Genomic DNA, 144,179 nt, shown 5'->3' with positions numbered 1-144,179 from the left:
TGCTATGCTTAATGCTTGTCAATAGGGCCTGAGTGCCATGATTTCAGATCTGAACCTATTATGTTTTCATGAATATATGTGAGTTCTTGATCCTATCTTGAAAGTCTATAGTCACCTACTATGTGTTATGATCCGGCAACCCCGAAGTGACAATAATCGGGACCACTCCCGATGATGACCATAGTTTGAGGAGTTCATGTATTCACTATGTGTTAATGCTTTGTTCCGGTACTCTATTAAAAGGAGGCCTTAATATCCCTTAGTTTCCGCAAGGACCCCGCTGCCACGGGAGGGTAGGACAAAAGATGTCATGAAAGTTCTTTTCCATAAGCACGTATGACTATATTCGGAATACATGCCTACATTACATTGATGAATTGGAGCTAGTTCTGTGTCACCCTATGTTATGACTGTTACATGATGAACCGCATCCGGCATAATTCTCCATCACTGACCCAATGCCTACGAGCTTTTTACATATTGTTCTTAGCTTATTTACTTTTCACTTGCTATTGTTACTATCACTACAAAACCCAAAAATATTACTTTTGCTATCGTTACCGTTACTTCCATATTACTTTGCTACTAAATACTTTGCTGCAGATACTAAGTTATCCAGGTGTGGTTGAATTGACAACTCAACTGCTAATACTTGAGAATATTCTTTGTCTCCCCTTGTGTCGAATCAATAAATTTGGGTTGAATACTCTACCCTCGAAAACTGTTGCGATCCCCTATACTTGTGGGTTATCAGCCGCCCCAAACTTTAAGAAACCACAACTTAGGTTTCTTGCCAAACCCCAGTTCATATGGTGTCGTCTCAACGGATTTAGATGGTGCTGTAGCGACCAGACCTCAAACAGTCTGTGCTGCTGTGCACCAGTGTCATCCCTGGATCAGTAATGCTGACACGGACAGTACAAATGGAGGATTTATAACAGAGTAGCAATCACACACTTATTACATCGAATGTCTCAAAAGAGAATAAGTATGATAAATATGGCTTAAGGCCATCTAAATACGATAACAGCGGAAGACTTGGAAGATAAGTGAGTCCATCAACTCCAACGGCATCACTGAGTATAAGACCACGACCTAAGGCACCTTACTCGTCGTCTGAAAAGTCTGCAACATGAAACGTTGCAGCCCGAAAACGGGTCAGCACATGTAATATGCTGGCAATATAACACGTGGAGAATAATGAACATAATAATGCTATACTACATGCATATATGGCTGGTGGAAAGCTCTATGGTTACAGTTCTGCGAAAAGCCAATTTTTCCCTACTGCAAAGGAATAAGTTATGTTTAACTATCATGGTGGTTGTTAAACATTGAGAAGGTTGACAGCATCTCAATCCCAATTAAGTATCATCATTAACCCAACAAAATTAATTAAAGTAACATGGTGATGAGATTCACATGATAATCCAAGCACTAGATACTCAAATTGTCCATAACCGGGGACACGGCTAACCATGATTAGTTTGTACACTCTGCAGAGGTTTGTGCACTTTTCCCCACAAGACTCGATCTCCTCCGTTGGATTACTCGCACTACATGGTGTTTGAGTAACGGATGACCGAGACACAGTCTTTCAGAAGTGTTTGCACCTTACGAATGGGTAGACAGTTACACCTACTTTCCCCTACATCTGCTAGTCTACCACTGTAAGAGTTCACACAACTTAATCAACTATGCTAGAGCCCATAATAGCTTGCGGCTGCACACGGAAGTTTCTAGCATGAATAATCTCATGATCCCTTTGAGCCTGGGTGGCGGTCCAAAAAGAAAAACAGGCAATCCTGGAATACCCAGGTACCTCAATCCACCCAGATGTGAGTTTTAGTTGCCACCTTAAGTAAACCATTAATTATCAATCTCACATTTGTCATGAATATCTCTCAAACCCAATCCACGTCTACAAGCATAGCATGGCAATATAATAGCAAGCGTAGAAGTAACTCCCAAGGGTTTGATAATAAACAGGGCAATAGGTACTACCTCAACTACTTCCCAATACCCACAATTTAATTAGATCCTAATCATGCAATGTTTGAGGATTGATCTAATGCAATAAAAACTGGGTATGGAAAAGTATGATCAAAGTGTTACTTGCCTTGCTGATGATCCGCGAAACCTAGAGATTCGAAGTAACAAGCGGCGCACTTCGGGTACTCTATCGCAAACAAACAAGCAAACAATAAGTACTCATCTAATGCACAGGTAAAACTCGAATAAAAGATCCAACCAGAAATTTCAACTTAAGAACTCCGGTTTGCAAAAAGAATCAACTTGAACGAAGCAACGAAAGTCAAACGGCGAAAGAAACAAGCTTCGTTTACTAATCTGGATCTAGATCAAATTTTACAGTAGCAAAAACTTGTTTGAGTAGGTTAAACGGAAAGATAATTTCGAGACGAAACTCTAGGCGCTTGAATCGCCTGATTCCGATAAACGAGCGAAAAGTTAAACGAAAACGAAGATCTGATCTGAAATCGAGATCTGGAAAAATCGCGGAAAAATCCGACGAAAAAGAAAACTGACGAACGGTTAAACGAACGAACATTCGTTAACAGAGAAAATCCGACGAACACGTTCGTTAAAACGAACGGAACGGTGAACGTTCACTAAATAATAAAACCAAAAAAAATAAACCGATCTAGGGTTTAGAAAAAAACGAAAGGTTTTTTTCAGAAAACCGGCAAACGGCGGCGGGTCGGTACCTCGTCGGGACGGGGCTCCGGCGGGGTCGGCGGGGTGCGGTGGGGCTTGGGGTGGCGACGGGGGTGGCGGCGAACGGCGAGCGGGGCGGCGGGGTTTCGGGCTCCGGCGGGGCTCGGGGTGAGGGAGGGGGCGGCGGCGGCGGTATTTAAGAGGGGGGGCTGGCTTGGAGGAGGGGCAAGGCGGCGGCGCGGGCCGTGTCCGAGCCGGACTCCGGCGGCGGCAGGCGGCGTGCGCGCGAGGGAGACGACGGGGTGGGCCGGCTGGCTCGGCTGGGCCTCGGCCCGGTCGGGCGCGGTCTCTTTTTTTTTAAAATATTCCGCCGAATCTAAAAAAATCGCAGAAAAATAAAGAAAAATCCAAAAATGATAAAAAAAATCCCCGTCTAATAAAATTTATTAGAACAAGGTGAACATTTTTTTGACACAAAAATGCAGTTTTGAAAACGTGAATTTATTTTAATGCAATTAAAATTGCGAATAAAATCCGAATAAAATCCAATATATGATTTTAATATTTTCCTCCAGTATTTCAATTGTTTTGGAGAAGTCATATTTTCTCCTCTCATTTATTTTAATGTGAAATATTTTTCGGAGAGAAAATAATTAAAACCAAAATCCTCGTTTTATTATTTGATAAAAATCAAATATGATAAATCGGGAAAATCCCCAACTCTCTCCGAGGGTCCTTGAGTTGCTTAGGATTTATCGAGGATTTGCCAAAATGCAATAAAATATGCTATGCAATGATGATCTAATGTATAACAATCCAAATTGAAAATTTGGGATGTTACAAACCTACCCCCCTTAAGATGAATCTCGCCCTCGAGATTCGGGTTGGCTAGAAAATAGGTGAGAGTGGTCTTTCCGTAGATCTTCCTCTCGCTCCCATGTGGCTTCATCTTCCGTATGGTGACTCCACTGGACTTTGCAAAACTTGATAACCTTACTGCGGGTAACTCGACTGGCATACTCGAGAATCTTAACTGGTTTCTCCTCATAGGTCAAATCACTTTCCAGCTGAATCGTTTCCAGCGGCACTATATCTCTCAGTGGTATCTCAGCCATCTCTGCGTGGCACTTCTTTAACTGGGAAACGTGAAATACATCATGAACTCCTGACAATCCTTCAGGCAATTCCAGCTTGTAGGCAACTTCTCCCATACGTTCCAAAACTCTGTATGGTCCGATAGAACGGGGCGCTAGCTTTCCCTTAACTCCAAAGCGCTTCACTCCTCGAAGTGGTGATACTCGAAGGTAAATTCTGTCTCCGACTTCGTGAACTGTCTATTTTCATTTGGAATCGGCATAACTCTTCTGTCTGGACTGGGCTACCTTGAGCCTATCGCGAATCAACCTCACTTTCTGTTCAGACTCCTTAATCAAATCTGGTCCAAACAACTGACGGTCTCCAACTTTGTCCCATAACAACGGTGTTCTACACCTCCTTCCGTACAAAGCTTCGAAAGGGTCCATCTTCAAACTGGTTTGATAACTGTTGTTGTAAGAAAACTCTGCATATGGCAAATTGTCGTCCCAACTAGATCCATAATCTAGTGCACAAGCTCTCAGCATGTCTTCCAAAATCTGATTGACTCTCTCGGTCTGTCCATCTGTCTGTGGGTGAAAGGCTGTACTGAATTCTAGCTTGGTTCCCAATGTTTCATGTAACTGCTTCCAAAACTTCAAGGTAAACTGGGTTCCTCTGTCTGATACAATGGTCCTCGGAACTCCATGCAAACATACGATCCTGGTCATGTATATCTTTGCCAACTTAGCACTGGTGTAAGTGGTCTTCACTGGAATGAAATGAGCTACTTTCGTCAAACGGTCGACTACAACCCATATTGAGTCGTAGCCTGAACGAGTCCTGGGCAATCCCGTGATAAAATCCATGCCTATTTTATCCCACTTCCATTCGGGTATCGGCAATGGTTGTAGTAATCCTGCTGTCTTCTGATGTTCTGCCTTCACTTTCTGACATACATCACAAACTGCTACATACTCCGCAATATCCTTCTTCATTCCGGTCCACCAGAAAGTGTCCTTCAAATCCAAATACATCTTGGTATTTCCTGGGTGAATCGAATATGGTGAATCATGGGCCTCTTGCAAAATCAACTTCCTGATCTCCGGATCATTGGGCACGTAAACGCGGTCCTCAAACCATAAGGTATCGTGCTCATCCTCACGAAATCCCTTGGCTTTTCATTTACTCATCTTTTCCTTTATCTCGTCAATCTCCTTGTCTGTCTTCTGAGCTTCTCTGATCTTTTCCATCAAGGTAGACTGAATCTCCAATGTCGCTAAGTAGCCTCTTGGGACTATCATAGCTCGCGAAGGTCCTCGGCTAACTCCTGAGGTAACTCTCCTGTTATGAGGGTGTTGACATGGCTCTTGCGGCTCAACGCGTCTGCTACTACGTTAGCCTTCCCTGGGTGATAATGCAATCTCATCTCATAATCCTTAATGAGCTCCAACCATCTCCTCTGTCTGAGATTTAACTCCTTCTGTGTGAAAATGTACTTCAAACTCTTGTGATCCGTGTACACCTCACAATGGTTTCCGATGAGAAAATGTCTCCATGTCTTCAACGCATGCACCACGGCTGCTAACTCCAAATCATGCGTAGCATAATTCTTCTCATGGGGTTTAAGTTGTCGTGAAGCATATGACACAACTCTTCCTTCCTGCATAAGCACTGCTCCAAGTCCTCGACGAGAAGTGTCGGAATAAACTTCATAATCCTTGCGTTGATCTGGCAGAATCAACACTGGTGATGTAACCAATCGTTTCTTCAACTCTTGGAAACTAGCTTCACATTCCTCAGTCCAATTGAACTTGGTGTCCTTCTTTAATAGCTCAGTCATGGGCTTTGTAATCTTCGAGAAATTCTCGATGAACCTCCGGTAGTATCCTGCAAGTCCAAGGAAACTCCGGATCTCTCCAACTGACGTGGGTGATTCCCAACTTGTTACTGTGTCAACTTTGGTAGGGTCTACTGCTATTCCTTCTCCAGAAATAACATGTCCGAGGAATCCAACTTCCTTCAGCCAAAATTCACATTTGCTGAACTTGGCGTATAACTGATGTTCTTTGAGCTTCTCAAGTACCAAACGCAAATGCTCCTCATGCTCTTCTTCATTCTTAGAATAGACTAAAATATCGTCTATGAACACCACGACGAACTTATCCAAAAACTCCATAAACACTTTGTTCATCAGGTTCATGAAATAGGCAGGTGCGTTAGTCAGACCAAATGACATAACGGTATACTCATACAGTCCATATCTGGTGGTAAAAGCCGTCTTAGGTATATCCTGCTCTCGAATCTTTAACTGATGGTATCCTGATCGTAGATCGATCTTGGAAAACACTTTAGCTCCTTGTAAGCGGTCAAACAAATCATTGATCATCGGCAGTGGGTACTTGTTTTTGATGGTCACTTCATTCAATCCACGGTAATCAACAACCATCCTCAAAGATCCATCTTTCTTCTCCACTAGAAGTACTGGTGATCCCCAAGGTGACAAACTTGGGCGAATATAGCCTTTATCCAATAACTCCTTAATCTGCCTCTTAATTTCCTCCAAATCTTTTGCGGGCATCCTGTACGGTCTCTTAGATATTGGCCCTGTGCCTGGCAAAAGTTCAATCAAGAACTCAATGTCTCTATCTGGTGGCATGCCTGGCAACTCTTCTGGAAATACATCCGGGTAATCCTTCACCACTGGTACTTCCTCCTGTACAACTCCTGATAAGGAATTCACTTGAGTCCTCTTTGGCACATGCCGGGATACATACTTGATCCTTCTTCCTTCTGGGGTGGTAAGAAAAATTGACTTACTGGCGCAATCGATGTTTCCTCCATGCATCGATAGCCAATCCATTCCCAAAATCACATCCAAACCTTGCGACTCCAAAATTATTAGGTCTGAGGGGAAAACATGCCTACCTATGGCCAATGGCATCTGAAAACATCCTTGACTTGCCATATACTCTCCTCCTGGCGATGTTACTAACATAGGTGTTCTGAGAACTTTGGTGGGCAACTTAAACTTATCCACAAATCCCCTTGATATGTATGAATGCGATGCACCAGTATCAAAAAGAACGGTCGCAGTAAATGACTTAACCAAAAACTTACCTATTACTGCATCAGGATGTGCTTCAACCTCTTCCACGCTCACGTGGTTCACATGTCCTTTATTGAAAGGGTTCGGCTTCTTCCCAGAGCTTCCATTGCCATTTCCATTCTGGGCTTCAGGACATTCATTGGCATAATGTCCAGTCTTCTGGCACCTAAAGCAAGTGACTTGGCTCAGGTCCCTCTTAGCTGGGGTTGAAGGGTTGGTACGGTTCTGTCCGTTGCTTCCTCCATTCCCATTACCATTCTTGGAGCCATTATGGTTGTGCGAACTACCTCCTCCATGAGTATGCTGAAACTGTCCTCCCGGTTTCGGGGCAAAACGTGGCTTCTGCTGAGCTCCAGAATTGTACTTCCCTTGTCCATACTTCCTCTTACGGTTTTCAATCTGCTGCTGCTTCCCTTCAATCATGAGTGCTCTATCTACCAACTCCTGGTAGTTGTTGAAGGTTGCTACCATCAACTGCATGCTCAGTTCATCATTCAGTCCTTCCAAAAACTTCTCCTGCTTGGCTGCATCTGTAGCAACGTCATCTGGTGCATAACGTGCTAACTTACTGAAATCCTCCACATACTGGCCTACGGTGCGTCCTCCTTGGCGTAGGTTGCGAAACTCATGCTTCTTCATAGACATAGCTCCTGCTAAAACATGGGCTGTACGGAAAGCTTGCTGAAACTGGTCCCATGTGACAGTGTCAACAGGGTGTGTGGCTGTGTAATTCTCCCACCATGATGCTGCGGGTCCATCAAGCTGATGTGCGGCAAAACGCACTCTTTCCGCATCTGTGCATCCTGCAGTGGTCAACTCCCTTCCAACTTTGCGGAGCCAATCATCTGCAACAATCGGCTCGGTGCTGCTGGAAAACACCGGCGGGTTTAGCCTCAAGAAACGGGCTAAGTGATCAACTGGTGGTGGTGGTGGTGGGTTGTTGTTGTTGTTGTTGTTGTTGCCTTGGTTCTGTACTAACACTTGCATCAGGGCATTCTGTTGCTGAATCAACTGGGTGATCTCTGGTGGGAAAACAAATCCGGTGTCGCCTCTCGGAGGCATCTGGTGGGTTAGAAAAGATGAGAGTTAAGAATAGAATGAGGTCTAGAGAGAAAACACTACCCATATGCTCATGAGTCAAACACAATCAGTATCACTCAATCAATTCAAACAAGGCATACAATCGATCTAACTAGCGTTACAAAGTGCTTGAACTATACTATTAAATGGGGGAAAACTACTACTGATATGGTGGTCTACTAGAAATTCTGATCAGTTGAAGACTCCATGATATCTGCTCCAGCTTCATCAACAAAGTCATCTTCACTTGGTTCCGAGTCGGTGTCGTCGATGATGATGTAGTTATCCGGGCAAGCACATTCATCATCTTCTGCTTTTGACACTGGATTTCCCATGAATACTCCAATCTTCTTCTCCAGGTCGTCATTCTTCCCTACTAGTGCGACGATTTCCTCCAAATAATCCTCGCGTGTAGCCTTGAGTTCTTCCTCCAACTCCTTCATCTTCGTCAATGCCTTCTTCAGATCTTCCTTGTCTGAGCACATCTGGTTCTCCTGGCGTCGAATGTGTTGGTTTTGCTCCTGGATGAAAGCTGCAATTGATCCATCCTTCTTGGTTCTGATCATCTCCCATTGCTCGTCTCGGCGTCCACAAATCTGATAAATAGTATCCTTAAGCTCCCTGTGGTAGACTTCTCCAATGCGTCCCATAGCGATGTGGGCTGCCATGCTCTTCCCTAAACTCCAGGTTGGTGCTTCAAAAACCAATCTTATGGGTTCAGTAACTGGCACAAACGTCCTTCCTGGAACTTGAACTTTAATCTTCCAGCTCTCCTCTTCGGGTAATGTGGCGTTGTAGGTTCCGGTGATGCTTGGTATTCCTATGTTCAAGTACTTAGTGACTTCCTTCAAGTGTCATCCAAAAGGCGTGTCTTCATCTGGTTGCATGAACTTGCTCCTTGCATCCACCATTCCTAAAAGAGTAGAAAGTGGAGAGGGGTCAGAAATGAGAAGAGAGAAGTGTTCTAGGGCTTAAGCTTAGTGGTCGTGTCCTACAGTCAGCGTGTGCTCTGATACCACCTTTTGTAGCGACCAGACCACAAACAGTATGTGCTGCTGTGCACCAGTGTCATCCCTGGATCAGTAATGCTGACACGCACAGTACAAATGGAGGATTTATAACAGAGTAGCAATCACACACTTATTACATCGAATATCTCAAAAGAGAATAAGTGTGATAAATATGGCTTAAGGCTATCTAAATACGATAACAGCGGAAGACTTGGAAGATAAGTGAGTCCATCAACTCCAACGGCATCACTGAGTATAAGACCACGACCTAAGGCACCTTACTCGTCGTCTGAAAAGTCTGCAACATGAAACGTTGCAGCCCGAAAACGGGTCAGCACATGGAATATGCTGGCAATATAACACATGGAGAATAATGAACATAATAATGCTATACTACATGCATATATGGCTGGTGGAAAGCTCTATGGTTACAGTTCTTCGAAAAGCCAATTTTCCCTACTGCAAAGGAATAAGTTATGTTTAACTATCATGGTGGTTGTTAAACATTGAGAAGGTTGACAGCATCTCAATCCCAATTAAGTATCATCATTAACCCAACAAAATTAATTAAAGTAACATGGTGATGAGATTCACATGATAATCCAAGTACTAGATACTCAAATTGTCCATAACCGGGGACACGGCTAACCATGATTAGTTTGTACACTCTGCAGAGGTTTGTGCACTTTTTCTCACAAGACTCGATCTCCTCCATTGGATTACTCGCACTACATGGTGTCTGAGTAACGGATGACCGAGACACAGTCTTTCAGAAGTGTTTGCACCTTACGAATGGGTAGACAGTTACACCTACTTTCCCCTACATCTGCTAGTCTACCACTGTAAGAGTTCACACAACTTAATCAACTATGCTAGAGCCCATAATAGCTTGCGGCTGCACACGGAAGTTTCTAGCATGAATAATCTCATGATCCCTTTGAGCCTGGGTGGCGGTCCAAAAAGAAAAACAGGCAATCCTGGAATACCCAGGTACCTCAATCCACCCAGATGTGAGTTTTAGTTGCCACCTTAAGTAAACCATTAATTATCAATCTCACATCTGTCATGAATATCTCTCAAACCCAATCCACGTCTACAAGCATAGCATGGCAATATAATAGCAAGCGTAGAAGTAACTCCCAAGGGTTTGATAATAAACAGGGCAATAGGTACTACCTCAACTACTTCCCAATACCCACAATTTAATTAGATCCTAATCATGCAATGTTTGAGGATTGATCTAATGCAATAAAAACTGGGTAGGGAAAAGTATGATCAAAGTGTTACTTGCCTTGCTGATGATCCGCGAAACCTAGAGATTCGAAGTAACAAGCGGCGCACTCCGGGTACTCTATCGCAAACAAACAAGCAAACAATAAGTACTCATCTAATGCACAGGTAAAACTCGAATAAAAGATCCAACCAGAAAGTTCAACTTAAGAACTCCGGTTTGCAAAAAGAATCAACTTGAACGAAGCAACGAAAGTCAAACGGCGAAAGAAACAAGCTTCGTTTACTAATCTGGATCTAGATCAAATTTTACAGTAGCAAAAACTTGTTCGAGTAGGTTAAACGGAAAGAGAATTTCGAGACGAAACTCTAGGCGCTTGAATCGCCTCATTCCGATAAACGAGCGAAAAGTTAAACGAAAACGAAGATCTGATCTGAAATCGAGATCTGGAAAAATCGCGGAAAAATCCGACGAAAAAGAAAACTGACGAACGGTTAAACGAACGAACGTTCTTTAACAGAGAAAATCCGACGAACACGTTCGTTAAAACGAACGGAATGGTGAACGTTCACTAAATAATAAAACAGAAAAAAAATAAACCGATCTAGGGTTTCAGAAAACCGGCAAACGGCGGCGGGTCGGTACCTCGTCGGGACGGGGCTCCAGCGGGGTCGGCGGGGTGCGGTGGGGCTTGGGGTGGCGATGGGGTGGCGACGGGGGTGGCGAGGGGCGGCGTCGGCGGCGGCGAACGGCGAGCGGGGCGGCGGGGTTTCGGGCTCCGGCGGGGCTCGGCTTGGGGCGGGGCTCGGGGTGAGGGAGGGGGCGGCGGCGGCAGTATTTAAGAGGGGGGGCTGGCTTGGAGGAGGGGCAAGGCGGCGGCACGGGGCGTGTCCGAGCCGGACTCCGGCGGCGGCAGGCGGCGTGCGCGCGAGGGAGAGGACGGGGTGGGCCGGCTGGCTCGGCTGGGCCTCGGCCCGGTCGGGCACGGTCTCTTTTTTTAAAATATTCCGCCGAATCTAAAAAAATCACAGAAAAATAAAGCCAAATCCAAAAATGATAAAACAATTTTTCCCCGTCTAATAAAATTTATTAGAACAAGGTGAACATTTTTTTGACACAAAAATGCAGTTTTGAAAACGTGAAATTTTTTTAATGCAAATAAATTGCAAATAAAATCCGAATAAAATCCAATATATGATTTTAATATTTTTCCTCCAGTATTTCAATTGTTTTGGAGAAGTCATATTTTCTCCTCTCATTTATTTTAATGTGAAATATTTTTCGGAGAGAAAATAATTAAAACCAAAATCCTTGTTTTATTATTTGATAAAAATCAAATATGATAAATCGGGAAAATCCCCAACTCTCTCTGAGGGTCCTTGAGTTGCTTAGGATTTATCGAGGATTTGCCAAAATGCAATAAAATATGCTATGCAATGATGATCTAATGTATAACATTCCAAATTGAAAATTTGGGATGTTACAGGTGCCCTATTTAAGGTGAATGCAGTTGTCTCTAATGCATAACCCCAAAACGATAGTGGTAAATAGACATCATAGATCGCACCATATCTAATAAAGTACGGTTACGACGTTCGGACACACCATTTCGCTGTGGTGTTCCAGGTGGCGAGAGTTGCAAAACTATTCACATTTTTTCAAATGAATACCAAACTCATAACTCAAATATTCACCTCCACGATCAGATCGTAGAAACTTTATTTTCTTGTTACGATGATTTTCCACTTCACTCTGAAATTCTTTGAAGTTTTCAAATGGTTCAGACTTATGTTTCATCAAGTAGATATACCCATATCTGCTCAAATCATCTGTGAAGGTGATGACCCACAAGTGTAGGGGATCTATCGTAGTCCTTTCGATAAGTAAGAGTATTGAACCCAACAAGGAGCAGAAGGAAATGACAAGCGGTTTTCAGTAAGGTATTCTCTGCAAGCACTGAAATTATCGGTAACATATAGTTTTGTGATAAGGTAATTTGTAACGGGTGACAAGTAAAGAAAGTAAATAAGGTGCAGCAAGATGGCCCAATCCTTTTTGTAGCAAAGGACAAGCCTGGACAAACTCTTATATGAAGGAAAACGCTCCCGAGGACACATGGGAATTATCGTCAAGCTAGTTTTCATCACGCTCATATGATTCGCGTTCGTTACTTTGATAATTTGATATGTGGGTGGACCGGTGCTTGGGTACTGCCCTTCCTTGGACCAGCATCCCACTTATGATTAACCCCTATTGCAAGCATCCGCAACTACAAAATAAGTATTAAGGTAAACCTAACCATAGCATGAAACATGTGGATCCAAATCAGCCCCTTATGAAGCAACGCATAAACTAGGGTTTAAGCTTCTGTCACTCTGGCAACCCATCATCTACTTATTACTTCCCAATGCCTTCCTATAGGCCCAAATAATGGTGAAGTGTCATGTAGTCGACGTTCACATAACACCACTAGAGGAGATACAACAAACATCTCATCAAAATATCGAACGAATACCAAATTCGCAGGACTACTTATAGCAAGACTTCTCCCATGTCCTCAAGAACAAACGTAACTACTCACAAATCATATTCATGTTCATAATCAGATGGGTATTAATATGCATAACGGATCTGAACATATGATATTCCACCAAATAAACCAACTAGCATCAACTACAAGGAGTAATCAACACTACTACCAACCCACATGTACCAATCTGAGGTTTTGGGACAAACATTGGATACAAGAGATGAACTAGGGTTTGTGAGGAGATGGTGCTGGTGAAGATGTTGATGGAGATTGGCCCCCTTCCGTTGAGAGGATCGATGGTGATGATTTCCCCCTCCCGGAGGGATGTTTCCCCGGTAGAACAGCTCTGCCGGAGCCCTAGATTGGTTCCGCCAAGGTTCCGCCTCGTGGCGACGGTGTTTCGTCCCGAAAGCTTCCTCCTTATTTTCTCCAGGGTGAAAGACTTCATATAGCAGAAGATGCACCGGAGGCCTGCCAGGGGGCCCATGAGGCAGGGGGCACTCCTAGGGGGGTAGGGCGCGCCCCCACCCTCGTGGCTAGGGTGTGGGACCCCTTTGGTTGATTCTTTCCCCAGTATTTTTTATATATTCCAAAACGTGCCTCCGTGAAGTTTCAGGACTTTTGGAGTTGTCCAGAATAGGTCTCTAATATTTGCTCCTTTTCCAGCCCAGAATTCCAGCTGCCGGCATTCTCCCTCTTCGTGTAAACCTTGTAAAATAAGAGAGAAAAGGCATAACTATTGTGCCATAATATGTAATATAAGCCCATAATGCAATAAATATCGATATAAAAGCATGATGCAAAATGGACGTATCAACTCCCCCAAGCTTAGACCTCGCTTGTCCTCAAGCGGAAGCCGATAACGAAAAATATGTCCACATGTTTAGAGATAGAGGTGTCGATAAAATAGAATACGGACATGAGGCCATCATGATCATTCTTATAACAGCAACATATATATATATATATAATATATATATATATATATTGTCATATGATTTCTTATGCTAAAGTAATAATCTATTCACAATGTCAAGTATGAATCAGAAACTTCATTGAGAACCAACAAACTATAATCTCAGTCATTGAAGCAATTGCAACTTATCATAACATAGGAAAGATTCAATATAAGAGCTTTTCAGCAAGTCCACATACTCAACTATCATTTAGTCTTTCACAATTGCTAACACTCACGCAATACTTATGGTTATGGAGTTTTAATCAGACACAGAGAAAGATAGGGCTTATAGTGTTGCCTCCCAAGCTTTTACCTCAAGGGTAATGTCAACAATAATAGTTTATGCTAACTTACATCCAATTGGATATATATATATATATCAGTATCTTTCCAACACAATGTGCTTTCCAAAGGATAAAAAATAAAAAGGAAAGGTAAAGATCACCATGACTCTTGTATAAGGTATAAGACAAGAATAAAAGATAGGCCCTTCGAAGAGGGAAGCAGAGGTTGTCATGTGATTTTATGGTTGGATGCACGAAATCTTAATGCAAAAGAACGTCACTTTATATTGCCACTTGTGATATGGACCTTTATTATGCAGTCCGTCGCTTTTATTGCTTCCACATCACAAGATCGTATAAAGCTTATTTTCTCCACACTAATAAATCATACATATTTAGAGAGCAATCTTTATTGCATGCAACAATGACAACTTACTTGAAGGATCATACTCAATCCATAGGTAGATATGGTGGACTCTCACGGCAAAACTGGGTTTCAGGATATTCGGAAGCACAAGTAGTATTCTACTTGGTGCAAAGAATTTTGCTAGCATGAGGGGGAAAGGCAAGCTCAACATGTTGGATGATCCATGACAATATACTTTATTCCGGATATAAGAAAAACATAACCCATTACGTTGTCTTCCTTGTCCAACCTCAACTTTTTAGCATGTCATATTTTAATGAGTGCTCACGATCATAAAAGATGTCCAAGATAGTATATTTATATGTGAAAACCTCTCTTTCTTTATTACTTCCTATTAATTGCAACGATGACCAAAACTATGTTTGTCAACTCTCAAAAACTTTTATTCATCATACTCTTTATATGTGAAGTCATTACTCCCATAAGATCAATATGATCTCTTTATTTCTTTTTATTCTTTCTTTTTCTTTTATTCCCTCACGATCATAGCAAGATAATCAATCCCTTGACTCAAAAACTAATGTTTATTATATATAGCTCACGGACTCGATTATATAGAAGGATCGTAAAGCAAAGCTCAAAACTAGATCATACTAAAACTTTATTCTACTAGATCAAGATATTACTAAAAGGATCAAACTAAGAAAAATAGTAAAGACAGGAGTGTGATGGTGATACGATACCGGTGCACCTCCCCCAAGCTTGGCAGTTGCCAAGGGGAGTGCCCATACACATGTGTTTATGTCTCTTTCTTCGGAGGTGGTGATGTGATATTCTTGGCGATGATGCCCCTCAGGATACGATTCTCTTCCTCGAGCTTATTGACTTGTTGCTTGAGGTCCATTATTTCCTTACGAAGCTTACCCGTGACGGCTAAAGCTCCTTTCACCCATGGATGTTGCATAGCTGCGGGAGAACAAGTAACTCTCTTTTTCATATTTTCATACGAAAGAAATATGACATTGGAGGGGATGACCGAGTTTGGAATAGCTGAGCTCTGTAGTTCCCCCATCGTGAATCTGGCTCAGAAACGAGAAGTAACTTCTTGATCCTCCTCCATGGCATCTATCCTTTTCAAGTCGGCCTCCATCTCTTCCTCTGTTGATGGCCCAAAGTAGTCAGCATCACTGTTTGCTCCTGGTCCCGGTGTCGGATGAGACACCCGGCTCTCCCCGACTGACTCTTGAGAAGACATCTTGCTCTAATCCGCGGCAGAAACAGCTCAAAACAAAAACAGGAGACATTTGCGTGGTACGGTGGTCAAAACCTTTGGGAGATTATATGATGAATTTTTACCGACCAAAAGAAGTATCGTGCAAGAAAACGAAGTCCGGAGGGCACACGAGGTGCCCACGAGGCAGGGGGCGTGCCCAGGGGTGTAGGGCGCGCCCTCCACCCTCGTCGATGCCTCGTGTCCCTTTCGGACTACTTCTTATTTTCCTATTTTCTTAAATATTCCAAAATGGAGAAAAATTGCCATTAGAACTGTTTTGGAGTCGGTTTACTTACCATACCACATACCTATTCCTTTTCGGAGTCTGAAACGTTCTGGAAGGTGTCCCTTATGTACTCCTCCAGGGTCACGGTGTCAATAACATTAGTTTCAACATTTATAGGATTACCTGAGATATAATGTTTGATTCTTTGACCGTTCACCACCTTCGGATTTGTGCCTTCGAAGTTGTTGATTTTTATGGCACCGGAATGATAGACCTCCTCAATAACGTAAGGACCTTCCCATTTAGAGAGAAGTTTTCCTGCAAAGAACCTTAAACAAGAGTTGTATAACAAAACCTAATCACCTACATTAAACTCACGCTGTTGTATCCTTTTGTCATGCCATCTTTTAACTTTTTCTTTAAACAGTTTGGCATTCTCATAGGCTTGAGTTCTCCATTCATCAAGTGAGCTAATGTCAAATAGCCTTTTCTCACCGGCAAGTTTGAAATCATAATTGAGCTCTTTAATGGCCCAATATGCCTTATGTTCTAGTTCGAGAGGTAAGTGACATGCTTTTCCATAAACCATTTTATATGGAGACATACCGATAGGATTTTTATATGCAGTTCTATAGGCCCATAATGCATCATCAAGTTTCTTGGACCAATTCTTTCTAGATCTATTAACAGTCTTTTGCAAAATTAATTTAAGCTCTCTATTGCTCAGTTCTACTTGACCACTAGACTGCGGGTGATATGGGGATGCAATTCTATGATTAACGTCATACTTAGCAAGCATTTTTCGAAAAGCACCATGAATAAAATGTGAACCACCATCAATCATTAAATATCTAGGGACTCCAAACCTCGGAAAAATAACTTCTTTAAGCATCTTAATAGAGGTGTTATGATCAACACTACTAGTTGGAATAGCTTCTACCCACTTAGTAACGTAATGAACAACAACTAAGATATGTGTATACCCATTAGAGGAAGGAAACGGTCCCATATAATCAAAGCCCCAAACATCAAATGGTTCAACAACAAGTGAATAGTTCATAGGCATTTCTTGACGTCGGCTAATACTACCAATTCTTTGACATTCATCACAAGACAAGACAAACTTACAGGCATCCTTGAAGAGAGTAGGCCAATAAAAACCGGATTGCAATACCTTATGCACAGTTCTATCTCCAGCGTGGTGTCCTCCATAAGCCTCGAAGTGACACTTGCATAGGATCTGTTCCTGTTCATGCTCAGGTACACAACGTCTAATAACACCATCTACTCCTTCTTCATAAAGGTGTGGGTCGTCCCAAAAGTAATGTCTCAAATCATAGAAAAACTTTTTCTTTTGTTGGTATGTGAAGCTAGGTGGTATAAATTTAGCAACAATGCAATTAGCATAATCAGCATACCATGGAGCAGTACGAGAAGCATTTATGACAGCTAATTGTTCATCAGGAAAGCTATCATCAATAGGTAGTGGGTCATCAAGAACATTCTCTAACCTAGACAAATTGTCTGCAACGGGGTTCTCAGCTCCCTTTCTATCAATAATATGCAAATCAAATTCTTGCAGCAAGAGAACCCATCTAATAAGTCTAGGTTTAGCATCTTTCTTTTCCATAAGATATTTAATAGCAGCATGATCAATGTGAATAGTTACGTTAGAATCAACAATATAAGGTCAGAACTTATCACAAGAAAATACAACTGCTAAAAATTCTTTTTCAGTAGTAGCATAATTTCTCTGGGCACTATCTAGAGTTTTATTGGCATATTGAATAACATTTACTTTCTTATCAACTCTTTGTCCTAGAACAGCACCTATAGCATAATCACTAGCATCGCACATAATTTCAAAGGGTAAATTCCAATCAGGTGGCTGAACAATAGCTGCAGAATCAAGGCTTTCCTAAGTATTTCAAATGCTTCTACACAATCATCATCAAAGATAAAAGGAACATATTTTTGTAAGAGGTTAGTCAGAGGCCTAGAAATTTTTGAGAAGTCCTTAATGAACCTCCTATAAAAACTGGCATGACCAAGGAAACTTCTTATACCTTTAATGTCCTTAGGAAACATCATCTTTTCAATAGCATCAACTTTAGCTTTATCGACTTCAATACCTCTTTCAGAAATTTTGTGCCCTAGGACAATACCTTCGTTAACCATAAAGTGGCACTTCTCCCAATTCAAGACAAGATTAGTTTCTTCACATCTCTGCAAAACTCGATCAAGGTGAAAGTGCGTTATATCGACTAGAGGGGGGTGAATAGGCGATTTTTATGAATTCTTCACTTAGGAATTTGTGGGTGAGGAAATTCCTTAGCGAAGAACTACTAGCAGCAGAATAAGTACTCAAAAGTAAACATAACAGAACACAAGCATGGTCATCATGATGAAATGAAGACAAGCACAGAGTACAGAAAGCATAATCACAGGATAACATAGGTTGAAGACAAACAGACTGAAGAAATTGAACTGAGGAAATTTAGAAAGTCTTTAGTCAAAGTCTTCAAACAGATATGAACAAGCACACAACAACTGTAATGAGGAAATGAAAAAGTTGAGGAAATAGAACCAGTAAGCTTGGTGAAGACAATGATTTGGTAGACCAGTTCCAACTGTTGTCTCAGTTGTACATCTGGTTGGAGCGGCTAGGTATTTAAACCTGAGGACACACTGTCCTCACCGTATTCTGCTTAAGCTAAGGTCACACAGACCTCGCCCAATCACTCGTGGTAAGTCTTCAGGTGACTTTCAAACCTTCACAAACTCGGTCACTTGGCGATCCACAATTCCTCTTGGATGCTCTAGACCATGACGCCTAACCGTCTGGAAGAAGCACAGTCTTCAAAGGTAACAAGCATCGGATCCACACAGGATCAATCTCTTTAGTGATGCTCAATCACTTTGGGTTTGTAGGTGTTTGGGTTTGGGTTTTCCTCACTCGATGATTTTCGCTCAAAGTCCTTGGAGGATGGGATGCTCTCAAATGACAAGTGTCAGTTTCTCTCGGAGCATCCAACCAGCTAGTGGTTGTAGGGGGCGGCTATTTATAGCCTAGGGAGCAGCCCGACATGATAAGACATAAATGCCCTTCAATGATATGACCGTTAGGTGGGTAGATATTTTGGGACAGCTGGCGCGTAGCATAGCAACGGTCGGAAATTTGAGGCTCAAATTCCTCAGGGCTATCATGTTCCTCACTGTGTAGGCAACCCGGACTGGCAAATTCCTAACTCCTCAGTCAGAACAAATTGCTCAGAGACCAGAAGAACTTCATCTCTGTCACTGAAGAATATGACTGAACTGTATGAGATTTCCAATGGCTTCACTCGAAGGGATTGGTAGGTGTAGGATTTTGAGTTGAGCATCACATGGAAATTTTTCCTTAGTATTTCCTCGACCCCCTTTAACAGTACGGTGTTTCCTTTGACTCAAGAAAGAGAAAATGAAACTACGAAAACTAAAGTCTTCACGCTTCATGTTCCTCAAATGAATACCAAGTCTTCAAGGTCACACCAATTTCTTCACTTTGAAAGTCTTCAGAAAACCAAAGTCTTCAGTCAAAGAACTTCATTTTTAGGGGTCGACTTTCTCTGTAAATATCAAACTCCTCATAGACTTATAGACCTGTGTACACTCATAAACACATTAGTCCCTTAACCTATAAGTCTTCAATACACCAAAATCACTAAGGGGCACTAGATGCACTTACAATCTCCCCCTTTTTGGTGATTGTTGACAATATAGGTTAAGTTTTCAACGGGGATAACATATGAAGTGTAAATACTGATATTGAGGAATTTGATTGCAAGATATAGAAGAACTCCCCCTGAAGATGTGCATAGTGAGGAATTTGCTTTTGAAGCAATGCACACTTGAAGAGTTGAATCATGGAGATCTCCCCCTATATCTTGTAATTCATACACGCATTTAACATATGATATGAAGAATTTGAAATGCATAATGAAATATGGTGACTGATGTAATTCAGCATGCGTGCATAAACATTGATAAGGAATAAGCATGCACAAAATCGCAGCAAAAGTATCAGGCCACCATAGAGTTTAAGTTTACAACTCGATCCAGCAAAGTCATCAGAAGAACGAGAGTTGTAACTTAGCTAAAAAACGCCCATATAAGATAGACCCGCTTGAAGACTAACTCAAATTTCTCCCCCTTTGTCATCGAATGACCAAAAGGTTCGAAACTAAGGACTAACGCCCCTGAAGAATATCAAGTTGATGAAGGAGCGCCAGTGTTGTTAGGGTCGTGTGTTGATGTTGGGCTTGCCGTAGGGTCTTCCAAGTCTTCATGCTCGTCGGTGTCGCGCGATGAAGAATAGGAGCTGGCCACCAAGGAAGGAACCTTGACCTTCTTGTATTTCTTCGGTGGAGGAGCAGACCAGTCAAAATCTTCCTTGAGACCCGTTTTCTTCAGATCTTCTTCGCTGTAGACATGAGACAGAACAGCCCAGGTACGGTTGAAGGTTTCATGGAGGTAGTAGTGGTTTTTCTTCACTGCATTGTGGGTAGCAATCATGTTGTGAAGAATTGAACCAAACTGACGCTTGACCCATTTGTGATTGCGATCAACCTTCTGGTGAAGACTGAGGAGTAGCTCACGATCAGTCATCACCCTGGGAGCTGTGCCTTGAGGATTTTGCTTGGTTGTGTTGGCGGCAGAGTCATGGGTGGCAGAGTCATCATTGGTGGAGTAGGATGCAGCCTTGCGAAACTGACCATCCAATGGACGAATGCCTTCATCTATAACAGCAGCGGCCTTGCCCTTGCCATCAGCTGAGGAAAATGTCCGTTTGAGGACTTCAATTGGGGGCAAGTAGCTGCAATGGTTCAGCGTATCAGCTTTGTAGTTGAGTGAAGACCTTGTTCTGATGAATCTCATAATCCAAGGTGCATAAGGCTTCAGCTCAAACGGTGACATAGCGACATTGGCCAGAGTCCTCATGAAGAAATCATGGAAGTTGACGGGAACGCCATGCATGATCTTGAAAAGCAGATTCTTCATGATGCCAACGACTTCTTCATTCGAGTCGTGGCCCTTGATAGGACTCAATGTCTTCGTCAGAATGTGATAGACAGTCCGGGGCACATATAGCAATTCCTTCACGGGGAATTTGGTTCTTGGGGCCTGACCTGGCTTCAATGGCTTCATCATCACTTGCATATAGTGATCTGTAAGCTCAGGCTCACTGTAGACACAACGAGGAGCTTCAAGGGGAGGACTGAGAGGCACAACACGAAGCAATTCAGTAGCTCGTGCCTTGTAGTGACTATTTTCAGACATCCAGTCCAGCACCCATGAATTCACATCTTCAGAGTCACCGATGATGTGCAGCGTTGCATAAAATTGAAGAATGAGTTCTTCATTCCAATCACATATATCAGTGCAGAAATTTAGCAATCCAGCGTCGTGATGAACACTGAGGACTGGCACGAAGCACGACAGAGATTCCATATCCACGTGAGGAATGTGCTCATGTCTAAGACTTTGTCTTTGTTGAACAGCACTGAGGAATAAAAATTTGCCTGGCTGGCAGTCCAGAAATGCCTCTTCCTAATGCGAGCAGAGTCATAGGGGTTGTAATCAGTGAAGAATACATGCTCGCCGAAGAAATCATCAGCCTTGAATTTTAGCTTCCTTGAGAATGGATCCTTTGGCTTGGGCAGAGGAGTGTCAGTCAGCTGCATCACAACCTCAGGAAGTGCAATCTTAGGTTCTTCAGGTTGAGGAATTTCTGGTTCCTCTTTAGTGGCAGTCTGTGTCTTCAATGATTCAGCAGCAGCATTTTCTTCAGCGCTAGTGGCTGGAATTTCTTCATGAACAGATGCAGTGGGTTGATTTTCTTCAGAGCCCATTTGAACAGTTTGTGCTGGGGACTGAGGGATTTGTTGCAATGGCGTGAACAGAGGGGAGTTTGGATGCTGACTATCCCAAAAATCATCATTCGTCAATGGAGTAGTACTCCCAATGTCCACGTCAGAATTTTGTTCATCCAATTCCTCAACGCCGGCCTCTTCAGCACTGAACTGAGGCATGGGCGAGGAGACAATTGGAGTTGAAGGGATTTTTTTCGCTTCAATTTCTTCATCCATCTGCTCTGAGGAAGCAGCAGAGGGAATGTCTTCATCGGATTCACTTGGAATCACATAGTCTTCATCAAAAGGAACAAGGTCCTTTGATGGCATGGTTGAGATAGGAACAACATCAATGGGATTTGCAAATGAGCTAGTCAAAGGCTTCATCTTCTTCGGAGCTGAAGAATCTGATGAAGTTGATGCTTTCCTCTTCTTCACTGCTGCACGCTCTGCAGCCTTGGTCTTCTTCACATCTGATGTAGATGGAAGGATTGTAGTTGGGGTAGCCGCAGGAGGAGCAGAGGAATTTGGTTGAATTTCTTCCAGCACAACTGATGCAGTTGCCCTGACTTCTTCATTTTCTTCAGGCGCACCACTAGTGGATGCCCTAGCAATTTCTTCAGCGGCTGGAATGCAGTCATCAGCCCTGGAACTCACATTTTCTTCAGCAGCCTGATTGTCATCAGCGGTGCTGGCATTTTCTTTAGTAGGCTGAACAGATGCTTCAGCCTGAGGATTTTCTTGTTGCGATGGAGCTGCAATCTTTGAAGTGAATTTCTCTGTCAGTTTTACAAACCTGACCTTGGCTCCTTGCCAATCAGCATAGTAAGCATTGAAGTCATCGCTGAGGCTTTTGATTTCAGCCTGGATCTTCACTAGTTCTTTAGTTGTCATAGAGACAACGTTTTTCATCAGGAAGCGCTCCTTCCTGTACTGAGCTTTCTTCAGCTGCCTGGCCTTTTCAAACTTCCATTTCTCTTCTTCAATGAAGGCAGTCAAAACATGACTTTGACCAGGAGTGAGGTTCATCTTCGGCAAAGGAGTGTTGGGATCTTTGTGCCTGAGATCAATGTAGTCAAGGATCAACTTCGGATCCAAAAGCAGTGGCACATTGCTTCCTTTGGCTCTAGCGGCCTTGGCTTGTCTGTCCCTGATGATTTCAGCTAGTTCTTCATCATCAGCCTCATCATCATCAGAGGGCACTTGGAAGGCAACCCGCTTCTTGTGAGGACTTGGTCGAGGACCTCGTCCAGTAGCAGACTTTTTCTTAAGCAGAGAGGGTCCAGCTGAGGAACTCGGAGGAGCTGAGGAACTAGCAGAGGCTCCTGAGGCAATAGATATGCCTGCGGTCCTTTGGCACGTGGCAAGATGCACAGGTTCTGAGGATTTAGTTGGAGCAGCCGAAGATTTTGGCGGAGGAGCCGAGGACTTTGGAGGAGCAGGAGCAGCTTGAGGATTTGGCCGTGAGGGCTTTGAAGAATCTGGTCGTGAGGGCATTGCTGAGGAACTTGGCCTTGAGGGCATTGAAGGAGAAGCACTTGGCTTATGCGCAGGCTTCTTTGCCATGGCCTTCTTAGTCTTGACAGCAGAGGCCTCAGCAGAGGCAGCAGCAGCAGCAGAGTCCTCATTGAATTTCCTCACTGCTTCTCTGGCTTGTCTAGCCAGCTTGGACTGGCGCTTGGCCCATTCATCAGGGTAATCCTCACCGCGCTTGAGGCTAGTGGGATCTGCTTCTTGGCCAGGTGCCAACGGAGGTCTTGGGCATGGAGGATTGAGTGTGAATTTCTTCATGTATTTGGGAGTTACATACCTGTACTCCCTCCACTCTCTTGCCCATCTCCTCTCTATCCTCTGGATGCGCACCTTGCGCTGATTTTTGTCCTCCTTACCAAACTTGGCCTCATCAGGAGGCAATAATCCTTATATATGTCATCGGGGATCTCAAAGCAGTATTGATTTCAGGCCTCTTTCCTCCTTTCTGTGGCTTCTTACCATCAGCCATTTTCTTCAGATGAGGAATTTGAACAATGGAATTCTCTGAAGATGTATGCAACTTTTCTTCGAGGAACACTGCAAATGAGTTAAGTTGATGAGAACCTAGTGATTCAGCAGCGGACATGAGTACCTGTGAACAGAGTATAGTTGCGAGGAATTTGGAGAGGTCATATGCGTTCTCAGAAGGTTTTGTAAAATGAACAAGTTTGAAGAATTTGACCAGACGAGTCTTGAAGAATTTCACTAAGCGTTCTTTGTCTTAGATTCCAGAGTTGTACAGATCAGAAATCCACACAATTCAGGAATCTTGAAGAAAAACATAGCTTAGAGAAATGAATCGAGAACAGATGACATGTGAAGTGTTTTAGTGTGTGAGAATTTGAAGAAAAACACCTTTGAAGATTTTGTAGAAATCATTTGAATCAAAGAGGGCAGTAAAAGTAACTTTTAATTACCCTGGACGAAAAACATGACGAACTAAGAGGTGGAGACGTGAAGTTCGTCAGTGCAGATCTTCGACACCCTAACTTGGCAGAGGAAGACGGCTACGGCGGCGGCGGAGGGAAGAAATCCGCGGCCGGCGCGAGTACGACGACGACGAGGTCGAGGCAGTGAAGCTCTTCCTCACCGGCGACGATGAAGTAGCGGCGGCGCTAGGGTTTGAGAAGCTCGAGCTGGCGAGAGGTCGAGCAGAGTAAAAGGAGAAGTGAGGAAGGGAAGGGGGTATTTATAGCCACGGTGAAAACTGTTCACCCAAAGAATTTGGACGAACGTGCCCCTGACCCTTCTCATTTGCTTGACATGTGTCACCCACGTATTGAGAAGTGGAGATCGTGTGAGATCATGGATGAATAGATAAGTGTTTTCGTGGGATGCGGAACGGTTTGAGCGGCAAAACGAAAGTTTCGGATAAGATAAGTTTTAACATTCCATTCGCAAATTGTTCAGATGACAAGGACGCAGTGAAGATTTTGAACGAGTTTCAAATAGAACGCACATGAAGAATTTGTGAATAGATTGGGTTGAGTTTAGCATAGAGGGGGAAGGGTCCGATCACATTCACTTAGCAGAAATAGCAACTTGAAGAAATAGCAATAAGTGAATGATGTACAGGACATAAACTCATATATATATATATATATATATATATATATATATATATATATATATATATATATCCAATGAAGAAAAATGACGGAAAAGGTGAAGACAATGCAAAGTGAAGAATATGAACAACTGAGGAATTTCAAAACTGAGGAAAAACTCAAATTGAAGATTTTCAACTTTTGTGGTGGCGTGACCCACCGTATAAGAATGATGATTTTAGACACCGCGTACAATTGTCGTAGGGTTCTGAGAATCAAATTCTTCGTTAATTTCTTCACACTTAGAGTGTTATTCTTCATTGATTGAAGAAAAACGTTTCTTCATGTGTTGCACATCTAAGTCATCAATTTTGCATAAGTGTTAGGATGAGTGTCCTTTTCAAAGAACATTCGAAGATTCTAAGATATCATCTCACACCGCAACTTGCTAAATCTCTTCTCATCCAAGGGCTTTGTGAAGATATCGGCTAGCTGTTCTTTAGTCTTCACATGCTCAATGGAAATGTCGCCCTTCATCACATGATCACGAAGAAAATGATGACGAATCTGAATGTGCTTTGTCTTCGAGTGCTGAACTGGGTTGTGAGCAATCTTGATGGCACTCTCATTGTCACACTAGAGAGGCACATTCTTTACGTTGACGCCATAGTCCTTGAGAGTTTGCTTCATCCATAGCAATTGAGCACAGCAAGAACCAGCAGCAATGTACTCAGCTTCAGCAGTAGACAGTGATACGCAGTTCTATTTCTTCGAGGACCAACAGACCAAAGATCGTCCGAGGAAATGGCATGTGCCTGATGTTGACTTGTGGTCCACACGATCACCAACATAGTCAGAGTCTGAATATCCAATGAGATCAAAAGCCGAGCCCTTGGGGTACCATAATCCTAGTGTTGGTGTATGAGCTAGATATCGAAGAATATGCTTCACAGCCTTATGGTGTGATTCCTTCGGTGTAGCTTGAAATCGGGCACACATGCAAACACTAAGCATAATATCTGGCCTGGATGCACATAAGTACCATAAAGAACCAATCATGGAGAGGTATACCTTTTGATCGAAGTCAATACCATTTTCATCAGTGCATAGATGGCCATTTGTGGGCATAGGAATTTTGACCCCTTTGCAATCTTGCATGCCGACTTTCGTCAGTACATCCTTGAGGTATTTCTCCTGAGATATGAATATGCCATTGCGCTGTTGACGAATTTGAAGACCTAAGAAGAATTTCAATTCTCCCATCATAGACATTTGATATTCTTCACTCATCATATAGGCAAATTCATCACTATAACGTTGGTCAGTACAGCCAAAGATAATGTCATCAACATAAATTTGGCACACAAAAAATTCACCATCATAAGATTTAGTGAAAAGAGTAGGGTCAAGTGAACCGGGTTTGAAGCCTTTCTTCATGAGGAATTCCTTCAAAGTATCATACCACGCCCTTGGGGCCTGGTTGAGGCCATAGAGGGCCTTATTGAGTCTGAAGACTTTGTCAGGATTCTTTGGATCTTCAAAACCTGGGGGTTGAGCAACATATACTTCTTCCTCAAGCTTACCATTGAGGAATGCACTTTTCACATCCATTTGATATAGAGTGATATCATGATGGTTAGCATAAGCAAGTAATATGCGAATAGCCTCAAGTCTAGCAACAGGTGCAAAAGTTTCATCGAAATCAATTCCTTCAACCTGTGTGTAGCCTTGAGCTACAAGCCGAGCCTTATTCCTCACCACAAGGCCATTTTCATCTTGCTTATTGCGGTAGATCCACTTTGTGCCAATGATATTGTGCTTGCGAGGATCTGGATGTTTGGCCAGTTCCCAGACGTTGTTGAGCTCGAACTGATGTAGTTCTTCTTGCATGGCCTGAATCCACTCAGGCTCCAAAAATGCTTCATCTACCTTAGTGGGCTCTGTGATAGAGACAAAAGCAAAGTGCCCACAAAAGTTAAATAAATGTGAAGCTCTTGAGCGTGTGAGAGGACCAGGTGCTTCAATTTCATCGATGATCTTCTCAATTTGCACTTCTCTTGCAACGCGAGGATGAGCTGGTTGTCGTCGAGGAATTTGATCAGCATTTCCTTCAGCACCATGTTCTTCAGCATTTTCTTCAGGTGCATTAGCTCGACGTTTTTCACGTTCTGGAATGAATTCTTCAGCAGATTCTTCGGTGGGAATGACATCCTCAGTAGCCTTGAACTTGATAGATTCCTTAGGTGCTGGTTCATCTATCACAGAAGGTAGCTGCTCTCTTTGCAAGCCATTAGTTTCATTGAACCACACATCTACAGTTTCAACAACCTTGTGAAGAACGTTGTTGAAGACTCTGTAGGTGTGCGAGTCCTTTCCATAACCAAGCATGAAACCTTCATGTGCTTTCGGTGCAAATTTAGAGTTGTGATGAGGATCTCTAATCCAGCATTTAGCACCGAAGACTTTGAAATAACTCACATTGGGTTTCTTGTCAGTGAGGAGTTCATAGGCAGTCTTCTTGAAGAATTTGTGAAGATATACTCTGTTGATGATGTGGCACGCAGTATCAATTGCATCAATCCAGAAACGATGAGGCGTTTTGTATTCATCAAGCATAGTGCGAGCCATCTCAGCAAGAGTCCTATTCTTGCACTCCACGACGCCATTCTGCTGAGGAGTATAAGGAGCAGATAACTCATGAGTAATACCAAGTTCATCAAGATAGTCATCAAGACCAGAATTCTTGAACTCAGTTCCATTGTCACTTCTGATGTGCTTGATCTTCACACCAAAGTTGGTTGAAGCCCTCGATTAAAATCGTTTGAAGACTTCCTGCACTTCACGTTTGTAAGTGACAACATGCACCCATGTGCAACGAGAGTAATCATCAACAATAACAAAGCCATATAGAGATGCTTCATTAGTGAATGCAGAATAATGGTTAGGACCAAAGAGATCCATGTGAAGCAATTCAAATGGTCGAGTGGTAGTCATGATAGTCTTCGCGTGATACTTGGCCTTGGTCATCTTTCCAGCTTCACAGGCTCCGTACAAGTGATCCTTGAGGAATTTGACATTCTCAATGCCAATGACATGCTTCTTTTTCGCGAGCGTGCGCAAGTTCCTCATGCCAGTATGACCTAGTCGTCGATGCCATAGCCAGCCTTCTGAAGCTTTTGCAAGTAGACATATAGCTGGTTGTGGTCCTGTAGAGAAATCAACAATATACAGATCTCCTCTCCTAAAGCCTTCGAAGACTTTGGAATGGTCAGCTTCGATGATCACAACACAACGATACTTGCCAAAGATAACAACCATATCAAGATCACAAAGCATTTAGACAGACATGAGGTTGAATCCTAAGGACTCGGCAAGCATGACTTTGTCCATGTGTCGATCCTTTGAGATCGCAACCTTACCAAGACCCAATACCTTGCTTTTTCCTTTATCAGCGTAGGTGATATGTTTCAGATGCGATGGAGATAAGGGAGCGTCCACCAATAGATTCTTGTCACCAGTCATGTGATTTGTACATCCACTATCGAGGACCCACTCTGTGGCTTTGGGTTGATCATCCTGCAGATGAATTAGTGCAGCTTACGAACTCATATACTTCATCAGTGAAGAATATGACACCAATTCATCAGATCAATTTCATCAAGCAATAGAACGGACAAAGCAGTATGAGGACGTGTGAAATGAAAATTCATTTCATCATGATTAGCCTGCGTCCTTTTAGGCATTTTTCAGGTCTCTAGCAAATTCTTCAGACGTTTTCGCACGTCTGGAGACCTGACCCTGCAGAAGAGATTAGTTCTTTTTCTTCACCACCCACATCTGAAGGGGTGGCAAAGAGTTCATCACTCTGCGAGCTCCATAAGAGAAAGGTGGCATAGAAGCCAGTCCATTTCGTTTCACATAAGAGGAGCTAGGATAAGCATATGAATAAGCGGAGAAATTCTTCGAGGACTTATGAACATAATGATTAGAAGAGTAATGCTTATATTCATAGCCCTTAGCTCTTCCCTGCGAAATAGAGTTGTTAACACGATGATATTCATATGAGGACTTTGATCCTTTTGAGGATTTTGATCCACGTGAGGAATTTGGTCCATATGAGGACTTGGATCCATATGAAGAATTTGGTCCATATGAAGAATTTGATCTGGGGTTCCTATTCTTCACAGGTGGTGTCATGAGGACATTCACCTGAAGACTTTCAAGGCACCTTTTGGGAACCCATATTTTCTTCATAGGGGAACCGTTCCTGTAGTTAGTGCCAACATATCTAGCAAATACTTCACCATTCTGATTTTTGAACAGTTTATAGTTGGAGTCAAATGACTCATCAGAAGAATGAGGAGATTCACATGTAAAGCCAGATAAATTAGATGGATCAACTGGAGATCCCTTTGCAGCAAACCATGAGGATTTGGGGTACTGCTCAGGCTTCCAATATGTACCATCAGCATTGAGTTTCTTCTCAAAGGCAATACCCTCTTTCCTAGGGTTCCTGTTGAGGATCTGCTTTTTAAGCACATCACAAAGAGTCGGGTGCCCTTTGAGGCTTTTGTACATGCCTGTCATGTGCAATTCCTTTAGCCCTGCATCATCAGTGATACTAGCAATGTCCTCAGATGAGGAATTAGTGATAGCAGAGGCAGGTGAAGAATTTGTAACATTAGAAGCATTTGAACATTCAGGTGAAGAATTAGCAGATTCAAGTTCAATGCATTTCAAACATGGAGGAACAAATTCTTCCTGAGCAGCGAATGAATCGCGCTCCTTCTGAAGATCTTCATAACTCACTCTTAGCTTCTCAAGATCTTGCTTTCTTTGAAGAAATTCATCAGAAAGCTTCTCATGATCAAATAAGAGAGTGTTATGTTGACCTTGAAGGTTGTCAAACCTAGTCTGAAGTCTCTGAAGACTCTCAGCCAAAGCTTTCGACTGATCCATTTCTTCACCCAACATATCATCGCTCTTATTTAGCATGTATTGAACTTTTTCCAAAGCTCTTTGTTGTTTAGTGGCAAGGGAAGCAAGCTTGACATAACTGGGTCCAAACTCATCACCAGATTCATCATCACTAGACTCAGATAGGTAGCATTCAGTTACCTCAGCACTTTTTGCCATAAGGCATGATGAAGAGGATGATGATTCTGGTTCAAATGTCATCGCTTTGAGAGATTCCTTGAAATCCTCAAACCAAGGATCATGATGAGTTCGATGACCTTCATAGACCTCAGAGAGACGGTCCCAGATAAGCTTCGCATGATCGAGATGCATGATGTTCCTGAACTGATTTTGAGACAGACAGGAGCATATGACGTCTTCGCCGTGAGATTGAGCATAGTGTACTTGCGAATGTCATCAGCTTCCGCCATCTTGCACAGATCGATCAGAACAATCTCGATGACGGTCCACAGCTCGCTGTTCATCGCCATGAGGCACTTTTTCATCATGGCCTTCCACTTGGGATACTCGTGACCGTCAAAGATGGGGCATGACACAGTCTTCATTCCTGTGGTCGACATAACTAAAACTTCAGGCGGTTAAACCAAAATCACACAGAACAAGGGAGTACCTTGCTCTGATACCAATTGAAAGTGCATTATATCGACTAGAGGGGGGTGAATAGGCGATTTTTATGAATTCTTCACTTAGGAATTTGTGGGTGAGGAAATTCCTTAGGGAAGAACTACTAGCAGCAGAATAAGTACTCAAAAGTAAACATAACAGAACACAAGCATGGTCATCATGATGAAATGAAGACAAGCATAGAGTACAGAAAGCGTAATCACAGGATAACACAGGTTGAAGACAAACAGACTGAAGAAATTGAACTGAGGAAATTTAGAAAGTCTTCAATCAAAGTCTTCAAACAGATATGAACAAGCACACAACAACTGTAATGAGGAAATGAAAGAGTTGAGGAAATAGAACCAGTAAGCTTGGTGAAGACAATGATTTGGTAGACCAGTTCCAACTACTGTCTCAGTTGTACATCTGGTTGGAGCGGCTAGGTATTTAAACCTGAGGACACACAGTCCTCACCGTATTCTCCATGAGCTAAGGTCACACAGACCTCGCCCAATCACTCGTGGTAAGTCTTCAGGTGACTTCCGAACCTTCACAAACTCGGTCACTTGGCGATCCACAATTCCTCTTGGATGCTCTAGACCATGAGGCCTAACCGTCTAGAAGAAGCACAGTCTTCAAAGGTAACAAGTATCGGATCCACGCAGGATCAATCTCTTTAGTGATGCTCAATCACTTTGGGTTTGTAGGTGTTTGGGTTTGGGTTATCCTCACTCGATGATTTTCGCTCAAAGTCCTCGGAGGATGGGATGCTCTCAAATGACAAGTGTCAGTTTCTCTCGAAGCAGCCAACCAGCTAGTGGTTGTAGGGGGCGGCTATTTATAGCCTAGGGAGCAGCCCGACATGATAAGACATAAATGCCCTTCAATGATATGACCGTTAGGTGGGTAGATATTTTGGGACAGCTGGCGCGTAGCACAGCAACAGTCGGAAATTTGAGGCTCAAATTCCTCAGGGCTATCATGTTCCTCACTGTGTAGGCAATCCGCACTGGCGAATTCCTAACTCCTCAGTTAGAACAAATTCCTCAGAGACTAGAAGAACTTCGTCTCTGTCACTGAAGAATATGACTGAGCTGTATGAGATTTCCAATGGCTTCACTCGAAGGGATTGGTAGGTGTAGGATTTTGAGTTGAGCATCACATGGAAATTTTTCCTTAGTATTTCCTCGACCCCCTTTAACAATACGGTGTTTCCTATGACTCAAGAAAGAGAAAATGAAACTATGAAAACTAAAGTCTTCACGCTTCATGTTCCTCAAATGAATACCAAGTCTTCAAGGTCACACCTATTTCTTCACTTTGAAAGTCTTCAGAAAACCAAAGTCTTCAGTCGAAGAACTTCATTTTTAGGGGTCGACTTTCTCTGTAAATATCAAACTCCTCATACACTTATAGACCTGTGTACACTCATAAACACATTAGTCCCTTAACCTATAAGTCTTCAATACACCAAAATCACTAAGGGGCACTAGATGCACTTACACAAGGTTGCTCAAGAAATCATCAAAAGAAGTTCCATAAACGGAGAAATCATCCATGAAAAACTCAACAATCTTTTCACAAAAGTCAGAGAATATAGCAGTCATACATCTTTGAAAGGTAGCAGGTGCATTACATAAACCAAAAGGCATACATCTATAAGCAAAGGTACCGAAAGGGCAAGTAAAAGTGGTCTTTTCTTGGTCCTCTTTTGACATAGGTATTTGAGAGAAACCAGAATAACCATCTAGAAAGCAAAAATGTGTATGTTTGGATAATATTTCTAGCATTTGGTCAATAAAAGGTAAAGGGTAATGATCCCTTTTAGTAGCTTTATTTAGTTTGTGGAAATCAATTACCATTCTATAACCTGTAAGGATTCTTTGTGAGATCAATTCATCTTTATCATTAGGAACAACAATAATACCTCCCTTCTTAGGGACACAATGGACAGGACTTACCCACTGACTATGAGCAACGGGATAAATTATACCTGCCTCCAGAAGCTTTAGTATTTCTTTTCTTTCCACTTCTTTCATCCTAGGATTTAACCGTCTTTCGTGATCAACAACCGGTTTAGCGTCTTTCTCCAATTTTATTTTGTGCTGGCATAGAGTGGGACTAATGCCCTTAAGATCATCAAGAGTATATCCAATAGCAGCACAGTGCTTTTTCAGAGTTTTCAATAATTTCTTTTCCTCATGCTCTGAAAGGTTAGCACTAATAATAACATGATATATCTTTTTCTCATCAAGATAAGCATATTTAAGAGTATCAGGTAATGGTTTAAGCTCAAACACGGGATCACCCTTGGGTGGCGGAGGATCCCCTAGGATTTCAACAGGCAAGTTGTGTTTCAAAATAGGTCCCTGTGTTAAAGAATACTTCATCTATTTCCCTTCTTTCATTCATAAACATATCATTTTCATGGTCGAGCAAATATTGTTCTAAAGGATCATTAGGAGGCACGGCAATAGAAGCAAGACCAATAATTTCATCTTTACTAGCCAATTGTTTATCATGGGGTTGTCTACGAAATTTAGCAAAATTAAACTCATAAGACATATCCCCCAAACCAATAGTAACAACATCCTTTTTGCAGTCTATCCTAGCATTAACAGTATTCAAGAAGGGTCTACCAAATATGATGGGACAAAAGTTATCTTGTGGGGAACCAAGAACAAGAAAATCAGCAGGATATTTAACTTTTCCACACAAGACTTCAACGTCTCTAACAATCCCAACTAGTGAAATAGTGTCTCTATTGGCAAGCTTAATTGTAACATCAATTCCCTCTATCTCAGCAGGTGCAATATCATGCATAATTTCTTTGTATAAGGAATGAGGTATTGCACTTACACTAGCACCCATATCACATAAGCCATGATAGCAATGATCTCCTATTTTAACAGAAATAACAAGCATGCCTACAACAGGTTTATGTTTATTTTTAGTATCAGGTCTAGCAATTCTAGCAGCTTCATCACAGAAGTAAATAACATGCCCATTAATATTATCGGCCAAGAGATCTTTAACCATAGCAATACAAGGTTCAACTTTAATTTGCTCAGGGGGTGTAGGTTTTCTAGTGTTACTCTTACGAACCAAAGTTGAAGCTTTAGCATGATCCTTTATTCTAACAAGGAAAGGTGGTTTCTCAATATATGCGGTAGGGACAATAGGATCGACATTATAAGTGATAGTCTTTTCTTCAACTTTAATAGGTTCAACTACTTTTACTTCAATGGGAGGATTATATTTAAACAACTTCTCCTTAGGGAGATCAACATGAGTAGCAAAGGATTCACAGAAAGAAGCTACTATCTCAGAGTCAAGTCCATATTTAGTGCTAAATTCACGGAAAACATCGGTATCCATAAAAGATTTAACACAATCAAACTTAGGCATTATACCTGACTCCTTACCTTCGTCGAGATCCCAATCTTCAGAGTTGCATTTAATTCTTTCCAATAAATCCCATTTGAATTCATGAGTCTTCATCATAAAAGAGCCAGTACAAGAAGTATCGAGCATGGAGCGATTGTTAAGAGAAAGCCGAGCATAAAAATTTTGAATAATAATTTCTCTTGAGAGCTCATGATTGGGGCATGTATATAACATTGACTTAAGCCTCCCCCAAGCTTGAGCGATGCTTTCTCCTTCGCGAGGCCAAAAATTATATATATAATTACGATCACGATGAACAAGATGCATAGGATAAAACTTCTGATGAAATTCCAATTTCAATCGGTTGTAGTTCCATGATCCCATATCATCACATAGCCTAAACCATGTCAATGCATTTCCCTTCAAAGTTAAGGGGAAGCCCTTCTTCTTGATAACATCTTCGGGCATACCTGCAAGCTTAAATAATCCACAAACTTCATCCACATAGATTAGGTGCAAATCGGGATGGAATGTTCCATCACATGTGAAAGGAATAGCTAGCAGTTTCTCTATCATACCCGAAGGAATTTCAAAGTAAACGATTTCAGTAGGTTCAGTGGGTTGAGGAGAAACTCTTTGCTCTACTGGTCGAGGTGAAGATACCCCGAACAAGCCCCTCAAAGGATTACTTTCCATAGTAACAAGTGACAGTAAATTTCAGCACACTATATAAATTTTTCCTTACCAAATTCCACTTACCAAAGGCGCTTCACTCCCCGGCAACGGCGCCAGAAAAGAGTCTTGATGACCCACAAGTGTAGGGGATCTATCATAGTCCTTTCGATAAGTAAGAGTGTCGAACCCAACGAGGATCAGAAGGAAATTATCGGTAACAAATAGTTTTGTGATAAGGTAATTTGTAACGGGTGACAAGTAAAGAAAGTAAATAAGGTGCAGCAAGATGGCCCAATCCTTTATGTAGCAAAGGAAAAGCCTGGAAAAACTCTTATATGAAGGAAAACGCTCCCGAGGACACATGGGAATTATCGTCAAGCTAGTTTTCATCATGCTCATATGATTCGCGTTCGTTACTTTGATAATTTGATATGTGGGCAGACCGGTGCTTGGGTACTGCCCTTCCTTGGACAAGCATCCCACTTATTATTAACCCCTATTGCAAGCATCCGCAACTACAAAAGAAGTATTAAGGAAAACCTAACCACAACATGAAACATGTGGATCCAAATCAGCCCCTTACGAAGCAACGCATAAACTAGGGTTTAAGCTTCTGTCACTCTAGCAACCCATCATATTACTTATTACTTCACAATGCCTTTCTCTAGGCCCAAATAATGGTGAAGTGTCATGTAGTCGATGTTCACATAACACCACTAGAGGAGAGACAACATACATCTCATCAAAATATCAAACGGATACAAAATTCACATGACTACTTATAGCAAGACTTCTCCCATGTCCTCAAGAACAAACGTAACTACTCACAAATCATATTCATGTTCATAATCAGAGGCTTATTAATATGTATAACAGATCTGAACATATGATCTTCCACCAAATAAACCAACTAGCATCAACTACAAGGAGTAATCAACACTACTAGCAACCCACAGGTACCAATCTGAAATTTTGGGACAAAGATTGGATACATGAGATGAACTAGGGTTTGAGAGGAGATGGTGCTGGTGAAGATGTTGATGGAGATTGACCCCCTCCCGCTGAGAGAATCGATGGTGATGATGATGGTGATGATTTCCCCCTCCCGGAGGGATGTTTCCCCGGCAGAACAGCTCCGCCGGAGCCCTAGATTGGTTCCGCCAAGGTTCCGCCCTGTGGCGGTGGTGTTTTGTCCTGAAAGCTTCCTCCTTATTTTTTTCCAGGGTGAAAAACTTCATATAGCAGAAGATGGGTACCGGAGGCCTGCTAGGGGGCCCACGAGGCAGGGGGCGCGCCCAGGGGGGTAGGGCGCGCCCCCCACCCTCGTGGCGAGGGTGTGGGCCCCCTTTGGTTGATTCTTTCTCCAGTATTTTTTATATATTCTGTCGGATCACGGGTTCTGGCAAAACCCTCGAGGTTCGAACACTGGGGTGCGCACGAAGACTTCCCCTACCGATCCACGTCCTAGTTTTGCTAAGATCTTGCGGACGAACTCGACGAACTCACAACACAAGGGACACAAGATTTATACTGGTTCGGGCCACCGTTGTGGTGTAATACCCTACTCTAGTCTGGTGGTGGTGGATTGCCTCTTGGGCTGAGGATGAACAGTACAAGGGGGAAGAACAGCCTCCTGAGGTTGAGGTGTTCTTGGGCTTGGCGAACTTGTGTGGGTGAGGATTCGATCGGCTAGGGCCTGGTAAGGTTGCCTTCTACTGTGGCGACTAGTCCTATTTATAGAGGCCCTGGTCCTCTCCCCAAATATTGAGCGGGAAGGCAGCCAACAACGGCCAATTTGAAAGGGGACAACTAGTACAACTTATCCTGACAAAAGTAGTCTTCGCCTGCAAAAGGCTCTGGTGGTGACGCCGCCTTGGGCTCCATGGTGACCTCCTTCTTGCCATCCTGCTGGTCTTGGTCTCGTTGCACTGATATGGAAACCTTTGCTTGATGCCTCGGTACTCCGCGCCTACGCTTGCCTCCTTTGCACCAAAGAGGAAACGAGGACGCTACGCGCGCTGGCGCGCGCCTGGCGCCCGCCTGGTCACGATCGTCATGGCTCACGTCACGAGAACCTTGCGAGGTTTGCCTTGCCTTGATCTCTCCGCCCCTCGCGAGCCTGCCTGGCGAGGCCGCTCCTGAGGAGGTCTTGCGTCGCCCGCCTCGCGAGGTTTGGCCCCTCGCGAGGGTCTTGGATGCCTTGTTGATGAAGATGGGTCGTACGGTCCTGCTAGCAAAGCCACGCCATGGGCCGCAAGCAGGCAAGTCTGGGGACCCCCGTTCCCAGAACGCCGACAGTAGCCCCCGGGCCCAAGGCGCGCTCGAGCTTGGCTTCGAGGCGAAGCCAAAGGTCAAGTGCGGAGCGCCACGGGCCCCAATAGCATGCGTCCTTGGTGGCCGCGTGGCGGTTGATTGGACGTGGGCGTCTCCGCTTCCCCACGCTGCCTCGGCAACTGCCCGACTTGACAAGTCCATGCGACATGCAAGGAAAACCATCATTGCCTGTGATCGTGGGGGGGGGGGCGCTGGTTGGCCTTCTCCTACTATAAATGACGACGGGGGCAGAGCCCCCGTCGCCATTTCTCCTTATCCTGCTCGCTTCTTCCTCCTGTGCTCCACCGCCGACACCGATGGCGCCGTCGAAGAGGTTCTCTGTCGCGGAGAAGGGAAAGGCCCCTCGCGAGGGTCTCAGCTCCCCGGTGCCTAAGCGTGGACGCGGCCGTCCCCGCAAGCACACCGCGACCCCCGCTGCGGCCCCCCGTTCCCGCGGTGGCACCACTGCGCGTGGCAGGGGTCGTTCCAGTCGTGGCAGCCCTGTTGATGAAGGGAGACGCGCCATGGTCGCACGGCCTAACCGGCCTCGCTTCCATACTGCGGAGGTGTTGCCGGAGTTCGTCGTCTGGTCAGAGAACCCGGCCGGCAACTGGCTTCTGCTTCCGCGCTTCTTCGCCGACGAGCTGCCGGCCTCCGGTCCAGGTGGGCTCTGGCTGCAGGCGGACGGTTGCTGTAGCAGAGCTTCTTGGGTTGTGGTTGAGGTCTCCGCCGCGAGGAACATAGCTCTGGCCCGCGGTTGGTAGACGTTCGCCCACGCGGGCGGCCTGGGCAGGCGGTGCACCCTCCATTTCAGGTACGACGGTGATGTGACCCTCTACGTGAGGGTGTTTGGGGAAGATGGTCGCCGTGCTGGGTGCTGCCCTGAGGTGAACGATGGCGAGGAGGTGCTCGGCCTCGGCGATGGCCGAGACGAGGACGAGGACGAACCCGCCCTTGGTGCCAACCGCGTCTCGTCCAGCTACGGCGGCTCTTCCCCCGGCGACAGCTCCAGCAGCGGTGGCTATGACCAGCCGCCACGCCGCCGCGCCCGCTTCGAAGGCAGTAACGGATCGTCTCGTCGTCGCATCTCCGTGAAGCGCGAGGAGGGGTCTGGCTGAGCTCAGGACGGCGCCAGGAGCCTGCCTCCGTGGACCGCCGTAGGGGCAGGCGCTGCTTATTTTGTTCTTCCTTTCTTTTCTGCGTCAAGAAGAAACCAGTATGGGTCCTGGGGGCGTGTATCGAACTATGATTTCCCAATCATTATGATGTGTTTGTTGTTTCCGTGTTGTGTCATTATTTTGTGTAGAGGTAACATAGCTTGGCACGCTTGGGGTAGCCTCCTCCTCGCGAGGGACTCGCTTCCTGGTGCCTGCGGAGGCCTTCCTTGACTTGGCGGGTGTTAGGGAACTGCAAAAAACTTGTTAGGAGCGTCGCCAGGAGGCTTATCGTTCACCTGAGCCTAGACCCAGCGCTTCGTATCGCGATACCCGAGGGGCACGGATCAGGAGTGGTGCACCAGCTTGTTGGCTCGAACGTGAATGCCTCGCGAAGAAACAGACGAAGGGCCTCGCGAAAAACAGACGAAGGGCAGAGGGAAGGAAAAAGGCTCGCAAGGCCGCCTGCCTAGTCCCCTTGCGAGGTATGCGAGAGAGAGAGAAAACGGGTTAAACTGTAACCGGAAACAGCAGCAAGAAGTGACGGAACCAAACCAGCAAGGAACTCCAAAAGCAAACTTTCAATTAAAAGGGGGGCGTGCCAACTACGGAAAGCAAATGAAAAGTCGCGTCCGGCACCTAGTCTAGTCTTCAAGTCTTCTCACCAGCACGGAGCTAAGTGCTGCCACTTGGACGTGGGAGGGAGCCCCCGAGGCCCGAGGGCGGCACTCCTGAGATTCCGGGGCGTGTACAGCCCCACTCGTTATTACGTGAGAGTGTCACGGGCGGCGATCCTCACAGGCACCGGGCCTTGTTCACAGGCACTGGGCCTTTCTTCATGGGTAGAACTTCCGGAGGTGCTGGATGTTCCACGCATTCTGGATGGGTACCCCGTCCTGTGTCTCCAGGCGCGCGGCGCCAGGCCTGGAGACATGGACGACCTTGAACGGGCCCTCCCACATGGGTGAGAGCTTATGCACCCCTTCCCTGGAGAGGACCCACCTCAGGACGAGGTCACCCGCCTCGAGCGTCCTGGAGCGGATGGTGCGGCAGTGGTATCGCCGCAGCGCCTGCTGGTACCTTGCCGCCCGTAGTGCGGCTTCGCGGCGGCGTTCCTCCCCCAGCACGAGGTCCATACCCCGTGTGGCGTCCTGTTGCGTTTCATCAAACGCCAGGACCCGTGCGGAGCGATGCTTGACCTCGTGAGGGAGGACCGCTTCTGCTCCGTAGATGAGGAAGAATGGGGTCTCGCCCGTTTGCTTGGTGGCGGTGGTGCGGATGGATCACAGCACGGACTGGAGCTCGTCGTACCAGCCCTTGTCGCAGGCCTTGAGCTTCTTCTTGAAGGTCCTGGCCTTGAGGCCCCTTAGGACCTTTGCGTTGGCACGTTCGGCCTGACCATTGCTCCTGGGGTGCGCCACCGAAGCGTAGCAGATCTGCGTTCCAAGGTTAGCACAGTATGTTTTGAAGAGATTGCTAGTGAACCGCGAGCCGTTATCAGTGAGTGATACGGTTGGGGACCCCGAAACGGCTCACGAGACCCCTGATGAACTTGACCGCGGAACCAGCTGGGATGGTGCGGATGGCTTCCACCTCCGCCCACTTGGTGAGCTTGTCGATGGCGACGTAGAGGTAGCGGTAGCCCCCTGGCGCTCGAGGGAACGGGCCCAGGATATCAAGCCCCCAGACCGCGAACGGCCAAGTGAGTGGGATGGTCTGGAGGCCCTGAGCCGGCTGATGGATCTGCTTGGTGTGGAACTGGTAGGCTTCACAGGACTTCACCAGCTCAGCTGCATCGTTGAGCGCCGTGGGCCAGTAGAACCCACTGCGGAATGCCTTGCCGACGAGGGTTCGCGACAACGAGTGGTGCCCGCAGTCCCCACCGTGTATGTCGGATAGCAACTCCTTCCCCTGGTCTCTGGAGATGCAACGTAATGAAATGTCATTTGGTCGCTTCCTGTATAACTCACCGTCCCGGATGCAGTATGCCGTGGCTTGCCGGGCCACGCGCTCCGCGTCCTCCTCCTTCTCCGGTAGCGTCCCTTGCATCAGGTATTCTTTGAATTCCTTGGTCCAACATCCCTCCTGGGGCTCAAGCGCCAAGAGTAGGTGCGCTCCCGAAGTTGGGCCACAGGCTGGGGCTCCGGTAGCAGGCGGCTGCGGGAGCTCTTCCCGAGGCTGAGCTATCCTTGAAAGTGGTGGCGTTGCTGATGGCTTGAAGAGCCGTTCCTCGAAGACGCCGGGCTCTTGGGGCTGCCGCTTGGATGCCCTCTTGGCAATGTCGTCACCTTCCTTGCTGGTTCCACGGGGTGCGTGCTGCAACTCTAGGCCCAGGAACTGCTTCTCCATCTTGCGCACTTCCGCGAGGTATGCCTCCATGTGTTCGTCCTTCAGCTCGTATACCTTGTTGGAGAAATTGATGAGAAGCTACGAGTCGCCCTTAATGGTGAGGCGCTTCACCCCCAGGCTACCGCAGCTTTCAGGCCAGCTATGAGGCCTTCGTATTCTGCAATGTTGTTGGAGACCTTCTCGCCCTGCTAAAAGCAGAGCTGTACAGCGTAGTAGAGCTTATCTTGAGTGGGCGAGATGAGTACTGCTCCAGCCCCCGCGCCCTGGTGCGCGAAGGCACCATTGAAATACATGACCCAGCCGTCAGGCGCCTCACTTCCCGGCGAGGTGGACTGGTCCTCGCCCACTTCCAGCGTCGGAGCATCCGTCCACTCTGCCACGAAATCAGCGAGTGCGGCTCCCTTGATGACCCTGGTAGTGCTGAACTCCAACTGGAATGCATGCAGTTCGATGTTCCACTCAGCGACCCTTCCAGCAGAGTTGGGGCTCCTGAGCACTCTCTCCAATGGGTAGGCCGAGACGACCTTGATGGGGTGGCCCTGGAAGTAGTGCCGCAACTTTCGTGAGGCCACCAACAGCGCGAGCAAGAGCTTTTGGGGCATGGGGTATCGTGCCCTTGCGTCCCGCAACACCGTGCTGACAAAATACACCGGGTGCTCGACGAGAACTGGCGTGTTGGTGAGGCTCGTGTCTTGCGGAAGCTGGGGTGTCTCCTGAGGTGATGGAACCTCCGACGCTTGATCGCTTGTCAGGACCTTAGCGGCGGCGTCCTGCCGAGCTTGGTCCTCTGCCGACGCTGCTACGGCTCTTACGGTGTCTTCCTGAGCGTGCGTCAGTCCGGCTAGTGGCGCGGCTTGTCGTAACGTGCCTTTGGCTTGGTGCTCTTCTCGAACCACCACCAGTGCCGCGCTGGCGGAGTACGGAGTGGCGGCAAGATAAAGTACTAGGGGCTTGAGTGGTCGCGGCGCCACCATCACTGGAGGGCTGGTCAGGTAGCTCTTGAGGTCTTGAAAAGCTCGGTCGGCCTCCGGGGTCCACTCGAACGGGCCCTTCTTCTTCATCAGCTTGAAGAAGGGCAGGGCGCGCTCTCCCAGCTTGGAGATGAAGTGCCCCAACGCGGTCACCCGACTAGCCAGCTTCTGCATTTCCTTGAGGGCCTGCGGTGGGCTCATGTCTTCAATGGCCTTGATCTTTTCTAGGTTCGCCTTGATCCCTCCGTGGGATACGAGGAAACCCAGCAGCTTGCCGGAAGGGACACCAAACACGCACTTCTCTGGGTTAAGTCGCAAGTTCACTTGGCGCAGGCTCGCGAAAGTCTCCTCCAGATCCTGGATCAAGGTTCTGGCCTCCCGAGACTTCACCACGATGTCGTCGACGTAGGCCTCCGCGTTTCTCCCGAGCTGTCGCCCTAAGGTGATGTGCATCAGCCGCCGAAAGGTTGCGCCCGCGTTACGCAGTCCAAAAGGCATGCAAGTGTAGCAGTACACCCCGCACGGGGTCTGGAAGGCTGTCTTCTCTACATCTTCTACCGCCATCTTGATGTGGTGATACCCTGAGAACGCATCCAGGAAGCACAGCAGGTCGCACTCGGCGGTGGAGTCAACGATCTGGTCGATGCGTGGGAGCGGGAACGGATCATGGGGGCAGGCCTTGTTGAGGTTGGTGAAGTCGATGCACATTCGCCCCTTCCCGCCTTTCTTCGGCACAACGACGGGGTTCGCCAGCCATTCAGGGTACCGAACCTCGCGAATGGCACCCGCCGCCTCCAACTTGCGTGTCTCTTTGGACGATGAAGGCATGCTTCTCCGTGGACTGCCGTCTCGCCCGCTGCTTCACCGGGCGTACGTTGGGGCACACCCTCAAGTGATGTTGAATCACTTCTCTCGGGACCCCCAACAGCTGCTTGGGCTCCCATGCGAATATCTCCTTGTTTGCATGCAAGAACTTCACCAATGCTTCCTCTTGGCCCGGGTCGAGGTCGGCACCTATGGTAAAGGTGGCTCCCGAGGATCCGTCTTCATCGACCGGCACCTGCTTGGTTTCCGCCTTGTCTTGGGTTAACAACTGCTTCTTCTTGGTTGGTGCGGCCCCCTTGGCCTCGGAGGCGCCCGTGCCAATGGGTTGTGCCGTCGCGGCGGTCTTGAAGGCAAGCTTGAGCGCTGCCACGTCCTCGTTGGCGTCCCCCTTGATAGTGAGGACACCCTTGCTTCCAAGCATCTTCATGAGGTTGTATGCCGGGTGGGTTGCTGCCATGAACTGGGCCAGAGCCGGGTACCCGAGGATGGCATTGTACGGGAGGCCGACGCGGGCGATGTCGAAGTCGACCAGCTCGGTACGGTAGTTGTCACGCGTGCCGAAGGTGACGGGGAGGCGGATCTGTCCCAGGGAGTGGGCGGTGCCGCCGCCAACTCCTGAGAAAGGTTTGCTGAGGCTGAGCCGCTCGAGCGGTACGTGAAGAAGGCTGAAGGCCTCCACGGAGAGCATGTTGAGGCCAGCGCCGCCGTCGATGAGGGTCTTGGTGACGGCCACGTTGCAAATGGTGGGCGTGCAAAGCATCGGGAGCATACCCGAACCGGCAGTGGTGACGGGGTGGTCTTCTGAGTCGAAGGTGAGGTCGGCTTCGGGCGCGGGCCAGCCCGGCGGAGCCCCCGAGCGCTTGGAAGCGGCGCTGATCTAGCGAAGGAATGGCTTGACATGGTGATCTGAAGGCGGTGCTTGAGAGCCGCCTAGTAGGGTCGCGACTGCATGGTGCACCGGTGCCGCGTAGCGCGCAGTGAAGAGGTCGCGCAGCTCCTCCCAAGATGCCACCGTGGATCCGGGGAGGTTGAGCAGCCAGGCGCGCGGCGCGCCGGTGAGGGCCATGGGAAACCAGTTGGCCATGACCTTGTCATCGGCCCCGGCCTCGAGGACGGCCTCCTCGTATGCGAGCAGGAAAGCTGACGGGTCCGCCGCGCCATCGTAGCACGGCGGCATCTCCGGCTTGAACTTCGGCGGCCACTGCACCTGTCGCAAGGCGGGGGCCAGGGCTCGGAGCCCCCTGGCCCCATCGTCAGTGCCGGCCACCGAAGCCGGGAGCGAGGCGCATTCCATGAGGGCGGAGCACGGTGGTGTCGGAGCGTGGATTGGCGGAGGGAAGGCTATGGCGCACCCCTACCTGGCGCGCCAAATGTCGGATCATAGGTTCTGGCAAAACCCTCGAGGTTCGAACACTGGGGTGCGCACGAAGATTTCCCCCTACCGATCCACGTCCTAGTTTTGCTAAGATCTTGTGGACGAACTCGATGAACTCACAACACAAGGGACACAAGATTTATACTGGTTCGGGCCACTATAGTGATGTATTACCCTACTCCAGTCTGGTGGTGGTAGATTGCCTCTTGGGCTGAGGATGAACAGTACAAGGGGGAAGAATAGCCTCCTCAGGTTGAGGTGTTCTTGGGCTTGGCGAACTTGTGTGGGTGAGGATTCGATCAGCTAGGGCCTTGTTAGGTTGCCTTCTACTGTGGCGACTAGTCCTATTTCTAGAGACCCTGGTCCTCTCCCCAAATATTGAGCAGGAAGGGAGCCAACAACGGCAAATTTGAAAGGGGGCAGCTAGTACAGCTTATCCTGACAAAAGTAGTCTTCGCCTGCAAAACGCTCTGGTGGTGACGCCGCCTTGGGCTCCATGGTGACCTCCGTCTTGACGTCCTGCTGGTCTTGGTCTCGTTGCACTGATATGGAAACCTTGGCTTGATGCCTCGGTACTCCGCGCCCGCGCTTGCCTCCTTTGCACCAAAGAGGAAACAAGGACGCTGCACGCGCTGGCGCCCGCCTGGTCTCGATCGTCATGGCTCACATCACGAGAACCTCGCGAGGTTTGCCTTGCCTTGATCTCTCCACCCCTCGCGAGCCTGCCTGGCGAGGCCGCTCCTGAGGAGGTCTTGCGTCGCCCGCCTCGCGAGGCTTGGCCTTGGATGCCTTGTTGATGAAGATGGGTCGTACGGGCCTGCTAGCAAAGCCACGCCGTGGGCCGCAGGCAGGCAAGTCTGGGGACCCCAGTTCCTAGAACACCGACATATTGCAAAACGTGCCTCCGTGAAGTTTCAGGACTTTTGGAGTTGTGCAGAATAGGTCTCTAATATTTGCTCCTTTTCCAGCCCAGAATTCCAGCTGCCGGCATTCTCCCTCTTCATGTAAACCTTGTAAAATAAGAGAGAAAGGCATAAGTATTGTGACATAATATGTAATAACAGCCCATAATGCAATAAATATCGATATAAAAGCATGATGCAAAATGGACGTATCAGAAGGTCAGAAAATAATGATACCCGCCGCGAGCCTCAACACTCATCGGACCGCATACATCAGTATGTATTATTTCCCATAAGTCAGGTGCTTGCTCCATTGTTCCGGAGAATGGAGTCTTAGCCATCTTGCCCAGGAGGCATGGTTCGCAAGCATCAAGTGATTCATAATCAAGTGATTCCAAAAGCCCATCAGCATGGAGTTTCTTCATGCGCTTTACACCAATATGACCTAAACGGCAGTGCCACAAATAAGTTGCACTATTATTATTAACTTTGCATCTTTTGGCTTCAATATTTATGAATATGTGTATCACTACAATCGAGATTCAATAAACCATTTATATTGAGTGTATGACCATAGAAGGTTTTATTCATGTAAATAGAACAATAATTATTCTTTGACTTAAATGAATAACCCTATTTCAATAAACATGATCCAATCATACCATGCTCAACGCAAACACCAAATAACATTTATTTTAGGTTCAACACTAATCCCGAAGGTAAAGGTAGTGTGCGATGGTGATCTTATCAACCTTGGAATCACTTCCAACACACATCATCACCTCGCCCTTAACTAGTCTCTGTTTATTTTGCAACTCCCGTTTCGAGTTACTACTCTTAGCAATGGAACCAGTATCAAATACCGAGGGGTTGCTATAAACACTAGTAAAGTACACATCAATAACATGTATATCCAATATACCTTTCTTCACTTTGCCATCCTTCTTATCCGCCAAGTATCTAGGGCAGTTCCACTTCTAGTGACCATTTCCTTTGCAGTAGAAGCACTCAGTTTCAGGCTTGGGTCTAGCTTTGGGCTTCTTCATGGGAGTGGCAACTTGCTTGCCATTCTTTCTTGAAGTTCTCTTTCTTTCCCTTGCCCTTTTACTTGAAACTAGCGGTCTTGTCAACCATCAACACTTGATGCCTTTTCTTTATTTCTACCTTCGCCGATTTCAGCGTCGTGAAGAGCTTCTGAATCGTTTCCGTTATCCCTTGCATATTATAGTTCATCATGGAGTTCTAGTAACTTGGTGATAGTGACTAGAGAACTCTGTCAATCACTATCTTATCTGGAAGATTAACTCCCACTTGATTGAAGCGATTGTAGTACTCAGACATTCTGAGCACATGCTCACTAGTTGAGCTATTCTCCTCCATCTTGTAGGCTAAGTACTTTGTCAGAGGTCTCATACCTCTCGACTCGGGCATGAGTCTGAAATACCAATTCCAGCTCTTGGAACATCTCATATGCTCCGTGGTGTTCAAAACGTTTTTGAAATCCCGGTTCTAAGCCGTAAAGAATGGTGCACTAAACTATCAAGTAGTCATCATACCGAGCTTTGTCAAACGTTCATAACGTTTGTATCTGCTCCTGCAATAGGTCTGTCACCTAGCGGTGCATCAAGGACATAATTCTTCTGTGCTATAATGAGGATAATCCTCTGATCACAGAACAAGTCCACATCATTGCTACTAACATCTTTCAACTTATTTTTCTCTAGGAACATATCAAAAATAAACGGGGAGCTACATCGCGAGCTATTGATCTACAACATAGTTATGCAAATACTATCAGGACTAAGTTCATGATAAATTAAAGTTCAATTTAATCATATTACTTAAGAACTCCCACTTAGATAGACATCCCTCTAGTCATCTAAATGATCACGTGATCCATATCAACTAAACCATGTCCGATCATCACGTGAAATGGAGTAGTTTTCAATGGTGAACATCACTATGTTGATCATATCTACTATATGATTCACGCTCGACCTCTCGGTCTCAGTGTTCCGAGGCCATATCTGCATATGCTAGGCTCGTCAAGTTCAACCCGAGTATTCTGCGTGTGCAAAACTGGCTTGCACCCGTTGTATGTGAACGTAGAGCTTATCACACCCAATCATCACGTGGTGTCTAAGCACGAAGAACTGTCGCAACGGTGCATACTCAGGGAGAACACTTATACCTTGAAATTTTAGTGAGAGATCATCTTATAATGCTACCGCCTTACTAAGCAAAATAAGATGCATAAAAGATAAACACCACATGCAATCAAAATATGTGACATGATATGGCCATCGTCATCTTGTGCCTTTGATCTCCATCTCCAAAGTACCGTCATGATCTCCACCATCACCGGCATGACACCATGATGTCCATCATCTTGATCTCTATCAACGTGTCGTCACAAGCTCGTCTTGCCAACTATTGCTTTTGCAACTATTGCTATCGCATAGTGATAAAGTAAAGCAATTATACGGCGCTTGCATCTTATGCAATAAAGAGACAACCATAAGGCTCCTGCCAGTTGCCAATAACTTTAACAAAACATGATCATCTCATACAACAATTTATATATCATCACGTCTTGACCATATCACATCACAACATGCCCTGCAAAAACAAGTTAGACGTCCTCTACTTTGTTGTTGCAAGTTTTACGTGGCTGCTATGGGCTTAGCAAGAACCGTTCTTACCTACACATCAAAACCACAACGATTTTTTGTCAAGTGTGTTGTTTTAACCTTCAACAAGGACCGGGCGTAGTCACACTCGATTCAACTAAAGTTGGAGAAAAGAACACCCACTAGCCACCTGTGTGCGAAGCACGGCGGTAGAACCAGTCTCATGAACACGGTCATGTAATGTTGGTCTGGGCCGCTTCATCCAACAAGACCACTGAATCAAAGTATGACATGCTGGTAAGTAGTATGACTATTATCGCCCACAACTCTTTGTGTTCTACTCGTGCATATAACATCTACGCATAGACCTGGCTCGGATGCCATTGTTGGGGAACGCAGTAATTTCAAAAAAATTCCTACGATCACACAAGATCTATCTAGGTGATGCATAGCAATGAGAGGGGAGAGTGTTGTCCACGTACCCTCGTAGACCAAAAGCGGAAGCTTTATGACAACGCGGTTGATGTAGTCGTACGTCTTCATGATCCGACCGATCCTAGCACCGAAAGTACGGCACCTCCGCGATCTGCACACGTTCAGCTCGGTGACGTCCCACGAACTCTAGATCCAGCTGAGGTCGAGGGAGAGTTTCGTCAGCACGACGGCGTGATGACAGTGATGATGAAGCTACCGGCGCAGGGCTTTGCCTAAGCACTGCAACGATATGACTGAGGTGGAAATCTGTGGAGGGGGGCACCGCACACGGCTAAACAATCAACTTGTGTGTCTATGGGGTGCCCCTTCCCCTGTATATAAAGGAGTGGAGGAGGGGAGGGCCGGCCGTCTCTATGGCGCGCCCAAGGGGGAGTCCTACTCCCGGTGGGAGTAGGATTATTCCTCCCCTTCCCTAGTTGGAGTAGGAGAAGAAGGAAGAGGGAGAGGGAGAGAAGGAAAGGGGGGCCGGCCCCCCTCCCAATTCGGATTGGGCTTGGGGGGGGGGCGCCCCCACCTTGTCCGCCTCCTCCTCCCTCCCACTAAGGCCCATTAAGGCCCAATGACTCACCAGGGGGTTCCGGTAACCCCCCGGTACTCCGGTAAATGCCCGAACTCACCCGGAACCATTCCGATGTCCAAACATAGCCTTCCAATATATCGATCTTTATGTCTTGACCATTTCAAGACTCCTCATCATGTCCGTGATCTCATCCGGGACTCCGAACAACCTTCGGTACATCAAAAACACATAACTCATAATACAAATCGTCATCGAACGTTAAGCGTGCGGACCCTACGGATTCGAGAACTATGTAGACATGACCGAGACACATCTCCGGTCAATAACCAATAGCGGAACCTGGATGATCATATTGGCTCCTACATATTCTATGAAGATCTTTATCGGTCAAACCGCATAACAACATACGTTGTTCCCTTTGTCATCGGTATGTTACTTGCCCGAGATTCGATCGTCGGTATCACCATACCTAGTTCAATCTCATTTCCGGCAAGTCTCTTTACTCGTTCCATAATGCATCATCCCACAACTAACTCATTAGTCACATTGCTTGCGAGGCTTATAGTGATGTGCATTACCGAGAGGGCCCAGAGATACCTCTCCGATACTCGGAGTGACAAATCCTAATCTTGATCTATGCGAACCCAACAAACACCTTCGGAGACACCTGTAGAGCATCTTTATAATCACACAGTTACGTTGTGATGTTTGATAGCACACAAGGTGTTCCTCCGGTATTTGGGAGTTGCACAATCTCATAGTCAGAGGAATATGTATAAGTCATGCAGAAAGCAATAGCAATAAAACTTAACGATCATTATGCTAAGCTAACGGATGGGTCTTGTACATCACATCATTCTCTAATGATGTGATCCCATTCATCAAATGACAACACATGTCTATGGCTAGGAAACTTAACCATCTTTGATTAACGAGCTAGTCTAGTGGAGGCATACTAGGGACACTCTGTTTGTCTATGTATTCACACATGTACTAAGTTTCATGTTAATACAATTCTAGCATGAATAATAAACATTTATCATGATATAAGGAAATATAAATAACAACTTTATTATTGCCTCTAGGGCATATTTCCTTCAACAGGGTGGTCTACTATTGCGACAATTCAAATTAGGTCCTTTGTGTGGTTTTGAGGGTACTTTAGTGGCTACACTTTTGGTGATGTCCACAGTCGACGGCAACCATGATGACGTAACAAGGACAATTTCCACTTTCACCTTGGCTAGAATTTTGAGGCATGTAGTCATAGTTGTAGTGCCATATTTGTTTAGAGTCATTTTTTTGTGGGTTCTGTTAGCCTATATTTTTTGTTATTTTGATATTCCATTGATTTAATATGAAGCATATTCGATTTTTAGAAAGAAAAAAATATTAAGGACAAAAAGCTGGCAATAAAAGCAAACCTTGTACAGTGGTTCGGAGCATAGGGAGACATTAATCTCTACAACACTAAGCTCTCGAGTTTTAAGAGTCCACATTCAGCTGAGATCTTCAATTAGAATTGGATCATCCAATTTTAACTGGATCAATAATTTTTGAAAGCTCCATCGTTCAATTATTTTATACTATACACCATGCTACCTAATTTTTAAGGCCTCATAAGTAAATGAGGTATTCAGTTTAGAATTGGGTCATCCGATGTTGACCAAGTCCACAATTTCGCAAGCTCTCCCATTCAATTCTATTACTTTTTGTGTTCCCAAAATTTGAAGCTCTTTCATTCAATTGAGGTTTCAATTTTGATTTGGTTTACAATTTTGACTGGGCCAACGATTTTTCAAATCTACCAGCAGCAACTGACCTAAAAACATATCAATCTCACGCACTCTCCGACCACCTAGAAAAAAGAAGCACCATCATGTGATATTGTAGCATCAATATGTTGGGAAACGTAGCATGCAATTTCAAAAAAATTCCTACGCTCACGGAAGATCTATCTAGGAGAAGCATAGCTACGAGAGGGGGAGAGTTTGTCCACGTACCCTCGTAGACCGAAAGCGGAAGCATTAGTTTAACGTGGTTGATGTAGTCTAACGTCTTCGCGATTCAACCGATCAAGTACCGAACGTACGTCACCTCCGAGTTCAGCACACGTTCAGCTCGATGACGTCCCTCGAACTCTTGATTCAGCACACGGTGTTTGTTTATGTATTCACACGTGTATTATGGTTTTTGATCAATACAATTCTAGCATGAATAATAAACCTTTATCATGAATAAGGAAATATAAAATAACAACTTTATTATTGCCTCTAGGGCATATTTCCGTCAGTCTCCCACTTGCACTAGAGTCAATAATCTAGATTACATTGTAATGATTCTAACACCCATAGAGTCTTGGTGCTGATCATGTTTTGCTCGTGGAAGAGGCTTAGTCAACGGGTCTACAACATTCAGATCCATTTGTATTTTGCAAATCTCTATGTCTCCCTCCTTGACTTGATCACGGATGGAGTTGAAGCGTCTCTTGATGTGGTTGGTTCTCTTGTGAAATCTGGAATACTTCGCTAAGGAAATTGCTCAAGTATTATCACAATAGATTTTCATTGGACCCGATGCACTATGTATTACACAGCATTGCATACATGATAGAACCTATGGCTGAGGCATAGGGAATGACTTTCATTTTCTCTCTATCTTCGGCAGTGGTCGAGCATTGAATCTGACTCAACTTCACACCTTGTAACACAGGCAAGAACCATTTCTTTGACTAATCCATTTTGAACTTCTTCAGAACTTTATCAAGGTATGTGCTTTGTGAAAGTCCAATTAAGCGTCTTGATCTATCTCTATAGATCTTGATGCCCAATATATAAGCAACTTCACTGAGGTCTTTCATTGAAAAACTCTTATTCAAGTATCCTTTTATGCTATCCAGAAATTCTATATCATTTCCAATCAACAATATGTCATCCACATGTAATATTAGAAATGGTACAGAGCTCCCACTCACTTTCTTGTAAATACAGGCTTCTCCAAAAGTCTGTATAAAACCATATGCTTCGATCACCTCATCGAAGCGTCTATTCCAACTCTGAGATGCTTGCACCAGTCCATAAATGGATCGCTGGAGCTTGCACACTTTGTTAGCACCTTTAGGATCAACAAAACCTTCTGGTTGCATCATATACAACTCTTCTTCGAGAAATCCATTAAGGAATGCAGCTTTGACGTCCATTTGCCAGATTTCATAATCATAAAATGCGGCAATTGCTAACATGATTCGGACAGACTTAAGCCTCGCTACGGGTGAGAAGGTCTCATCGTAGTCTACTCCTTGAACTCGTCGAAAACCTTTCGCAACAAGTCGAGCTTTGTAGACAATAACATTACCATTAGCGTCAGTCTTCTTCTTGAAGATCCATTTATTCTCTATGGCTTGCTGATCATCGAGCAAGTCAACCAAAGTTCATACTTTGTTCTCATACATGGATCCCATCTCAGATTTTTCGCGGAATCTAGGCTCGTCTGTCGGATTACGGGTTCCGGCAAAACCCTTGAGGTTCGAACTCTGGGGTGCGCACGATGATCTCTCTCCCCCTAGCTCACGCTCTCACCATGATCTCAAGGCCTAGCTCGCCGAACCCGAGGAACAAGGGACACAAGAGTTTATACTGGTTCGGGCCACCGATGTGGTGTAATACCCTACTCCAGTGTGGTGTGGTGGATTGCCTTGAGGCTGGGGATGAACAAGTACAAGGGAACAACTACCTCCTGAGGAGAGGTGTTCTTGAGCTCGGTGAGCTTGTGCGTGTGTGGATGGAATGGATCTGATCCAAGATCAGTTGCCTTCTACGGTGGTGGCTAGTCCTATTTATAGAGGTCCGGGTCCTCTTCGCAAATATTAGGCGGGAAGGGATCCCACAACGACCAATTTTAAAGGGGACAACTAGTACAAGCTATCCTGACAAAAGGTGGTCTTCGCCTGCCAAAGGCTCTGGTGGTGACGCCGTCGTGGGCTCCGCGATGACCTCCATCCTACCATCCTTCTGGTCTTGGTCTCGTTGCACCGATATGGAAACCTTTGCCTGTCGCCTCGGGACTCCTCGCCTGCGCCTTCTCCTTTAGCACCGAAGAGGAAACCAGTACTCTACTCCTGCTGGCGCCCGCCTAGCCCTGGTCGTCATGGCTTACGTCACAGGAACCTCACAAGGTGCCCCTCGCCTTGATCTCTCCACTCCTCGCGAGCCAGCCTAGTGAGGCTGCCCCTGAGGAGGTCTTGGGTCGTCCGCCTCGCGAGGCTTGGCCCCTCGTGAGGGTCTTGATTGTTTGCTGGTGAAGATGGGCTGTACCAGGCCGTTAGTGGAGCCACGTCGTGGGCCGCAGGCAGGCAAGTCTGGGGACCCCCGTTCCCAGAACGCCGACAGTAGCCCCCGGGCCCAAGGCGCGCTCAGACTTGGCTTTGAGGCGAAGCCAAGGGGCAAGTGCGGAGCGCCACGGGCCCCAACCGCCTGCGGCCTTGATTGACGCGTGGTGACTGACAGAACGTGGGCGTCTCCGCTTCCCCATGCTGCCTCGGCAACTGCCCGACTGACAAAAGGCTGGCGCAGGCCGCGCTGCCTTCATTGCTCCCCTTCGTCTTGCTCCAAATCCCCTTTCTCGCTCCTCATTCCCAAAGACTCCAGATCCGCAGAAATCCTCCTTTGAGCCTGCCGCCAATGGCGCCCAACAAAGCTCGGGCCGCCCCTCTGCCATCCTGGTACGAGCCTGCGCTGAAAGCGCCAAGCGTCTCAGAGAAGAACCTTGCTGCCACGCTCCTGATGACGGCGGCGGGCGATGAGAAGAGGAAAACTGCACTCCGGGTTGCCTCCACCGAGCCGGAGGCCTCAGGTACCACCTTCTATCGCTTCTTCATGAGCAACATCGTTGCGAGGTTGGTTCCCCCCTTCTCCGACTTCTTCTACTCCGTCCTCAGCCATTACAAGCTTCACACCCTCCATCTTCATCCCAACTCCATTCTCCTTCTGTCGATCTTCACCTTCTATTGCGAGGCGTACGTTGGGGTGATGCCGTCCGTGGCGTTGTTGCGCCACTTCTTCTATCTCCGGATCAAGGACGGCCCCTGCTCGGGGTGTGCCAACTTCGTTGCAGCCAACAAGACCAACACGATCTCGAAAGCCGGGAAGAAGGCCGAGGGCTTCAGGAGCAAGTGGGTCCTGATGGATGCCAAGTGCTCTCACCCCCGGCTGGTGCTGCCGATGGAGATGCCCACGTCTCACGACAGTTGGTTCCGCGTGAAGCTCACCGACCCACGGGCGGAGTTGGCGCTGGAGAGGATGACCGCCGACCTGAAGCCTGATGACCCAATGGCGGCGAAGCTGACGGGGGCCATGATCGTCAAGGAGTTCATGGCGCAGCGCGTGGCTCCCCTCCAGGCGCGCTTGCGCCCCTTGTGGAAGCTTGGGGACGAAGGGGACGACCTCTGCCTGCGTCCGGAGGCCCTGTCTGACGTGGAGCTAGGCACGGCCCTCCGGTCCTAGGTTGGGGACGACCAGGGGTACCCGTCGGACACCTTCGTTCCCCTGTACCACCGCCAGGATGGGGCGAAGATTGCCGCCGCCATGCCTGCATTCGACGGGCGTGGTCTTGTGCCGCCGGCGCCCTCTGAGGCCCCAGCGGTGACGGTTCCGGTGGTGGTGTCCTCCGACGATTCTGGCGAGGAGGAGGAGCAGGACTCGGCGGCCACCCCGGAGGGGTTTGGGGAGACCTCCCTCCGCACAAGGCCGATCTCCTCCGCGCCTTGCCTGACAACGACAACGCTGACGACCACCCAGTGAGGGAAGCCCTGCCCCCTACTGGGGTCACTACGAGGTCCAGGGTCTCCCCCTCAGGAAGCCGCCGCTCGCGTCCCGACGAAGAGCAGGTCGGCGCTGATCTCTCGAGGTGAAGTCTCCGCCATATCGCTACCCGGAGCCACCATGGCGTCGCCAACTCCTGGAGCCCGCGCGCCAGTGCCCCAGGCCGCGAGGCACCCAGGCTCCGCACTTTTGAAGAGGCGGCGGGACTACGCCACCGTGGACCAGTGAGTATCCTGCCTTGACCTTGCCCTTGCTCCTGCTTCCGTTGCGGCTTCCTGATGCTTCCTCCTTGTGCTGCTAGGCCGACGTCGTCATTGAAGAAGAAGAAGGATGGGGCGGCCACATCCTCAGGGACCCAGCAGCCTGGCACGGCCGCACCTCCTCCGGCGCAAAAGGGTGGCGATGGCGCTCGCACCTCTCTGGCCCGGTCTTCCTCGCGAGGCCCAGAGGAGCGTCTCCAGGGAGAGCGACCCCTGACGCCACGTTGGCTCCCGAGGTGCTTGTCCCCAGCTTGCTGGCCGAGGCCCCGGAGCTCCTGGCTTCTTCTTCCGGCGCAGTCAACCTGCAGGTCTTGGCGACGCCGCCGCCTTCTCCTTCTATCCCACTGCTTGTTCATGATCCTTCTGCTTCGCCTGACGCCCTGGAACATGCCCTTTCTGCCCTGACCCGGCTGCAGGGTGATCTTCAAGGCACCAACCGTCGCCTGGTGGCTGGGCGCCCGGAGCTGATCTCTGTCTGGTTGCACTCCGATGCATCCGTTTGTGCGGCGCTGAGCCAGGCCGCGGCGGCTTCCGATAAGGACAAGCAGGCCGCCGCCCAAGCCGTGATTGCTCGCGAGGTGGCGCTGAAGGGCGCCGGGGCCGCCCATGATCGCTGCCGGTCGCTAGAGGCCGAGCTGGAGACCATGCGCAATAAGCGCGCTGCCGAGGTTCGCGACTGCAAGGCAGAGGAGGAGAAGATGAAGGCCCAGGAAGACGCGGTCAACGGTCGAGACGCCGAACTGGAGCAGTCGGCGAGGGCGCAGGCCGCAGAGCGCAACCGCCTGGAGGAGCTGGAGAAGAAGCTGGGGGCTGAGAAGACCCTGCTGGAGGCCAGGGCGAAGATTCTTGCCAAGGACCGCGTGGCCTTCAAGTCCCTTGAGGAGAGATCCCGTGAAGCGCTGCGTGCACTCTACGAGAAGGGCTTGGAGAAGCCGTCATCGATGGATGACGAAGGCCCCGCCCAGCTGCTTCCTTACCTTGTCGAGGCACTCGAGGGTGTCGTCGACGGGATCAGCCCCATGGTGGAGGGGGAAGCACGCGCGCTTTCTTCTTCAGCTCCGACGCGCGTCTTCAGCCACCTGCATCTTCGCAACCCCAGCGCCGACCTCGGCGAGCTGCTTGAGCCCATGGAGGAGGCGCGATGCGCAGCGGCCGCCGCAGCTGTGGAGGTCCAGGTGGAAGCTCTGTTGAAGAAGTTCCTCGCCATCGAGCCTGCGCTTCCAACCGATGGCCCCGCCGATCCTGCGGCTGAGGCCAACGACACGACCGACGGTGCCGCTGCCGGCGGGAAGGCGCTCCCTGACGACGGCGCCCAAGGCTGAAGAAAGGGCTTGCTGGAAAAGGACGGCTCTCCTTCTCGTTTTACTTTCCTGTGAGCTTTCCTGTGACATGAGACGTGCCTCGTGGAGGCATTAAAACTCTGCTTGTCGTTTAGGGGACAATATGTTGTGTAATAATTTATTTAGGTTCCACGATTTCCTTCCCGTGTGCCTGATGTTCTACGTCAGCAGGGCCCGACCACGCGCATACCTCAGCCGCTGTTGGGCCGTCCGGATCACCAGGACGGACCAAGGGGTGAGAGGCTACGTGGCTAGTTAGGCTCCTGAGTCGCGATGCTCAGGAGTCCCCCTTGACGCGCAAACGGCCTGCAGGAAGGAGCTGCTAAAGTAGGCCTTAAGGTTCTACGTCGGCAGGGCCCGACCCCGCGCATACCTCAGCCGCCCTTGGGCCGTCCGGATCACCAGGACGGACCAAGGGTGAGGAGCTACGTGGCCAGTTAGGCTCCTGAGTCGCGATGCTCAGGAGTCCCCCTTGACGCTCAAAAAGACCTTCATACCTGTCCTCGCCGAGGTCCCCCTCGGGAGTGGCGTGCGATGACCAGGTCCGAGGTACCTGGCAGGCCAGCGTATGCTAGGGGGCCTGAGCGTAGCCCCCCTGCCCAACCCCCTCGCGCAACTCTCCCAAGGGGAAAGCGTTGCGGTGAGGCTGGACACTAAGCCGGGTGGCTCCCTGAGGTTGGTACGGCCATGGGGCCGCCCTCAATTGTTTATCGCTGGCGCGGAGCGTAGCACTTCCGCACTTGCATGGGCATAGCCGCTCCTCGACCATGTCGACTCCCAGCACGGAGCATGGTGCTTCCACTGGTGCGTGGGTGAGGGATCCCTCTGAGTGGAGCCCCCGGGGCGTGTACAGCCCCACCCTGACATGTGGCTTGCACAACAGGGCTAGACGAGGTGTGTCTGGGCACTCGTGAGCCAGCGTGGGACTCACGAGGCCCTAACTCAAGGCGGGTTGCGCCTGGTCTTGGTTCTTGATAGCTTCAGTGGTCCTGCGAGATGGTCAGACAACCCGCGCCGGACGAATTTCCTAAGGTGATCCCATGAGAAGGCCAGACACCAATGATCCCAGGAGGTGACGTGAACGGGGCCAGCCCGTCAGACAGAGCTCAGTCGTTGGGTTTATCGACGCTGCAGGGACGGACCCAAGCACAGACGATGTGCCAAGCCTACTCATGCAAGGAATCCTAAGGAAAGACAACCGTCGCGCGGCTCCCGTGGCAACGAGGGTGGTCGCGGGTGGGGTATCGATCTACCAGATAAGCAGGTGATAGCTGTCGACGTTCTGGGAACGGGGGTCCCCAGACTTGCCTGCCTGCGGCCCACGGCGTGGCTCCACAAGCAGGCCCGTACGGCCCATCCTCACCAGCAAGCACTCAAGACCATCGCGAGGGGCCAAGCCTCGCGAGGCGGATGACACAAGACCTCCTTGGGAGCAGCCTCACCGGGCTGCCTCGCGAGGGGCGGAGAGATCAAGGCGAGGCAAACCTCGCGAGGTTCTCATTACATGAGCCATGATGATCAAGGCCAGGCGGGCGCCAGCGCATGCAGTGTCCTTGTTCCCTCTTTGGTGCTAAGGAGGCAAGCGCAGGCGAAGAATACTGAGGCGTCAAGCAAAGGTTTCCATATCGGGTCAACGAGACGAAGACCAGCAGGACGGCAAGACGGTGGTCGTCGTGGAGCCCTAGACGGCGTCACCACCAGAGCCTTTGGCAGTCGAAGACTACTTTTGTCAGGATAGCTTGTACTAGCTGCCCCTTTCAAATTGGCCGTTGTGGCATCCCTTCCCGCTCAATATTTGGGAAGAGGACCAGGGCCTCTATAAATAGGACTAGTCACCATAGTAGGAGGGCATCGGATCCTCACCCACCAGAACTCATCTTGAGTGATCCTCACCCACACACCAGCTCACCAAGCAAAAGAAGACCTCTCCTCAGGAAGCTGTTCTACCCTTGTACTGTTCATCCTCAGCCCAAGAGGCAATCCACCACCACCACACTGGAATAGGGTATTACACCACAACGGTGGCCCGAACCAGTATAAATCTTGTGTCCTCGTGTTCTTTGGGTTCGGCGAGCTAGTCCGTGAGATCGTGGAGTGTGAGAGCGTGGAAGAGGAGAGATCTTCGTGCGCACCCCAGTGTTCGAACCTCAAGGGTTTTGCCGGAACCTAAATCCGACATTTGGCGCGCCAGGTAGGGGTGCGCTGAAGCCTTCCTATCGTCGATCCGTGCTTCACCGCTCCACCACAACCATGTCGGACGCTCGTCACTCCTGCGCTGAGCGCCGGGCCGCCCTCGTCGCCCGCGCCGTTCAGACGACTCCCGTCGGCGGGCCTCCCCGTCATTCTCTGTCGCCTGCCGCCAACGCCGCCACCGGCCCGGCGGGGAACGAGCAGCAAGCATCCTCGCTGCACCCCTCGGTGCGGCGGGACGGTCACACCGCCACTCCGTCACTGACCCCGGCCGGTTCATCGTCCCACGCTCGTCGCGCTCCCACGGATGCGCAGGCCGCGCTGTTCATGGAACGCGAGCTCCTGCACTACCGCCCCGTCGACGACCTCTACGAGGACTGGCTGGACCGCATCGCCGAGCTTGTCAGCGCCGCAGGGGGCTCCCTTGCACCGTCCCTCTCGCTGCCTCGCCCTTCGCCAGCTCCAGGTGACGTGGCTCATGGAGCGCCTCCACCACCTCTACACCAAGACGGTGCCCTGGCGCCAAGGCGCGCGGCCCCGCGACGCGACCCGCCGCGCCAGGCACGCGCGTGTGAAGAAAGAAGCTGTCAAGAAGTCCCTCGGCTGCAAGAGAATGCTCCACCGCTCCCCGCACCGCCACGTCAGGATCGCTTGCCGTGGCGGCGCGCATGCACCAAGATCAAGCTCCACCTCCACGGCGGGCCCCGGTGACCACGGCAGGCTGCCGCGCCTTCACCCCCGAGCTGCGTAGCGTCGCCTGGCCGGGCAAGTTCAAGCCGGATCTGCCTCCTCGCTACGACGGCACCCCCGACCCCGCAGAGTTCCTGCAGCTCTACGAGCTGAGCATCGAGGCGGCTAACGGCGACGAGAAAGTCATGCCGAACTGGTTCCCCATGGCGCTCAAGGATGGCGCGTGCTCGTGGCTCCTGAACCTGCCTCCCGGCTCCATCTCCTCCTGGAACGAGATGCGCGACCGCTTTGTCGCCAACTTCCAGGGCACTCGCGACCGCCCCCCGGCCGCGGGTGACCTACGCCGCGTCAAGCAGCTACCAGGAGAGACCCTCCAGTAGTACATCCAACGCTTCAACAACGTTCGCCTCAAGATCCCCAAGGTGACGGACGAGGCCATCATCTTTGTGTTCTCTGATGGCGTCCACGATGTCAAGATGAAGGAGGAGCTCGCCATCCTCGAGGAGTTGTGCACCTCCCTGGAGCTGTTCAACCTGGCGACCAAGTGTGCAAGAGGGCGACCAAGTGTGCTGGTAGACCAGCAGGACGGCAAGACGGCGGTCGTCGTGGAGCCCTAGACGGCGTCACCACCAGAGCCTTTGGCAGTCGAAGACTACTTTTGTCAGGATAGCTTGTACTAGCTGCCCCTTTCAAATTGGCCGTTGTGGCATCCCTTCCCGCTCAATATTTGGGAAGAGGACCAGGGCCTCTATAAATAGGACTAGTCACCATAGTAGGAGGGCATCGGATCCTCACCCACCAGAACTCATCTTGAGTGATCCTCACCCACACACCAGCTCACCAAGCAAAAGAAGACCTCTCCTCAGGAAGCTGTTCTACCCTTGTACTGTTCATCCTCAGCCCAAGAGGCAATCCACCACCACCACACTGGAATAGGGTATTACACCACAACGGTGGCCCGAACCAGTATAAATCTTGTGTCCTCGTGTTCTTTGGGTTCGGCGAGCTAGTCCGTGAGATCGTGGAGTGTGAGAGCGTGGGAGAGGAGAGATCTTCGTGCACACCCCAGTGTTCGAACCTCAAGGGTTTTGCCAGAACCTAAATCCGACATTTGGCGCGCCAGGTAGGGGTGCGCTGAAGCCTTCCTATCGTCGATCCGTGCTTCACCGCTCCACCACAACCATGTCGGACGCTCGTCACTCCTGCGCTGAGCGCCGGGCCGCCCTCGTCGCCCGCGCCGTTCAGACGACTCCCGTCGGCGGGCCTCCCCGTCATTCTCTGTCGCCTGCCGCCAACGCCGCCACCGGCCCGGCGGGGAACGAGCAGCAAACATCCTCGCTGCACCCCTCGGTGCGGCGGGACGGTCACACCGCCACTCCGTCACTGACCCCGGCCGGTTCATCGTCCCACGCTCGTCGCGCTCCCACGGATGCGCAGGCCGCGCTGTTCATGGAACGCGAGCTCCTGCACTACCGCCCCGTCGACGACCTCTACGAGGACTGGCTGGACCGCATCGCCGAGCTTGTCAGCGCCGCAGGGGGCTCCCTTGCACCGTCCCTCTCGCTGCCTCGCCCTTCGCCAGCTCCAGGTGACGTGGCTCATGGAGCGCCTCCACCACCTCTACACCAAGACGGTGCCCTGGCGCCAAGGCGCGCGGCCCCGCGACGCGACCCGCCGCGCCAGGCACGCGCGTGTGAAGAAAGAAGCTGTCAAGAAGTCCCTCGGCTGCAAGAGAATGCTCCACCGCTCCCCGCACCGCCACGTCAGGATCGCTTGCCGTGGCGGCGCGCAGGCACCAAGATCAAGCTCCACCTCCACGGCGGGCCCCGGTGACCACGGCAGGCTGCCGCGCCTTCACCCCCGAGCTGCGTAGCGTCGCCTGGCCGGGCAAGTTCAAGCCGGATCTGCCTCCTCGCTACGACGGCACCCCCGACCCCGCAGAGTTCCTGCAGCTCTACGAGCTGAGCATCGAGGCGGCTAACGGCGACGAGAAAGTCATGCCGAACTGGTTCCCCATGGCGCTCAAGGATGGCGCGTGCTCGTGGCTCCTGAACCTGCCTCCCGGCTCCATCTCCTCTTGGAACGAGATGCGCGACCGCTTTGTCGCCAACTTCCAGGGCACTCGCGACCGCCCCCCGGCCGCGGGTGACCTACGCCGCGTCAAGCAGCTACCAGGAGAGACCCTCCAGTAGTACATCCAACGCTTCAACAACGTTCGCCTCAAGATCCCCAAGGTGACGGACGAGGCCATCATCTTTGTGTTCTCTGATGGCGTCCACGATGTCAAGATGAAGGAGGAGCTCGCCATCCTCGAGGAGTTGTGCACCTCCCTGGGTCCGCCTTCCCGTCACCTTCGGAGAACGCAACAACTACCGCACCGAGCTCATCGACGTAGCTCACATCCGTCTGCCATACAATGCCATCCTCGGATACCCGGCCCTGGCCAAGTTCATGGCAGTGACGCACCACGGCTACAACGTCCTCAAGATGCCAGGAAGCGGCGGGATCATCACAGTCCCCTGCGAGGAAAGAGATGCGGTGTGCTCCCTCGAGCACGCCTTCCAAGCAGCGTCAACCAAAGACCCCGACAAAAATGCAGCTCAGTACCCTCCTGAGGCCATCCCCAAGAATAAGAAGCAGCTGCTCCGCACAGGGCCTCAAGAGAGCGGCGCCGCAAGTGGTACCTCGTCAGGATCAGCGCCCGCGCCTGGGGCGCCTCCCTCCCTCGCATAGGAAGGAGCGCCCGGCGCCCTCCTCGGGCAGGGCTCGGGGGCTCTCTTCTGGAGGGCCTCAGACCTTGCCAACGTCACGAGGGAGGCGCTCGGGCACCACATGGAGGCGTGCTTTGCAGCCCGTTACCCTGAGGAGGACACCGAACGAGGAGTCACCGGGCGCAGCTCCCCATCCAGGCGAGGATGCCGGGCTGCGCGTCTGCATCGACGTCCCAGGGCTCAACAGGGCCGTATCTCAGGAGCCCTTCTGGCCTTCGCGCGTGGGACGCTGCGAGGGCCCACCTCACAGCTACGTTCGCATGCCCTTTGGCCTTCCGAGCGTGGCGTCCGCCTTCCAGCGCGGCCTACGGAGCATCTTGGTGGCTCAGGAGGCCAGGCACCACGCAGTCCTGGCGGAGATGGAGACGATCCTCAAGGAACCACCTGGACCCCCAGGGCCTCCTGAGGCTCAGGGCCCCGGTGGCTCGTGAGGAGCAACCCCTGCACCACGCATCTTCAGCTGCCTCAACACCCGTTCCGCGACGGAACCAGGTGACATCTTTCAAGTTCTTTTAGCTGGGAGCGCCCCTCGGGCTGCATCATTCCCAGGCCGCGTGGGTCCGTCCCTGTGGCATGTATCCCTTTACATGTTTAGCTTACCTTGCTGGGGGCGCCCCACGGGTTGCACCATCCCCAAGCCGCTCGGGTCTGACCCAGTGGCATGTATCTCCCCTGCGTTTACTTGAGCCAGTTAGCTCTCCATGCTTAATCTATCTATGACTATCACCTTCTTGATTGTCACCTACCATGGGGGCCGCGCGCCGATCGTCTTTCTTCAGGACCCTTCGCGTGAGAAAGGTTAGGCACGGCGTCTGTGCTCGGGCCCGTCCCTGCAGCGTCGATAAATCCAACGGCTGAGCTCTGTCTGGCGGGCCGGTCCCGTTCACGTCCCCTCCTGGGGTCGTTGGTGCTTGGCCTTCTCACGCGATAACCTCAGGAGATTTGTTCGGCGCAGGTTGTCTAACCACCTTGCAGGACCACCAGAGCAAACAAGAATCAAGACCAGGCGCAACCCGCCTTCAGGTAGGGCCTCGTGAGTCCCGCGCTGGCTCACGAGTGCCCAGACACACCTCGTCTAGCCCTGTCGTGCAAGCCACGTGTCAGGGCGGGGCTGTACACGCCCCGGGGGCTCTCCGCAGTAGGGAGTCCCCTCCCATGTACCAGTGGAAGCACCATGCTCCGCGCTGGCCGTCGACACTGCCGAGGAGCGGCTATGCCCGTGCAAGTGCGGAAGCGCTATGCTCCGCGCTGTTGATAAACAACTGAGGGCGGCCCCACGGCCGTATCAACTTCATGGAGCCCTTGAGCTCAGTGTCCGGCCTCACCGCAACACCTCCCCTCGGGAGAGTCGCGCGAGGGGGCTGGGCACGGGGGCTGCGCTCGGGTCACGCCCAAGCGTACGCCACCAAACCAGGTTCCCCGGACCTGGTCGTCGCACACCCCTCCCGAGCCGAGCCTCGGCGAGGGCAAAGGTATGAAGGTTGTTTGCACGTCAAGGGGGACTCCTGAGCATCGCGACTTAGGAGCCTAACTGGTAACATAGCCCCTCACTCCTTGGTTCCGTCCTGGTCTCCGGTCGGCCCAATGGCGGTTGAGGTATGCGCGGGGCCGGGCCCTGCCGACGTAGAACACTAAACCTACTCCTGCGTCCCCTTCATATAAGTTGTTTGCGCGTCAAGGGGGACTCCTGAGCATCACGACTCAGGAGCCTAACTGGTCACGTAGCCCCTCACCCCTTGGTCTCGTCCTGGTCTCCGGACGATCCAACGGCAGCTGAGGTATGCGCGGGGCCGGGCTCTGCCGACGTAGAACGTAAAGCGAATAGGAAGAAAATCGCAAAATCTCAAAGCAAATATTACAAGACATATTGTTCTCCCAAATATCAAACACAAGTTTAAACGCCTCCACGAGGCATGATGCATGTTGCAGGAGTAAAATAGGAAAGCAGCCACAAGCGAATCATCCCTGGGCACCGCCGACGCCCGCAAGGGGTGTTCCTTCCTAGGTGGCATCGCCCTCGCCTGTACCATCAGCCGGAGTCGCAGGATCAGTAGCACCGCCGGTCGAAGGCGCGAGAGCGAAGGCGCGGAACTTCTTCAGCAGGGCCTCCACCTGGCCCTTCACGGCAGCGGCAGCGGCCGCACAACGCTCATCGTCCACAGGCTCCAGCAGCTCGTCAAGGCGGGCAGTGGGATCGCGAAGATGGAGGTGGCTGAAGACACGCGTTAGCGCGGCTGAGGAAAGAACGCGGGCTTCTTCCTTTGCCATGGGACCAATGCCGCTCACGACCTCCTCGAGCGTGTCAACCAAGTAGGGAAGCAGCTGGGTGGGACCATCCTCGTCGGTGGTCAGCGGCCTCTCCAAGCCCTTCCCGTAGAGTGCCTTCAGCGCCGCACGGGACCTTTTCTCGAGGAGCGCGAAGGCCGCGCGGTCCTCGGTCCAGACCTTCGCCTTGGCGCCAAGATCGGCCTTCTCCGCCTCCACCTTCCACTCGAGCTCCTCCAGCCGGCTGCGTTCCGCGGCCTGCGCCTTCGCCAACTCTCCCAGCATAGCGTCGCAATGCTTGATTGCGTCCTCCCAGACCTTCATCTTCTCCTCCTCCATCTGGCGGCCACGAGCTTCTTCTACACGCAGATCGCGCAGATTCTTCAGCTCGGCCTCCAACGCCCGGCAGCGATCCTGGGCGATCTCCGCAGCCTTCAGCGCAACTTCGCGAGCAGCCGCGGCTTGGGCGGCGGCCTGTCTCTCCTTCTCGGAGGTCGCCGCGGCCTGGCTCAGCGTCGCTCGAACAGACGCGTCAGAGTAAAGCCAGCCGGAGACCAGCTCCAGGTGACCGACCGCCAGGTGGCGGTCGGGGCCTTGGAGATTCTCTCGCAGCCGGGTCATCTCAAGAAGAGCACGCTCCAAGACCTCAGGGGAGGCAGAAGGACCTGGAAGCAGTGGCGCAGCAGGAGGAGGAGACGACATCGTCACCAGGGCCTGGGAGACCGGGGGTCCTGAGCTTTGGTGATCCCAGCGGCTGGGCCGGACACCAACGCCTCCGGAGCCAGCGGGGCCACAGGGGCTGACTCCTCATGAGGATGCTCCTCCAGGACTCACGAGGACAAACGGGCCGTGGAAGTGCGAGTGCCGTCACTTCCCTTCTTCACGGAGGGGGGTGCGGCTGCTGCAGATGGTTCAGCCCCGGGCGGGGTCGCTGCATCCTCCTTCCTCTTCTTCGCCTCAAGCGGCGGCCTAATCAACCAACGATGAACATCAAGACGCAGCAGCACAAGCAAGAACAAGGCAGAGCACGGGCACTGACTGGTCCACCACGGCGTAGTCCACCCTCCGCTTGCTGAGCTTGAAGCCTAAGAGCCTTGAAGCTTGAGGCGTGGGCGCGCGGGCTCCAGGAGCAGAAGACGGGGCAGCGGAGAGGCCGGAGGCAGCCCCAGGCGGCGTCAAAGCAGGAGCAGCATCTCAGGAGACCAACGCCGACCTGCCCCTCGTCGGGACCACGGGCGGCTCCCCCTTCTCCTGGCAGGCACCGGCCTCGTCGTCATCTGGCAGGGGGCGGAGGATGTCGGCCTTGCTCAAGGGGGGGGGTCTCCCCCATCCCTTCAGGGGTCACCTCCGAGTCCTCCTCCTCCTCCTCTTCCTCACCGCGGGACTCACCAGAAGACAGCTCCACCAGCGTCGGCGCCACAGGGGCCCCGGTGGGCGCCGGCGGCACCAGCCCGCGCCTGTCAAAGGTCGGCCTAGCGGCCACGACCTGCGCCCCGTCCTTGCAGCGGAACAAGGGAATGAAGACGCTCGGCGGGTACTCCTGGTCATCCCCGACCAGGAGGCGGAGAGCCGCAGCCAGCTCACCATCAGGCAAGGCTTCCGGGCTCAAGCGAACCTTGTCCTCTTCGTCCCCAAGCCTCCACAAGGGGCGCGTACGCGCCTGAAGCGGGGCCACGCGCAGCATCAAGAATTTCCTCAGGGGCATGGCCCCTGTCACCTTTGCCGCCTTCGCGTTGCCCGGCTTCAGGTCAGCGTTCATCTGCTCCAGCACCAGCGTCGCCCGCTCATCAGTGAGCTTCGCGCAAGACCACCCCTTGTCGGACTAGGGCATCTCAGTTGGCAGCACCAAGCGTGGGTGGACGCACTTGGCGTCCATCATGACCCACTTGCTCCTGAAACCGTCAGCCTTCTTCCCAGTCTTCGAGATCGAGTTGGCCTTGCCGGCCGCGATGAAGTTGGCACACCCAGAGGTATGACCCTCGTTGATGCGGAGGAAGAAGAAGTGGCGCAGCAGAGCCACGGACGTCATCACACCGAGATACGCCTCGCAGTAGAAGGCGAAGATCGACAAGAGAAGGATAGAGTTGGGATGAAGATGCAGCACCTGCAGCCTGTAGTGGCCGAGGACCTCATAGAAGAAGTCAGAGAAGGGGGGAACTAGCCCTGCGACAATGCTGCTCATGAAGAAGGGGAAGAAGGTGCTTCCCTCAGGCTACGGCACGTCAGAGCCGGCCCAGAGCTCATTCTTCCCCCTCTCATTGCTTTCCCCCGTCGCCAGCAAGCGCGTGGCAGCGAGGCTCTTCTCCGAGACATTGGGCGCGTCGAGAGCTGACTCGTACCAAGCCGGCGACGAGGCAGGCTTGACCTTCCGGGGCACCATTGGTCGCCGATGCGGAAGGGGATGGGAGTAGATCTGGAGATTTCGAAAGCAGGGAGTGAGAAAGGGGATCTGGAGCAAGGCGAAAGGAAGCAATGAAGGCAAGCACTGTCTATGCCAGCCTTTTGATAGTCAGGCAGTTGCTGAGGCGGCGTGGGGAAGCGGAGACGCCCACGTCCAATCAACCGCCACGCGTCGACCAAGGCCGCAGGCTATTGGGGCCCGCGGCGCTTCGCACTTGCCCTTTGGCTTCGTCTCGAAGCCAAGTCCGAGCGCGCCTTGGGCCCGGGGGCTACTGTCGGCGTTCTGGGAACAGGGGTCCCCAGACTTGCCTGCCTGCAGCCCACGGTGTGGCTCCATAAGCGGGCCCGTACGGCCCATCCTCACCAGCAAGCACTCAAGACCCTAGCGAGGGGCCAAGCCTCGCGAAGCGGACGACACAAGACCTCCTTGGGAGCGGCCTCACCAGGCTGGCTCTGTTGGGGAACGTAGTAATTTCAAAAATTTCCTATGCACACGCAAGATCATGGTGATGCATAGCAACGAGAGGGGAGAGTGTTGTCCACGTACCCTCGTAGACCGACAGCGGAAGCGTTATCACAACGCGGTTGATGTAGTCGTACGTCTTCGCGATCCGACCGATCAAGTACCGAACGTACGGCACCTCCGAAGTTCTACACACGTTCAGCTCGATGACGTCCCTCGAACTCCGATCCAGCCGAGTGTTGAGGGAGAGTTTCGTCAGCACGATGGCATGGTGACGATGATGATGTTCCACCGACGCAGGGCTTCGCCTAAGCTCCGCGACGGTATTATCGAGGTATAATCTGGTGGAGGGGGGCACCGCACACGGCTAACATATCGTATATCAAGTGTGTCCTTAGGTGCCCCCCTGCCCCCGTATATAAAGGAGCAAGGGGGAGGCCGGCTACCCTTAGGCACGCCAAGGAGAGAGGGGGAGTCCTCCTCCTAGTAGGAGTAGGACTCCCCTTTCCTAGTCCTACTAGGAAAGAAGGGGGGAAGGAAAGAGAGGGAGAGGGAGAGGGAAAGGGGGCTGTGCCCCCCTCTCCTAGTCCAACTAGGACTCCCCTTGGGAGGGGGCGCGCCACCTCCTGGCTGCTGCCCTCTCTCTCCCCTCAAGGCCCACCAAGGCCCAATACTTCCCCGGGGGGTTTCCGGTAACCCTCCGGCACTCCGGTTTAATCCGAAACTTCTCCGGAACGCTTCCGGTGTCCGAATATAGTCGTCCAATATATCAATATTTATGTCTCGACCATTTTGAGACTCCTCGTCATGTCCGTGATCACATCCGAGACTCCGAACAACCTTCGGTACATCAAATCACATAAACTCATAATATAACTGTCATCGTAACTTTAAGCGTGCGGACCCTTTGGGTTCGAGAACCATGTAGACATGACCGAGACACCTCTCCGGTCAATAACCAATAGCGGGACCTGGATGCCCATATTGGCTCCCACATATTCTACGAACAACATACGTTGTTCCCTTTGTCATCGGTATGTTACTTGCCCGAGATTCGATCGTCGGTATCTCGATACCTAGTTCAATCTCGTTACCGGCAAGTCTCTTTACTCGTTCCGTAATACATCATCCCGCAACTAACTCATTAGTCACAATGCTTGCAAGGCTTATAGTGATGTGCATTACCGAGTGGGCCTAGAGATACCTCTCCGACAATCGGAGTGACAAATCCTAATCTCGAAATACGCCAACCCAACAAGTACCTTTGGAGACACTTGTAGAGCACCTTTATAATCACCTAGTTACGTTGTGACGTTTGGTAGCACACAAAGTGTTCCTCCGGTAAACGGGAGTTGCATAATCTCATAGTCATAGGAACATGTATAAGTCATGAAGAAAGCAATAGCAACATACTAAACGATCGGGTGCTAAGCTAACGTAATGGGTCATGTCAATCACGTCATTCTCCTAATGAGGTGATCCCGTTAATCAAATGACAACTGATGTCTATGGCTAGGAAACATAACCATCTTTGATTAACGAGCTAGTCAAGTAGAGGCATACTAGTGACACTCTATTTGTCTATGTATTCACACATGTATTATGTTTCCGGTTAATACAATTCTAGCATGAATAATAAACATTTATCATGATATAAGGAAATATATAATACTTTATTATTGCCTCTAGGGCATATTTCCTTCAGTCTCCCACTTGCACTAGAGTCAATAATCTAGATTACATAGTAATGATCCTTACACCCATGGAGTCTTGGTGCTGATCATGTTTTGCTCGTGGAAGAGGCTTAGTCAACGGGTCTGCAACATTCAGATCCGTATATATCTTGCAAATTTCTATGTCTCCCACCTGGACTAAATCCCGGATGGAATTGAAGCGTCTTCTGATGTGCTTGGTTCTTTTGTGAAATCTGGATTCCTTTGCTAAGGCAATTGCACCAGTATTGTCACAAAAGATTTTCATTGGTCCCGATGTACTAGGTATGACACCTAGATCGGACATGAATTCCTTCATCCAGACTCCTTCATTTGCTGCTTCCGAAGCAGCTACGTATTCCGCTTCACACGTAGATCCCGCCACGACACTTTGCTTAGAACTGCACCAACTGACAGCTCCACCGTTCAATGTAAATACGTATCCGGTTTGCGATTTAGAATCGTCCGGATCAGTGTCAAAGCTTGCATCAACGTAACCACTTACGATGAGCTCTTTGTCACCTCCATAAACGAGAAACATATCCTTAGTCCTTTTCAGGTATTTCAGGATGTTCTTGACCGTTGTCCAGTGATCCACTCCTAGATTACTTTGGTACCTCCCTGCTAAACTTATAGCAAGGGACACATCAGGTCTGGTACACAGCATTGCATACATGATAGAGCCTATGGCTGAAGCATAGGGAACATCTTTCATCTTCTCTCTATCTTCTGAAGTAGTCGGGAATTGAGTCTTACTCAATCTCACACCTTGTAGTACAGGCAAGAACCCTTTCTTTGCTTGATCCATTTTGAACTTCTTCAAAACTTTGTCAAGGTATGTGCTTTGTGAAAGTCCAATTAAGCGTCTTGATCTATCTCTATAGATCTTAATGCCTAATATATATGCAGCTTCACCGAGGTCTTTCATTGAAAAACTTTTATTCAAGTATCCCTTTATGCTATCCAGAAATTTTATATCATTTCCAATCAGTAATATGTCATCCACATATAATATCAGAAATGCTATCGAGCTCCCACTCAGTTTCTTGTAAATACAGGCTTCTCCAAAAGTCAGTATAAAACCAAATGCTTTGATCACACTATCAAAGCGTTTATTCCAACTCCGAGAGGCTTGCACCAGTCCATAAATGGATCGCTGGAGCTTGCACACTTTGTTAGCTCCCTTTGGATCGACAAAACCTTCCGGTTGCATCATATACAACTCTTCTTCCAGAAATCCATTCAGGAATGCAGTTTTGACATCCATTTGCCAAATTTCATAATCATAAAATGCGGCAATTGCTAACATGATTCGGACAGACTTAAGCATCGCTACGGGTGAGAAGGTCTCATCGTAGTCAATCCCTTGAACTTGTCGAAAACTTTTCGCAACAAGTCGTGCTTTATAGACAGTAACATTACCATCAGCGTCAGTCTTCTTCTTGAAGATCCATTTGTTTTCAATGGCTTGCCGACCATCGGGCAAGTCAACCAAAGTCCATACTTTGTTCTCATACATGGATCCCATCTCGGATTTCATGGCTTCAAGCCATTTTGCGGAATCTGGGCTCACCATCGCTTCTTCATAGTTCGTAGGTTCATCATGGTCTAGTAACATGACCTCCAGAACAGGATTACCGTACCACTCTGGTGCGGATCTTGATCTAGTTGACCTACGAGGTTCAGTAATAACTTGATCTGAAGTTTCATGATCATTATCATTAACTTCCTCACTTCTTGGTGTAGGTGTCGCAGAAACTGATTTCTGCGATGATCTACTTTCCAATAAGGGAGCAGGTACAGTTACCTCATCAAGTTCTACTTTCCTCCCACTCACATCTTTCGAGAGAAACTCCTTCTCTAGAAAGGATCCATTCTTAGCAACGAATATCTTGCCTTCGGATCTGTGATAGAAGGTGTACCCAACAGTCTCCTTTGGGTATCCTATGAAGACACATTTCTCCGATTTAGGTTCGAGCTTATCAGGTTGAAGTTTCTTCACATAAGCATCGCAACCCCAAACTTTAAGTTACGACAACTTTGGTTTCTTGCCAAACCATAGTTCATAAGGCGTCGTCTCAACGGATTTTGATGGTGTCCTATTTAGAGTGAATGCAGCCGTCTCTAAAGCATAACCCCAAAACGATAGCGGTAAATCAGTAAGAGACATCATAGATCGCACCATATCTAATAAAGTACGATTACGACGTTCGGACACACCATTACGCTGTGGTGTTCCGGGTGGCATGAGTTGCGAAACTATTCCGCATTGTTTCAAATGTAGTCCAAACTCGTAACTCAAATATTCTCCACCACGATCAGATCGTAGGAATTTTATTTTCTTGTTACGATGATTTTCAACTTCACTCTGAAATTCTTTGAACTTTTCAAATGTTTCAGACTTATGTTTCATTAAGTAGATATACCCATATCTGCTCAAATCAACTGTGAAGGTGAGAAAATAACGATATCCGCCACGAGCCTCAATATTCATCGGACCACATACATCTGTATGTATGATTTCCAACAAATCTGTTGCTCTCTCCATAGTTCCGGAGAACGGTGTTTTGGTCATCTTGCCCATGAGGCACGGTTCGCAAGTACCAAGTGATTCAAAATCAAGTGATTCCAAAATTCCATCAGTATGGAGTTTCTTCATGCGCTTTACACCGATATGACCCAAACGGCAGTGCCACAAATAAGTTGCACTGTCATTATTAACTCTGCATCTTTTGGCTTCGACATTATGAATATGTGTATCACTACTATCGAGATTCATTAAAAATAGACCACTCTTCAAGGGTGCATGACCATAAAAGATATTATTCATATAAATAGAACAACCATTATTCTCTGATTTAAATGAATAACCGTCTCGCATTAAACAAGATCCAGATATAATGTTCATGCTCAACGCTGACACCAAATAACAATTATTTAGGTCTAAAACTAATCCCGAAGGTAGATGTAGAGGTAGCGTGCCGACGGCGATCACATCGACTTTGGAACCATTTCCCACGCGCATCGTCACCTCGTCCTTAGCCAATCTTCGCTTAATCCGTAGCCCTGTTTCGAGTTGCAGATATTAGCAACAGAACCAGTATCAAATACCCAGGTGCTACTGCGAGTATTAGTAAGGTACACATCAATAACATGTATATCACATATACCTTTGTTAACCTTGCCATCCTTCTTTTCCGCCAAATACTTGGGGCAGTTCCGCTTCCAGTGACCAGTCTGCTTACAGTAGAAGCACTCAGTTTCAGGCTTAGGTCCAGACTTGGGTTTCTTCTCCTGAACAGCAACTTGCTTGCTATTCTTCTTGAAGTTCCCCTTCTTCTTCCCTTTGCCCTTTTTCTTGAAACTAGTGGTTTTACTGACCATCAACACTTGATTCTCCTTTTTGATTTCTACCTCCGCTGCCTTCAGCATTGCGAAGAGCTCGGGAATTGTCTTATTCATCCCTTGCATGTTATAGTTCATCACGAAGCTCTTGTAGCTTGGTGGCAGTGATTGAAGAATTCTGTCAATGACGCAATCATCCGGAAGTTGAACTCCCAGTTGAATTAAGTGATTATTATACCCAGACATTCTGAGTATATGCTCACTGACAGAACTATTCTCTTCCATCTTGCAGCTATAGAACTTATTGGAGACTTCATATCTCTCAATCCGGGCATTTGCTTGAAATATTAACTTCAACTCCTGGAACATCTCATATGCTCCATGACGTTCAAAACGTCGTTGAAGACCCGGTTCTAAGCCGTAAAGCATGGCACACTGAACTATCGAGTAGTCATCAGCTTTGCTCTGCCAGACGTTCATAACTTCTGGTGTTGCTCTTGTAGGAGGCCTGGCACCTAGCGGTGCTTCTAGGACGTAATTCTTCTGTGCAGCAATGAGGATAATCCTCAAGTTACGGACCCAGTCCGTGTAATTGCTACCATCATCTTTCAACTTAGCTTTCTCAAGGAACGCATTAAAATTCAACGGAACAACAGCACGGGCCATTTATCTACAATTAACATAGACAAGCAAGATACTATCAGGTACTAAGTTCATGATAAATTTAAGTTCAATTAATCATATTACTTAAGAACTCCCACTTAGATAGATATCCCTCTAATCATCTAAGTGATTACGTGATCCAAATCAACTAAACCATGTCCGATCATCACGTGAGATGGAGTAGTTTCAATGGTGAACATCACTATGTTGATCATATCTACTATATGATTCACGCTCGACCTTTCGGTCTCTGTGTTCCGAGGCCATATCTGCATATGCTAGGCTCGTCAAGTTTAACCTGAGTATTCCGCGTGTGCAACTGTTTTGCACCCATTGTATTTGAACGTAGAGCTTATCACACCCGATCATCACGTGGTGTCTCAGCACGAAGAACTTTCGCAACGGTGCATACTCAGGGAGAACACTTTTATCTTGAAATTTTAGTGAGAGATCATCTTATAATGCTACCGTCAATCAAAGCAAGATAAGATGCATAAAGGATTAACATCAGATGCAATCAATATAAGTGATATGATATGGCCATCATCATCTTGTGCTTGTGATCTCCATCTCCAAAGCACCGTGCTCATGATCTCCATCTCCGAAGCACCGTCATGATCACCATCGTCACCGGCGCGACACCTTGATCTCCATCGTAGTATCGTTGTCGTCTCGCCAACTTATTACTTTTACGACTATCGCTACCGCTTAGTGATAAAGTAAAACTATTACATGGCAATTGCATCTCATACAATAAAGCGACAACCATATGGCTCCTGCCAGTTGCCGATAACTCGGTTACAAAACATGATCATCTCATACAACAAATTATGTCACATCATGTCTTGACCATATCACATCACAACATGCCCTACAAAAACAAGTTAGACGTCCTCTACTTTGTTGTTGCATATTTTACGTGGCTGCTACGGGCTTAGCAAGAACCGTTCTTACCTACGCATCAAAACCACAACGATAGTTTGTCAAGTTGGTGCTGTTTTAACCTTCGCAAGGACCGGGCGTAGCCACACTCGGTTCAACTAAAGTGAGAGAGACAGACACCCGCCAGTCACCTTTAAGCAACGAGTGCTCGCAACGGTGAAACCAGTCTCGCGTAAGCATACGCGTAATGTCGGTCTGGGCCGCTTCATCTCACAATACCGCTGAACCAAAGTATTACATGTTGGTAAGCAGTATGACTTATATCGCCCACAACTCACTTGTGTTCTACTCGTGCATAGCATCAATGCATAAAACCAGGCTCGGATGCCACTGTTGGGGAACGTAGTAATTTCAAAAATTTCCTACGCACACGCAAGATCATGGTGATGCATAGCAACGAGAGGGGAGAGTGTTGTCCACGTACCCTCGTAGACCGACAATGGAAGCGTTATCACAACGCGGTTGATGTAGTCGTACGTGTTCGCGATCCGACCGATCAAGTACCGAACGTACGGCACCTCCGAAGTTCTACACACGTTCAGCTCGATGACGTCCCTCGAACTCCGATCCAGCCGAGTGTTGAGGGAGAGTTTCGTCAGCACGACGGCGTGGTGACGGCGTGGTGACCGATCAATCTTTACGTCTCGACCATTTCGAGACTCCTCGTCATGTCCGTGATCACATCCGGGAGTCCGAACAACCTTCGGTACATCAAATCACATAAACTCATAATATAACTGTCATCGTAACTTTAAGCGTGCAGACCCTTTGGGTTCGAGAACCATGTAGACATGACCGAGACACCTCTCTGGTCAATAACCAATAGCGGGACCTGGATGCCCATATTGGCTCCCACATATTCTACGAAGATCTTTATCGGTCAGACCGCATAACAACATACGTTGTTCCCTTTGTCATCGGTATGTTACTTGCCCGAGATTCGATCGTCGGTATCTCGATACCTAGTTCAATCTCGTTACCGGCAAGTCTCTTTACTCGTTCCGTAATACATCATCCCGCAACTAACTCATTAGTCACAATGCTTGCAAGGCTTATAGTGATGTGCATTACCGAGTGGGCCCAGAGATACCTCTCCGACAATTGGAGTGACAAATCCTAATCTCGAAATACGCCAACCCAACAAGTACCTTTGGAGACACTTGTAGAGCACCTTTATAATCACCCAGTTACGTTGTGACGTTTGGTAGCACACAAAGTGTTCCTCCGGTAAACGGGAGTTGCATAATCTCATAGTCATAGGAACATGTATAAGTCATGAAGAAAGCAATAGCAACATACTAAACGATCGGGTGCTAAACTAACGTAATGGGTCATGTCAATCACGTCATTCTCCTAATGAGGTGATCCCGTTAATCAAATGACAACTGATGTCTATGGCTAGGAAACATAACCATCTTTGATTAACGAGCTAGTCAAGTAGAGGCATACTAGTGACACTCTGTTTGTCTATGTATTCACACATGTATTATGTTTCCGGTTAATACAATTCTAGCATGAATAATAAACATTTATCATGATATAAGGAAATATATAATACTTTATTATTGCCTCTAGGGCATATTTCCTTTGGGCTCGCGAGGGGCGGAGAGATCAAGGCAAGGCAAACCTCGCGAGGTTCTCATGACGTGAGCCATGACGATCAAGGCCAGGCAAGCGCCAGCACGCGCAGTGTCCTTGTTTCCTCTTTGGTGCTAAGGAGGCAAGCGCAGGCGAAGAGTACCGAGGCGTCGTGCAAAGGTTTCCATATCAGTGCAACGAGACCAAGACCAGCAGGACGGCAAGACGGAGGTCATCGTGGAGCCCAAGACGGTGTCACCACCAGAGCCTTTGGTAGTCGAAGACTACTTTTGTCAGGATAGCTTGTACTAGCTGTCCCCTTTCAAATTGGCCGTTGTGGCATCCCTTCCTGCTCAATATTTGGGAAGAGGACCAGGGCCTCTATAAATAGGACTAGTCACCACAGTAGGAGCTCATCGGATCCTCACCCACCAAAACTCATCTTGAGCGATCCTCACCCACACACCAGCTCACCAAGCACAAGAACACCTCTCCTCAGGAAGCTGTTCTTCCCTTGTACTTTTCATCCTCAGCCCAAGAGGAAATCCACCACCACCACACTGGAGTAGGGTATTACACCACAACGGTGGCCCGAACCAGTATAAATCTTGTGTCCTCGTGTTCTTTGGGTTCGGCGAGCTAGTCCGTGAGATCGTGGAGTGTGAGAGCGTGGAAGAGGAGAGATCTTCGTGCGCACCCCAGTGTTCGAACCTCAAGGGTTTTGCCGGAACCCTAAATCTGACAATAGCCATTGATAACTCATGCAAGGAGACAAGCTAGCTTAGATGCCACTGGGACAGACCCGAGCGGCCTGGGGATGATGCAGCCCAAGGGGCGCCCCCAACAGAGTAAGCTAAAGATGCAAAAAGGTACATGCCACAGGGACAGGCCCGTGCGACCTGGGAATGATGCAGCCCGAGGGGCGATCCCAGTTGAGTAAACCAGATAATGTCATCTGGTTCCGTTGTGGAAGGAGTGTTGAGGTAGCTGAAGGTGCGCGCTGAAGGGGTCGCTCCTCACAAGCCACCAGGGCCTTGAGCCTCAGGAGGCTCTGGGGGCTCGGGTGGTTCCTTGAGGACCGTCGCCATCTTTGCCCGGACTGCGTGATGCCGGGCCTCCTGAGCTGCCAGGATGCTCCGTAGATGACGCTGGTAGGTGACAGCCGCGTTCGGCAGGCCAAACGTCATGCGAACATAGCTGTTAGGTGGACCCTCGCACCGGCCAACACGCGAAGGCCAGAAGCGCTCTTGAGATGCGGCCCTGTTGAGCCCTAGAATGTCAACGCAGACGCGCAGCCCGCCGTCCCTGCCGGGATGGGGAGCTGCGCCAAGTGGTGGGCCGCGGTCGCCGCGTATGGTCCTTGCTTCCTGAAGCTTCCTGGATTGCCTGGGTGATGAACTCCTGAGCACTAGGCGCTCCTCGCCTTGTGCCCTCTTGAGGGAAATGTGCAGCGAAGCACGCCTCCACATGGTGCCCGAGCGCCTCCCTCATGATATTGGCTAGGTCTGAGGCCCTCCAGAAGAGAGGCCCCGAGCCCAGCCTGAGGAGGGCGTCGGGCACGCCTTCCTATGCGAGGGAGGGAGGTGCCCTAGCTGCAGGCGCGGATCCTGAGGTGGTGCCACTGGAGACACCGCTTCCCTGAGGCGCTGGGTGGAGTAGCTGCTTCTTCTTCTTGGGGATGGCTGATACGTCTCCAACGTATCTATAATTTTTTATTGTTCCATGCTATTATATTATCTTTTTTGGATGTTCTAATAGGCTTTACTAAGCACTTTTATATTATTTTTGGGACTAACCTATTAACCAAAGGCCAAGTGCAAATTGTTGTTTTTTTGCCGGTTTCAGTGTTTCGCAGAAAAGGAATATCAAACGGAGTCCAAGCGGAATGAACCTTCGGGAGAGTTATTTTTGGAACAAACGTGATCCAAAGGACTTGGACTGGACGTCAAGAAAGAAGCGAGGAGGCCACGAGGCAGGGAGGCGCGCCTGCCCCCCCTAGGCGCGCGCCCCACCCTCGTGGGCCCCTCGCAGCTCCACCGACCTACTTCTTCCTCCTATATATACCCATATACCCCAAAAACATCCAGGAGCACCACAAAACCCTATTTCCACCGCTGCAACCTTCTGTACCCGTGAGATCCCATCTTGGGGCCTTTCCGGCGCTCCGCTGGAGGGGGAATCGATCACGGAGGGCTTCTACATCAACACCATAGCCTCTCCGATGATGTGTGAGTAGTTTACCACAGACCTTCGGGTCCATAGTTATTAGCTAGATGACTTCTTCTCTCTCTTTGGATCTCAATACAAAGTTCTCCTCGATCTTCTTGGAGATCTATTCGATGTAATTCTTTTTGCGGTGTGTTTGTCGAGATCCAATGAATTGTGGGTTTATGATCAAGATTATCTATGAACAATATTTGAATCTTCTCTGAATTCTTTTATGCATGATTTAATTATCTTTGCAAGTCTCTTTGAATTATCAGTTTGGTTTGGCCTACTAGATTGATGTTTCCTGCAATGGGAGAAGTGCTTAACTTTGGGTTCAATCTTGCGGTGTCCTTTCCCAGTGACAGCAGGGGCAGCAAGGCACGTATTGTATTGTTGCCATCGAGGATAAAAAGATGGGGTTTATATCATATTGCTTGAGTTTATCCCTCTACATCTTGTCATCTTGCCTAATGCATTGCTCTGTTCTTATGAACTTAATACTCTAGATGCATGCTGGATAGCGGTCGATGTGTTGAGTAATAGTAGTAGATGCAGAATCGTTTCGGTCTACTTGTCGCGGACGCGATGCCTATATACATGATCATGCCTAGATATTCTCATAATTATGCACTTTTCTATCAATTGCTCGACAGTAATTTGTTCACCCACCATAATACTTATGCTATCTTGAGAGAAGCCACTAGTGAAACCTATGGCCCCGGGGTCTATGTTCCATCATATAAGTTTCCAATCTATTTTTACTTTGCAATCTTTACTTTCAATCTATATCATAAAAATACCAAAAATATTTATCTTTTTATTTCTATCAGATCTCACTTTTGCAAGTGGCCGTGAAGGGATTGACAACCCCTCAAGAGGTAGCAACAAGGATTTCTGGCGGCATTGCCAGGGAGATCTACGCCAAGTCAAGACATACCAAGTACCCATCACAACTCTTATCTCTCGCATTACATTATTTGCCATTTTCCTCTTGTTTTCCTCTCCCCCACTTCACCTTTGCCATTTTATTTGCCCCTCTTCCGTTCATCTTTTTCGTTTGCTTGTGTTGCCATGTGCCTTCTATGTGCTTGCATCTTCGATTGCTAGAAATCTATTGATACGGATCCTCATCCCCTTGCTAATCTTTTTAAGAGATCCAATTATGATGAACCAATTTCTAGTGATTTGAGTGCACTAGATTATCTTTATGAGGTTTTGCTTGAAATTCGTGAATCTGAAAATTGTGATGAAGAAATTTATGAAGAGATTCACGATAGCTCCTTGAATAAAAATCATGATTGCAATGATTTTACTATAAATTCTCTTGATGTCAATTGTGCTAATAATATGCAAAACCCTAAGCTTGGGGATGCTAGTTTTGCTATGATACTTGTTGCAATGATCATGATTGGGGTGATTCTTCTTATGATCTTGAAAATTTATTTAAGCCCCATGATGAATATGAGATTGACAATAATGTTTCAATAATATTGAAAGTGGGTTTGGAAGAGTGTCAACTTTAGATCCCACCTATTTGGAGAATGTTCAATCTTATGGTATTTTTGATAAAAGTGGGTTTGGAGAGGTCATGACTTTAGTTAATGATAATCCCACTATTTTGGAAGAGTGTCAACTTTGCATACATGTGGATCGTGTTAAGAATATGTTTTGTGATAGCTATATTGTTGAGTTTGCTTATGATCCTACATGTAATTTTTATGAGAGAGGAAAATATGGTTGTAGAAATTTTCATGTCACTAAATTTCCTCTCGTTATGTTGAGATTGCTATTGTTTCTTTCTTCTTCCTTGCATATGCTAGATCTTGCTTGTCTTGCTAATTTGTTTTCCTATAAAATACCTATGCATAGGAATCATGTTAGATTTAGATGTGTTTGTCATGTGTTTCATGATGCCCTCTTTGCGCTTCAATTCTTGTCTTTCATGTGAGCATCATCGAAATCTCAATGCCTAGCTAGGGGCGTTAAACGATAGCGCTTGTTGGGAGGCAACCCAATTTTATTTTTGTTTCTTGCTTTTTGTTTCTGTTTAGTAATAAATAATTCATCTAGCCTCTGGTTAGATGTGGTTTTATGTTAATTAGTGTTTGTGCCAAGTAGAACCAATAGGATCTTCTTGCGTGATAATTATTTGATCTTGTTGAAAAAGACAGAAACTTTGCGCTTACGAAAATAATTGTTAAAATTCACCAGAACGTGATAAATTGCCAATTCTTTTTGCAGTAGATCATTATACAAATTTTCCAGGTTTTCCTAGTTTTTAAGAATTTTTGGAGTTCCAGAAGTATTCGAACAAATCAGATTGCTACAGACTGTTCTGTTTTTGACAGATTCTGTTTTTCGTGTGTTGTTTGCTTATTTTGATGAATCTATGGCTAGTATCGTAGGGTATAAACCATAGAGAAGTTGGAATACAGTAGGTTTAACACCAATATAAATAAAGAATGATTTAATTACAGTACCTTATGGTGGTGATTTTTTTCTTATACTAACGGAGCTCATAAGATTTTCTGTTGAGTTTTGTGTTGTGAAGTTTTCATGTTTTGGGTAAAGATTTGATGGATTATGGAATAAGGAGTGGCAAGAGCCTAAGCTTGGGGATGCCCAAGGCACCCCAAGGTAAAATTCAACGACAACCAAAAGCCTAAGCTTGGGGATGCCCCGGAAGGCATCCCCTCTTTCGTCTTCGTCTATCGGTTACTTTACTTGAGGCTACATTTTTATTCACCACATGATATGTGTTTTGCTTGGAGCGTCTTGTATGATTTGAGTCTTTGATTTTTAGTTTACCTGAATCATCCTTGCTGTACACACCTTTTGGGAGAGATATACATGAATCGGAATTTATTAGAATACTCTATGTGCTTCACTTATATCTTTTGAGCTAGATAATTTTGCTCTAGTGCTTCACTTATATCTTTTAAGAGCACGGTGGTGGTTTTATTTTATAGAAATTATTGATCTCTCATGCTTCACTTATATCATTTTGAGAGTTCTTTAGAACAGCATGGTAGTTTACTTTGGCTATAAAATTAGTCCTAATATGATGAACATCCAAGATGGGTATAATAAAAACTATCATATAAAGTGCATTGAATACTATGAGAAGTTTGATACTTGATAATTGTTTTGAGATATGAAGATGGTGGTATTATAGTCATGCTAGTTGAGTAGTTGTGAATTTGAGAAATACTTGTTCTAAAGTTTGTGATTCCTGTAGCATGCACGTATGGTGAACCGTTATGTGATGAAATCGGAGCATGATTTATTTATTGATTGTCTTCGTTATGAGTGGCGGTCGGGGACGAGCGATGGTCTTTTCCTACCAATCTATCCCCCTAGGAGCATGCGCGTAGTACTTCGTTTCGATAACTAATAGATTTTTGCAATAAGTATGTGAGTTCTTTATGACTAATGTTGAGTCCATGGATTATACACACTCTCACCCTTCCACCATTGCTAGCCTCTCTAATACCGCACACCTTTCGCCGGTATCATACACCCACCATATACCTTCCTCAAAGCAGCCACCATACCTACCTATTATGGCATTTCCATAGCCATTCCGAGATATATTGCCATGCAACTTACCACCGTTCCGCTTATTATGACACGCTTCATCATTGTCATATTGCTTTGCATGATCATGTAGTTGACATCGTATTTGTGGCAAAGCCACCGTTCATAATTCTTTCCTATGTGTCACTCTTGATTCATTGCATATCCCGGTACATCGCCGGAGGCATTCATATAGAGTCATATTTTGTTCCAGGTATTGAGTTGTAATTTTTGAGTTGTAAGTAAATAAAAGTGTGATGATCATCATTATTAGAGCATTGTCCCAAGTGAGGAAAGGATGATGGAGACTATGATTCCCCCACAAGTCGGGATGAGACTCCAAATGAAAAGAAAAAAAAGAAAAAAAAGAGGCCATAAAAAAAGAGAAAAAGGCTCAAATAAAAAAAATGAGAGAAAAAGAGAGAAGGGACAATGTTACTATCCTTTTGCCACACTTGTGCTTCAAAGTAGCACCATGATCTTCATAATAGAGAGTCTCCTATGTTGTCACTTTCATATACTAGTGGGAATTTTACATTATAGAACTTGGATTGTATATTCCAATGATGGGCTTCCTCAAAATGCCCTAGGTCTTCGTGAGCAAGCGAGTTGGATGCACACCCACTTAGTTTCTTTTGTTGAGCTTTCATACACTTATAGCTCTAGTGCATCCGTTGCATGGCAATCCCTACTCACTCACATTGATATCTATTGATGGGCATCTCCATAGCCCGTTGATACGCCTAGTTGATGTGAGACTATCTTCTCCTTTTTGTCTTCTCCACAACCACCATTCTATTCCACATATAGTGCTATGTCCATGGCTCACGCTCATGTATTGCGTGAAGATTGAAAAAGTATCAGAACATCAAAAGTATGAAACAATTGCTTGGCTTGTCATCGGGGTTATGCATGATTAAATACTTTGTGTGATGAAGATAGAGCATAGCCAGACTATATGATTTTGTAGGGATAACTTTCTTTGGCCATGTTATTTTGAGAAGACATGATTGCTTTTGTTAGTATGCTTGAAGTATTATTATTTTCATGTCAATATTAAACTTTTATCTTGAATCTCTCGGTTCTGAATATTCATGCCACAATAAAAGAGAATTAATTAGAGAAATATGCTAGGTAGCATTCCACATCAAAAATTCTGTTTTTACCATTTACCTACTCAAGGACGAGAAAGAATTAAGCTTGGGGATGCTTGATACGTCTCCAACGTATCTATAATTTTTTATTGTTCCATGCTATTATATTATCTGTTTTGGATGTTTTAATGGGCTTTACTAAGCACTTCTATATTATTTTTGGGAGTAACCTATTAACCGAAGGCCCAGTGCAAATTGCTGTTTTTGGTGCCTATTTCAGTGTTTCGCAGAAAAGGAATATCAAACGGAGTCCAAACGGAATGAACCTTCGGGAGAGTTATTTTTGGAACAAATGTGATCCAGAGGACTTGGAGTGGACGTCAAGAAAGAAGCAAGGAGGCCACGAGGCAGGGAGGCGCGCCCCCACCCTCGTGGGCCCCTCGCAGATCCACCAACCTACTTCTTCCTCCTATATATACCCATATACCCCAAAGCATCCAGGAGCACCACGAAACCCTATTTCCACCACCGCAACCTTCTGTACCCGCGAGATCCCATCTTGGGGCCTTTTCCGGCGCTCCGCCAGAGGGGGAATCGATCACGGAGGGCTTCTACATCAACACCATAGCCTCTCCGATGATGTGTGAGTATTTTACCACAGACCTTCGGGTCCATAGTTATTAGCTAGATGGCTTCTTCTCTCTCTTTGGATCTCAATACAAAGTTCTCCTCGATCTTCTTGGAGATCTATTCGATGTAATTCTTTTTGTGGTGTGTTTGTCGAGATCCGATGAATTGTGGGTTTATGACCAAGATTATCTATGAACAATATTTGAATCTTCTCTGAATTCTTTTATGCATGATTTAATTATCTTTGCAAGTCTCTTCGAATTATCAGTTTGGTTTGGCCTACTAGATTGATCTTTCTTGCAATGGGAGAAGTGCTTAGCTTTGGGTTCAATCTTGCGGTGTCCTTTCCCAGTGACAGCAGGGGCAGCAAGGCACGTATTGTATTGTTGCCATCGAGGATAAAAAGATGGGGTTTATATCATATTGCTTGAGTTTATCCCTCTACATCATGTCATCTTGCCTAATGTGTTGCTCTGTTCTTATGAACTTAATACTCTAGATGCATGCTGGATAGCGGTCGATGTGTGGAGTAATAGTAGTAGATGCAGAATCGTTTCGGTCTACTTGTCGCGGACGTGATGCCTATATACACGATCATGCCTAGATATTCTCATAATTATGCACTTTTCTATCAATTGCTCGACAGTAATTTGTTCACCCACCGTAATACTTATGCTATCTTGAGAGAAGCCACTAGTGAAACCTATGGCCCCGGGGTCTATTTTCCATCATATAAGTTTCCAATCTATTTTTACTTTCCAATCTTTACTTTCAATCTATATCATAAAAATACCAAAAATATTTATCTTTTTATCTCTCAGATCTCACTTTTGCAAGTGGCCGTGAAGGAATTGACAACCCCTTTATCGCGTTGGTTGCAAGTTTCTTATTTGTTTATGTAGGTACGAGGCGACTTGCGTGTAGTCTCCTACTGGATTGATACCTTGGTTCTCAAAAACTGAGGGAAATACTTATGCTACTTTGCTGCATCACCCTTTCCTCTTCAAGGGAAAACCAACGCATGCTCAAGAGGTAGCAATGGCCTCAGGAGGGTACAGGGTGCCTTCGTTGTCGGGGTCTTCGATTGTTGCGGCTTGGAAGGCGCGCTCCAGGGAGCACACCGCATCTCTTTCTTCGCAGGGGACCATGATTACTCCGCCGCTTCCTGACATTTTGAGGACGTTGTAGCCGTGGCGGGTCACCGCCATAAACTTGGCCAATGCTGGATAGCCAAGGATGGCATTGTACGACAGACGGATGTGGGCGACGTCGAAGTCAATTAGCTCGGTGTGGTAGTTGTTGCGTTGGCCGAAGGTGACAGGAAGGCGGACCTGCCCTATCGGGGTGGTGGAGCCGTCGGTCACTCCTGAAAAAGGCTTGGTAGGTTGTAGCTGATCGTATGGCACTTGGAGGTTATCGAACGTCTTGACGGACAGGACATTGAGCCCTTCACCGCCGTTGATGAGGGTCTTGGTGACTTGGACGTTGCTGATGACGGGTGAGCAAAGCATCGGGAGGGCGCCGGCAGTAGCCGCGTACTTGAGTTGGTCCGACATGCTGAAGGTGATGGCACACTTGGACCACCTGAGTGGGCGCGTGGCCTCGAGCCTAGGAAGGGCCACGTTCACCTTGCGAGTAAACTGCTTGAAGATGCGCTGGGAAGCTGGGGTCTGAGCACCGCCCAAGAAGCAAGCGATAGCACGCGTCTCGTGGAAGCCCCCAGCCCCCTCGTCCTGATGGTGGTCGTCGTTCCTTCTTGGCGGTGGCAGCAGCGGAGGGAGGCCAGGATTGCCCTGAGGACGGTCCTCACGAGGCTGGTCCGTCTAGGCGCCCTCACGAGGCTGATCCTGCGAGTGGTCCTCGCGGGGCCGGTCGCGCCACTCCTGACGGGGGCCGTGGTCGTCCCAGCGTCCTCCACTTCGTCCTCCTCCTTGGTCTTAGCCCCGGTCGTTGTGCTCGGGGCGTCGACCGAAGCGTCCATCTCGAATGGCCCTGAGCTCTTGGCAGTCATTGGTGTTGTGGTTGTGTACGTTTTGGAAGGCGCAGAACAGATGGCTGCTCTTGGACGACTCGGGGTGGTCCCAATAGCGCTTCATATCTGGCTCCGCTGCGAGCACGGCTACCCCCTTGCACTTCACGTCCTTGGCCTTGGCTTTCTTCTCTTCTAGGTCGGTAGCAGGGAGTTCGAGGAAGGAGAGGCGCCCCTCCTCAGCTCTTGCACACTTGGTCGCCATGTTGAACATCTCCTGTGCCGTGCATAGCTCCTCGTGGATAGCGAGCTCCTCCTTCATCTTGACATCGCGAACGCCATCACAGAATGCTGAAATGATGGCCTCATCCGTCACCTTGGGGATCTTGAGGCGAACGCTATTGAAGCGCTGGATGTACTTCTGCAGGGTCTCTCCTGGCTGCTGCTTGATGCGGCGTAGGTCACCCCCGACCGGCGGGCCGTCGCGAGTGCCCTGGAAGTTGACGACGAAGCGGTCGCGCATCTCACCCCAGGAGGAGATCGAACCCGGGGGCAGATTCAGGAGCCACGAGCGAGCGCCGTCTTTGAGAGCCACGGGAAACCAGTTCGCCATGACTTTCTCGTCACCGTTGGCCGCCTCGATGCTCAGCTCGTAGAGCTGCAAGAACTCCGCAGGGTCAGGGGTGTCGTCATAGCGTGGAGGCAGGTCTGTCTTGAACTTGCCTCGCCAAACGACGCTACGCAGCTCTGGAGTGAAGGCACGGCAGCCTGCTGTGGCCACCGGGGCCTGCTGCGGGGGCGGATCTTGGTCTTGATTCCCGTGCACCACTGCCGCAGGCGGCACGCGATCTTGACGTGGTGGCGCTGGGAGTGCGGGAGCGTCTTCTTGCAGCCGGGGAACTTCTTGGCAGCTTCCTTCTTCATGCGCGGGCGCCCGGCGCGGCGGGTCACGCCGAGGGGCCGCGCGTCCTGGTGCCAGGGCGCCCCTTAGGTGCGGAGGCGGCGAAGGCACTCCATGAGCTACATCGCCCGCAGCTGGAGGAGGGCGAGGCAACGAAAGGGACGGTGCGGGGGATCCCCCAGCGGCGCTGACGAGCTCAGTGATGCGGTCCAGCCAATCCTCGTAGAGGTCGTCGACCGGGCGGTAGCGCAGGAGCTTGCGTGCCATGAGCAGCAAGGCCTGCGCGTCCGTGGGCGCGCGACGAGCGTGGGACGATGAGCTGGCCGGAGTCAGTGACGGGGTAGCGGTGCGGCCGTCCCGCCGCACAGAGGGGTGCAGCGAACACGCTTGCTGCTCGTTTCCTGTCGGGCCGGTGGCGGCGTTGGCGGCGGGTGATGGAGAACGACGGGGAGGCTCGCTGACAGGGGCTGTCTGGGCGACACGGGCGGCCAGGGCGGCCCGGCGCTCGGCGCGAGCTCGACGCGCGTCTACCATGGACATGGTGGAGCGTTTGAACGTGGATCGACGGAAGGAAAGCTTCAGCGCACCCCTACCTAGCGCGCCAAATGTCGGATTACGGGTTTCGGCAAAACCCTTGAGGTTCGAACTCTGGGGTGCGCACGAAGATCTCTCTCCCCCTAGCTCATGCTCTCGCCACGATCTCAAAGCCTAGCTCGCCGAACCCGAGGAACAGGGGACACAATAGTTTATACTGGTTCAGGCCACCGATGTGGTGTAATACCCTACTCCAGTGTGGTGTGGTGGATTGCCTTCAGGGCTGGGGATGAACAAGTACAAGGGAAGAACTACCTCATGAGGAGAGGTGTTCTTGAGCTCGGTGAGCTTGTGCGTGTGTGGATGGAATGGATCTGATCCAAGATCAGTTGCCTTCTACGGTGGTGGCTAGTCCTATTTATAGAGGCCCGGGTCCTCTTCCCAAATATTAGGCGGGAAGGGATCCCACAACGGCCAATTTGAAGGGGGCAACTAGTACAAGCTATCCTAACAAAAGGTGGTCTTCACCTGCAAAAGGCTCTGGTGGTGACATCATCGTGGGTTCCGCGATGACCTCCATCCTGCCGTCATGCTGGTCTTGGTCTCGTTGCACCAATATGGAAACCTCTGCCTGACGCCTCGGGACTCCTCGCCTGCGCCTGCTCCTTTAGCACCGAAGAGGAAACCAGTACTCTGCGCCTACTGGCGCCCGCCTGGTGCCCGCCTGGCCCTGGTCGTCATGGCTTACATCACGGGAACCTCACGAGGTGCCCCTCGCCTTGATCTCTCCGCTCCTCGCGAGCCAGCCTAGTGAGGCTTCCCCTGAGGAGGTCTTGTGTCGCCCGCCTCGTGAGGCTTGGCCCCTCGCGAGGGTCTTGAGTGTTTGCTGGTGAAGATGGGCCATACCAGGCCGTTAGTAGAGCCACGTCGTGGGCTGCAGGTAGGCAAGTCTGGGGACCCCCGTTCCCAGAACGCCGACATCGTCATTGCTTCCTCATAGTTCGTAGGTTCGTCATGGTCTAGTAACATGACTTCCAGAACAGGATTACCGTACCACTCTGGGGCGGAACGTACTATGGTTGATCTACGAGGTTCGGTAGTAACTTGATATGAAGTTTCATGATCATTATCATTAGCTTCCTCACTAATTGGTGTAGGCATCACTAGAACTAATTTCTGGGATGAACTAATTTCCAATTCGAGAGAAGGTACAATTACCTGATACGTCTCCAACGTATCTATAATTTTTGATTGTTCCATGCTGTTATATTATCATTCTTGGATGTTTTACAATCATCTTATAGCAACTTTATAACATTTTTTTGTCACGACCGGATTTTTGGGATATAAATTCCCGGAAATACGTCTGTGAGCTCACCAGCCCCAGGATTACTGTTAGCTGATGAGGCACCAACTTGATACAAGGAAAATCCAAGCAAGAACAAAATATGTAGTACAAGACCATACAGGCCTAGGAGTACAACATTTGATTTCTAATGATTGAGGGCGGAAGCGATTGGGGTACATCTGCGTCTATGGGACTCCATTTCCCACAAGAACAGCTGACCAGGATAACTCCTATCTTCGCGAGGCTGCACACGTCAACGCGTAGGTTCCGAGGTTGTCACCGCGATGCTTATCTCCAAGCAAGAAATCTGGCCAAGACAATAGTCAGGGACAAGCCAGTGAGTACGTTTGAATGTACTCGCAAACATTAAGAACACGGGTATAATATATCAAACATGCTTCGGGTTAAAATGTGATCACACGTCTGTCACGAATAGATACGAACACCATGATGCACGCATGTGGTTAAATAATTCAAAGTAAAATACTGGGTGCCAAGCGAGTGTCTGAAAGACTCCTCGAGCGGAAAATGCAGAATAGTAATACTGGTGCCAAACGAGTGTCTGAAAGACTCCTCGAGCGGAAAATGCGGAAAAATAATACAGGTGCCAAACGAGTGTCTGAATGACTCCTCGAGCGGAAATGCAGGAATAATAATACCGCAGTCGGGCGTCTGAGCGACGCCACCGAAAGGGCTTATAAGAAAATAATCACAGTAATTATCCAGGAGGTAGGACCATCCCATGGATACTCAATCATATACATAAAATGAAAGGTTAGTCCAGAATAATAAAGATCATAATCCATAGGTGCCATAATCATAAACAATATTTAGTTCAGTCGTTTCTCCATCCGAAAACCGATAATTTAGTCAAGCCGTATCTCCATCCGAATACCGTTACTACGACCCATTTAACCATGTCTCCATCCGAATACCGTTACTGAGCTCTAGTTAAACCGTTCTCCATCCGAATACCGTTACTGGGATTCAACTCAGACTGTGGTTTCTTCTCAAAAACATGACTATCCAACAGGATATATCCTCTGCAGAGGGAGTACCATTTTCCACGAGTAACGGGATTACTCAGTCCCTTGGGACTAATTCCGTCTACGGTCTTTTGATTGAAAACACGCCTGACCTGCACACACCAGCTTAACTCACCAGTGTCTGGAATCACCCACGACACCTGCCAAGCAAAACTCTAAGTGGGGAGGCTACAACCTCGACGTAGCATGGGATCACAACATTTATACCGCGCGCAAACTGGGGAAGCTATCCCCTTCGGCTACAACCGAAACACCCATGCCCCCGGACCGAATGACAAGCTTTAATCCATGGCCATGGGACCCTCATCACGGCCTCTCTATACGGTGTGTGCTTTGGAAAGGGGTTGACAACCTACTGAACCATACCCTGTTCCCTGCAGGGACAAGTGGTGGTACCAACAAAAGGAAGCTATTGAACAAGACTCGGTCTACAACCGACTCAGGTGGTCCAAGTACCCACCATCAATAATACCACTAGTGAAATAAATCACCACTCCTCGAGCCTCACCATGCTATGCCGGGCATACTCGTCTCGACGAGGGATTAGGGACAAGCTCGTGTCTACCCAAGACCACGACTTTCCCGGCTTCCTACCGGTGTGCAAGAGAAGCTCACGAGGATGATCCAAATCAGTAGTGTATCCATTACTGACCACAAAACAACTCCAAAGTGCACTCATGCACGAGACTATACCGATACATAAACTACCACATACTCCAAGTCACAAGGTGTTGTGATTGCATCAAACACCTCAACAAAATATCATGCCAGAGTTCAGAAATGCTTGCCTTCAAGAGTATGCAAAGTTTGCACTTATTGGAAGCTTTCCTTTTCCTCCAAAAATCCTATTTTGCAAAATACACAAATACAAATATTTCAAACACAGTACAAAAAGTTGTCTCAAATATTTTTGAAATAAATCTTAAAATAAACTAGATGAAATTTGAGAGAGGTAGGAAAAAGAATCAACTCATTTGGAGTTTTATTTTAAAAGTTATAGCCAGTCAAAGTTTGGTCAAACTCTGTTTTTAAATAAAACCAGAAAAAGGAAAACGCTTTGAGGGAAATACGCTTTCGCAGCAGAGAAACGTACGCGGGGTTTTGCGCCTTCACTTAAACAGAGAGAGGGCGGACGTGCGAGCCACTGACAGTGGGTCCAGAGGGCCCACTAGTCAGGTTTGACTGGTCTCCTTCTCCCTCCTTTCTCTGTGCCCGAACGGTGGCGAGGCTCCGGCGATCGCTGGCGACGAACGGCGGCTCCTCGAGGGCATCTGCGGGCAGGGATGGGTTGGCTAGACCGAGGCGATCCTCTGGGTGGTTATTGGGTCGTCGGAGGTGGAAGGAATCGCCGGCGGCGAGCTCCGCGGCGGAGAGGGCTACGGTGGTGAAGTGCTGTTTGTGCTCCGGTGGTCTCTGATCGAAGATGAGCAGCTGGGAAGCTCCGCAAGGACCAGAGGAAGCGACTGGTGGTGTTGGATTGGTGGGGGAGGGCTTGGCTGTGACGAACGGCACCGGAGCTTGGCGGCGGCCGAGCTGGCCGGAGTTGAGGAAGACGGCCACTATGGGTCGATCTACTGCGTGGGGAGCTCTACGGGGAGGGTCTGAAATCGCGTGAGTGCTCGGAGGGGCTCGGGGACCCTTTATATAGGCGCTTGAGGCTGGCTCCCGCGGTGGCCGAGGATAAGATCGCCGGCGACCACTTTCCTGTAGTTGCAGGGCATCGTGGCGGCGACGAACGCGTTCCGACGAGCGGGAGGATAAGCACGGCCTGTGCTCCAGGGCAGCTGTCGCGCGCTGGTGGTTTGGGCGGCGCCGTCCGCGGCAGAATCCGCTGCCGACGCCGGCGTGCCGCCAAGGGCGCGGCCAGCGGCGCAGCAGGGCGTCAAAGATACCGTGGAGCAGGGGCGGCTAGTGCGCGGTTCAGCGATGCAGAGGGGGCCAGGGTCGCGTCGCGTCGAGGGCGGCAGTGCGGCGTGTCGGCGTAGTGCGCGCGCGTGCAAAACGTGCGCTCTGGGCGCGCCCAGAGCACGCACGGCACCTGCTCGACGAAATGCCAGCGTGCTCTAGAGCTCGAGGGTGGAGCTGGCACTGCACAGGGTGGAGGTAGGGGTAGCAAGACACTCAGTGGACATGGTGGATAGGTCAGGGGTTCAAGTCCACAATGCAAACCAGAGAGCTTGCCAAAAATGACTGTGCACACCAGGTGTTCGACAGAATGTCAAGTGCACTTAGGCAACTCTTGGAGTGGCCAAAGTTTCCAGATCAGGGTCTCTTTAGATACAGGAGATGGTGGTAGGATTTTTTTGGCAAAAACAGAAGGTAGATAGTGCAAGTTTTGCAAAACTCCAGTTTTGGGCAGAAAGAAAAAGGGTTTAGAACATGCATTTCAAAACCTCCAATGAGCCCAATCTCCTGGACTTAAGAGTTTGGTAGGGAGGGCTACTAGTAGGAAAAAGCTCAGGGCTACTAGAGCAAAGGAAAACATGTTTGCAGTACAAAACACCAATTTGGACCAGAATGCAAAAGAGGTTGATTCACTCAAATTTTTCAAGGAACATCACTGGGTTTTTCCTTGAAGGTGAAGTGTATGCATCCACTGACATCTCCAAACACTTGGAAGAATTTTTAAAGAAATATTTAAAAGGGTTGCAGTGCAAAAGTGCCTACTGGACCAGATTGGAAAAGTTGGTGTAGAGCTCAAAATCTCCAATGACCAAAAGATGTTTTGCATAAAAGTGATGTGGAAACATCACATGACATCCCCAAATTTTGGTGGAATTTTTAGAAGCATTTATCAAATGGTTGCAGTGCAAAAAGGAGCTCCAGATTTATGAAAGATCATTTTAAAAGAATTAAAACTTATGAAAAATAATTATGCAAATAAATCCACTGATAAAGGATTGATTTTATAAAGAGGGCACACAAGTCAAAAATACACCTTGAAGGTTTTTTTCCCCCACAAGAGGTATAAATCCAAAATCACAAAAGTTAAAACTTGACAATTGGAAAAGTTTTATTTCCTGGCAACATTTTAATAAATAAAACAAGGTCAAAATTTTGGGGTGTCACATTTTTGGAACTAACCCAGCCTGACGTTGTTTTCAGCAGAACTACCGTGGTGTTGTTTTTTGTGCAAAAATGAAAGTTCTCCAAATGAGCTGAAATTTTTTTACTATTTTTTGGAACAAAAGAGACTCCTGAAGCTTCATGGGAGGGCCAGAAGAGCCATGAGGAGGGCACAAGACACCGGGCGCGCCTGGGCCCTCGTCCGTGCCCCGGTGGGTTGTGCTCACCTCGAGGCCATCTTAGCGTGAAACCAACGCCAAAAATTCCTATAAATAGAGAAACCATCAGGGGTTAACCTAGATCCGAACTTCCGCCGCCGCAAGGCTCTGTAGCCACCGAAAACCAATCTAACCCTTTCCGGCACCTTGCCGGAAGTGCGGAATCATCTCCAGTGGCCATCTTCATCATCCCAGCGGCCACCATGATGAGGAGGGAGTAGTCCACCCTCGGGGTTGAGGGTTTGTACCCGTAGCTATGTGTTTAATCTCTCTCTCTCTCTCTCGCATTCTTGAGATGTCACGATCTTGTTGTATCGCGGGCTTTGTTAATATAGTCGGATCATATGGTGTTTTCCCCTCTCTATCTTGTTGTGATGAATTGAGTTTTTCCCTTTGAGTTTCTTGCTATCGGATTGAATACTTTTATGGATTTGAGAACACTTGATATATGTCTTGCAATTGGATACTCGTGGTGACAATGGGGTATCATATTGATTCACTTGATATATGTTTTGGCACTCAACTCGCGAATTCCCGAGGTGACATTGGGGTAATCTATGCATGGGGGTTGATGCACGTTCTTGTCTTTGTTTCTCCGGTAGAAATCTTGGGGCACTCTTTGAAGTTCTTTGTGTTGGATTGAGTATTATGAATATGAATTTGCTTTTGTGTTATTTTAGTACGAACTCTAGGATAGATCGAACGGAAAGAATAGCTTTATGTTATTTTAGTACGAACTCTTGAATAGATCGAACGGAAAGAATAGCTTTGAGGTGATTTCATACCTACAAACAATTTATTCTTATGTTCTCCGCTAGATAGGAACTTTGGAGTGATTCTTAATCGCACTTTGAGGGATGGTTATATGATCCAATTATATTAGCACTGTTGAGAGATTGCACTAGAGAAAGTACGGACCCTAGGCCTCATTTTCAAGCATTGCAATACCGTTTTTGTGCCCGTTTACTATTTGCTACCTTGCTGTTTTTATTTATTCAGATTATAAAAATATATTTCTACCATCAATATTACACTTTTATCACCATCTCTTCGCCGAACTAGTGCACCTATACAATTTTCCATTGTATTGGGTGTGTTGGGGACACAAGAGATTTCTTGTATTTGATTGCAGGGTTGTTTGAGAGAGACCATCTTCATCCTACGCCTCCCACGGATTGATAAACCTTAGGTCATCCACTTGGGGGAAATTTCTACAGTCCTACAAAACTCTGCGCTTGGAGGCCCAACACGAGTCTACAATAATAAAGTTGCGTAGTAGACATCAATCTCTTTTCTCGCGCCGTTGCCGGGGAGGTGAGTGCTTGAAGGCTAGATCTTGCAATTGAATCTTTTAGTTTCTTGTTTTATCACTAGTTTGGTTTATAAAGAAAACTAAAAAATGGAATTGAGGTTGCATTATATTGTTCATCTTCATAATGTATTTCGTGAAAGTGATGGAACGGAAATTTTTTCTCAACTGTTAGAAGAAGAATGCTATAAAATGTTTGACATAAAATCCCTGAATGATGAGCATGATTGCAATGTTGTTAGTATGAATTCTTTGAATATCCATGATGCTAATGATATGCAAAGCGACAAGCTTGGGGATGCTATATTTGATGAAGATGATATTTTTAGCCCCCCAAGATTTGATGTGCAAATTTGTTATAATGATTGCATGCCTCCTATTTATGATGATTATATTGATGAAAGTGCTTTTGGAGAGGCCATGACTTTATTTAATGATGAATCCACTACTTTGGAAGAGGTTTCAATTCACTATGATAAAAAAGTTGCTATCTATGATGATTATGGTGATGACATGTATGCTATAAAGAATAATGATAACCATGAAACTTGTCATCATGATTTTAATTTTCACTCACATGATAGTAATTTTGTTGAATTTGCTCCCACTATTATTCATGAGAATAAATTTGTTTATGTGGAGAGTAATAAATTTTCTATGCTCGTGGATCATGAAAAGAATGCTTTATGTGATGGTTATATTGTTGAATTTCTTCATGATGCTACTGAAAATTATTATGAGAGAGGGACTTATGCTTGTAGGAATTGCAATAATATCAAGTTTCCTCTCTATGTGTTGAAAGTTTTGAAGTTATGCTTGTTTTGCCTTCCTATGCTAGTTGATTCTTGTTCCCATGGATTGTTTGCTCACAAAATCCCTATGCATAGGAAGTGGTTTAGACTTAAATGTGCTTTCCATGTGATTCATGATGCTCTCTTTATGTTTCAATTCTTATCTTTTATGCGAGCATCATTGAAATCATCATGCCTAGCTAAAAGGCATTAAAGAAAAGCGCTTGTTGGGAGACAACCCAACACTTTTACCTACAGTTTTCGTGTGTTCACATCATTAGGCTACTGTAGTAATCATGTTTTATTGCTTTTGTTTCAATAAAGTGCCAAGTAAAGCCTTTGGGATCAAGTTGGGTGATAGTTGCTTTGATCTTGCTGAAAAATAGAAACTTTTGCGCTCACGAAAATAATTCTCATTTTTAACACAAGAGTGCTTTTGAGTTGATTATTTTTGAAGAAGATTAATATACAAATTTCTCACGTGTTCCTAATTTTTTAAAAAAAATTGGAGTAGCAGAAGTATGGTTTGAGTACAGATTACTACAGACTGTTCTGTTTTTGACAGATTCTGTTTTCAATGCATAGTTTATTGTTTTCTAGTTTCTATGGCTTATATTGTTCAATATAAATTGTGGAAATGATATGATACAATAGGAATTGTGTGGAAACAATTATGAATCTTGTCTTTGACAGTACCAAAGTGAAATGGTTTTGCTTTTTATCATACTAACCTATCTCACGAAGTTCCGTTAAGTTTTGTGTGATTGAAGTTTTCAAGTTTTGAGTGAGATGTCGATATGAGGAGAATAAGGAGTGAGAAGACCCTAAGCTTGGGGATTCCCAAGGCACCCCAAGTTAATATCCAAGGAATATCCAATCAACTAAGCTTGGGATGCCCCGGGAGGCATCCCCTCTTTCGTCTTCAACATTATCGGTAACCTCACTTGGAGCTATGTTTTCATTCGTCACATGATATGAGTTTTACTTGGAGCGTCATTTTATTTTGTGAGGATTTTCTTGCTGTTACTTATAATAAAGTTTTTCATCTTTCATTTCAATAAAAATGTCAAGGATAGTCCTCACCATGCTTATTTGGCAAGTATACTTGTTGCTGTTTCAAAACAGAAAGTTTACCGCTGTTGCAAAAATTACCTAGAAAAGTCAGAATGTGATAAAATGTTGAAAGTTTTTGCATAATAAGATATTATAAATTTTCTACAGTGTGGTAAAATTTTCATAATTTTTGGAGTTAAATAAGTATTGATACTCTTGCATTCTTTACAGACTATACTGTTTTGGCAGATTGCTGTTATGGTTGCATTGTTTGCATATGTTTGCTTGTTTAATGATTCTATTTGCGGATAGGAGTATTAAACATGCAGAGGCATTTAGTATGCAATGTTAAATAATAATTTTAGTGATTTTCTACAGTAGAGAATGATAAGGTTTTGCATTAATTATACTAACGTATCTCACGAGTTCTTGTTGAGTTTTGTGTGGATGAAGTTTTCAAGATTTAGGGAAACCGTGATATAAAAGTAATTAAGGAGACACAAAAGTTTAAGCTTGGGAATCCCAAGATAATATTTCAAGAAGTCTTAGGCATCTAGGCTTGGGGATGCCCCGGTAGGCATCCCACCTTTCTTCTTCAATAATTATCGATTAGTATCGGTTGAGCCTAAGTTTTTGCTTCTTCACATGATGTGTGCCATTCTTGGATTGTCATTTTGTTTTGTTTTGCTTGCTGTTTTAATAAATACTTAGATCTGAAAGTTTTTAAATAAAATAGAGTCCTCAAATAGTTGCCAGGGAGGCTAGGTAAGCGGCACTCATATCCCGTCAACGAAGATCTTTTCTATGGATTTGCTCTAGTGCTTCACTTATATCTTTTTGAGCACGGTGTGCTTTCGTATTTTTGAAGAAATTCTCTCTTGCTTCACTTAAATTAATTTGAGAGAAATAAATATTATGCTCATGATCTTCACTTATATTTGTTTGAGCTTATCAAAAGCAACACATGAAAAATTAGTCCCAAAGTGATAGATATCCAAGAAGGATATAATAAAAACTTTCATGAAGACCATTGGACAAAATAAACTAGATTCCTTCTAATAGTTTTGAGATATGATGATGTGATATGTGAGTCATATTGATGAGTAATTATGCTTTAGTAAGAATATTGGTGTTAAGGTTTGTGATTCCCTATGCAAGCACGAAAGTCAATAGTTGTGCAGTGAAATTAGATCTACTTGTGGTGCATCATTTGGTGTTAATTATGCTCAATGCTCGCTTATGAGATTATTCGTTTCTTGGTTGGTCGCTTCTCAATCTTTTGCTAGCCTTCATTTTGCACTAAGTATGATCACTACTTGTGCATCCAAAATCCTTAATCCAGTTTTGCCACATGAGTCCACTATACCTACCTATATGCGGTATTCTTTTAACCCTCTAAGCAAATTTGTATGTGCCATCTCTAATTTTCAAAATAAATTGCTCTTTTGTGTGCTCGTACCGCTCGCGAGGCGGTGAGGGGTGGCCAATATTTTCCATGCTAGATATGTTATTCTCAGGATGAATGTTTATTCACTTGTCATTGCACGAGAGTAAGGCAAAGGTATTAGGGATGCCCAGTCCCGAAATGAAAAATGAATTTACTTTATGTTGTCAAATAATAAATTCCATGGGAAGTGTTGGTATGGAGGGCACCCGTGGATACGGTTAGCCATGGAAAGTGAAAGTATGGTGGAAAAAGGAATAAACTTTATTTTCTGTTTGGGAACCGCCTATGATATATCTAGCATGGAAAGTGTTGGGAGCTCTAAGTCATTTTCGTTGGTGGGAAAAGTATGCCTCTCAAAATGTTTTTATCTCTCAATTTTCGCTTTGAGCTCTGGCACCTCTACAAATCCCTACTTCCCTCCGCGAAGGGCATTTCTTTTACATTATGAAATTTTTATTTTTAATTTGAGTCTCCATCTTCTCTTATAAAGCACCAACTAGGAGGCACTATGATCGTACTTGAGCATTGGGTATAGCTAATATGCGAGTGTGTTTCACGAATGGGTCAATGATTGAGCATGATGGGCCAGGGATAACTTATTTTAGCATTGATATTTTGAAAGACATGGTTGCTTGTTGGTATGCTTGAGTATTTAAGTCCTCATGTCAAAACTAGACTATTGCTTTGAACAATATAAAAGTCCAAATGTCCATGCTACAAAGAAAAGAATATGAGATGACATGTTAGGCAGCATTCCACATCAGAAATTCCGTTTTTATCATTTACCTACTCGAGAACGAGCAGGAATTAAGCTTGGGGATGCTGATACATCTCCAACGTATCTATAATTTTTTATTGTTCCATGCTCTTATATTATCATTCTTGGATGTTTTACAATCATTTTATAGCAACTTTATATCATTTTTTGTAACTAACCCGGACTGACGCTGTTTTCAGCAGAACTACCGTGGTGTTGTTTTTGTGCAAAAATGAAAGTTCTCCAAATGAGCTGAAACTTTTTGACGATTTTTTTGGAACAAAACAGACCCCTGAAGCTTCATGGGATGGCCAGAAGAGCCATGAGGAGGGAACAAGACACTGGGGCACGCCTGGGCCCTCGTCCATGCCCCGGTGGGTTGTGCTCACCTCGAGGCCCATCTGAGCGTGAAACCAACGCCAAAAATTCCTATAAATAGAGAAACCATGAGGGGTTAACCTAGATCAGAAGTTCCGTCACCGTAAGGCTCTGTAGCCACCGAGAACCAATCTAGACCCTTTCCGGCACCCTGCCAGAAGGGGGGAATCATCTCCGGTGGCCATCTTCATCATCCGGCCACCATGATGAGGAGGGAGTAGCCACCCTCGGGGCTGAGGGTTTGTACCAGTAGCTATGTGTTTAATCTCTCTCTCTCGCGCGCGCGTTCTTGAGATGTCACGATCTTGATGTATTGCGGGCTTTGTTAATATAGTCGGATCATATGGTGTTTTCCCCTCTCTATCTTGTTGTGATGAATTGAGTTTTTCCCTTTGAGATTTCGTTGTTATCAGATTGAATACTTTTATGCATTTGAGAACACTTGATATATGTATTGCAATTGAATACTCGTGGTGACAATGGGGTATCATATTGATTCACTCGATATATGTTTTGGCACTCAACTCACGGATTCCCGAGGTGACATTGGGGTAATCTATGCATAGGGGTTTATGCACGTTCTTTTCTTTGTTTCTTTGGTAGAAATCTTGGGGCACTCTTTGAAGTTATTTGTGTTGGATTAACTATTATGAATATGAATTTGCTTTGGTGTTATTTTAGTATGAACTCTAGGATAGATCGAATGGAAAGAATAGCTTTATGTTATTTTAGTACGAACTCTTGAATAGATCGAACAGAAAGAATAGCTTTGAGGTGGTTTCGTACCATACAAGGAATTTATTCTTATGTTCTCCGCTAGATAGGAACTTTGGAGTGATTCTTCATCGCACTTTGAGGGATAGTTATATGATCCAATTATTTAGCACTATTGAGAGATTGCACTAGCGAAAGTACGGACCCTAGGCCTCATTTTCAAGCATTGCAATACCGTTTTTGTGCCCGTTTACTATTTGCTACCTTGCTGTTTTTATTTATCCAGATTATAAAAATATATTTCTACCATCAATATTATCACCATCTCTTCGCCGAACTAGTGGACCTATACAATTTGCCATTGTATTGGGTGTGTTGGGGACACAAGAGATTTCTTGTATTTGGTCGCAGGGTTGTTTGAGAGAGACCATCTTCATCCTACGCCTCCCATGGATTGATAAACCTTAGGTCATCCACTTGAGGGAAAATTTCTACTATCCTACAAAACTCTGCGCTTGGAGGCCCAACACGAGTCTACAAGAATAAAGTTGCATAGTAGACATCATTACCTCATCAAGTTCTACTTTCCTCCCACTCACTTCTTTCGAGAGAAACTCCTTCTCTAGAAAGGATCCATTCTTAGCAACAAATATCTTGCCTTCGGATCTACGATAAAAGGTGTACCCAACAGTTTCTTTTGGGTATCCTATGAAGACGCACTTCTCCGATTTGGGTTCGAGCTTATCAGGCTGAAGCGTTTTCACATAAGCATCGAAACCCCAAACTTTAAGAAACGACAGTTTAGGTTTCTTGCCAAACCATAGTTCATACGTTGTCGTCTCAACGGATTTAGATGGTGCCCTATTTAACGTGAATGCATCTTTCTCTAATGCATAACCCCAAAATGATAGTGGTAAATCGGTAAGAGACATCATAGATCGCACCATATCTAATAAAGTACGGTTATGACGTTCGGACACACCATTACACTGTGGTGTTCCAGGTGGCATGAGTTGTGAAACTATTCCACATTGTTTTAAATGAAGGCCAAACTCGTAACTCAAATATTCGCCTCCGCGATCAGATCGTAGAAACTTTATTTTCTTGTTACGATGATTTTCAACTTCACTCTGAAATTATTTGAACATTTCAAATGTTTCAGACTTGTGTTTCATTAAGGAGATATACCCATATCTGCTTAAATATTCTGTGAAGGTCAGAAAATAACGATACCTGCCGCGAGCCTCAACACTCATCGGCACGCATACATCAGCATGTATTATTTCCATTAAGTCAGTAGCTCGCTCCATTGTTCCGGAGAATGGAGTTTTAGTCATCTTGCCCATGAGGCATGGTTCGCAAGCATCAAATGATCCATAATCAAGTGATTCCAAAAGTCCATCTGCATGGAGTTTCTTCATGTGCTTTACACCAATATGACCTAAACGGAAGTGCCACAAATATGTTGCACTATCATTATCAGCTTTGCATCTTTTGGCATCAATATTATGAATATGTGTGTCGGTGTGGAACGACACCTATGGGATCACAAGGATCCCTACTACGGTTGCCGGGGCGCAGGGTTGCGAGAAGAGCAGGATTAGTAATCAGCACAAGGATCGTTTACCCAGGTTCGGGCCGCGAAGATGCGTAAAACCCTAGTCCTGCTTTGCTAGGTGTATTTCAGAGAGTTCTCGAGCTCTCCAAATAGCCATGGTGGGGTGCGTGGTTCCAAAGAGCCGAATCCTTCTTCAGTATGCCATGGGCCTCCTTTTATAGCCGAAAGGGGCTGCCACAGTGGCATACAAGAGGTGGAAAGGCGTACAGTATTGCGAGCTTATCGCTCGTATTACAGGACAAGTCGCATTTAATGCGCCGCTGAGGTGTCCCCTAGCTTTATCGGGGACGGGGGCGAGGCCCGTCCCGTCCGTCGCCGCTCCTCCTTGCTTTGACACGCGCCCCGGCCAGTGACACATGCGGCGCCATGTAGGCAGGCAGCTGAGGCGGCGCAGTGGCAAGGCCTCTACGAAGATCCGCATGCCGCCATGCAGGCACTTGCTGAGTTGGCCTGGAAGCTGCATGTTGCCACGCAGGTGCCTGCCCAGCTGGTTGGGTTGGGAGCTGCAGGCGAACGACGGTGGAAACTTGGTTGGTGCGGGCCTGGCAGTGGCCCTGCTGGCGCCCTTGGCGAGGGCCTTGCCATGGCGCGCTGTCGTCCCCAGCAAGGATCTTGCCGGGGGTCTTGTGGTTCCGCTCGGCAAGGATCTTTCCGTGGATCGCTGCCTTCTAATCCTCATCTGATCTTGAATATTCCATGTCTTCACAAAGATCTGCATGCCACCATAGGGGAGCCTCCCGAGCCCTGGCCCAACGTGGCTGACGGTGTTGGGGACGTGGGCTCAAGGGTGGCTCGCCCTGTTGGTGTTCGACGGGCCACCCCGGCAAGCCCGCTGAGGCTGCCCCGGCAAGGGTCTTGCCGGGGGAACCTGCTTCGTCCCTCTGCTCTTTGTAGTCTTGGTCTTGGCATTGCTCTGGCTGCCTCGGGCTTCGGTTTTACTTCGGTTCACCTCCCCTGCTCTGCTTGGTGTGGCCGTGGGCGTGGCTCCGACTGCCCATGCACAGGTAAAGGGGTACAAAGGTGCGCCCCTTCTTTTGTACACCGACAGGAGCCCCCGGGCCTGGGCCACACATAAGCGCGACATGTTGTTGGGCCAGGCCCAAAACGGTGCGCGGCAGGCGGGGTGGTTTTTACGCGGTGAAACTTTTCGCGCGTTGCGCTTCCCACGTCCCGCGCGCGGTGTGGAGGGGTGCGTGAGGGAGTCCTAGATTAGGGGGTCCTCGGACAGCCGGACTATATCCATTGGCCGGACTGTTGGGCTATGAAGATACAAGATTGAAGACTTCGTCCCGTGTCCGGATGGGACTTCCTTGGTGTGGAAGGCAAGCTTGGAAATACGGATATGTAGATCTCCTCCCTTGTAACCGACTCTGTGTAACCCTAGTCCCCTCCAGTGTCTATATAAACCGGGGGTTTAGTCCGTAGGACAACAACAATCATACCATAGGCTAGCTTCTAGGGTTTAGCCTCTACGATCTTGTGGTAGATCAACTCTTGTAATACTCATATCATCAAGATCAATCAAGCAAGAAGTAGGGTATTACCTCCATCGAGAGGGCCCGAACCTGGGTAAACATCGTGTCCCCCGCCTCCTGTTACCATCCGCCTTAGACGCACAGTTTGGGACCCCCTACGCGAGATCCGCCGGTTTTGACACCGACATTGGTGCTTTCATTGAGAGTTCCACTGTGCCGTCACCGTAAGGCTAGATGGCTCCTTCGATCATCGGCAACGATGCGATCCAGGGTGAGGTTTTCCTCCCCGGACAGATCTTCATATTTGGCGGCTTCGTACTGCGGGCCAACTCGCTCGGCCATCTGGAGCAGATCGAGAGCTACGCCCCCGGCCATCAGGTCAGGTTTGGAAACTTGAACTATACTGCCGACATCCGTGGAGACTTGATCTTTGATGGATTCGAGCCCATGTCAGGTGTGCTGCACAGTCACGACGAGCATGATTTAACTCTGCCGTCGGACAGTGCTCGGGAGATCACACCTGTGACTACTCCGGCCCTCAAACCAGAGCAGATTGCGTCATCCGAGGACGGGTGGATGGACCCCGCCTCGGAGGCCGCACACTCAGTGGCGATAGAGCCGAATACCGACTTCACCTCTTACGAGACCCGTGTTGCCGGACACTTGGATTCGTCCCCGGCCACGGGCTCTGAACCACCTGCGCCCGTGCCTATCGAATCCGATTGGGCACCGATCATGGAGTTTACCTCCGCAGATATCTTTCAGCACTCACCCTTTGGCAACGTGCTAAATTCGTTGAGGTCTCTCTCCTTGTCAGGAGACCCTTGGCCGAACTATGTTCGGCTAGAATGGGATGCGGACAACGAAGAAATTTGCTACCCACCCACCACCCACTTAGTAGCCACTGTCGACGATTTAACCGACATGCTCGATTTCGGCTCCGAAGACATCGACGGTATGGACGACGATGCAGGAGACGAACAGGAACCACCGCCCACAAGGCGCTGGACAGCTACTTCATCACATGATATATACATGGTGGATACACCCAAAGAAGACAATGATGAGGAACGGGAGGATGCAGCGAAGGATAACCCCCTCGAGAAGCAACCAAAGCGACGACGCAGACGCCGCTCCAAATCCCGCCTCGGCAAAAACAGCGATAACAGCGCAAGAAAGAATGAGACCCTGGTTTATTCCAAAGCAATAGAGCAGGACGAGCTAGCGGACAGCGAACATAGTACGGAGCCACTGTCCGATCACGGCAACGCCGAGGGTAGAAATCATCAACCCATCTCCGGAGAGGAGAATAGTCCGGATGACGATGCACACATCATCCCGGAAAGGAACTTGGAACAAGAGAACCTCCACAGAAGGCTTATTGCCACCGCGAGGAGTCTTAAGAACCAGAAACAAAGGCTTAAGACCGCGCAAAATACACTTATCAGTAGATGGAACAAAGTGCTGGACACTTCTGAAAAGTACGGTGGCAGTCGCCACACAAAGAGTTACCCAAAGCGCAAGCTGCTGCGTGAATTCGATGATGAGGCCTTAGAGCCTACACAGCCGAAAAATAAAACGGCCGACCGGTCAGATCGACCACCTCGTGGCCGCGATAGGGCGGCTAACGAGGCCGCACATAAGTCAGCACACGACTCACGTGAGGACTTGCATCAAAAAGCTGGCATGGCCAGATCCATCTACGGATCTAGGAAGCGCGCTCCAGCACAGAATCACAACCAAACACTACAATCGTCAGAACGCCACGATACATCCAAATACAGGGGTGCCTCACACCCCCTATGCTTCACCGATGAGGTACTGGATCATGAATTCCCAGAGGGATTCAAACCCGTGAACATAGAGGCGTACGACGGAACAACAGACCCGGGGGTCTGGATTGAGGACTTTATCCTTCACATCCATATGGCTCGCGGAGACGACGTCCACGCCATCAAATATTTGCCCCTCAAGTTGAAAGGACCAGCTCGGCACTGGCTGAAGAGCCTCCCTGAAAATTTAATTGGAAGTTGGGAGGATCTTGAGGATGCTTTTAGGGCTAACTTTCAAGGGACCTATGTCCGACCTCCGGGCGCAGACGATTTAAGTCATATAATTCAACAGCCCAGAGAGTCAGCCCGAAAGCTTTGGAACATATTTCTCACTAAGAAGAATCAAATCATCGACTGCCCGGATGCCGAAGCCTTAGCATCTTTCAAACACATCGTCTGAGACGAATGGCTCGCCAGACACCTCGGTCAAGAAAAACCAAGGACAATGGCAGCCCTAACAAGCCTCATGACCCGCTTTTGCATGGGCGAAGATAGCTGGCTGGCCCATAGTAGCACCAACGACCCAGGCACATCTGAAGTCAGGGATGGCAATGGAAAACCACGACGCGGTAAAAGTAAGCGCCGAAATAACGAAGACAACCCAGACAACACGGCGGTAAACGCCGGATTTAGGGACTCTTGACCCGGTCAGCGGAAAAAGCCTTTCAAAGGCAACAGAGATGGACTGTCCAGCCTAAACAAGATTCTAGACAAATTATGTCAGATTCATGGTGTTGGGAATCGTAGCATAATTTTAAAATTTTCCTACGTTCACCAAGATGCATCTATGGAGTATACTAGCAACGAGGGGAAGGGAGTGCATCTACATACCCTTGTAGATCGCGAGCGGAAGCGTTCCAATGAACGTGGATGACGGAGTCGTACTCGCCGTGATCCAAATCACCGATGACCGAGTGCCAAACGGACGGCACCTCCGCGTTCAACACACGTACGGTGCAGCGACGTCTCCTCCTTCTTGATCCAGCAAGGGGGAAGGAGAGGTTGATGGAGATCCAGCAGCACGACGGCGTGGTGGTGGATGTAGCGGGTCTCGGCAGGGCTTCGCTAAGCTTCTGCGAGAGAGAGAGAGGTGTTGCAGGGGAGGAGGGAGGCGCCCAAGGCTGTTGTGTGCTGCCCTCCCTCCCCCCTTTATATAGGCCCCCTGGGGGGGCGCCGGCCCCAAGAGATGGGATCTCAAGGGGGGGCGGCGGCCACAAAGGGGAAAGGGGTTGCCTTGCCCCCCAAGGCAAGGGGGAACTCCCCCCTAGGGTTCCCAACCCTAGGCGCATGGGGGGAGGCCCAAGGGGTCGCCCTAGCCCACTAAGGGCTGGTTCCCTTCCACTTTCAGCCCACGGGGCCCTCCGGGATAGGTGGCCCCACCCGGTGGACCCCCGGGACCCTTCCGGTGGTCCCGGTACAATACCGGTAACCCCCGAAACTTTCCCGGTGGCCGAAACTGGACTTCCTATATATAATTCTTCACCTCCGGACCATTCCGGAACCTCTCGTGACGTCCGGGATCTCATCCGGGACTCCGAACAACTTTCGGGTTTCCGCATACATATATCTCTACAACCCTAGCGTCACCGGACCTTAAGTGTGTAGACCCTACGGGTTCGGGAGACATGCAGACATGACCGAGACGCCTCTCCGGTCAATAACCAACAGCGGGATCTGGATACCCATGTTGGCTCCCACATGTTCCACGATGATCTCATCGGATGAACCACGGTGTCGAGGATTCAATCAATCCCGTATACAATTCCCTTTGTCAATCGGTATGTTACTTGCCCGAGATTCGATCGTCGGTATCCCAATACCTTGTTCAATCTCGTTACCGGCAAGTCTCTTTACTCGTACCGCAATGCATGATCCCGTGACTAATGCCTTAGTCACATTGAGCTCATTATGATGATGCATTACCGAGTGGGCCCAGAGATACCTCTCCATCACACGGAGTGACAAATCCCAGTCTCGATCCGTGCCAACCCAACAGACACTTTCGGAGATACCCGTAGTGCACCTTTATAGTCACCCAGTTACGTTGTGACGTTTGGCACACAAAAAGCACTCCTACGGTATCCGGGAGTTGCACGATCTCATGGTCTAAGGAAAAGATACTTGACATTGGAAAAGCTCTAGCAAACGAAACTACACGATCTTTTATGCTATGCTTAGGATTGGGTCTTGTCCATCACATCATTCTCCTAATGATGTGATCCCGTTATCAATGACATCCAATGTCCATAGTCAGAAAACCATGACTATCTATTGATCAATGAGCTAGTCAACTAGAGGCTTACTAGGGACACGTTGTGGTCTATGTATTCACACATGTATTACGATTTCCGGACAATACAATTATAGCATGAATAATAGACAATTATCATGAACAAAGAAATATAATAATAACCATTTATTATTGCCTCTAGGGCATATTTCCAACAGTCTCCCACTTGCACTAGAGTCAATAATCTAGTTACATTATGATGAATCAAACACCCATTGCGTCCTGGTGTTGATCATGTTTTGTCCTAGGGAGAGGTTTAGTCAATGGATCTGCTACATTCAGGTCCGTATGTACTTTACAAATATCTATGTCTCCATTTTGAACACTTTCACGAATGGAGTTGAAGCGACGCTTGATATGCCTGGTCTTCCTGTGAAACCTGGGCTCCTTCGCAAGGGCAATAGCTCTAGTGTTGTCACAGAAGAGAGTCATCGGGCCCGACGCATTGGGAATCACCCCTAGGTCGGTAATGAACTCCTTCATCCAGACTGCTTCCTGTGCTGCCTCCGAGGCTGCCATGTACTCCGCTTCACATGTAGATCCCGCCACGACGCTTTGCTTGCAACTGCACCAGCTTACTGCTCCTCCATTCAATATATACACGTATCCGGTCTGTGACTTCGAGTCATCCAGATCTGTGTCGAAGCTAGCGTCGACGTAACCCTTTACGACGAGCTCTTCATCACCTCCACAAACGAGAAACATATCCTTAGTCCTCTTCAGGTACTTCAGGATATTCTTGACCGCTGTCCAGTGTTCCTTGCCGGGATTACTTTGGTACCTTCCTACCAAACTTACGGCAAGGTTTACATCAGGTCTGGTACACAGCATGGCATACATAATAGACCCTATGGCCGAGGCATAGGGGATGACACTCATCTCTTCTATATCTTCTGCCGTGGTCGGGCATTGAGCCGTGCTCAATTGCACACCTTGCAATACAGGCAAGAACCCCTTCTTGGACTGATCCATATTGAACTTCTTCAATATCTTGTCAAGGTATGTACTTTGTGAAAGACCAATGAGGCGTCTTGATCTATCTCTATAGATCTTGATGCCTAATATATAAGCAGCTTCTCCAAGGTCCTTCATTGAAAAACACTTATTCAAATAGGCCTTTATACTTTCCAAGAATTCTATATCATTTCCCATCAACAATATGTCATCCACATATAATATGAGAAATGCTACAGAGCTCCCACTCACTTTCTTGTAAACACAGGCTTCTCCATAAGTCTGTGTGAACCCAAACGCTTTGATCATCTCATCAAAGCGAATGTTCCAACTCCGAGATGCTTGCACCAGCCCATAGATTGAGCGTTGGAGCTTGCATACTTTGTTAGCATTCTTAGGATCGACAAAACCTTCTGGCTGCATCATATACAACTCTTCCTTAAGGAAGCCGTTAAGGAATGCCGTTTTGACGTCCATCTGCCATATCTCATAATCATAGTATGCGGCAATTGCTAACATGATTCGGAGGGACTTCAGCTTTGCTACGGGTGAGAAAGTCTCATCGTAGTCAACCCCTTGAACTTGTCGATAACCCTTAGCGACAAGTCGAGCTTTGTAGATGGTCACATTACCATCTGCGTCCGTCTTCTTCTTAAAGATCCATTTGTTTTCTATGGCTCGCCACTCATCGGGCAAGTCAGTCAAAGTCCATACTTTGTTTTCATACATGGATTCTATCTTGGATTTCATGGCTTCTAGCCATTTGTCGGAATCCGGGCCCGCCATCGCTTCTTCATAGTTCGAAGGTTCACCGTTGTCTAACAACATGATTTCCAGGACAGGGTTGCCGTACCACTCTGGTGCGGAACGTGTCCTTGTGGACCTACGAAGTTCAGTAACTTGATCTGAAGTTTCATGATCATCATCATTAACTTCCTCCCCAGTCGGTGTAGGCACCACAGGAACATTTTCCTGCGCTGCGCTACTTTCCGGTTCGGAAGGGGTGACTATCACCTCATCAAGTTCCACTTTCCTCCCACTCAATTCTTTCGAGAGAAACTCCTTCTCTAGAAAGGACCCGTTCTTGGCAACGAAAATCTTGCCTTCGGATCTGAGGTAGAAGGTATACCCAATAGTTTCCTTAGGGTATCCTATGAAGACGCATTTTTCCGATTTGGGTTCGAGCTTTTCAGGTTGAAGTTTCTTGACATAAGCATCGCATCCCCAAACTTTTAGAAACGACAGCTTAGGTTTCTTCCCAAACCATAATTCATACGGTGTCGTCTCAACGGATTTAGACGGTGCCCTATTTAAAGTGAATGCGGCAGTCTCTAAAGCATAACCCCAAAATGAGAGCGGTAAATCGGTAAGAGACATCATAGATCGCACCATATCCAATAGAGTGCGATTACGACGTTCGGACACACCATTTCTCTGAGGTGTTCCAGGCGGCGTGAGTTGTGAAACTATTCCACATTTCCTTAAGTGTGTACCAAATTCGTGACTTAAATATTCTCCACCACGATCTGATCGTAAGAATTTTATTTTTCTGTCACGTTGATTCTCAACTTCACTCTGAAATTCCTTGAACTTTTCAAAGGTTTCAGACTTGTGTTTCATTAGGTAGACATACCCATATCTACTTAAATCATCAGTGAGAGTGAGAACATAACGATATCCTCCGCGAGCCTCAACACTCATTGGACCGCACACATCGGTATGTATGATTTCCAATAAGTTGGTTGCTCGCTCCATTGTTCCGGAGAACGGGGTCTTGGTCATCTTACCCATGAGGCATGGTTCGCACGTGTCAAATGATTCGTAATCAAGAGACTCCAAAAGTCCATCTGCATGGAGCTTCTTCATGCGCTTGACACCAATGTGACCAAGGCGGCAGTGCCACAAGTATGTGGGACTATCGTTATCAACTTTACATCTTTTGGTATTCACACTATGAATATGTGTAACATCACGTTCGAGATTCATTAAGAATAAACCATTGACCAGCGGGGCATGACCATAAAACATATCTCTCATATAAATAGAACAACCATTATTCTCGGATTTAAATGAGTAGCCATCTCGAATTAAACAAGATCCAGATACAATGTTCATGCTCAAAGCTGGCACTAAATAACAATTATTGAGGTTTAAAACTAATCCCGTGGGTAGATGCAGAGGGAGCGTGCCAACGGCGATCACATCGACCTTGGAACCATTCCCGACGCGCATCGTCACCTCGTCCTTTGCCAGTCTCCGTTTATTCCGTAGTTCCTGCTTTGAGTTACAAATATGAGCAACCGCACCGGTATCAAATACCCAGGAGCTACTACGAGTACTGGTAAGGTACACATCAATTACTTGTATATCACATATACCTTGGGTGTTGCCGGCCTTCTTCTTGTCCGCTAAATATTTGGGGCAGTTCCGCTTCCAGTGACCACTTCCCTTGCAATAAAAGCACTTAGTCTCGGGCTTGGGTCCATTCTTTGACTTCTTCCCGGTAACTGGTTTACCGGGCGCGGCAACTCCCTTGCCGTCCTTCTTGAAGTTCTTCTTACCCTTGCCCTTCTTGAACTTAGTGGTTTTATTCACCATCAACACTTGATGTTCTTTTCTGATCTCCCCTTCCGCTGATTTCAGCATTGAATATACCTCGGGAATGGTCTTTTCCTTCCCCTGCATATTGTAGTTCATCACAAAGCTCTTGTAGCTTGGTGGAAGCGACTGGAGGATTCTGTCAATGACCGCGTCATCCAGGAGATTAACTCCCAGCTGAGACAAGCGGTTGTGCAACCGAGACATTCTGAGTATGTGCTCACTAACAGAACTGTTCTCCTCCATTTTACAGCTGAAGAACTTGTCGGAGACTTCATATCTCTCGACCCGGGCATGAGCTTGAAAAACCAGTTTCAGCTCCTCGAACATCTCATATGCTCCATGTTTCTCAAAACGCTTTTGGAGACCCGGTTCTAAGCTGTAAAGCATGCCGCACTGAACGAGGGAGTAATCATCAGCACGCTGCTGCCAAGCGTTCATAACGTCTTGGTTCTCTGGGATTGGTGCTTCACCTAGCGGTGCTTCTAAGACATAATCTTTCTTGGCTACTATGAGGATGAGCCTCAGGTTCCGGACCCAGTCCGTATAGTTGCTGCCATCATCTTTCAGCTTGGTTTTCTCTAGGAACGCATTGAAATTGAGGACAACGTTGGCCATTTGATCTACAAGACATAGTGTAAAGATTTTTAGACTAAGTTCATGATAATTGAGTTCATCTAATCAAATTATTTAATGAACTCCCACTCAGATAGACATCCCTCTAGTCATCTAAGTGAAACATGATCCGAGTCAACTAGGCCGTGTCTGATCATCACGTGAGACGGACTAGTCAAGATCGGTGAACATCTCCATGTTGATCGTATCTTCTATACGACTCATGCTCGACCTTTCAGTCCTCCGTGTTCCGAGGCCATGTCTGTACATGCTAGGCTCGTCAAGTCAACCTAAGTGTATTGCGTGTGTTCCGAGGCCATGTCTGTACATGCTAGGCTCGTCAACACCCGTTGTATTCGAACGTTAGAATCTATCACACCCGATCATCACATGGTGCTTCGAAACAACGAACCTTCGCAACGGTGCACAGTTAGGGTGAACACTTTCTTGAAATTATTATAAGGGATCATCTTACTTACTACCGTCGTTCTAAGCAAATAAGATGCAAAATATGATAAACATCACATGCAATCAAATAGTGACATGATATGGCCAATATCATCATGCTCCTTTGATCTCGATCTTCGGGGCACCATGATTATCTTCGTCACCGGCATGACACCATGATCTCCATCATCATGATCTCCATCATTGTGTCTTCATGAAGTTGTCACGCCAACGATTACTTCTACTTGTATGGCTAACGCGTTTAGCAACAAAGTAAAGCAAATTACATGGCGTTATTCAATGACACGCAGGTCATGCAAAATAATAAAGACAACTCCTATGGCTCCTGCCGGTTGTCATACTCATCGACATGCAAGTCGTGATTCCTATTACAAGAATATGATCAATCTCATACATCACATATATCATTCATCACATCTTCTGGCCATATCACATCACATAGCACTTGCTGCAAAAACAAGTTAGACGTCCTCTAATTGTTGTTGCAAGTTTTTACGTGGTTTGTAGGTTTCTAGCAAGAACGTTTTCTTACCTACGTATGACCACAACGTGATTTGCCAATTTCTATTTACCCTTCATAAGGACCCTTTTCATCGAATCCGTTCCGACTAAAGTAGGAGAGACAGACACCCGCTAGCCACCTTATGCAACTAGTGCATGTCAGTCGGTGGAACCAGTCTCACGTAAGCGTACGTGTAAGGTCGGTCCGGGCCGCTTCATCCTACAATGCCGCCGAAACAAGAAACGACTAGTAGCGGCAAGAAGAATTGGCAAACTCAACGCCCACAACTGCTTTGTGTTCTACTCGTGCATAGTAACTACGCATAGACCTAGCTCTGATACCACTGTTGGGAATCGTAGCATAATTTTAAAATTTTCCTACGTTCACCAAGATGCATCTATGGAGTATACTAGCAACGAGGGGAAGGGAGTGCATCTACATACCCTTGTAGATCGCGAGCGGAAGCGTTCCAATGAACGTGGATGACGGAGTCGTACTCGCCGTGATCCAAATCACCGATGACCGAGTGCCGAACGGACGGCACCTCCGCATTCAACACACGTACGGTGCAGCGATGTCTCCTCCTTCTTGATCCAGCAAGGGGGAAGGAGAGGTTGATGGAGATCCAGCAGCACGACGGCGTGGTGGTGGATGTAGCGGGTCTCGGCAGGGCTTCGCTAAGCTTCTGCGAGAGAGAGAGAGGTGTTGCAGGGGAGGAGGGAGGCGCCCAAGGCTGTTGTGTGCTGCCCTCCCTCCCCCTTTATATAGGCCCCCTGGGGCGGCGCCGGCCCCAAGTGATGGGATCTCAAGGGGGGGCGGCCACAAAGGGGAAAGGGGTTGCCTTGCCCCCCAAGGCAAGGGGGAACTCCCCCCTAGGGTTCCCAACCCTAGGCGCATGGGGGGAGGCCCAAGGGGGGCGCCCTAGCCCACTAAGGGCTGGTTCCCTTCCACTTTCAGCCCACGGGGCCCTCCGGGATAGGTGGCCCCACCCGGTGGACCCCGGGACCCTTCCGGTGGTCCCGGTACAATAGCGGTAACCCCCGAAACTTTCCCGGTGGCCGAAACTGGACTTCCTATATATAATTCTTCACCTCCGGACCATTCCGGAACCTCTCGTGACGTCCGGGATCTCATCCGGGACTCCGAACAACTTTCGGGTTTCCGCATACATATATCTCTACAACCCTAGCGTCACCGGACCTTAAGTGTGTAGACCCTACGGGTTCGGGAGACATGCAGACATGACCGAGACGCCTCTCCGGTCAATAACCAACAGCGGGATCTGGATACCCATGTTGGCTCCCACATGTTCCACGATGATCTCATCGGATGAACCACGGTGTCGAGGATTCAATCAATCCCGTATACAATTCCCTTTGTCAATCGGTATGTTACTTGCCCGAGATTCGATCGTCGGTATCCCAATACCTTGTTCAATCTCATTACCGGCAAGTCTCTTTACTCGTACCGCAATGCATGATCCCGTGACTAACGCCTTAGTCACATTGAGCTCATTATGATGATGCATTACCGAGTGGGCCCAGAGATACCTCTCCGTCACACGGAGTGACAAATCCCAGTCTCGATCCGTGCCAACCCAACAGACACTTTCGGAGATACCCGTAGTGCACCTTTATAGTCACCCAGTTACGTTGTGACGTTTGGCACACGCAAAGCACTCCTACGGTATCCGGGAGTTGCACGATCTCATGGTCTAAGGAAAAGATACTTGACATTGGAAAATCTCTAGCAAACGAAACTACACGATCTTTTATGCTATGCTTAGGATTGGGTCTTGTCCATCACATCATTCTCCTAATGATGTGATCCCGTTATCAATGACATCCAATGTCCATAGTCAGAAAACCATGACTATCTGTTGATCAACGAGCTAGTCAACTAGAGGCTTACTAGGGACACGTTGTGGTCTATGTATTCACACATGTATTACGATTTCCGGACAATACAATTATAGCATGAATAATAGACAATTATCATGAACAAAGAAATATAATAATAACCATTTGTTATTGCCTCTAGGGCATATTTCCAACACATGGCACCTCCGATAAACCTGCAAATCACACCCACAGAGAATGCTGGGTCTTCAAGCAGGCCGGCAAGCTAAACGCCAAACACAAGGGGAGGGAGACACCAAGTGAAGACAAGGATGAACCTCGCCAGCAAAACACTGGGGGACAGAAAAAAATTCCCACCAGAGGTCAAAACAGTGAACATGATTCACGTAACAAAAAGAAGGCGCAAACATGCACTCCGAGATACATACGCTGTAGAGCCCGCTACTCCTAAGTTCAACCCTTGGTCGGCCTGCCCGATCACTTTCGATCGCAGGGATCACCTGACAGGTATCCGGCACGGAGGATTGGCCGCCTTGGTGTTAGACCCAATTATCGACGGATACCACCTCACCCAAGTCCTCATGGATGGCGGCAGTAATCTTAATCTGATATATCAGGACACAGTCCTCAAAATGGGGATAGACCCGACAGGAATCAGCCAAAGCAATACTACCTTTAAAGGGGTAATACCAGGCCTAGAGGCCCGCTGTGCGGGCTCTCTAGTACTGGAGGTTGTATTCGGTTCTCCCAACAACTTTCGAAGTGAAAAGTTAATCTTCGACATCGCTCCATTCTGAAGCGGCTATCAAGCACTACTCGGAAGAACAGCTTTCGCTTGTTTTAATGCATTACTGCATTACGCATCTCTTAAGCTTAAGATGCCCGGTCCACGTGGCATCATCACAGTTAGCGGACATATTGAGTGTTCCTTACGCGCGGAAGAACGTGTGGCGGCTTTAGCGGCCGAACACTAAACGACCTCTCCAACCAAGAGTAAACGATCGGTCGTCAAGACCGCGGACACGGCTAGACGAGTCCGGCACACCATTAGCTATAACAGCTTAGATAAACCTGAGATTGGTTCGATGGATATACCCCCATAGGCGGTATCAGGGGCTTCCCGCATGTAAAAAGGACTACAGTTTGGCTCGACCTTACTTATCTTGAATTTTAGTGGTTTATTGAGAATAACCAATTTTTCGCACGACAACTTTCACCTAAGTTATTCTCTTTTACAGATGATAATCGTGCTACACCCTTCCAGGATACGGCACAACGGAGACACAGGTGCAGACGTGCAGCAGGGCCCCGCTCAAAGGTTTCTTTTTAGATTAAGACCCTGTGTAAACCTTTTTTACTGTCTCTTGTTGCTTCACATCCTCCGGACACTCAGCATAACCGAAAGGGATGCTGACGTTATTGGCATTTCACCACGTCAGACTAATGCACGTACCTGGAAATTCAGGGGTCAAGGGCGTTTCTCAGCCCAGTATATGTTGTAAAGACCGAATACCTTAGGGAGTGTTCGGCGTCGCGAGTTTGGCCTTATATGCATCAGCTCCGAATCATGTCTTTGGTCGAATGTTGGGTTTGCCGACTCCCGTGTTTTGCTACCTTACGTTCCGCTCTATCGGCTAAGGCGGCACCGGGAGAACTACTGCGATTGTGCCCTGGTATATCCGGACGAGCACCTCAGTAGAGAAAGCCGAAAACTAACTGTCATGATAAAGCGCGAGACTGGTCAACCACTCGATGACTCATCGGAATCTTCAGGATTCCTCCGCATTAACGAAGGACCGGTTTTCCCGGTCATGTACGTATGCGCACCGTATTCGGATAGATGCGGAAATACCAGCGGCTATATAGTAGCCCCACTGTCAAACTCCTATGGTTAAGTGAAAGTGTTAAAGCAATATAGTCCGATTGCCTCGTTCGCCGCGCTACCACCTCCTTAATGGACCAAGACGTTGGATCAAGTGTGAACACGCGCTTTCGTGAACACCTCCGCATTATATGCGTGGGGGCTGAAGCCGACGACTGCAAACTTTCAGGTTATATATATATATATATATATATATATATATATATATATATATATATATATATATAAACGACCGCACAGGAGGCATAATAATACTTTCAGGCAAAAGTATAAACAAAGCCTTTATAATTCAAATGACATTGTTCTTACAATTGGGATACATGTCACTAGAACATGATACTCTTCAAGCACTGAGCCTCTATTAAACGAGCGCCTTCTAGGACTTCTTCAAAATAGTGCTCGGCCGATACCCGGCCTACGGCCGAACTCTGGGTTGCAATAGCGGTGGCCTCCATCTCTGCCCAGTATGTCTTGACACGGGCAAGAGCCATCCACGCACCCTCTATGCACGCCGACCTCTTCATAGCGTCGATATGCGGCACAGCACCAATGAATCGTTGCACTAAGCCAAAATAACTATTCGGCCTTGGTCCTTCCGGCCAAAGATGATCCACAACATACCTCATGGAAGCCCGGACAACCTATGGAGCTCGGCCCACTCGGCCATTCGCTCATTTAACAGCAGCGGACGCACTGGAACATTGAACTGCGACCAGAACAGCTTTTCCACTTCGTGATCTTTTTGATCTTTGAAAAACTCGGTCGCATCAGCAGCACTCGCTGCCAAATCCAAGTATGCGTCTGCAGAACTCCATAATTGATCAAGAAGGGCATACTTAGGATCTCCGAACTTCGTCCGCAACAAAAAGGGCTTCCCAGCCGCGATATCTCCGGCTTGACGTAACTCCTCGTTCGCCGCTCTAATTTTAGAACGGGCCTCCTTTGCTGCTACCATGGCTTTCTCCAGGTCCGCCGTCTTCGTTCGGCTTTCCTTTTCAAGAAGCTCACAACGGTCGGCGGCATCTTTCAACTCAACAGCCATCTTGGCTATTTTCTCTTTGCTCTGGCAAGGCGCAGCCTGTTCGGCTCTCAGCTCTTCGACCGCCTTTAGAGCGGCCGCATCACTCTTCCTGGCTTGTTCCTTGGCTCTGGCAAGTTCCGCCCGAAGGGTCTCCACGGCGGCCGCTCCATCTGTAGTCACAACATATTAAAGATACTAGCATCATGCTCCTCTTAATATGTGTTGATCACCGGAGAAAATACATACCATGTGCCTCGTCAAGCCGCTTGTTTACAAGCGCGATGTCGGCATCTGCCGCATCAAGTTGCCACTTCAGTTCAGCAAACTCACCAGTCCGGCTAGCCACCGGCCATCAGCCGCCTGCACATGAAAGCAGCATGGTTATTACCTGGGACTATGATCCTCTATTTGCCGCCTTTTTCGACAGCAACCAGAGTCTCAGGGGCTACTATCTGCATAGGGCACACCTGGCGTGTGCGGTACCGTACAAAATATACATATTACTTTGCGTACCTCAAAGCCTCTCAGCAGGCTCATAAAAGCTTCATGCAACCCACTTTCGGCGGATGAAATCTTCTCAACTACCGTACCCATTAACGTACGATGCACCTCTGAGATAGCCGCTTGCTCCAGAAGACTCATCAATGCGTCCGGTCATGCACCGGACAGCTCCGGACTTTTTCTGCTGCTCCCTTCGGGAGCCGCATACTCCGGACTTCGGGAGGCTGAAGGATTACCTTCTGGCCTTGGTGGATCAGGAGAAATCCTCTGTGACGACACCTCTGGGTTGCCCGCCTCGTGAGGCGGGGAGGCATGGGGAGGTGTTTCGCTCTCCATCATCTCCGAAAGAAGATCCCCCGAAGACGAACTCTGTTGAGAAGGGCTACGATCCGAACTACAGGGCATATGTCTCGGTTATTGTCCTCGGAAATAAAGTAAGATATGTTTACTATAAAGTACTTTTGTCTACTTACAGCTCGGTGGGGGGCTGATCCCCTTGCGGGCACTGTGCGATAAGGATACCCTTCGGGGTAGGACCCCCTGACGAAGATTCCTTCCCTCGTTTGGAAACCATTGTTTCCAAGTCTCCAGAGGCGGTCCTCTTCCTTCCTTGGGGAGAGGGGATTTTAGATTCTTCTCCCCGGTTATCCTCCTTCGCGGAGGCACTAATTCCCCCGATCTGGATGAATAATGAGTGTGGCCCACTTTTGGCTTCTTTATTCCCCCCTTTATCTTCCCCTGATGGCGCTTGATAAGGCGCGAGCTCAGGCATTCTGGCCAGTACTGGGTCTGTTGAGCCTTCGGGAAGGGGGGCTGAACACCTGATCATCTTCGCCTTTTTTACCCAGTCCTGGTCAAAGAGTGACTTTTCAGAATGATGTTGTGATGAATAAAGAGACAACATGTTCGGCCGAAGAACTACTTACTTGGGTGTCTGGACGGTTGCAGTTTAGACCCACATCCTCGATGGTGTCCAGACACTTTATTCGTGATCCGAAGAACAATCTGTACATCTCTTCAAGTGTCACGCCGAAGAAGTGCTGAATAGTTCGCAGTCCTTCCGGGTTGAACTCCCACATACGGAGAGGTCGACGTTTGCAAGGCAGGGCTCGACGAACTAGCATGACTTGCATTACCTTGACAAGGCTCACATCTCCCTCGAGGAGATCTCGGATGCGACTCTGCAATGTCGGCACATCATTTACTGGCCCCCAGTCCAGCCCCTTGTTGACCCATGACGCCAGTTGTGGCGGGGGGCGAGCAAAAGGCAGGGGCGGCTACCCACTTAGTACCTCGGGGAGCTGTGATGTAAAACCACTCCCGTTGCCATAAGCTGGACACCTCCGGGAAGGAACCCTTTGGCCATGGAGCATCGGCGCCTTTGCTTATTATGGCACCTCCGCATTATGCGTGCCGCCCATTAATCATCTTCGGCTTCACATTAAAGGTCTTGAGCCATAAGCCGAAGTGTGGGGTGACGTGGAGGAAGGCCTCACACACGACGATGAACGACGAGATATGAAGGATGGAATCCGGGGCCAGATCATGGAAATCGAGCCCGTAATAGAACATGAGCCCTCTGACAAAGGGATCTAGACTAAAGCCTAGCCCTCGGAAGAAGTGGGAGACGAATACGACACTCTCGTTGGGCTCGGGAGTGGGGATGACCTGCCCTCGAGCAGGCAGCCTGTGCGAGATTTCGGCGGTCAGATACCTGGCTTCTCTTAGCTTCTTGATGTCCTCCTTTGTGACGGAGGAGGGCATCCACCGACCTTGAAGGTTCGATCCGGACATGATTGAAGGTCCGAAGCGCCTAGCATGAGCCTTGGGTGTTGGAACTCGAGGTGGGGGAAGGATTCAATTGAGCGCGAGAAGAAAAGGACATGCCTTGGCCCCTTTATAAAGAGGATGAATATCAAGCATCCTCCGCTTTGCCATTTGGAACTTGCCTAAAATCGAGGAGTCATACCAACAGGCACAATTGGGTTACCCATACCCGTATTGATGAGAATCCCGTGATAAGGGGAACATGATCTTTGTTTCGGCAAGACGTGCCAATAAAACCGCCTCGCGAAACGTGCAGTGGCAGGCTGGGAGAAACGGTTCAAATAATGACCAGGCCGTGGTGGGATGTCACGTTATGAAAAGCTGTCAGCAGATTAGATTTGTGGAAATATTATTCTCTCTACGGTGGTATGTGGAATTTGTTTTGCAGATCCGGACACTATCCTTGTGTTCAAAATCTTCTATGGAATATTCGGAGGAGGAAGCCGCCTTGCAATGCCGAAGACAACCCGCGCGCCGGACTCATCGTCATTGAAGCCTGGTTCAGGGGCTACTGAGGGAGTCCTGGATTAGGGGATCCTCGGACAGCCGGACTATATCCTTTGGCCGGACTGTTGGGCTATGAAGATACAAGATTGAAGACTTCGTCCCGTGTCCGGATGGGACTCTCCTTGGCATGGAAGGCAAGCTTGGCAATACGGATATGTAGATCTCCTCCCTTGTAACCGACTCTATGTAACCCTAGTCCCCTCCGGTGTCTATATAAACCGGAGGGTTTAGTCCGTAGGACAACAACAATCATACCATATGTCGGTGTCAAAACCGGCGGATCTCGGGTAGGGGGTCCCGAATTGTGCGTCTAAGGCGGATGGTAACAGGAGGCGGGGGACACGATGTTTACCCAGGTTCGGGCCCTCTCGATGGAGGTAATACCCTACTTCCTGCTTGATTGATCTTGATGATATGAGTATTACAAGAGTTCATCTACCACGAGATTGTAGAGGCTAAACCCTGGAAGCTAGCCTATGGTATGATTGTTGTTGTCCTATGGACTAAACCATCCGGTTTATATAGACACCAGAGGGGGCTAGGGTTACACAAGTCGGTTACAAGGGAGGAGATCTACATATCCGTATTGCCAAGCTTGCCTTCCACGCCAAGGAGAGTCCCATCCGGACACGGGACGAAGTCTTCAATCTTGTATCTTCATAGTCTAACAGTCCGGCTGTCCGAGGACCCCCTAATCCAGGACTCCCTCAGTAGCCCCCGAACCAGGCTTCAATGGCGACGAGTCCGGTGCGCAGATTGTCATCGGCATTGCAAGGCGGGTTCTTCTCCAAATTCTGAATACTTGTTTGAGTAGTGTCTGGCTTCCCATAAATGTTGCACTCCTTGGCTTCCGCGCCTAATAATGGATATTCTCCATGCGTCGAGCGAATGCGAGAAGTTGGGGCATTTTTACAATTGCCACCCTAGCCATGTGGGTAAATCGTCTATTAAAGAGACGGGGATTCTCATATCCAGATCACACCATCCTCCCACAACGAGCATCCATCGGAGCGTGCCCAGAAAAAACCCATTCCAACATGGCCAGTCGTCGCAGCTCCTCCTCTCGCTCCCGTAGCCTTAAGCCTGGCAATTGGAAGAAGTGTTCCGTCCCCCACAGCCAATTAGTAGAGTTGCAGACCCAGGGATTTCTCCCTCCAGCGTATATGGTCCCCGTTCGAACCGGGCTCGCCACCTATAACAGCGGGGAGCAAGCGGAGATCTTTCCCAGCCCCTCCATGGGGGAGCGGGTATGCCTCGTCCCTTACTTATTAAGAGGGCTTGGATTTCCAATTCATCCGTTCCTCCGCGGGCTCCTGGAGTTCTATGGCCTCCAGCTGCATAATTTCACTCCCGCCTCCATATTACGCATTGCTGGCTATGTCGCCCTTTGCGAGCTGTTTCTGGGCTGCGAAGCTCATTTCGAGCTATGGAAGAGGCTATTCTGCCTCGTACCCCGTACACAGGAGGGGTCACTATACCAAGTGGGCGGAGCCGAAATATGGTGCATCGCCGGGACCGGATACCTGTCTGGTACTCCGAAGAAGACATCCGAGGACAGGCCTTCGGAGTGGTTTTATATGGAGGACGTCCCCCTTTCGGACCCTATTCAGATGGGCCTCCCTGAGTTCGACAACGCTCCCGGGAAGAAACGCCACAGCTGGCGCCCTCGGAGCCCTCAGGAGGAAGATAACAAAGAAGTCCTTTACCTGATGGGCCGGATAAAAATGTTGGCTCAATCAGGTCTGACAATAATCGTGGTTATGTCAATATGTATAATGCGGGGGGTATAGCCACTTCAATATCGAGGGCACCCCATGTGGCACTTTAACGGGGAAGATGAGGCCACCCGCTGCGGGCGTAAGGGACCGGACTCAGTTGCTGCTCTAGCAAAAATTCTGTCCGATTTGTACAAGGGAGAGGAAGAGGAGTTTATCCGCATTAAGCCACGGGATGGATTCTCCATGTACAACCCTCCAAGCTGGGTGAGCTGTCACTTTTTACTCCCAGCCTTCCCGCATTCTTTGTCATACATACTTACCTTGCCGTTTCATGGCAAGAACTGCTAAAAGCTGTAAGGGAGGTCAACAGCCCGCCTCCACAACAGGAGGACCCTGATCGGGCCCTCGATCCCGGACTCGAAGAGGATCCGGACATATTTGTGGAGCTGATCGACAGGACATTCTATCAATTGAGCTGCGATGATGCCATGGTGGCCATCATAGCCGACTATCCTGGGCTACTCCCTGCATCGCATGTAAGTAAAACCGGAGTCCCAACTTCCGAGAAGGATCCCCTTTTTTACACTTCACCTACCGTACACATATGGTGTCTTACAGGGAAGGCCCTCGGGGCGCCATGCCGAACCCGCAGTGACTCACCAACAAGGGGCACCGAAGCCGGGTAGGCTAAAAAGGAAGGCGGTCAGGACTGAGACGCCGTCGCAGAGGTATGATACAGAACCTCGCTCCGTGGTTGTCGTCTTTTAAAATATAATAACGTCCACGTTTCCTAGTAGGAAAAACGCTCGCTGGACTATGTCCGAAGAGGTTGCCGATCACGCCTCCACCAGTCGGGCTCCAGGGCTGGACATAGAGGTGGAAGCTAACACGGGGCGAACGCCGGATGCTCCTCCTACAGAGGATGCGGATAGATTATCCGCTACAAATTCCGAAGTGGAGAGAACCATGAATCACAGGCGCCGCCGAGCCATACTCCGTGACGCTTGTTTCTCCCAAGAGGCGTTTTATGCCTTCAACTCAGGAGACGCGTACATCCGTGCCACTCAAAATGGTCTTGCCAGAGCCACGGACCAGTATGTAAAGGATATACGGGTAAGAAAATCTGATGATTATATATATATCAGTAGCCCCTGAGACTTGAAACAGTTGACACAACTGATTTTGAAGGAAATATGCCCTAGAGGCAATAATAAAGTTATTATTTATTTCCTTATATCATGATAAAAGTTTATTATTCATGCTAGAATTGTATTAACCGGAAACATAATACATGTGTGAATACATAGACAAACAGAGTGTCACTAGTATGCCTCTCCTTGACTAGCTCGTTGATCAAAGATGGTTATGTTTCCTAGCCATAGACATGAGTTGTCATTTGATTAACGGGATCACATCATTAGGAGAATGATGTGATTGACTTGACCCATTCCGTTAGCTTAGCACTCGATCATTTAGTATGTTGCTATTGCTTTCTTCATGACTTATACATGTTCCTATGACTATGAGATTATGCAACTCCCGTTTACCGGAGGAACACTTTGTGTGCTACCAAATGTCACAACGTAACTGGGTGATTATAAAGGTGCTCTACAGGTGCTTCCAAAGGTACTTGTTGGGTTGGCGTATTTTGAGATTAGGATTTGTCACTCCGATTGTCGGAGAGGTATCTCTGGGCCCACTCAGTAATGCACATCACTATAAGCCTTGCAAGCATTGTAACTAACGAGTTAGTTGCGGGATGATGTATTACGGAACAAGTAAAGAGACTTGCCGGTAACGAGATTGAACTAGGTATTAAGATACCGACGATCGAATCTCGGGCAAGTAACATACCGATGACAAAGGGAACAACGTATGTTGTTATGCGGTCTGACCAATAAAGATCTTCGTAGAATATGTGGGAACCAATATGAGCATCCAGGTTCCACTATTGGTTATTGACCGGAGAGGTGTCTCGGTCATGTCTACATAGTTCTCGAACCCGTAGGGTCCGCACGCTTAACGTTACGATGACAGTTATATTATGAGTTTATATGTTTTGATGTACCGAAGGTTGTTCGGAGTCCCGGATGTGATCACGGACATGACGAGGAGTCCCGAAATGGTCGAGACATAAAGATTGATATATTGGAAGCCTATGTTTGGACATCGGAAGTGTTCCGGGTGAAATCGGGATTTTTCCGGAGTACCGGGAGGTTACCGGAAACCCCCGGTAACTTAATGGGCCTTAGTGGGCCTAGGTGGAAGAGAGGAGAGGAGGCCAGGGCAGGGCCGCGCGCCCCTCCCCCCCAGTCCGAATAGGACAAGGAGAGGGGGGCGGCGCCCCCCTTCCTTCCTCCCCTCCACCTTTTCCCCCTTCCTCTCCTAGTCCAACATGGAAAGGGGGGAGTCCTACTCCCGGTAGGAGTAGGACTCCGCCTGGCGCGCCTCTCCTCCCTTGGCCGGCGGCCTCCCCCTTGCTCCTTTATATACGGGGGCAGGGGGCACCTCTCTACACACAATTGATCAACGATCTTTTAGCCGTGCGCGGTGCCCCCTCCACCATATTACACCTCGATAATATCGTAGCGGTGCTTAGGCGAAGCCCTGCGTCGGTAGAACATCATCATCGTCACCACGCCGTCGTGCTGACGAAACTCTCCCTCAACACTCGGCTGGATCGGAGTTCGAGGGACGTCATCGAGCTGAACGTGTGCTGAACTCGGAGGTGCCGTGCGTTCGGTACTTGATCGGTCGGATCGTGAAGACGTACGACTACATCAACCGCGTTGTGTTAAATGCTTCCGCTATCGGTCTACGAGGGTACGTGGACAACACTCTCCCCTCTCGTTGCTATGCATCACCATGATCTTGCGTGTGCGTAGAATTTTTTTGAAATTACTACGTTCCCCAACAGATTTAAGGATCATTATTTGTGCAAGTTCTTACAGAGAAGAATACCCAATTGTCTCAAGAGCTGGAAGAGTGTAAAGCCCAGGTACGGGCCGCAGTTGCCGCGTTGAAGGAGTCCGAGAAGGCCCCCTCTGGTAACACTTGTTTCCATTGCAAATAATGATAGGTACCAGGTAGTATGCGGCATGCATGCAAATCTAACAATAGATGTTGCAGATGACTCTGGAGTGAATCCGGAGGCCGTGCCAGGGGATGCGCAACGTGCTAATCGACAGCTAAATGCTGGCGAGTGCGTGCTTACGCGGGTTAGGCGGGAGAAAAATGATCTCCAAGACGCCAATATCCAGCTGGGCGTGGAACTGAAAGATGTTCGAGCCTAGCTTGCGGACTCCGTGAAGGAGAATAAGCGGCTTCGACGCGACATTTTTAGTAAGTGCTTGAACGAACTTTTGAAAGAGTTCGGCGAAGAAGCCGGCTAACAGAGTTATGTCTGCAGGTATGCTGACGGGTCGTCCCACGGAGGAGATGCCCGGGTCTGCGGGTGATCTTCTACCAGAGCTCTCACAACTGCACGAACAAGTTCGGCAGGTGATGCAGGGTATTGCCCAAGCCTTGTGGCCATCCGCCTCCGTGCCAGGAGGCATGGGGGAGCTTATAGAGAAGCTCAAGGGAGCACGGCGGCGCTTCCGATTATGGAAGATATCAGCTTGCCGACAAGGTGCAAGGGAAGCCTGGGCCATGGTGAAGACGTGGTATACCAAAGCTGACCCAAACCACATGGCCGAGGTCGGACCTGTGGGGCCTGATGGGAAAGAGATCCCCGTCAGTTTGGTGTATGACCAAGTAGAATTAGCCGCAAAGTATTCCTAACAGGATTGTAGGCTAGACACCCTGTTGGATGGTATAGAAGAAGAATTTAGTCAGTCTAAGTGACTGTGTACTTCAATTGACATATATTGTCCCTAGCCGGATTGTAAATCATTTGTCATGGCGGACCTTTTCGCTTCGACCTCTGGACCCGATAGTCCGGAGTGTATCCGAATACCCGCTCAGTTATGTAAAAACCGGGGTACGCGTGGAAACTAGGCGTAGGGGTCATAAGTGCTTGAACAGACAAGTACCCAACTAGCTATGTTATATTACATGAATAGTAAGAAACATCTCCCAGGGAGAATAGTTCCGTTAAGGGTTCCTTTCCCTGGGTACGCATGCCCTAATGTGCATGTCCGAACTGCGAAAAGAGACGCAGGCTATAAACATCTGGGGGCATGTAATAAATAAAAGTCATCTTTTGTTCACCGACCGAGTATTCCCTTAAGAACGCTAGCTTTCGGCTTCACCCAGTCTGAGGTACACATCCGGCTGACCCGGCAGTAACAATCGAGAGGTGCTCCCCTTATGCCCTAGCCGAATTAACGGGAACGTAGGGCATAAACACAAGAGCCAGGCAACCCAGCTTGGCCAAAACTTAAGTCATATCGATGCATATAGTGGCGAAAAAAGGTACATGTGGAAGAATAACACATGTGTGGGGCATAAAGCCCGGAAAATAGTTATATTAACCTTCTGTATAAGAAGCCCCCAGGTATAATGAGCGCGGTTAGCGCGTCAAGATTGTGTAGCCAAGACACAAATTAGCCTTTTAAGGCCTTGAAGAAAAGGAAAAAAGAGAGAAAGAGAGAAAAGACAGATAACGGATATGTAAAAAATTGACGGAGGTAAGGAGACGAACATAGAGTCCAGCACTAGGCGTAGAACCTTCGTAGTCTGGCTGCATTCCATGGGTTTGGCTCGAGTCGATTATCCGATGCATCCCGCAGACGGTACGCTCCACCGGTCAGAACCTGGTCAATAATGAAGTGACCTTCCCATTTGGGCTTTAGCTTGTTCTTTTTCTTCTCCGGTAGGCGTAGAACGAGTTCGCCAACGTTATAAGCTTTGGCCCGTACTTCTCTGCTTTGATACCTTCGAGCCTGTTGCTGATAGAATGCGGAACGGGCTTTTGCCACGTCACTTTCCTCCTCCAGGGTGTCCAAACTGTCCTGCCGATCGAGCTCGGCCTCTTTTTCTTCATACATGCGCACTCGAGGTGAGTCATGAATTATGTCGCAGGGCAGTACCACCTCTGCGCCGTACACCATAAAAATGGTGTGTATCCGGTAGTGCGATTCGGCGTGGTCCGCAGCCCCCATAGTACGGAGTCGAGCTCCTCTACCTAGTGCGTGTTTGATTCCTTTAAGGACCGCACTAATATGGGTTTAATGCCGCTCATGATAAGACCATTTGCTCGCTCGACTTGACCGTTAGTTTGCGGGTGATAGACAGAAGCATAATCGAGCTTGATGCCCATGTTGCTGCACCAAAGTTTTACCTCGTCGGTTGTAAAGTTCGAGCCGTTGTCGGTGATGATGCTGTGGAGGATGCCATAACGGTGTACAACCCCAGATATGAAGTCTATCACCGGTCTGGATTCAGCCGTTTTAACAGGTTTGGCTTCTATCCATTTGGTGAATTTGTCCACCATGACCAATAGGTATTTTTTCTTATGGGTTCCCCCTTTGAGGGGTCCGACCATATCAAGCCCCCAAACCGCAAAAGGCCAAGTAATGGGGATTGTTTGGAGAGCGGTAGGCAGCATATGGCTTTGGTTTGCAAAAAGCTGGCAACCAACGCAACGTTGAACAAGGTCCTGTGTGTCTGCTCGGGCCGTCGGCCAATAGAAACCTGTACGGAAGGCCTTGCTTACAAGGGCCCGAGCTGCGGCGTGGTGGTCGCCGAGTCCAGCATGGATTTCTGCCAAAAGCTTCCGCCCTTCCTCTTCGGAGATGCACCTTTGAAGGACTCCGGTAGTGCTTTTCTTATAAAGCTCTCCCTCGTGGACCTTGTAGGCTTTAGACCGCCGCACTATGCAGCGTGCCTCACTTTGGTCCTCGGGTAGTTCCTGCCTGGTTAGGTAGGCCAGGAATGGTTCTGTCCTCGGGGCGATGACGACCATTATCACGTGAGCTGGAGGTGTTATTTTGGTGGCAGAGCCTCCTATTGTGTCAGAGTGTTCGGTATCTGGTGTTGTGGCCGGGTCCGGACTATTGTTACTGGTGTCCCCTTCCCATACCACGGATGGCTTAAACAGCTTTTCCAAGAAGATGTTAGGTGGGACAGGGTCGCGCTTAGCGCTGATACGGGCGAGGATATCTGCCGCTTGATTGTTTTCCCAAGCCACATGGTGGAATTCAAGCCCCTCGAACCGAGCTGACATTTTGAGGACGGCGTTGCGATAAGCCGCCATTTTTGGATCCTTGGCGTCAAAGTCTCCATTTATTTGATATATTGCGAGGTTCGAGTCCGCACGCACCTCCGGGCATTGAATGCCCATGGAAACTGCCATCCGGAAACCATGTAACAGGGCCTCGTATTCGGCTGCGTTGTTGGAGTCTATGTATAGTATTTGGAGTACGTATTGGATTGTATCTCCGGTGGGGGACGTCAGGACAACGCCAGCCCCTAGACCAGCCAGCATTTTAGAGCCGTCGAAGTGCATGATCCAATTGGAGTACGCGCCGTATTCTCTAGGGAGTTCGGCTTCTGTCCACTCGGCGACAAAATCGGCGAGTACTTGCGACTTAATGGCTCGCCGAGGTCTATATGTTATGTCGAACGGGAGGAGCTCGATAGCCCATTTGGCAATCCGGCCCGTGGCATCGCGGTTGTTTATTATGTCGTTGAGTGGTACTTTCGAGGCCACCGTAATTGAACACTCTTGAAAGTAGTGTCGTAATTTCCGGGATGCCATAAATACCGCGTATGCTATCTTTTGATAATGTGGGTACCGGGATTTGCATGGAGTGATGACAGTGGATACATAATATACCGGCTTTTGAAGTGGGAATTTATGTCTGTCTGTCTCTCGTTCGACGACGAGCACTGCGCTCACAAATTGGTGAGTTGCCGCTATATATAACAGCATTGGTTCGCCGACATTTGGCGCGGCCAAGATTGGGTTGGTGGCCAGGATGGCTTTTATTTCTTCCAATCCGGCCGTGGCCACGTCCGTCCACTCGAAGTGTTCGATGCGCCGAAGGAGGCGATAAAGGGGTAGTGCCTTTTCTCCTAATCGGGAGATAAAGCGGCTTAAGGCCGCCACGCATCCAGTTAACTTCTGGATTTGCTTGAGGTCAGTTGGGATAGCCAACTGTGACAGAGCTTGGATTTTAGCCGGATTTGCTTCAATTCCTCTACTGGAGACGATGAAGCCCAGGAGCTTTCCGGCGGGCACGCCGAAAACGCATTTTTCCGGATTGAGCTTAATGTCGTATGTTCGGAGATTGTCGAACATGAGCCTCAAGTCGTCTATTAAGGATTCGACGTGTTTGGTTTTAATGACCACATCGTCTACGTATGCCTCCACTGTTTTGCCGATCTGTTTTTCCAGACATGTCTGAATCATGCGTTGATAGGTTGCACCGGCGTTTTTGAGCCCGAAGGGCATTGTGTTAAAACAGAAGGGGCCGTATGGAGTGATAAATGCCGTTGCGGCTTGGTCCGACTCCACCATCTTAATTTGATGGTATCCGGAGTATGCGTCGAGGAAACACAATGAGTTGTGTCCTGCACTAGCGTCGATAATTTGATCGATGCGGGGGAGGGGGAAGGGATCCTTGGGGCAAGCCTTGTTAAGGTCCTTGAAATCGACACATAGGCGACAGGATTTATCCTTCTTTGGTACCATCACCAGGTTTGCTAGCCAGTGCGGATGTTTTATTTCTCTAATGAATCCGGCCTCCAGTAATTTGGCTAGCTCCTCTCCCATGGCTTGTCGCTTAGGTTCAGAGAAACGCCGAAGAGTCTGCTTCCGGCTTGAATCCCTTTAGGATGTTAAGGCTATGCTCGGCCAGCCTGCGTGGGATTCCTGGCATGTCTGAAGGATGCCAGGCGAATATGTCCCAATTTTCGCGCAGGAACTCCCGTAGTGCGGCGTCTACAGCGGGGTTTGACTGTTCCCTGATGGATGCTGTTTTTGTAGGGTCCGTTGGGTGGACTTGGAATTTCACTATTTCATCCGCTGGTTTAAAAGAGGTGGACTTGGATCTTTTGTCGAGTATCACGTCATCCCTGTCCACTGTGGAGCGCAGCGTAGTTAATTCCTCGACCGCGAGGGCTTCGGATAATGCCTCGAGGGCCAGTGTGGCTGTTTTGTTTCCAGCGCGGAGTGCTATGTCCGGATCACTAGCTAGAGTGATGATTCCATTGGGCCCGGGCATTTTGAGCTTCATGTACCCGTAATGGGGTATGGCTTGGAAGATCGTGAACGCCTCCCGCCCTAGAAGGGCGTGGTATCCGCTACTGAACGGGGCCACTTGGAATGTAATTTCTTTGGACCTATAATTCTCCGGCGTGCCGAATACCACATCTAGTGTGATTTTCCCGGCGCATCGTGCCTCCCGACTAGGGATGATTCCTCTGAAGGTCGTGCTGCTTTGCTCAATGCGGTTTCTGTCTGTTTCCATTTTTTGAAGAGTCCCCTCATAAATGAGGTTTAATCCGCTGCCGCCGTCCATGAGCACTTTAGTAAGCCGAAAGCCGTCCACAATTGGACTAAGGACCAAGGCGGCTGGTGCTCGGGCTGTTCGGAATTTAGGTTCGTCACTAGTATTGAAGGTGATACCCGTGTCGCTCCATGGATTTATTGCTGCCAGTTGGCAGACTTCGGCAAGGCTGCGGAGTGCTTGCTTACGCCTATTATTTGAGGCGAAGGTCTCGAAGACTGTCAATATTGTATTGTTATCCACGGGGTGGTGCTCTGCAGTATTTTTAATGAGGAGATCCTCACCGCTCTTGGCCACCTGCCGGAGTACCCAACATGCTCTAAGGCTGTGTGTTGGTATGGTATCCGTTGTACTGTGAATTTTGCATGGCCCGTTAAGCCATCCCTACAATACGGTTCCATGCCCTGTAGTGGGATTTTGCTTCTTTGAAATTGAATCGGGCGACTTATGAGAGTGCACCCTTTTAGTTCGGACTGGGGGTTTTGTCAGAGCCGGATTATCCCAAAATTTTGTTTGGGTTTTCCAGGCGCTTTCCATCGCACAGTACTTCCGTACTATGGCCGCCAAGTCAGCGAAGTGTGCTATGTCACGGCGACTTATGGCGTTGAGGATTCCCTTGTCCGTGCAATTATTGCAAAAGAATGAAATTGCGTCTTCCTCGCGATAGTCCTTGACCTTGTTCATTACAAGGAGGAATCTGGCCCAATAGTGATGTACTGTCTCCTGGGGCTCTTGCCTAATGTGGGAAAGATCGTTTATATCTGGGTGGGTGGGTGGATTTAAGTCCGGACCTTGACCCGATCTGAGACCCAGGGGCGGAGGAGTTTCCGATCTTGGAAGTTCGGGCTCCAGGATGTTGCCCAGTAGGTCTGGCCCACTGCCTGATTCTAGGTTCAGGGTTTGGGCGATGTACTCCCACAGACGGGTATCCGGCTCAGAGAGCTCGGGAATCCGGACATAGTTTGTCCTCAAGATAGAGGAAGAATCGCCGCATTGCTCCTCCACCACCGCTATCTGATGGGTGACCGGCGGAGAGTTAATCTCCCTTTGGTCGGGTTTAAGCCCAATCCGATCATAGTCCGTAGCGACTCCCAAAGCGGCGATGCGATCCAAGAGCTCGTTTAAAGAGGAGAGCTCCATTGGATTCATCCGCTCGGTAAGTTCCGAGCCGATGTGGAGGCTGTTTTTGATGACCCGAGAAGTCATCGTCGGCGCAGCGGCCGAACGGGCGGTCATGACGAAGCCGCCTAGTCGGAGAGTTTGGCCTACAGCCAGGGCTCCCCCCAGAGGTGATGTCGTCCCTGACAATGAGACGAGCCATCCTTCTTATGATGACGGCACAGTGGAACTCTCAATGAAAGCACCAATGTTGGTGTCAAAACCGGCGGATCTTGGGTAGGGGGTCCCGAACTGTGTGTCTAAGGCGGATGGTAACAGGAGGCGGGGGACACGATCTTTACCCAGGTTCGGGCCCTCTCGATGGAGGTAATACCCTACTTCCTGCTTGATTGATCTTGATGATATGAGTATTACAAGAGTTGATCTACCACGAGATTGTAGACGCTAAACCCTAGAAGCTAGCCTATGGTATGATTGTTGTTGTCCTACGGACTAAACCCTCTGGTTTATATAGACACTGGAGGGGGCTAGGGTTACACAGAGTCGGTTACAAGGGAGGAGATCTACATATCCGTATTGCCAAGCTTGCCTTCCACGCCAAGGAGAGTCCAACACGGGACGAAGTCTTCAATCTTGTATCTTCATAGTCTAACAGTCCGGCCAAAGGATATAGTCCGGCTATCCGAGGACCCCCTAATCCAGGACTCCCTCACCATAGGCTAGCTTCTAGGGTTTAGCCTCTACGATCTCGTGGTAGATCAACTCTTGTATTACTCATATCATCAAGATCAATCAAGCAGGAAGTAGGGTATTACCTCCATCGAGAGGGCCCGAACCTGGGTAAACATCGTGTCCCCCGCCTCCTGTTACCATCCGCCTTAGATGCACAGTTCGGGACACCCTACCCGAGATCCGCCGGTTTTGACACCGACAGTGCGCGTGACGTGGGCGGCATGCGTGGGGCGGTTTCCGCATGCATGCGTCACATCGTGGTAAAGAGGCATCTCGCGCCTTCCCCATAAAAAGGAGGGAGGCGTGGAGGCGCGGCTCATTTACTGCGCGGGGCCGGGTCGCGGTCTTCAAGGCGTCCACACCCCACGATCACGGGGTGGGGAGAGGTCGCTTCACCCATCCCCTTGATTCTGCACGTTCGCCACGCGTCCTTCATGCGCTTGGGGTGGCAAGTGGTGGAGGCGGGAAACCGGGCCATCGCTGATTGGGGCAGCGGGTCAGTCTCGATTCCCTGCGCCTCTGGTGGCTGGATTGGCCGAGCGGGGCCGCTGAGCCCCGACCCCGCCCCTTTATAAGGAGGGGGAAGGGGGGATGGCATCCCGCACTCTTCTGTCATCTATCTCCTCCTGCTTCTACTTCTTCCTTTCATTCGCCATGGAGAAAGGGAATCCCGGTCCCTTGACGGTGGCGGCGAGGGTCGCCGCTCGACAGCGCATCCCTCCTCCTCCTGAGCCCACGGTGGTGGAGCCGGCCGTGAGGGGAAGGGCGAGGGGGCGAGGCCGTGGGCGAGGCCGGGGCAGAGCTCTTGGTGCTCGGGGAAGAGGAGGACAGGGCGTCGCGCCGGCTTCGCCCCCGCCAATGATGCATTTTCCGATGGAAGGCCATGTTGGAGACCAGCCCCGCGAGTTCTTCATCAGGATGTGCCGGCCTCCGCGTCGCCGTCTTCGTCTTCCCACCCCGTTTGCTCGAGAGAAGGAGCGTGACCCACCCCAATCCCTCAGATTGCACATGAGGGGTTGTGGGAATGGGGGCACGCGGGTCGACGTCGACTTCCCGGCTCCTCGGGTCATGTACCTCCGTCGTGGATGGAAGACGTTTGCTCGCTTCCACAGCCTGACGGCGGGGCTCGTCCTCTACTTCAAATTAATGGAGGACGGCCTGCTCTCCGTCAAGGTCTTCGGAGACTTCGGGACTCGCCTGAAGTGCTGTGTGGAGAGCTCCTCCGACGGAGATTCCGACGATGGAAGCTCTTCCTCGAGCGAAAGTGATGAGGAGGACAGCAGGGCAGATGATGGGGATGAGTCTGACTAGGCGTCGGACGCCCCGCGCCTGGGCGAGTGCGGCAGCAGTAGCATCTGCACCTGGCCGCTCCTCCAGTAGAGTTTTGCCGGGGGTGGGGCCAGCTCATTGAACTTCTCGGGGCCGTCTCCTTGGGCGGCTGGCGTCGGGAGGCTGCGGAAGAGGAAGAGGGCGGGCGGCAAGGCCGTCAACTCGGAGTACGCGGGCACCGATGCCTTCATCGCGTATTGCCAGTCCTGCCGCCTCGTCTTCCAGCTCCTTTCCCGGCACCGTCATCACCGGCCCATCCGTGGGCGGCCACCGAGGTGTTCTCTTGGTGCTTTCTGCTGCTCGTAGCTCACCTAGGCACCCCTTTTTCCCTTTCGCTTCCTTGACCTGCCTCCTGAGGAGAGGGACAACAAAGGGATTACGGGCATCTCATCTCTTTTTTAATCCGTAAGCCTTCGGGCCTTGTTAAATTTAAAGCTTGTAATCCCCCTTGTTCATGTTTTTCATTTCGTATGAACTGTACCTGTATGGAATGTTTTTAATGAAAAAGGGGGTTTGCCGGGGGTTTTCGTTCGTGGATGGAACCCACGACAAGGAGCGAATCCTTGTTACTATTTAAGATAAACGTTTTCCGCCCGGCAATAGGCCTTGCCGTCCCCCCACTTCGCTCGACCATTCTCGCGCCCTTGGCGGAGGCAGGGATGAAGCAGGCTTAGGCTCCTCGTTCTATTTCCTTGCCGCCGCGACTACAACCAAATCCGGGCCCAGGAGATAATCCTTGGGTATAGAAAAGGGGAGCACGGTGGCCTAGAAATAAAACGAGGTTTCACATATCCCAGTTTCATAACGAAATGCATGACAGAGGATAAAAGACTTATCTAGATCTACAGCCCCCAGCAATCTTATCTTGTCGCGGTTGGATCCTTGTACTTGCAGCCCCCGGCAACTTGGGTTTGCCGGGGTTGGGACGCCGGTCCGTGCCCTTTCTTCCAAGTAGCTCAGCACAAGTGCTCATGTGCCATGCAAACTAAAAGAGGACAGAAAAGAAACAGAGAGATGCGCACTCGACCTTTAGGCTAAGGGGTTAGCCGCCGCTAAGCACCATCAACCCTAACCAAGGAAGAGATTCGACCTAGCATGCATGCTATAACTTAGGGCGCCATCGCTTCATTTATTTATGCTCAGGGTCTGCGACTGGCTTTGTACAAAGGGTTACATGCCTTGCCGGCAAAGCTTGTACAAAAGGTGGCTTGCCGGGAGGCCCGGCAAGCCGCGCCTTATGGGTAAAACTTGTGAAGATGCTCGATGTTCCAGGAGTTGCTCACTGGGACAGCATCTTCGGTCTCCAGGCGGACTGCGCCGGGCCTGGTGACTCGTATTACCCGATAAGGGCCTTCCCACTTTGGCGTCAACTTGTTGGAATTCTTGGCCGACTGAACGCGCCGAAGAACAAGGTCACCTTCCTCAAAGCTTCGGGCATGAACCTTGCGGCTATGGTAGCGGCGCAAGGCTTGCTGGTAGCATGCTGCTCTCACAGCCGCCCGAAGACGATCTTCCTCAAGGAGCATCGCGTCATCTTGGCGCAACTGCTCTTGCTCAAGCTCATCATAAGCGAGCACTCGAGGTGACCCGTATATGAGTTCCGTGGGGAGAACTGCTTCTGCCCCGTATACCAGGGCAAAAGGTGTCTGGCTGGTGGCTTGATTTAGCATCGTCCTGATTGACCAAAGAACCACCGGCAATTCATCAATCCAGCGCCTTCCGCTTTTGCACAGCTTGTCAAAAGTCTTTGTTCTTAGGCCTCGCAACACTTCAGCATTTGCCCTCTCCGCTTGGCCGTTGCTCCGTGGGTGTGCCACGGAAGCAAAATAGACCTTGCTGCCGAGGTCTTGAATGTATTGCATGAAGGTGTGGCTTGTGAACTGCGTGTCGTTGTCAGTGATGACTCTGTTTGGCACACCAAAACGGCAGACTAGTCCCTTGAAGAACTTGACGGCTGACGGTGCTGTCACCTTTCTCACTGCTTCCACTTCCGGCCACTTTGTGAACTTGTCAATTACAACGTACTAGTACTCAAAGCCCCCGACAGCACGGGGGAAGGGGCCCAGTATATCGAGCCCCCAGACCGAGAATGGCCAGGAGAGAGGGATTGTTTGAAGGGCTTGAGCTGGTTGATGAAGCTTCTTTAAATGGAACTGACACGCTTCACACTTGGTTACTAGTGTCGCCGCATCCTGGAGGGCAGTGGGCCAGAAGAAACCTTGCCGGAACGCCTTGCCGGCGAGGGCCCTCGACCCTATGTGGGAGCCACATATGCCTCCATGTATCTCTGCCAACAGCTCCAGTCCTTCCTCCCGGGGGATGCACTTCAATTTCACACCGTTCGGCCTCCTCCTGTACAGGACGTCATCGACGAACTAGTACAGGGCAGACCGACGGGCTACTTTCTCCGCTTCTTCCTGCTCCTCGGGAAGCTCCCCTGTTTGGAGGAATCGGACGGTATGCTGCGCCCAAGCCGGAGCCTGGGGCTCGACGGCAAGGACCAAAGGCATCTCTTCTGCCGTGGGAGCGGCTGTCTCTACGGCCAGGGCTTGACGCCCTGCCGGAGCCAGTTGCTCTTGGGCAGGCTCAGTGTGCACGGCAAAATCCTTGCCGGCCGTCCCAGGGGGTTCGGCGGGAAAGTACTTGCCGGGACCTGATTTACTTCGCTTGTTCTGCCCCATTGAGGGTTCGATGGATGGCCGAGTTAACCGGAGCAAAAAGGTACCTGGTTCCACAGGTAGCTTGAATGTTGCACGCTTTGATAGGTAATCGGCGATGTCGTTCTCCATTCGGGGGACATGCTCCGCTTGGATACCGTCAAAGCGCTCCTCCAGCTTCCTCACCTCATCTACGTAGGCCTCCATCAATGGGCTTTGGTAATCCTTGTTGACCTGTCTGACAACAAGCTGCGAGTCACCCCTGACGATGAGCTTCTTAACTCCGAGGTCTGCCGCGATCCTGAGACCGGCAAGCAGCCCCTCATACTCCGCAGTGTTGTTGGTGGACATCTCCCTGGGAAAGTGCATCTGGACCACGTACTTGAGGTGCTCTCCAGTGGGTGCGATGAGCAGTACGCCGGCACCGGCGCCTTGCAGTGAGAAAGCCCCATCAAAGTACATGATCCAGTCGCGGTCTGCTTCCTTGCCGGGGAGGGCGGTCTCCTGGATTTCTTCGTCGGGCGTTGAGGTCCATTCTGCAATGAACTCCGCCAAGTCTCTGCTCTGGATTGTCGAGGTACTTTCAAACTTCAAACCAAAACTTGACAACTCCAAGGCCCATTCCACAATCCTTCCGGTTGCATCTGGGTTATGCAGTATCTGTTGCAATGGGAGGCGGGTGACGACAGTGATCTCGTGGGCTTGGAAGTAATGATGCAGCTTCCTCGAGGCCATAAGGAGGCCGAAGAGAAATTTTTGCACACCGGAGTACCTCGACCTAGCCCCTTGCAAGAGGGAGCTGACAAAGTAAACCGGGTGCTGCATCATCTTCTTCTTCTGCACCGCCTCACCTGACTGCGCAGGCACTGCCTTGGTGGCGTCAGACCCTGCCGGGGGCCCTGCCTGGGGGATCTTTGGCTTGCCATCCGCTGGTTCTGCCGTCGCCACTGCCTCCGCGTCGACCTCCCTCTGCGCCACCAGTGCGGCGCTGACCACTTGATTCGTCGCCGCTAGATACAGCAGCAACGGCTCTTGTGGTTTAGGCGCAACCAGTATTGGCGTGGAGGAAAGGTATTTCTTCAGATCCTGCAACGCCGCCTCGGCTTCTAGGGTCCACTCCATTGGGCCTGCCTTCTTCAAGATTTTGAAGAAGAGAAGGGCACGCTCGGCAGACTTGGAGATGAATCGGCTCATGGCGGCGACGCAGCCAGTGAGCCAACGCACATCTCTGGTCCGCTTGGGCGCCTCAATCTGCTCAATAGCTTTGATTTTGTACGGGTTTGCCTCGATCCGCGCTGCGACACAAAGAATCCGAGAAGCTTGCCGGACGGAACGCCGAAGACACACTTCTCAGGGTTCAGCTTAAGGTTGATCTTGCGCAGGTTGGCAAATGTATCTTCCAGATCTCGCACAAGAGTTGGCCCGTCCTTGGTTTTGACCACTATGTCATCCATGTATACCTCCATATTTCTATGGAGCTGAGGTTCAAAACCAATTTGGACTGCTCTTGCAAATGTCGAGCCAGCACTCTTCAACCCGAAAGGCATCCGTAAAAAGCAATACGTACCACATGGGGTGATGAATGCTGTCTTCTCTTCATCATCTCTTGTCATGAAGATTTGATGGTAGCGCGAGTAGGCGTCGAGGAATGATAACAGGTCACACCCGGCCGTGGAATCAACAATCTGGTCGATGCGCGGCAACGGGAAGGGGTCCTTAGGACAAGCCTTATTGATATCTCTGTAATCAATGTTGGGGAACATAGTAATTTCAAAAAAATTCCTACGCACACGCAAGATCATGGTGATGCATAGCAACGAGAGGGGAGAGTGTTATCCACGTACCCTCGTAGACCGAAAGCGGAAGCTTTAACACAACGCGGTTGATGTAGTCGTACGTCTTCACGATCCGACCGATCAAGTACCAAACGCACGGCACCTCCGAGTTCAGCACACGTTCAGCTCGATGACGTCCCTCGAACTCCGATCCAGCCGAGTGTTGAGGGAGAGTTTCATCAGCACGACGGCGTGGTGACAATGATGATGTTCTACGATGCAGGGCTTCGCCTAAGCACCGCTACGATATTATCGAGGTGTAATATGGTGGAGGGGGGCACCGCACACGGCTAAGAGATCAATGATCAATAGTTGTGTCTATGTGGTGCCCCCCTGCCCCCGTATATAAAGGAGCAAGGGGGAGGCGGCCGGCCAAGGAGGAGGGCGCGCCAAGGGGGGAGTCCTACTCCCACCGGGAGTAGGACTCCTCCTTTCCTTGTTGGAATAGGAGAAGGGAAGGGAGAAGGAGAAAGAAGGAAGGGGGCGCCCCCCTCCCTAGTCCAATTCGGACTAGTCCATGGGGAGGGGTGCGGTCACCCTTTGGGGTCTTTCTCTCCTTTCCCGTATGGCCCATTAAGGCCCAATACGAATTCCCGTAACTCTCCGGTACTCCGAAAAATACCCGAATCACTCGGAACCTTTCCGATGTCCGAATATAGTCGTCCAATATATCGATCTTTACGTCTCGACCATTTCGAGACTCCTCGTCAAGTCCCTGGTCTCATCCGGGACTCCGAACTCCTTCGGTACATCAAAACATATAAACTCATAATATAACTGTCATCGTAACGTTAAGCGTGCGGACCCTACGGGTTCGAAAACTATGTAGACATGACCGAGACACCTCTCCGGTCAATAACCAATAGCGGAACCTGGATGCTCATATTGGCTCCCACATATTCTACGAAGATCTTTATCGGTCAGACCGCATAACAACATATGTTGTTCCCTTTGTCATCGGTATGTTACTTGTCCGAGATTCGATCGTCGGTATCTCGATACCTAGTTCAATCTCGTTACTGGCAAGTCTCTTTACTCGTTCCGTAATATATCATCCCGCAACTAGCTCATTAGTTGCAATGCTTGCAAGGCTTATAGTGATGTGCATTACCGAGTGGGCCCAAAGATACCTCTCCGACAATCGGAGTGACAAATCCTAATCTCGAAATACGCCAACCCAACAAGTACCTTCGGAGACACCTGTAGAGCACCTTTATAATCACCCAGTTACGTTGTGACGTTTGGTAGCACACAAAGTGTTCCTCCGGTAAACGGGAGTTGCATAATCTCATAGTCATAGGAACATGTATAAGTCATGAAGAAAGCAATAGCAACATACTAAACGATCGAGTGCTAAGCTAACGGAATGGGTCAAGTCAATCACATCATTCTCCTAATGATGCGATCCCGTTAATCAAATAACAACTCATGTCTATGGCTAGGAAACATAACCATCTTTGATCAACGAGCTAGTCAAGTAGAGGCATACTAGTGACACTCTGTTTGTCTATGTATTCACACATGTATTATGTTTCCGGTTAATACAATTCTAGCATGAATAATAAACATTTATCATGATATAAGGAAATAAATAATAACTTTATTATTGCCTCTAGGGCATATTTCCTTCAGTCTCCCACTTGCACTAGAGTCAATAATCTAGTTCACATCGCCATGTGATTTAATATCAATAGTTCACATCACCATGTGATTAACACCCATAGTTCACATCGTCATGTGACCAACACCCAAAGGTTTTACTAGAGTCAATAATCTAGTTCACATCACTATGTGATTAACACCCAAAGAGTACTAAGGTGTGATCATGTTTTGATTGTGAGATAATTTTAGTCAACGGGTCTGTCACATTCAGATCCGTAAGTATTTTGCAAATTTCTATGTCTACAATGCTCTGCACGGAGCTACTCTAGCTAATTGCTCCCACTTTCAATATGTATCTAGACCGAGACTTAGAGTCATCTAGATTAGTGTCAAAATTTGCATCGACGTAACCCTTTACGGCGAACCTTTTGTCACTTCCATAATCGAGAAACATATCCTTATTCCACTAAGGATAATTTTGACCGCTGTCCAGTGATCTACTCCTAGATCACTATTGTACTCCCTTGCCAAAATCAGTGTATGGTATACAATAGATCTGGTACACAGCATGGGATACTTTATAGAACCTATGGCCGAGGCATAGGGAATGACTTTCATTCTTTTTCTATCTTCTGCCGTGGTCGGGCTTTGAGTCTTACTCAATTTCACACCATGTAACACAGGCAAGAAACTCTTTATTTGACTGTTCCATTTTGAACCACTTCAAAATCTTGTTAAGGTATGTACTCATTGAAAAAACTTATCAAGCGTCTTGATCTATCTCTGTAGATCTTGATTCTCAATATGTAAGCAGCTTCACCGAGGTCTTTCTTTGAAAAACTCCTTTCAAACACTCCTTTATGCTTTGCAGAATAATTCTACATTATTTCCGATCAACAATATGTCATTCACATATACTTATCAGAAATGCTGTAGTGCTCCCACTCAGTTTCTTGTAAATACAGGCTTCACCGCAAGTCTGTATAAAACTATATCCTTTGATCAACTTATCAAAGCGTATATTCCAACTCCGAGATGCTTGCACCAGTCCATAGATGGATCGCTGGAGCTTTGCATATTTTGTTAGCACCTTTAGGAAAAACCTTCTGGTTGCATCATATACAACTCTTCTTTAATAAATCCATTAAGGAATGCAATTTTGTTTATCCATTTGCCAGATTTCATAAAATGCGGCAATTGCTAACATGATTCGGACAGACTTAAGCATCGCTACGGGTGAGAAGGTCTCATCGTAGTCAATCCCTTGAACTTGTCGAAAACCTTTTGCGACAATTCTAGCTTTGTAGATAGTAACACTACTATCAGCATCCGTCTTCCTCTTGAAGATCCCTATAATCTCAATGGCTCGCCGATCATTGGGCAAGTCAATCAAAGTCCATACTTTGTTCTCATACATGGATCTCATCTCAGATTTCATGGCCTCAAGCCATTTTGCGGAATTTGGGCTCACCATTGCTTCTGCATAGTTCGTAGGTTCGTCATGGTCTAGTAACATAACCTCCAGAACAGGATTACCGTACCACTCTGGTGCGGATCTTACTCTGGTTGATCTACGAGGTTCAGTAATAACTTGATCTGAAGTTTCATGATCATCATCATTAACTTCCTCACTAATTGGTGTAGGTGTCGCAGAAACTGATTTCTGTGATGATCTACTTTCCAATAAGGGAGCAGGTACAGTTACCTCATCAAGTTCTACTTTCCTCCCACTCACTTCTTTCGAGAGAAACTCCTTCTCTAGAAAGGATCCATTCTTACCAACGAATGTCTTGCCTTCGGATCTATGATAGAAGGTGTACCCAACTGTCTCCTTTGGGTATCCTATGAAGATACATTTCTCCGATTTGGGTTTGAGCTTATCAGGATGAAACTTTTTCACATAAGCATCGCAACCCCAAACTTTAAGAAACGACAACTTTGGTTTCTTGCCAAACCACAGTTCATAAGATGTCGTCTCAACGAATTTAGATGGTACCCTATTTAATGTGAATGCAGCTGTCTCTAATGCATAACCCCAAAACGATAGTGGTAGATCGGTAAGAGGCATCATATATCGCACCATATCTAATAAAGTACAGTTACGATGTTCGGACACACCATTACACTGTGGTGTTCCAGGTGGCGTGAGCAGTGAAACTATTTCACATTGTTTTAACTGAAGGCCAAACTCGTAACTCAAATACTCTTCTCCATGATCAGATCGTAGAAACTTTATTTTCTTGTTACGATGATTTTCCACTTCACTCTGAAATTATATGAACTTTTCAAATGTTTCAGACTTCTGTTTCATTAAGTAGATATACCCATATCTTCTCAAATCATCTGTGAAGGTCAGAAAATAATGATACCTGCTACGAGCCTCAATGTTCATCGGACCACATACATCTGTATGTATGATTTCCAACAAATCTGTTGCTCTCTCCATAGTTTCGGAGAACGGCGTTTTTAGTCATCTTGCCCATGAGGCACGGTTCGCAAGCATCAAGTGATTCATAATCAAGTAATTCCAAAATCCCATCAGTATGGAGTTTCTTCATGCGCTTTACACCAATATGACCTAAACGGCAGTGCCACAAATAAGTTGCACTATCATTATTAACTTTGCATCTTTTGGCTTCATTATTATGAATATGTGTATCACTACAATCGAGATCCAACAAATCATTTTATTGGGTGTATGACCATAGAAGGTTTTATTCATGTAAACAGACAACAATTATTCTCTAATTTAAATGAATAACCGTATTGCAACAAACATGATCAAATCATATTCATGCTCAACGCAAACACCAAATAACACTTATTTAGTTTCAACACTAATCCCGAAAGTATAGGGAGTGTGCGATGATGATCATATCAATCTTGGAACTACTTCCAACACACATCGTCACCTCGCCTTTTACTAGTCTTTGTTTATTCTGCAACTCCCGTTTCGAGTTACTACTCTTAGAAAATGAACCAGTATCAAATACCGAGGGGTTTCTATAAACACTAGTAAAGTACACATCAATAACATGTATATCCAATATACCTTTGTTCACTTTGCCATCCTTCTTATCCACCAAATACTTGGGGTAGTTCCACTTCCAGTGTTCAGTTCCTTTGAAGTAGAAGCACTTAGTCTCAGGCTTAGGACCAGACTTAGGCTTCTTCACTTGAGCAGCAACTTGCTTGCCGTTCTTTCTTGAAGTTCCCCTTCTTCCCTTTGCCCTTTTCTTGAAACTAGTGGTCTCGTCAACCATCAACACTTGATGTTTTTCTTGATTTCTACCTTCGTCGATTTCAGCATCACGAAGAGCTCGGGAATTACTTTCGTCATCCCTTGCATACTGTAGTTCATCACGAAGTTCTACTAACTTGGTGATGGTGACTAGAGAATTCTGTCAATCACTATTTTATCTGGAAGATTAACTCCCACTTGATTCAAGCGATTGTAGTACCCAGACAATCTGAGCACATGCTCACTGCTTGAGCTATTCTCCTCCATCTTTTAGCTATAGAACTTGTTGGAGACTTCATATCTCTCAACTCGGGTATTTGCTTGAAATATTAACTTCAACTCCTGGAACATCTCATATGGTCCATGACGTTCAAAACGTCTTTGAAGTCCCGATTCTAAGCCGTTAAGCATGGTGCACTAAACTATCAAGTAGTCATCATATTGAGCTAGCCAAACGTTCATAACGTCTGCATCTGCTCCTGTAATAGGTCTGTCACCTAGCGGTGCATCAAGGACATAATTCTTCTGTGCAGCAATGAGGATAATCCTCAGATCACGGATCCAATCCGCATCTTTGCTACTAACATTTTTCAACATAATTTTTCTCTAGGAACATATCAAAAATAAACACAGGGAAGCAACAACGCGAGCTATTGATCTACAACATAATTTGCAAAATACTATCAGGACTAAGTTCATGATAAATTTAAGTTCAATTAATCATATTACTTAAGAACTCCCACTTAGATAGACATCCCTCTAATCCTCTAAGTGATCACGTGATCCATATCAACTAAACCATAACCGATCATCATGTGAAATGGAGTAGTTTTCAGTGGTGAACATCACTATGTTGATCATATCTACTATATGATTCACGCTCGACCTTTCGGTCTCAGTGTTCCGAGGCCATATCTGCATATGCTAGGCTCGTCAAGTTTAACCTGAGTATTCCGCGTGTGCAACTGTTTTGCACCCGTTGTATTTGAACGTAGAGCCTATCACACCCGATCATCACGTGGTGTCTCAGCACGAAGAACTTTCGCAATGGTGCATACTCAGGGAGAACACTTTTATCTTGAAATTTTAGTGAGAGATCATCTTATAATGCTACCGTCAATCAAAGCAAGATAAGATGCATAAAAGATAAACATCACATGCAATCAATATAAGTGATATGATATGGTCATCATCATCTTGTGCTTGTGATCTCCATCTCCGAAGCACCGTCATGATCACCATCGTCACCGGCGCGACACCTTGATCTCCATCGTAGCATCGTTGTCGTCTCGCCAACTATTGCTTTTACGACTATCGCTACCGCTTAGTGATAAAGTAAAACAATTACATGGCGATTGCATTGCATACAATAAAGCGACAACCATATGGCTCCTGCCAGTTGCTGATAACTCGGTTACAAAACATGATCATCTCATACAATAAAATATAGCATCATGTCTTGACCATATCACATCACAACATGCCCTGCAAAAACAAGTTAGACGTCCTCTACTTTGTTGTTGCAAGTTTTACGTGGCTGCTACGGGCTTAGCAAGAACCGTTCTTACCTACGCATCAAAACCACAACGATAGTTTGTCAAGTTGGTGCTGTTTCAACCTTCGCAAGAACCGGGCGTAGCCACACTTGGTTCAACTAAAGTGAGAGAGACAGACACCCGCCAGTCACCTTTAAGCAACGAGTGCTCGCAACGGTGAAACCAGTCTCGCGTAAGCGTACGCGTAATGTCGGTCCGGGCCGCTTCATCTCACAATACCGCCGAACCAAAATATGACATGCTGGTAAGTAGTATGACTTATATCGCCCACAACTCACTTGTGTTCTACTCGTGCATATAACATCAACGCATAAAACCAGGCTCGGATGCCACTGTTAGGGAACGTAGTAATTTCAAAAAAATTCCTACGCACACGCAAGATCATGGTGATGCATAGCAACGAGAGGGGAGAGTGTTGTCCACGTACCCTCGTAGACCGAAAGCGGAAGCGTTAACACAACGCGGTTGATGTAGTCGTACGTCTTCACGATCCGACCGATCAAGTACCGAACGCACGGCACCTCCGAGTTCAGCACACGTTCAGCTCGATGACGTCCCTCGAACTCCGATCCAGCCGAGTGTTGAGGGAGAGTTTCGTCAGCACGACGGCGTGGTGACAATGATGATGTTCTACGATGCAGGGCTTCGCCTAAGCACCGCTACGATATTATCGAGGTGTAATATGGTGGAGGGGGGCACCGCACACGGCTAAGAGATCAATGATCAATAGTTGTGTCTATGTGGTGCCCCCTGCCCCCGTATATAAAGGAGCAAGGGGGAGGCGGCCGGCCAAGGAGGAGGGCGCGCCAAGGGGGGAGTCCTACTCCCATCGGGAGTAGGACTCCTCCTTTCCTTGTTGGAATAGGAGAAGGGAAGGGAGAAGGAGAAAGAAGGAAGGGGGCGCCCCCCCTCCCTAGTCCAATTCAGACTAGTCCATGGGGAGGGGTGCGGTCACCCTTTGGGGTCTTTCTCTCCTTTCCCGTATGGCCCATTAAGGCCCAATACGAATTCCCGTAACTCTCCGGTACTCCGAAAAATACCCGAATCACTCGGAACCTTTCCGATGTTCGAATATAGTCGTCCAATATATTGATCTTTACGTCTCGACCATTTTGAGACTCCTCGTCAAGTCCCTGATCTCATCCGGGACTCCGAACTCCTTCGGTACATCAAAACATATAAACTCATAATATAACTGTCATCGTAACGTTAAGCGTGCGGACCCTACGGGTTCGAGAACTATGTAGACATGACCGAGACACCTCTCCGATCAATAACCAGTAGCGGAACCTGGATGCTCATATTGGCTCCCACATATTCTACGAAGATCTTTATCGGTCAGACCGCATAACAACATACGTTGTTCCCTTTGTCATCGGTATGTTACTTGCCCGAGATTCGATCGTCGGTATCTCGATACCTAGTTCAATCTCGTTACTGGCAAATCTCTTTACTCGTTCCGTAATACATCATCCCGCAACTAGCTCATTAGTTGCAATGCTTGCAAGGCTTATAGTGATGTGCATTACCGAGTGGGCCCAAAGATACCTCTCCGACAATCGGAGTGACAAATCCTAATCTCGAAATACGCCAACCCAACAAGTACCTTCGGAGACACCTGTAGAGCACCTTTATAATCACCCAGTTACATTGTGACGTTTGGTAGCACACAAAGTGTTCCTCCGGTAAACGGGGGTTGCATAATCTCATAGTCATAGGAACATGTATAAGTCATGAAGAAAGCAATAGCAACATACTAAACGATCGAGTGCTAAGCTAACGGAATGGGTCAAGTCAATCACATCATTCTCCTAATGATGTGATCCCGTTAATCAAATAACAACTCATGTCTATGGCTAGGAAACATAACCATCTTTGATCAATGAGCTAGTCAAGTAGAGGCATACTAGTGACACTCTGTTTGTCTATGTATTCACACATGAATTATGTTTCCGGTTAATACAATTCTAGCATGAATAATAAACATTTATCATGATATAAGGAAATAAATAATAAGTTTATTATTGCCTCTAGGGCATATTTCCTTCAATCAATACACAGCCTCCACTTCCCATTCGCCTTGCGAACCACTACCGGATTGGCCAACCACGTCGGGTGGAGCACTCCTCTCACCAAATCTGCCGCTTCCAACTTCCTGATCTCCTGTGTGATGAACTCCTGCCTCTCCAGAGCCTGCTTTCTGACCTTCTGCTTGACGGGCCGCGCATGAGGGCAGACAGTTAGGTGGTGCTCAATCACCTCCCTGGGAACACCGGGGATGTCGGATTCTTGCCACGCAAACACGTCGACATTTGCCCGCAGGAAGGTGACGAGCGCGCCTTCCTATTTGCTGTCGAGGGTGGAGCCTATGGTGAAGGCCCCTCCCGTGCCATCCTCCCTCGCGGACACCTTCTTGGTCTGCGGTGGCTCGGCTCTGGATTTCTTGCTCTTGCCGGTAGAGCTCTCTAGCACGTCCTCGACGGTAGCGCAGCACTCCGAAGAGGTGTGCTTGTCGGAGTGGGTGCGAGAGGTCTTGCCGG

The sequence above is a fragment of the Aegilops tauschii genome, chromosome 1 (assembly GCF_002575655.3).
Source record: "Aegilops tauschii subsp. strangulata cultivar AL8/78 chromosome 1, Aet v6.0, whole genome shotgun sequence".
NCBI classification, from domain to species: Eukaryota; Viridiplantae; Streptophyta; class Magnoliopsida; order Poales; family Poaceae; genus Aegilops; species Aegilops tauschii.
This window is presented reverse-complemented; position numbering follows the sequence as displayed.